Source organism: Camelus dromedarius, chromosome 20 (assembly GCF_036321535.1).
Source record: "Camelus dromedarius isolate mCamDro1 chromosome 20, mCamDro1.pat, whole genome shotgun sequence".
NCBI classification, from domain to species: Eukaryota; Metazoa; Chordata; class Mammalia; order Artiodactyla; family Camelidae; genus Camelus; species Camelus dromedarius.
Window position 1 is genome coordinate 6,530,096 of NC_087455.1, and position 144,179 is coordinate 6,674,274.

Genomic DNA, 144,179 nt, shown 5'->3' on the forward strand with positions numbered 1-144,179 from the left:
CTGTCCCTAGATGATCTTGAAAATTGCAGGCTGGGATGAAATCCCTGATCTGACATTTACAAGCTCTGCCCTTGAGCAAGAAGCTTCAGCTGGCTCAGCCTTCATTCCGACATCTGTAAATTGGGGGTTAAAATTTACTCCAGAGGGCCATTGGGAGGATTAAATGAAATAACACTTGCATAGTTCTTGTTAGACAGTATGAGCTCAATAAATTCTCATTTATTTCTCTTCCCCTTACGATACCCTTTTTCTTCTCAAATCAAATCGACAGAGACATGTTTACTTTGGTAGGAAGGCAAAGAAGCATCTAGAATGGAAGGGAAAGGCAAGGAGCAGTTTCATTAACAGATGCAGCTGTCAGGAGCAAAGTCATTCTCTACTTGGCATTTTCCCCTAGCTTTCTTTGCTAAGCAGAGATTTGAGTCCCAGATGCCATTTGATTGGCATGCTTGGGGGAATAATAAAAGAACCTTATTATGAAATGAAATGGCCTGTGATCTCGTCAAGGAGCTGTAGATTGGAGGGGACAGGTTACTGTCCAGTGCAGCCAGTGGCCCCTTGCAAATAAGAAAATAAAGCAATTTCTAAGAAATAGCAAAAGTGAAGTTGCTAGGCCAATGGGTCCTGTGTGTGAAGCAATGACTCTTTCTGTGATAATCCGACAGGAAGTAAAGTGGTAAAATAGCCCCAGGCTTGGCAAGTTTGGAGAAAAGGTCCCCTTGGCTGCACCGCTGCATTCCTACAACGGACTCTGAAGGAAGACCTTTGTGAAAGTGGACTGCTTCCAGTTTTCCCCCTGCCACCACCATTTTGGTTTGATTTGATATGAGTGAGAGTTAAAAACTACTCTTTTCCGACAGGATATTCCCCACTGCTGCAACCTACGTGATAATCGCTGGTTATTTGACAACAGGCAGCTGACCCACGCTTGTCCGATAGAATCTTTTTTATAAGAGTTTCTCTCAACTTGAACTGAGGAAGTCAGCATGCTGTTCTTCATCCATGAGAGTTCCAGCGTGTGAAATTTGTCAGCCCCCGTTGCCATATTTCCCCAGACAAGGGGAATTTGGTGACAGTGAGAATGCAGGTGAGCCATGGAGAGAGGTGGCAAGGACAGGAAATACAGGCCGAGGGAGAGAAACTTGATGAGTTCAAGTCCTTGGTTTCAGTTTTCCTTGGAACCCACTTACATCCCTGCTGTTCCCTGATTGTCCTTGAGGAAGAGAAAAACAACTCCTGACTCTCAGGTCTTGGCAGTCACGGCCAGGCTTCAGTGTTCTCCTACTGAACATAAATAACGACACAGAACACCCACATCGGAAGGGCCACTACGTGACAGTGATGGATCCAGGCAAACACAGAGGCACAGAAGAAACATGAATGTTGTCCAAGTCAAAAAATAACAAACACCTCCATCCTGGCCAATTTTAGTACCTGCACTTCTTTACTGACTGTAGGTTAGCCTTGCTTAGTCTCCCCTTCTCAGAGGCAAGCCTTGCTAAGACCCCCAGTCATAGGATTACCCTTGCTACCTCTTGTGCTTTTACTGCAGTGGGGGTGGGAGGGACTTTCACAAGCAAAACTGTGTGGCCAGTATCAGGTGGGGACACGGCTGTGCAGAAAAACATCAACCAGGGCATACAGACAGTCAGTGGCAGGGATGCTGTGTCAGTTAGGGTGGCTGAGGGCGCCGTCCTGCCAGGGGTATCTGAGGTGCAACAGTGAGTGTGCACTGGGTGGTAGGAAGCAAGATCAGAGGACTGATGAAGGGACAGTTCAGTTGATTCAGATGGGGTCTTACCGGGCACGGTTGGGACTTTTAGTTTCATTGTTAGTGAAACTATTCAGAAAGCAGAAAAGCAGTGTGGTCTGACTTAACACTTACAAACGGTCCCATGGCTGGGTGGGCAGTAAACAGTACCGGAGTGGAGTAAGGGGTATAAAAATGGAAACAAGGAAATAAATTCAGAGTGTTTAGAAGCCATCCAGACGATGGCTTCAGTTAGAATGCTGCGAGTGGGGAGGCAACAAGAAGTGGTTGGATCTGGGTATAATTTGAAGGTAGCATTAATAAAATTTGCTAATAGGTTATACGTAGGAGGTGAGAAAAGGAAAGGGGGTGGAGCCTGACTCTAAATATTTCGGCCTATGAAGCTGAGAGAGTGGAGTTACCGTTTACTAAGCTGGGAGCACAGGAAGAGGTCTTTTTGGGGGAGGGGGCCAGAAATTAGAGTGAAATTTGGAATATGTGTTTAAGATGCCTACTAGGCATCCAAGTATGAAATCAGGTAAACTATGCTAAGAGCCATAAGAGCCACTTTGTGGATTCTTTAAAAATGTACGTTTCCTACCGTCTAATACCTTTTTATCCAACACAGACACCTTTTCCATCCTCTCTCCCTATTGAAATCTTACTCATTCTTCAAAGAGTAGTTTGAGCCTTTCTTGTCTGCAGCTACCGTTTACTTAATTTTTACTCTGTTCCATGAAGTCATTCAGGGATTCAGGTTCCTTTCATTTAGTGATCCCATCAGTGCTGGAGGCCATCAGGCATCCTGTTGGCTACTCCACATCTGCCCAGCACCTACGCCAGGATGGGCAGGAGGGGGAGGAAGAACCGTGACTGTTGGAGGTGACCTGTCCCTTTGACTCTCACTCTGTGACAACATAGACATATGACCCTGACTAACTACAAGAAAGACCAGGAATTTAGGTTAGCAGAGTGGACCAGAGGAGAAAAAATGGGGCTTAGGGAACACATAACATTGTTTCAGTTACACATTCACATTATAAAAATACAGTATTTTGTTGAGCAGTGTAATGGGATCTCTTAGGCTTGGGCCAGATGCTTGCTAGTGCCCTTTGCTGGCAGAGGTTGGAGACGTGGCTGTGGTTGGTGGTCCGTGAATGGCTTTGGCATCTGGCTCTGACCCAGAGCATGAAGAGTCCACAGCACCTCGGCGCCTCCCCAGACACTCTCTTTTCCACACGCAGATCTGCTCTATGCAAATAGGAAGGAAGCAAAATCCCATACAGGAGAGCGCAGTCCATTTGGGAGCCTCCATTAAGTGATGCCCAATAAATAAGTCATTCCAGTTGGGCCTCGTGGATTTACAAGGTTGAATTCTTCTGCCTCTCTGGAATCCCCGGTGGGTAATTGCTGTCGACAGGTTTACGCCTCATGACGGCCGTTTTGTCACTCAGCTCCAGTTCCTGCAGACAACTTTACAGTCTGTCAAGCCCAGACCTCTTTAAGCTGCAGCAATTGATGTCAGATAACGTTCGCTGTTGTGATTCAAGGCTGACGCTGATGCTGGCGTGAAATAAATGGAGTCTTTACCAAGGAAGGAAATGGAAAACTCAAGGAAGGGGGCAGTTACTGCAGAGAGACAAGCAGGGGCTGGCGAACAGGGATCCACGTGAGGCCTGGCACGTTCGGGCAGGTCGACGGGGGCTGTCAGCTGGGCACTGATCTCATCCCTGGTACTGCGGGCAAGAGTAGGTGTTTTTGGATGGGAGGTCTGGAGTCGCAGTTTTCTCTGTCTAGTACCAAGAATCCTGTCACCCCCAGGGCTCTTGAGATCATGCTCTCCCCATGTTCTAAATGTCAACTTGTCTCATCTCTTATCCCAAAGCACACGATCTAGCTCATGTCTATTAGAGAGATGCATAGCTTCCATGCCTTAATTCTTTCCCCCATTTAGTGGCATTCAGTTACTCTACCCAGTTTCAATCTAGCAAAGCACAGACTTCTCCCTGTGTCAACAGAGGGTTCCTCCAACTCCCCTCCCCCATCCCTGCCCCATCCCCCCAAGGTGACCATCACTCTCTTCAACTACTGTCCTTCAACCACCTTTCTGGATAGCATGCCACGCAGACTGTCCACCCTTCCATTAACACAACTCAAGCACTCTCGGGGCTACACCTTCATTTACTCTTCCCTGGGCTGAGCTTGATCTGCCCTTCCACGACCATTTAAACTACTGAGAAAAGGGAAAAAATTCAGAGAATGTTTCCATTCAGATGAAAGATAAAAGACTTCTTATAGTATCCCCATCATCCTTTAAAAAGGAGTTTTCTTGGGAAGGGTGAGACCTCTTAAGGGAGACTGAATCTTCAAGTTTTTATTTTGAGTTAGGTTTATAATATTTATTTCAGAATTAGAACATTTCAGATTTGTGATAACAGCCAAAAAGTTATATATACAGGCAGTAGGAATATTCAGGATAAACCTCACAGCGCCCACAGGATATGGTCTAGTCCTGTGATTCAGTCAGTGAATTGCCACAACATGTCCCCTCGAATCTGCGTGATTCCTAATTCATGCCAGCAGAGACTTCTTCACAGCCTTCCTTCCAGCCTGGGGTGAATCACATCCTTATGCCCTTTATGCCCCGCTCAACACGTCACTCTCAATTTAATGGGAGCTATTACTTAACAAAATTTTCCAGTGGTTGTCGGGAACATGGCAGTCTAAAGACGATTTAGAAGAAAAACAACCTCAAGTCTTTTGGGGTGTACCATGGCTTTTGAATCCAGTTTGCTTTTCTGCAGAGAAATCCCAGCTAAAGCATCTGCCTCTGGGTAACTCAACTGTGTTCACAGCCTCCTCCCTGCCCCCAGCAATAAATAAATATAAATAAATAAATGGGGATTCTGCTCCAAATTCAAATTCAGTGGTCACACTAGAAGCAAAATCTACTTGTGATTGTGAAAATAGAAATGTATCTTCTTAAAAAAATCTGAAACTGCATTCTCTCATTTTCTTTGTATGTAGATATGTATATATACCTACAGGCATGCATTATTCATATTAATATACATGCATGTAATGCATATGTGCTATACATGTGTGTGCTTTATGTACATAACATACACATAGTATATGGGTTGCATACAGACTTTGCATATAATTCCAGGGGAAAACAGTTCTTTAGAATCAATCATGGCCACTTATGAATTAGGAAATTTGATTTTCTTGGGTTCTTCATCTTTAAATTTCTACCTCAATTTTTGCTCCCAGTGTCTTTGTACTTGTACATGACTTTGAGCAAGTCATTTAAAGTTCCTGAGAAGTTGTGTTCTCTTAATGCAATTTTAACCACATAGATAGACAGGTATTCCTCACAAGTTATGAGATGCTTTCACACGCTGCATCTCTTTTGCTGTACAGAACAACCACTAGGTGTGGGTGATTCCGCCACCCTTATTTTACAGAGGAAGGAACTGAGACTCAGGGAGGTTGGGTTACTCACTGCATCGCACAGCTGGACAGAGCTGGGGGTTCTGGTCCCGATCACTTTTACACGACACACAGATAGCCAGATGGGTAGTGAGGGTGCTGGAGGGAAAAGGGCAGAAGGAAAATTGATGGGGGGACAAGACAAACAATGACTCTCCCTCTTTTCTTTTTTTTTTTTCTAACATGGTTAACAGAGAATAGAATGCCATTTTCGATGCTGGATATACACAACCGCATTTTTTTAATTACATCGCTGCCTGAGAAGTGTTAGGAGGCCTCTTTGCAGAGGCTCAGCAAGTCAATTTGAAGCTCATTTGCCTCAAGTCACCCAGCTGATAGTGACCTGAGATTTGAATTCTGTTCTCTGAAGCCCATGTTCCTTCAACTGCCCCCTGTTGCCTTTTAGAGAGAGAGCCACCGATGGAGAAATTCTGTTAGCTGATGTTTCCAGCTGGAGGAACTGACCACCCGGGATGCTAAGTTCTGTCTGCCTAGTCACCTGGCCAAGAGCCTTGCCTCCAGCCATCGAGCCAAGACCATTTTCTTCCCAATTTTTCACTTTAATCACTGGCAGCGCCTCCCACTACCAGTTTCTGAAAAAACCTTCCAACCTTATTGCCTCTTAGAGAGCTTTTAGATGAAAACTTCTGAGGCAAGCTTTATCTTTTTTCCCCACCTCTGCTTCCCTATGATTAGGGTCTTTCTGACACGTGGCTATATTAAGTTTCTATTGCTCTGTGTCACACATCATGCAGAAGGAAGGTCTCCTTCATTTAGACAGAATGCTGTTGCTTTTAGGACCATGCACTATAAATGCAGCTGCAGGTCGCAAGGTGGCATTAGGTTTGGCTCTAGGATTGTCTTGTAGGCATATTCTGCTATGGCCAGTGCCATAGCAGACCTAGTATTAATCTGTGATGTAAATACATCAGCGTAGGACAGTAGATCTACGATTGCTTCCATGAACTTCTAAGAGCAAACCATTTGGAAAGACTTGCTCTTTTGTGTGCCAAGACAGAGCTTACTTGAAGGGAATCATGAGCAATGGGGTCTCAGCCAATACAGAAGTTAAAATATTTACACTTCTCTGTAACTGCCGGTTGACAACTTTGGGACTTGAGCTACAAGCACTTATCAGCTACTCAGCCACCTGAGATATTCACATAACGTTTACATTGGAATACGGGAAGTGAACTGGCCCTGCGAAATAGCCAAACTCACATATGAATGTATTTATTCAATGCTTGTTTTTTTACCCCCCTTCCCCATGAGAATGAAGATGGAGTTTCTTTAAACTTCTATTATGCAATGGGCTCTTTACATCTAAAGCCTAATTTAATCTTCCCAGCGTGATGTATCTCATCTAACAGATGAAAACTCGGAGGCTCAGCCAGGTAAAGGGGTCTGGGGGTCAAATCTGAGTCTCTGTAACAAAATATATTTTCCACTCTGCCACGTGAGCACATGAAAGTTCTCTACCATGTGAAGCAAGGCCATTCTTATGAACTCTTAAGACTTGTTCTGTCTCCCATGTCACAGACGCCTTCATACTAGCATGTGCAGGGTTACAGCTCTGGTTCAGTTAACCTAATGTCTCATGGATGATGAGGTCAAGGTCAAGCCGTAGAGAGCAGTCAGTGGCCTGCAGGATGTCATGCTCCAAAGGCTAACGATGGCTGTTGGATGCTGCTTCCCCAGTCTGTGCCGTGAGTCTTTCCCCTCTGTGTTATTCTTCAAATCATCTCAGTTTTCCTAGTGTTTACATTTACTTCCTAACTGATCCAACTTTACGCCACAGCACGGCCATGAATAGACCTAGGACCAGAGTAAGCAGGAGTATTTTTAGGTCTAGCCCTGCCACTTACTCATTGAGATGATGTACTACTTCACGTGTCTGAAACTCAGTTCTGTCAGCTACAAAACCCAAATAAGTAGAAGCTGTCCCATTAACCTTTCAAGATTTTTATCAAATATTGAGTGAGGTCAGAGATCATGTGAGCATGTGGTAAGCGCTGCCAGTACAAACATTACAGTTGTCTGTTCATCCTAAAGCTATCATCTTCAGAAGTCATTGATTAGAAGGGAGGGTATAGCTCAGCAGTAGAGCACATGCTTAGGCATGCACGAGGTCCTGAGTTCAATCCCCAGTTGTCTCCGTTAAAAATTTTTTAAAAAGCATCCTAATTTCCTCCCTCCCAATAAACAAAACAAACAAACAAAAAGTCATTGATGAACTGGGACCACTGAGGATGAACTGGATCTGTCTGTCTCTACTACCTCCAAGATTTCACTTGTAATGATGCAGGGGACCTGCGGGGGGAAGTTGGTGTCCTTCGGCCGAAGCTGCCAGGAAGTTTCAAGGAAACTGAAGGAAGAAGTTCGGCGAGTGCTGGAGGAGGGCCCAGTGGCCCCCTCAGGCCAACCAGGTGAGCCAGGGGATTATGACAAGGACACCATCATGGAGCTTCCGTACATAAACCTGGTTATCCCTTCACTTCAGCCTTCAAAGTCTTGCACAAACTGTTTCTTGAGGGGAATGTCAACCAAGATCCACGCAGAGAAGGGGATTCTGGAAACTGCAGTTCCAGCTGAACTAAGTTGATTGAATGTAAACAACCGCATGTCTTGTGGGTGTGGCTCTAAACACTAGGCATGAAAAGAGGCTGCGGGTCCGTGATGCCTAGAGTCAGAGCCCAGACCTGTTGTAAAGCCCTGCAGCCTCGGTAGAGGGTTGTCAAGGCCAAACCGAGATTTCATACTGTATTTTCAAATTAAACTCTTTGTCACCTGCTTTCACTTATAAATATGTCCATTTTTGGTTTCATTGATTTCACATCTTATTCTTACTATCATTTTGATTACTCTCATTACTTTCTTTAGATTTAATTTGCTCTTCTTTTCCTAGAAATTTGAAGTGAGTCTGAACCAACTCTGACCGTGTTAAATGTGAACCTTAGGCAAGTCATCTAATCACTCTGCCTTGATTTCCTTGTAAAATGGGAGTAATCCTGGTTACCTGATTTATAAGGTTTCTGGGAGAGGTAAGCAAGGTGGTCCATGAAAAGATTTTTTTTTTTACCCAAATCTAGTAAATAGTAAGGACTAGATACATGTAGGCAGTGATTAACTATTTAGTAATAACAAAAAGAATATATGTTTATTGACTGCTTTAGCGAGATAGCTCACAATAATTTCATTAGATAGGCATTTTAGTTTTTGCCATTTTCCACTGGAGAGAATAGCAGTTTAGAAAGATTCCTTGTGCCAGGAAAGTAAATGGCAGAAACAGGACTAACACGCAGGTCGCTCTGACTCTGAAGTCTATGCTCCATGTACTTGCCCTTTGGAAACAAAAGTAAATGCCTCTTGTGGAATATTTACCCATACACCAGCCACACCGGCCCCCGTGCTAAATATTTTACATTCATTATTTCAGTTCCTCTGTACCCATTGCTGTGGCTTTGATGGTAATGGATTCGCAGGGGAGGGCTTTGAAGCACAGAGAGGTTAGCTAACTCCTCAGATATCCCGTGGCAAGTACGTGGGGCTGTAGCCTTTCAAACAACGCAGGATATGTGACTTTTAAAATGTTTTTAACTGTAAAGCTGACTACCTCTTTAGCTCTCCACTCGATTATGTTTATTATCCAAGTTATAGGTCAGAGACTGAGCTACTGTTTACCCTGAGCTGGTTATTACCCCTACGATCAAGATGTTCGTTAATTTGACACAGCTTCTGTTTCTTCAGTTCTGGAAAACAAATAGAGGAAGCCGCGTGCTGGTGAGGAGGGTGAGGAAGGTGGGGGGGGGGGTGGCTGTCAGTTACAGCAGTTACCGGGCACCAGGCACTCTTTCTAAGCATTTTGCATATATTAATAGATTATATCAGCTCAAAAAAGCGAGATATCCTCATCTCCACCTGACGTTAAAAAAAAAGCACCACTTTAGCTCTTTTTTTCTCTCAGGGGAAATTCACAGAATTTCTTAGATTTTCACCTTCTCTACCTGAGAACCTAAGGCAAAAACATCAGCCTCTCCCTGCGTTAGGGTGAGTTCCTGAGGCCAGGTGAAGTCTTTACCGAGACAACTCTCAAAGCAGAGCCTCTCAGAAGGCAAGGCAGACATAGAGAACAGCATTTATTAGCTGTTTTGTGTCTCCAGGGCACAGAAGTGACTCAAGCCAGACGCTGTCTGCTGTGCCCTTTCCGGCTGCCACTTTCTTTGTATGTTAACTGCATACCCTTAACATTTATTATCAAATCTGCTGGTTTAAGTTTCTGAGATGAAGTGGGGGAAGGCGGTCTTCGCTCCCGGGACCCATTTCCGTCACTTTATGGAAGGGCAACTTGGAGTTTGTTTACTGCTGGCCTATGAAATCCCAGGTGGGGAAATGCTAATTGTGGAGGGTGTGAAGGTGGAAGCGGGGGCTGAGTCAAATGTGTACCATAAAACCAGATGCATAGAAAGCCTGAGTCCTGATTTCTCCCCGCCCACAGCAACCCGCTGGTGTAATGGCATCTCTTTGCTTTATGTGCTTCATATCATCCTAAAAAGCATACATGACAAATAGATTCTAAACACGCAGAACACCTTATCGAAAGAGTTCCATTAAGTCCATCTCCAAGATTCACAGCCTGTGTGGTAAACAGAAGCCAAAAGAGACATCACAAAATGCTTACATGACATCACAGTTATTTATGTTGAGTGGGAACTTTTTCATTTCTCATTAGATCCTCTTTACTCCTGCCTTATGACAGTAATAACGCGTTCAGTATTGATTAAGGCAGGTAGACTGTGAATAGTAATAGCTGATCGCTCGTTATAATATTAAGGAAGACACATGAAGAAAGCAAGCAACAAAATGTGTAATAAGCTGGGGGCCATTTCTTTTAGGGACAAAGCCCTTCTCACCTACATAAACCAGCTACCACAGCCACTTCCACGGCCTCATCTGCATTAAATTCTGAACTGTATTTTGGCTCTGTAAAGTGACATACGCGATGAACGCAGCGCACCGCGATGTAGGTGGGGTGCAACACGTGTCCCATGTTCATCAGTGAAAGAAACAAAACAGAACAGTTGCTGCTGGGAATGCCGTTTCTTCCTACAATTTATATACGTTGTCTCTGTGTTTAGGGAGTCATGCGATTAGGTTAAAAAATTGTCTGGTCCCCGGATGTGGAAAGACCCCCCTCAGAAGAGAGTAAGATGTATTTCTCATCTTATCTCCTATTTTCTTGGAAAAAAATGAAAGCCAGACTGCTGGCCATTCGAGCTGTGAGCATTGTGGAGTGAGCTGTCAGTGGACAGGAGACAGCTGGCCAAGTCTGGTGTGTGAAACTAGAGGAGGGGGTCTTTGTAGTGTACGAAAGAGCATTTCCTTAGTTCCACGGCTTCTGATGATTACATTGCTTGTTGTTTAATTTTTATCTTCCCCCAAATTGCAAATGGCAGATTCTATAATACATCCATTTGGTAGTTAAGGACATCACAATGGTATTTTGACTTGTGACCGTGTGCATCTTCCAAAACATCCTTCCCAACAGTATAGAAGGATGTTAAAATCATTATAGGACTAGAAAGCAGAAACGATGGATTCTGCCAGGGTGATCTGGGAAGGCTAACTCGATTAGATGACATCTAGTCTGCGGTTTGAGGCATTATGTAGAATTGCTATCAGCTCTTTTCTTCTCTTCAAACCTAGGGTTTCATGGGCTTGAAACTCCATCTGCATTTCATGTGCTATGTGTACAATAAGGGGCTCAAGTACCACTGAAGAGAGATAATTCTTCCTTGAATAAATGTGGAAATCAGACCTCTTATGAGCTTGATGCTAATGAGATGCAAATTCATGCCTAGAGTCTGAAATGTCCATTTTTTAAAATTTGTATCTCTCAGCTAGCTCTTGCTTCTCCCTTTTATTGCATTCCACAGAAGAATGAAATAGACATGGAAACCCTCCCGTCCTGTTGTGCTTCTAATGGAGGCTTCCTGATGTCCTCTGTCTTCGTCACCAAGACTCTGGAGAAGGGGGTGATATTTTGTTACATCTTTTAAGCATCTAAGTCTGGTTTGGTTTATCTATATATTATCTCTCCTGTTTGAAACCATCTATTTCTAACTTTTTAAAAGAAGTTTAGCTTTTGAAAAGGAATGAAGATAGATAGTTGCTGGAGGAAAACAGGAGGTCAGCAGTATTTTTCTCTTTCTCTAAAGCTGGAAGATAGTACAATAGATGTATAAATAACTGAGATTGATCCAGGGGAAAGAAGGAGACTTGACGGTGCAGAAGACAGGAGGATTGAGTACCAGAACAAACCCCTCTGGGGTGAGAGGGGAGGGGACCCAGTGTAATGTGGAGTGGTTAAGCTTTAAATAGAGACAGAGTCAGTTCACTCATTGTAACAAAAGAGAGACCGAGTTTGTGGCTAAACCTGCTACTTGGTTGGGTGCTGTGGTGTAGGAAAGTTGAAGTAGTCCTCTTCTGACTACTTTTTTATTAAAGTATAGTCAGTCTACAATGTTGCACCAATTTCTGGTGCACAGCATAATGTTCCAGCCATCTTTATACATACAGATATTCCTTTTCATATTCTCTTTCATTATAGATTACAAGATATTGAATATAATCCCCTGCGCTATACAGCATGAACTTGTTGTATGTCTATTTTATATGCAGTAGTTAGTATCTGCAAATTTGGAACTCCCAATTTATCCCTTCCCATCCCCTTTCCACCCTGGTGACCATAAATTTGTTCTCTAAGTCTATGAGTCTGTTTCGTTTTGTAAATAAGTTCATTTGTATCTTTTTTTAAAAATTCTACATATGGATGATATCATATAGTATTTTTCTTTCTCTTTCTGGCTTACTTCACTTAGAATGACATTCTCCAGGAGCATCCATGTTGCTGCAGATGGCATTATTTTCTTCTTTTTTGTGGCTGAGTAGTATTCCATTGTATAAATATACCACAACTTCTTTATCCCATCATCTGCATCTGATGATGGCAAACATCACGTGAGGCTGGGGCTTTAGGAGGGTTTGACCAGTAAGTGTTCCCCTAACATGGTCTGGGGGTGAGAAGGATAAACAGGATGTAGACATAATGGGCTCCATCTTGATGCCTGTTGGGGGAAGGTGCGTGTCACTTCTTATTACAGTCTTCCTTCCAAACTAGGTTTCTGGACAGCTGGAGTGACAAAGCAGATGTTGTTCAGGCTGAAGGTCACCTCCTTCAAGCCTGATGCTGGTAGTGTCAGATTGAAAGAGAGGCTGCATCTGACTGTAGTTTATAGAGCTCCAGCTTTGATGGCTTAGCCAGGAAAGACAGGGCTGTAGCCTGAGACAGCTGGCACCAGGGACTTCTCATCTTCGCTCCTCTTCGCATGTTGCTTTGAGTCTCTTTAACTTTAGACCCTTATTTTTCCTCTGTGGTGGCAGATCTGGTCAACAACAGTACACACCCTCACAGCTGCGCCGCCAGGGGAGGAAAGACACTTCCATGCCTGGGGCAGACTGGAAAACCATCCCACAGAAGCTCTCCAGTTGCACAGGTGTGGGTCCTGTGTGCATCACTGGTGAAACCAGGAAGCAAGGTCTGGTACCCACCCCTTGACGGACTGCTGTGGCTAGTGGGTATTTTCATGTACTAGGGTTACACGCTCCCCTTTTAAATCCTGTGGTGAGCAAAGAGAGAGCTAGCTCTTATCCAAAACCACAGGCATGACTACAGGCAGGATCCTACTGATGTGCAGTTTTCCTAATTAGTCATTCATGATTGCCGTCTGCATCCTAGATAGGTTTCTGAGTTCTCAGCCTGGCACCCCCAGGGTACAGTTTCCCTCACGACCTCCTCTCCTACCATTCCTTTTCACATAGCTTGCACTTCCTGCTTGAAAATATTTATTCCCATGGTTCCACCACTTCATTCCATCCAGTCACCCAGACATACGACCTATTAGTTAAACATTTCTTGAGTTCCACAATGTGGTAAGATCTGTGCTGGCTCAGGAGCCACAAAATGAATGGGATATTTTCTATATTACGAAGGATTTACAACTGGATGGGCAAGACACACATGCAAAAAGTCCATTACCAAACAATGGGAAAATACACAGATATGCCCATTATAGAAGCAGAGTGGAGGTATCTGGCCAAGCCTGGAGCTACTAGGGGAGGCTTCCTGGAAGGGCTGATGCCCTCACTGACTCCTAAAGTTAAACACATGAGGAAGAGGGGGAGTGTGGATCACAATAAAAAAATAGAGCAGTGTGGATACCAATAAGAAGTGAAAAAACATAGTTATGGGAGGGCTACATCCTAATCTTCAGCCAAGGCATAGGGCAAATGTGGTCGGACATTTCCCTGACCTTGAGAGTTAAAAAATAACTTCTCTTAGTTTCCTATGCCACTTTCTTTGCAGCTTTTTAAGATGCTAGTTACTTTTTATGTGTGTTGAATTGCTTGCTTAAGGTTTCCCTCCCCCTTCTGGAGTGTGGGCTCTTTGAAGAAAGGGATTGCATCACTCTACTCCAACAGCAACCAACAGAGAATCTCATATACAGTAGGCGGCAGTAAACGTGGGTTACTGAACCTGTGCACAAAATTAGAAATATACCCGTTCAGGACATGCATTAGTCCCCCGGAATTCAATGTATGAGCTGGCCAAGGGATTCTCCTAGAAAGAGTGTATTTGAAGTGGTTTCCACTGAAAGGTCCATTGATCTTATAAAGAGGTGGCAATGCATTTGGGGAGGGGGTGGCGGCAGCATTTTTAATCTGCATCGTAGGTCATTGTAATGGGAAGAACCGTGAAAGCAATTTCACACTGAAACACTCTCCAGCTGCCTGTAACTTTGGCTCAGCAAATGTCACCCCACAACTATTTACTGCAATATTTATGGCTCTGTCATTAGCTTCTAAATAACGTCAGTGTAGAGACCGAGGGACAGAGCTCTGCAGCAGTAACTGTGGCGGGATGGTCCGGGAAGGCAGCGGAGCCCTCCCTCGCATCTGAGGGGGAGGTGTTCAAAGGAAACTCCAGCAATTACCAGGAATCATAACTTGTCCCATAAAAACAGTCTGAGCAAAGCCTAAGTGGTGCTTAAAATAGCATTTCTCGCCCAAACACCCTCATAAAATTGCAGAACCCGGTTGAGATAGCTCTATCTGTCATAGGCCTTCAGGCAAATAAACTTCAAATTGATGGGGATGATGTCGGATGGAACCCCTTCGGGTTTTGTGTTCACGTTGACATTCTGATTCCAGGCACCAAATGAGAGCTGGGAGCCAAATGGTTTATCAGTCCTGCTTTTCAAAGTGAGAGTGGAGGGATATAAAGAAACTTGGCCGGGGGAGCCCTATGTTGACATTGTGCACTACCATTTAAAAACTCCGGATGCTTTATTATGGTCTTCCCGCATCGTAAGTTAAACTTTCATTCTCCCGAATCAGTTTCGCGTCTCTGTTCTGCCTCTAGGAAGATGACTTTCTAGAATGAGCCCTGGCTATGAGTCTCGTCAGCCTACCCCCTCTCTGATCACTCTTTTCCAATGAAGAAGGAGCTGTTTAACCTCCCTGCGTTTGTTTCCTCATTGGCAATTCCGGGATTTTGAGACCTTCTTAGGTTTGCTGTGAGGATCAAGCAAGCAAGGTAGGACCTAGAGGGCGCTAGTCCCCGTGCGCGGTACCCAGGAGGCACACAGCGGATGATCATGCTCATCGGTTGGTCTTCCCTTCCTTTTGTAGCTACTTCATGTTCAAGTTACCTTAAAGAATCCTAAAAACGATGTGGATCTTCTCAGCCCAGAAAAGGCCTGGGGTGGGGGGAGCCCACGCTGATGGCTTGTGGTCAGGCACTGCCATCACAGGGGGGCTGTAGGGGCGGCAGGGAGGAGAGGCCTTGGCAGGGACTAGGCTCGCCCAAGGGGAGGGCAGCATCCCCAGTTTTCAAGCCCTCCGGGAAGGCTCAATACAGCCGGCTACCACCAGAGGGCGGCAGTGGGCGCCCACTCTCTGCTGGGTGGGAGTCCTCAAATCCCTTCCTTCCTGCCTCCCCAAAGACACGGGATGCCTTCTCTCCATGCCCTCCCTCCCCGCGGCTCTACCACTGCCCTGGGCTCAGCCCTTCATCCTTTCTTCCCTGTACAGCAGCTCACCCAGTTGTCTCTTATCAACCCTCCCCAGCCTCCCAGGCTTCCTCCCTCCCTTCCTTCCTTCCTTCCTTCCTTCCTTCTCTCTGAATTGAAACCATCCACTCAAGATGCTGTGTTCCCTTTCAGAGGTGCACATCTCAGCCTCCTTCCCTTTTCACCCCATCCCCCTCCTGCCCTCACAGAGGAAGCACGTGGTGCAGCTCACTACAAAGAGGTTGGGCTTATCTCCTTCCTCACCTGCTCGCTCACTGGGTGACTTGGGGAAAGATTTTTAACCTTAATTGTATTTACATGTTCTCATTTGTAGAATGGGAACAATACGAATACATGAATCATAGCTTAGTAAGGATTATACGTGTTAATCTCTGAGAACAGTCCTGACACGTAGGACGTGTCCAACAAAGGTTAGCTAAAATCGAAAACAAGCCAGACATGGGAAAATACGCAGAAAATATGATCTAAGCACTTAGGGGCTGTGGCCATCGTCTTCACTGCTCCAGCTGTGTTGTCTCCCAGACCTGTTTTCAGTCCCCCATCATCAGAATAACAGCTTTTTTAAAGAGTAGATCTTAGAATCTGCGTCTGAAATGTTCACCCTGGTCCACATGCTCCCAGCATGAACCTCTGTTCCTCCACATCTCTCTCCCCCGCTGGGTGCTACTGCTGAAACCAGCTCACGCCAGTAGTTCACCAAGAACTCCAGGGCTTTGATATTCTCCATCAGGGTCCCTCCAAGGGTCCCCACATTCCCATGAAGAGCATCTAACTCTGTACTCTGGCATCATCAGAGTTCTCTGCTAAAGTTTTCTTATTTCAGTTTAATTATCTCACAGCTACTGTGATCATCTCTTGTGAAATATTTTTCATCCGAGGCCTTTAGCCTATTTCTGGTTATTAATATTGCCCAAGGTGGTGTCTGTGACCACATTCGTGGCTCTTGCCACTACAATATAAGATGTCCCTGTCAGTGGGTGGGGGAGTCTTGTGTTCATTCTTTTGCAGAGCAAGGAAGGAGAGCAAAGATTTTGGCCCTTGACCCTGCTTTGCTAGACTTCAGCAAAAAGCTATGAACCCAGTCCCTCAGGACACAGAGGTGGGGAAGGACAAGGTCCGCTTGAATTTTTACAAGAAGAGTTCAAGAGTTTTCTGACCACATGAGTCCCTAACCTTACCCTACCTCTGGCAAAATACTTTTTTCCTACAGTACAAGGCAGATATAAAAATAAATTAAAAAGCAGAAAGAAACAGTGTAAGTCAGAGAGAAACGTGGAAAAGATGTGCAATTTTACAGCACAGAGCAAAACCGTCAGCCTATGAAATAGAAGAAATGCAAAGACGGTGTTGATTATGTCGCAAAGCCAGCCAGTCAGTTGGTCCTGGTGTTATTTCCTCTGCTTTTGCACGCCCTGGGGATTTGGTAGAGAAGACCATCTCTGTTAACGTAAGAGAGAGAGCCCAGCCAGAAATACTGTGCCTGAATCACTTGAGTAATTTTCTGTGTATGTTTATTAATGATCACAAAGCAATTTTCATAGACTTTGCTAATAAACTACACAATAGTTAAGATGTCCTGCTGGAGGTCTCTTTGAGAGAATCTGATTGGATCTGTATTGGATACTGCTGGTACTTGGCGATAGCCCCTTGCCCTTGGACCTCTTCAGTGCTCACTGGCCCAGCTTCCAACTGGAGGAACCAGTGTTTCCTTGCCTGAGGGATTTCCTTAACTGCCAGAGCCCACTGTCCAGCAGGCTGGAAATACCAAGAAATTAACTCTCCACTTTAGGGAGTTAGTTAGGAGCTGGTATATTGGTACCCAAGCTTCCCTGCTATTTGGATGGGATAAGTCCAAGTTCTTAATTAAATATGAAATTTGCAAATTTTTTTCCTGTCTTAACATTTCATTCTCTTAACAATGTCTTTCAAAAAAACATGTTCTAAATTTTGATGAAATCCAGTTTTCTTAATTTTTTTGTTATTTGATCATGTCCTTTGTGTTCTTTCTAAGAAATTTTTATGTAATCCCTTGTCACAAAGGTTTTTTCCATGTTTTCTTCCAGAATTTTTACTGCTTTAGGTTTTACACTTAGGTCTGTTATCATTTTGAATCAATTCTTTTAGCAGATGCAAGCTATGGGATAAGATTCATTACTTCACATATGGGTATCCAATTATTTGACCATCATTCATTGAAAAGGCTATCTTTTGTTCATTGAATTGTTTTTGCATCATTATTGAAAATCAATTGGCCACATACTTTGAATCTTTTTCTGTACTTTTAATTATTTTTCATTGATCTGTATGTCTATGCTTTCTCTGATAGATACAACACTGTCTTGACTACTATAGCTTTATAGTAAGTCTGGAAACATTTAGTATGAGTACTAAATTGTTCTTGGATTTCAAAGTTGTTTGGAATATTCTATTTCCTTTTCCTTTCCATACAAACTTTAGAATCATTTTGTCAATGTGTACCAAAAATGGCTGAGGTTTGTTTGGAATTACATTGAATTTATAGATTGGTTTAAGGAGAATTGACATCTTGACAAAATTGATTTTTTCAATTCATGAACATATTGTATCAGATCTTCCTTGACTTCTTTAATTAAGATTTTGTAGTTTTCAGCACAAACATCTTTCTGGTATTTTTTAAGTTATACATAAGTATTTCATGTTCTTTGATTCCATGATTTATTTCAAATTCCAATAGTTCATTCTTAGGATATGCAAATGTGTTGTATATTGATCTGGTGTTCAGCAACCTTGCTAGCCTCATTTATTAATTTTATGAGATTATTTTGCAGATTTTGGGGGATTTTCTAAATGGAGAAAATCACACTGTATATAAAGAAACAGTTTTATTTCTTCCTTTCCAAGGTTTATGTTTTTTCTTTCTTTTTTCTTTTTGCCTCATTGCGCTAAGACCTCTGGTATGATTTTGAACAAGTGTCACGAGTAGCCTTGTTCTTAGGTTGGAGGGATTCGTTCAGTCGCCTTTAGGTACAATGTTGATTCTAGTTTTCTTTGTATGTGTCTTTCATCAAGTTGAGGAAGCCCCCTTATATTCTTACTTTGCTGAGAAATATATTTAGAAAATCAAGACTAATACTGAATTTTGTCAAAGGCTTTTATTCTTTGCATCTACTGAATTATCATGTTTTTTCTTCTTTATTCTTTTGATACGGTGAGTCTTACTGATTGGTTTTCAGATGTTGAGCTAGCCTTGCATTCCCAGAATAACCTTACCTGGGCACAATGCATTATCCACTTTATATACTGTTAGGATTGATGTGTTAATTTTTTTAATGATATTTACATCTATGTTCATAAGGGGTGATGGTCTGTAATTTTCAGATTTTCTGTATTTTTGCCATTTTTCAATAATTTTCATCTTTCAAGAAATGTATTCATTTTGACTAATTTGTTATATTTGTTGTGTTGTTGATAATATTTCCTTTCTGAAATTTTAATGTCTTAGGACCTATGGTGATATCCTCTCTTTTATTTTTGATGTTGGCCATGTGCGTCTTCTTTTTTCCCTGATTAGTCTGACTCTAAGCTTATCGAATGTATTAATCTTTCCAAAGAACTAGCTTTTGATTTCATTGAATTTCCATTTGTCAGTGTTTTAGTCCATTGATTTACATTGGCATACTTCTTTTTTCCTTCTTTCTACTGCTTTCTGTTTAATTTGATTTTCTCTTTCTAGGTCTTTCTGGTGGAGGCTGATCAACAATGCAACATTGTTTGGTTAGCTAATAGCACTGCAGTCATGTTTAAGGGGTAATTAGCATTTCAGATCATAGGACAAGCCCTGCTGACCTGGAGGGGTTTTTCCCTGCACTGGCTGCTTTTCAGCTGGCAGCTACTTTATGTGACTATGTTGTGAAGAAGGCAATAATGAAAGAATGCCTGGGATTTAGAGAACCTTGTATGCAGTGTTAAGTACTTGTACTTTTGCTAAAGGATGCTGATAGATTTGAGTTGTAGAAACGTTGTTCTGGCTTCAGTGAGACTAGATGAGAATGGGTCTGAGCAGAGATAAGCTTCCCAGGTGGCTCCTGCAGTGATGCAGGCATGTGATAACACATCGTAACTGAAGTAGAGGCAGTGGGGCTGGAGGAAAGATGCAGACTAAAAAGACTGGAGGAATAGACTTGGTGATATGGAGGGGCTGGAGAAAAGAGAAGGATGACACCCTGGTGGCTGGCTCAAGGAGCAGTCAGGAGTGGTCAGGAAAATGATGGATTGAGAATATAGGAAGCACTACATTCAGTGAATATATATATATATAGCAGTGATTTAGGGCATCTTAGTTTTAAATGCTGGTGAAATTTCTAGTTTGAGAGGTTCAAGGACTATTAGAGGAACCAATTTTGCTATCAGGAAAGGGGTCTGTATGGAGATATGGGCTATAGATTTTATGGATTCTGTATCAAAAAAATTATAAAAATTCTTAGGAAATTGGACATTATTGGTCACAGAAGAGTTTTCCAGCAATATAATGTTCTCTCATACTGGATTCTATTCATGGTCCTGGGATATACATTAGAAAATGTCACATATTTCCAAAGGAAAAATTAATTTCAAAAATTAATTTCATGATGATCTCTGCTTTGAAAGCTGAATTGGTCAGCTGGAAGGAAAGTCTATTAGAAATAGCAGGGATACATTCTTGCTATAGAATGTTTTTTATGGATGATTTTTTTTTAATTTCCAAAGTAACACTTGCACATAGTTTTGTTGTTGTGTTAAAGGCAAGTAGTACATCTTTCAGTCTCATGCCTCAGTCGCTCTGCCCAGTGACCCCCACACCCCTATTTCCCAGAGGCAGCTGATTTCTACACTTTGGACTAATTCAGGAGTTACATTTCATATATAAAAACAACATGCTTATACTGCTATATCTTATTTTATATATTTGTTATCTTCCATTTAGGGTGGAGAATTTAGTTTTCTTAACTCCCTGTGGGAGGCACAGGGCCTTCTCTTTACCTGAAAAATCTCAAAATAGTAACACAATTGTAGGTAAGTCAGTATTTAGTGTGTAAACTAATATGACCGTGTAAATAGTGTTCTCTGCTGAGTCACATAGTGTACTACAATTATGTTTCTATTCCTGTAGAACCTTCTGTTTTACCAAAAGTTAACGATTTTCTCATCTTATGTGATCAGTAGCTTTCTATGCACTGATCACGAGTTTTTGCCCTGAACTCCTACAGATCCACAACCTTCTCTCACTACTATTTTCTATTTGATAATCAGCTCATTTACCTACTCAGCTCTTATTCCAAACCTCCCTTCTGAAGACCTCTAGTTTCTTATTTCCATCTATATTGGAGACTGCGTCTGGGTCCACAGGTGCAGTTGCCTCATGATAACTTTACTTGTGAGTTGAGATTGCTCAGTGAGGGTGTAGTAAGTAAGAGGGAAGGGAAGAGGGCAAAAAAAGGGCAGAAATTCCTATTTAATCATCCCAGACACAAAGGGGGAGAGAGGGCAACTTCTTTCTGTAGTCCAGTTACTGTGTTATTTAAGCTCAATGCCCATAGCTGCAAATGCTTTTCGATCACCTTCAGTTTCTCCTTCAACCTTCTTCCTGGTCTTACTTTCTTTTCTGCCTTCATCTACCTACAGCTACTTTTTTTTTTCCTACAGACTTCATACAGAGTATAATCTATGATCACCTACTTCTCCCGTTATGCCCCTTGCAATTTGTTTCTTCTTTCTTTAATTCATTATGTTTACCCGGCTTACTTCCAGAGAATCCTTGACATGAAACAGATCTTTTACTTGCTGCCGCCATCTGCTCAGTCTGCCGCCCACTGAGCCCCTGGTGCTTAATCACCGAGCACCGCCATCAGTCCGTGCACCTTTCCCTGCCCTGCCTCGGAAAGTGCTCGCCCTCTCTGGGATGTGCCAAGATCTGTAGACTCCACATTCCTTACAGACCTACCTGTGCGGTCTGCTCCCAGCTGGCTGAGCCACTCTTGGGTATAGACAGGTCTGTTAACCTTCAGAAAGTTCCGTCATTTGGGAAAGGAAAAGAGTGAAAGAACTGTCACCTAAAGGATGGTCCCACCGCCTGTCACTCCTGGGTGGGAGGGCAGTATCACTGCAGAGCCTGCCCCACCACTAGTCAGCTACATGGATTCTGCACGATTGTTACATCGAGTCCCCCTTGGGCCTCATTTTCAGTAAATGCCTCCCTTCCACGAAGTTTAGATGCTCCTGAAAGCAGTGGCAGAACATTTTGTATTCACTCCAGTCACGGGCATAAAAAGAATCAAGTCACTAACTGCTTTTCCGTCTTCAGGTGGACCTGGGTCCCAGCTAACCTCATCAAAGGTTATCAGCCTCAGCAGAAGCTGCAAGAGGAAATTAACCCGCACCCTTATGCTCTCAAGCGAGTGGTCTATGCTGAAAGTTTCCTCTAATCTGCAGAGAAACGGTGCCAGAGAAAACAGAAGTCTCTCTATGTAAAAAAATAAATAAAAATGCTGTCACTTACCCTTTAAGTGAAGCAGAGCAAGGACTTGACACGTTTGCCTTAAATCACCTCTGCTGCAGTGGGACCCAGGTCTCTAGAACAACCACAGGATTAAAGCAATAAAATTCAAAGTCTCCCTCTAATTAGCAGAAGGCGCACCAAGAAGCTGGTTTCATAGTCGTGGTCAAAGCTAGAGGTTTAATCAGATTCTCTAAATGTGAGTTGAATCTCAAACAAATTACTTTCCATATTCTAAAATTCCAAATTCTTTCATAACTTTTTTTTTTTTAACTCAGAAAAAAAAAATGTCACACGGCCACTGTAAACATTGTATTTCTAGGCTCTTTCTTAACAGAACATTTAAAACTTGACTCATTAATCAGTCATGGCAACCGGCCCTCCCAGCAACCTTCTCGTCTTCCCTCATTTTTGGGAGTTGATTTTCCTCCCCTATTTCTGGGATTGATTTGCTTTGTTATACTTTAGTTAGGTGTGTCTGGCCTCTAAATAGTCTCCCTTCTTATATCTGATTCTTCTCTTCTCCCTAGACTCTGTCTCATGGAGTTTCTTAGATCTCCTTCCCAAAGGAATACAGGCACCTAGATCCTAACCAGGATGCTAATTAGCCCTCTCACTCTAGGTACTACCTGGAGTTATGGGTACCATTCAAGCCAGGTACCCTGAGATGCTCACTGAGTTTTAGCATGGCATGACTCACCTTTCATTGCAACAACCCAAATGGTTTTCCTCTTGACCCTTTTAATGGAGAAATATTTGATCCTTTGCTAGACCAAAAAATGGCTTACTTACCATTGTATTCATAATTTCATTAGATAAATATTTGTTGAATAAATTAATGCATGCATAGTTTCCACTAGGACTAGAAGACATTCTCCCTAGTTCTCCTTTTTTGATGTTGCAGGGAAGAAACACTCTTCTGCAATGTGGTATGGTGGAAAGAATGAGAACACAGTGTGTGTGTGTGTATGTGTGTGTGTGTGGAATCAGACAAACCAGATCCTAACGCAGTTCTAAAAATAGAATATCCAGTCAGTGTCAACCATTGGTAGTTTATTCATTTATTCATGCATATGTCAATTCATTTATTAGTATCAGGCTTACTCATCTATTAGTTCATTTATAATTTTTCTACTCCTTAAAAAAAAACTAGTTATTAAGTCTCACTGTGCACTAGTTCTGGGGAAACAGTGATGAGCCCAGCAGAAAAAGCCACTGTCCTCATGAGGCTGACACTTAATGGGGAGGTGAGGGCAGTAGGCTGTCAGATGACTGTGCAACACACATATGAAATCCATGCTATCCAATACAGTGATGGGGATGGAATTGTGAACAAGACAGGCACAGTGCCTGCTCCTGTAGAGCTTATACTCCAAAGACTAAAAGGACAGAAGTCAATTGACAAAACATAAAACAACCGGCAGATGGAGTTAGTGCTGAGAAGACACGGAGAATGGGTTGGAATAAAGGGCAAGGGCGGCAGAGGGGTGCTTAGTTAAGGAAGAGTGGGGAGGAGAAGTCTCTTCAGAGGGGGCATCTCTTCCTCCTGAGACTCCAATTCACGTCCCACCATGTAACATGGCCCATGGGAAGTATGCAGTTGGTTGCGGTGCCCTCTTAGAGCCATTCTGCAAGCCCAGATGTGACGTGATTGCTCTGAGCCTCACTTGTGTCTCTAAGGTGACAGCTGTGGGACATCAGGGAGGTTGTGTTCCTTCTCCAAGTTTCAGATCTGAATTTTTAAAATAATTTTAAAAATTCTTAAATGGTGAGTTATATCATTTCCTGTGACTCTCTTCTTATAGAGCTTTTTGGAAGTCCAATGTGACAACATGGAATCATTCCATGAGAATACACTGAATTGTATGTTATAAGCTACTGTCATTATTCTCTTCATTGTGACATGAGTGAAGACAGCCAATTGTGGACAATTTGTGTCTGAGCCCTCTGCTCAGAGAAAGGGACATGCAAGCAGCAGGGAGAAACACAAATGGAAAATAGGACACAGATGAAATAAATCTTTCATGAAAATGCAGAAGGGTCTTTGGGATAGAGTCCTCGGCTGCCTGGCTGGCTAATAACTTCCTAGACAGAATTCCTCCACTCCTGAGAACAAACAGGGCATTGTAACAGAAATGAGAATCATTTCCTTCCGAAGGAGTACTGTCTTACTCAGGCAAGGAGGGCAGGCAGTGGAGAGGAGAGATACAAAGGACAAGTTGAAAATTGGAGGACAGAGTTTAAAGGACAGCTGATGGGTATTTTTAAAAACAAAAGTAGGACATGACTTAAAACATTAAAAGAGAAAGCACCTTCTAAATTTACCCATACAGTATGATCCCAACTATATATAAGAAAGCAATTCATAGGGAAAAAAGTCCATGAGAAAATTCACCATATGTTGTTAAGAGCACGTGCTGAGATTATGGTTAATTGCAGTGACTAAAATTTACTGGGAATTTATTCCAGACACCATTCACATGTTATCTGCAAACGGCCCAGCTGAGTACAGTTCATACTGCATTCTGTAGGTGAGGAAACTAACATTTGGAAAGATTTGTTGTTGGTGGTGCTCTGTCTTGTCTTTAATCTTCCATGTTATGAGCAGATATGATGATTTAATTTTTTAAAGTTTGAGTAATAGATGTGTGATGAATCATAATTATTTCAACTTGCCTTAAGGTTGAAAATTGAGCACATCACGAGGACACATTTTTCCTGGTTGCCGCGCCTGGTCTCTGACCTCCTTCCACGACAATGTGGTGACTTTTGATTTCCCCTTTGCCTTTCTCCACATTCTTTTTTGACTCTGGCTGTTCTTGAAGCCACGTCCTTTCCGCTCTTCCCCTGCCGTACCTTCCCCCTCTCCATTCTGTGACTTATAACTCATAAGCTGCATAAGCCATCGCGTGAGCAACCCTACAAATTATGTGCAGACTCTGTCTAGGAAAGGCTCAGTGAGGCAGAAAAATAGAGAGACTGTCACCCTGTTCCAGTGGCCACCTTGGATCCCAGTGTGGAGCTTTAAGTCAGGTCCTTTACAACCTTTGTAAAGTCCCCCGATTTTCTGCTGATCTAGCTCAGAGAATATCACTACCTCTGTCCCTTGGTCCCTTTCTCCTCCCAGCCCAGTCTCACCTCCTCCTCCTCTTCTCCATATACTGCATGCTCACCAGAATTTCTGACGCAGGAAAGGGTGAGTCAATCAATGTCACTTTAAAGTAGTAAAATAATAGTCAGTATTTTTAAAGGAGTGACAAACACTGTTGTGAGTTTTTTACACATACTGTTTATTTCTTTTGATGATCCTAAGAGGTAGGTACCATTATCATCCCCGTTTACAAAGGAAGAAACTTAGCACCGAGAATTTAATTGACTCACCCAAGGTCAATTAGGTGGTACTTTTATATACATTCAAGTCTATATTGGGGGAGGGTGTAGTTCAGTGGTAGAGCACATGCTTAGCATGCATGAGGTCCAGGGTTCAATCCCCAGTACCGCCATTAAAAAAATTATCAAAAAATAAAGAAGATGCAAGTAAATGGAATTTAGCTCCTATATAAACATTTTCTTTGCTGATAAGCAGTGACAGGAAGTTATCTAGGAAGGAAGAAACACACCCTCTCAAGCCCCACCAGGTATCAAGGCCAGGCTTGGGAGCCAGAGTGACAGCAGTACACCCTGAACATGACAGGTCTGTGGGCTACTTGTGAGAATTTTATTGCAAAAACATGAACAGTACTAATATTCCTATAATTTCAATCACTGAGTTATACTTTGATTATTGATCTTTAATCATAATGAGGTCAGAAAAAAATGGTCTGTATGCTACTGATTCTTTGGCTGATAGTCTATTTATGCTCAAGTATTTTAATAAAGACGGTATGTTCTTCGCTTAGGATCATGTTCTATATATGTTGTGTAAAACAAATCTGTGTATATACATGAATTCAAGTAAGTAATCCCTGCTTGGGAGTTGATGTGCTCCCCAAATGATGCATTCATGCCTTTCATCAACTTGGAAATTCAGTCATGAATGCTGTCTTAAGCCCATCTCTCTAATCCCTCCCACGCTGCTCTCGGACTCCTGTTAGACGTATGTTGGGTTTGCTCCTTTTAGTTTCCATATCTCCCTTTTCCCCATGTTATTTTTGTGTGTTGCATTATGGGCAAATATATTCAATTCTGTGTTCTAGTTTTCTAATTACTGCTTCAGTTGTGTGCATTTGAGCTGCCTCATCTCCCATCGTGACTCTAATTGCAATGACTCTTTCTCATTTCTGCGAGCGCTACTTGGTTCTACAAAAATATCTGGCTTTTCTTGATATGATATCAATTCTGTCTCACTTGTTTAGTCATTCACCATTTAAAACTTTAAAATACTTATATTTTAAATCTATATCAATAATATTATCTTAAGGTCTGGTGAGCCTTGTTTGTTTGCTTTGTATTTCTTCTATATTCTGCTATATCCTCCAGTGTTTTATAATTTTAATTCTGAGCTTATTCATTCTGATTTTGTCTCTGAATCGTGAATGACCTGGATTGACAGTACCCCTTCCAGGAAAGATTTGAGGACACATTTGCTTTATGTTTCTGGAGGCATTGCAGGTTTGTGACTGTTTGTGTGATAACATTTAATGCTTGTGAATCCTGGACTATGGAGACAATTGGGAACTTAACCCCATCATAGTAGGACTGTGTTGGTACATGGTAGATGCTCTGAGGATATATACTGCACGTGAAAAGAAATAAGGGGAAAAAAGAATGAAGCCAATGCATTATTTTCATGCTTTCTTTGAAAAATTGTCAAAATTAAGCAAGAATTTCTTTTGATTAAGAAAAACTGAATGTAATCCTTGTTCTTCCAAAAGGCATGTCTCTATAGGATTTTAAATGCTGCAGTTTGGTAATTCCTAAATCATTAGTGACTAAATCAGAACTTATCTATTCCTCTGACTAATCATAAAACATTTGAGCTAAGTAGGAGCTCAGATCGTGCAGACCACCCCCTCACACTGTATAATTAAGGGTCACACTGCTTCTCCGAGGCTAAGCACTTGCCAGTTGCTCTAAGGAAAGGATTTGAATTGTTCATATTGTACATCCAACTGGAAACAGAAAAATATGAGCAGGAAAGAAAAAGTTTGAAGCTCAATTTGGCTTTACCCAGTGAAATTTTTTTTTTAATCTCAGATCACTAATAAAATCATCCTGACAGCACATTTTGCTGTGTTTTCTCCCCAGGGGCCTCACTGTGGATGGCCTCTTCGCTATTAAAACATGGGGCTCATTCCAAAGTAGCACATAATGTGATCGAACAGCCCACCAGCCTCAGGCTTAGGGATTTCAAAGGATTTAGCCCCAAACAGGGCATGTCAATGACTCTGGAAATGTTATTTGATTTTCTTAGTATTTGCTGATTCCAGAGGTATAGGCTAACTTTATTACTCTTGTCTCATCTTAGGAGCACAAAACCCAATCCCAGGGCACAAGCAACTTCTCTTTTCACCTACCTGTCATCCAAGAGCACTTATTATCAGACAAATCCTGGAAGCATTGGGTAATGACAGCCCTGGAAGTTTGCTAATGAGTCTGTCCTCAGTCTGACTCTCTCGGTTTCCATCTGCTCTTGATTCTTGGAGACCTCATTTCCCGAAACAAGTCACTCTTTGGGGTCAAATGGCTTAGTCACAAATGTTAGACTTCCCTTAGTATCCACTGGGCATTTCCTTGCCTGAGTGATTGTTTTTACAGCTGTACCCAGGGTGGGCTCCCACTCAGCCCTCAGCAGCTGATACGAGGAGGACCTTCTGTCCTGTGGTCTCCTGGATTTAAAGAGCATGCTCAGTTGGGGGAGCAGGCATGAGGAAGCCAGTTGAGGGGTACATAGGAACTTTTATTTAATGGCGGAGAGGATGGCTGAGCCAAAAAAAATGGTGCTGGTGACAGGGCCAGAGCCACGGCAGCCAAGAACACTCTGCAGGCTTCAAGCCTGTTCTGCTAACACAGGAAAATATTTTGAAAATTGCTCCCAGGAATTAAGGTAGAACAGAACTGACCTTGGGTTATCAGGGACCTGGGATCATGCCCCTTAATTTGCACTGGTTTTGTGACCTGCAAGAGACAACTTGACTTTTCTGAGCTTTAATTCCCTCACCTGGGAAATGAGGCAACTTAAACCTGATGATCTAAAAAATAAACTCAAACACTGAAGTTCTGTGACTCTGGCTTCATCATTTGACCATGGGGGATACTGAGTCTTGAGAACTAAAATGTCTTGCTCACAGTGACACAGTCTCATTCCACACATTGTCACGTTCTGCTGTCGAGGAGGAGTTGGGGTGCTATGGTCTTCTCAGGTCTCTGAGTCCTCATTTTCACATATTTGTCTGTTTCCCCCATTGTTTTCATTTGTTGAATTGTCTACGAAATGTTCATGCTTTGAACAAGCCCTTTTTCTCCTGAAGGAAAATGGAACAGAATGACTCTTCCTTTACTCCATTATTAAACTGTGTCAGGACCATAGGCTGGTCACTACATGCCAATTCCCTGCTAGCTCCATTTGAGACTCCAGTGACATCTCTCTTGGACTGAAGGAGGGGTGGTCTCTCCTTCCTTTCCCTTCCAGAATCATCGTAAGCCTGAGTTCACAGTATATTTCCACCTGTGCAGTTGGCGTCAATAAAGTATCTTCTCTCTTGGTGTCTGGATTAGGGACTGACAGCGTTAAAATACACCAGCCACTTGATACAAAACCTGTCAGAGTTCTGGTGCATTCAGAGGAAGACACTGGGCTAGGATCTGGGATCCAGCCCCATTTGCTAATGACTGTGTGCAGGTCGTTTCATATCTGTGACTTTACACATCATCCCTGCAAAATTCGACATGTGAAATAAACAGTCTCGAAGATTCTTTCGTGGGCTAAAGAAAGTTTCTTCATCTTGGCACTATTGATAATTCTTTGGCTGGATACTTCTCTGTTTCAGGACTGCTCTATGCATCGTAAGGTGCTTAGCAGTATCCCTGGCCTCCGCCCACTTCATGCCAGCAGCACTGCACATTTTTATAACCAAAAATGTCTCTAGACTCTGCCAAATGCCCCTGGAGGACAAAATCTGCCCCATTGTAAATCACCGATCTAAAGAAACACAGAACTCTAACTTGTGCATCTCTCCAGCTGCACTGTCATTTTTGGATATAAATTAAAAGAAAAATAGTCCCTATGTTTTTCTTTCACTAGTTTTGCCAGATTTGTACATGGAGGATTGGAGAGCACTTTCATAAATTTATTGCCTAGGATGTGGAAAATATTATGCCATTACCTGCTTTAGATAACACCCGGATTAATTTTATATCAATTAGTTCAAAGCAATCTTGTCAGAGATTAAGCTCAAGGGTCATAACGTGGAAGAGATAAATGAGAAACTGCACAAGACGGAAGAAATGCTATTCAGGAGTGAGTTTCCTCATGCCTAGATGCTTTCCCCACTGAGGCTTTGCTCCCACCCCCTGGTTTGCCTCCTCCCAAATGCCAGCTGCCAAGATGCTGAGCACTGTTGAAGGTGCATTTCACATACCATTTGTTTCATGAAGCCTCCAGTGAGTCCCGTGTGCAGAAGTAATTGTATTTATTCCTGTGTTGCAGGTAAATCTGCTTGCTTTTTCTCATAGTCAGCTTTTGTTATGATCCCATCTGAGGGCCAGGCTTTCTCTGGCCAACACTCCTGTTCATTGCTGAGTCCTGTCCTTACCTGGAATGGTCCGGCCTCCTCTTTCCCACGTAGGTCCCCAGTCCAGGACCTGGCGTCCTGTCCCCTGCGTCATGTCACTGCCTTCCCACATGATCTCCTCTCTCCCTTCATGTTGTGCTCTGTCCCCTACTTTCACCAGAGCGGTCTTTCTGGCACCAACCTGAATCCTCCCGGACCCTCAGCGGAGCACACAAGCCCCGTCCAGGCCATTTCTCCTGGCTTCTCTCACCAACCTGGGCTCCAGCATTTGCACACACAGCAGCCTTTCTCTGACAGCTCTCCTTACCCTGTTTATTTGGAGAACACCTACTTGTTTGTCACAAGTCAGCCAGCATCACCTCCTCTGTGAAGCCTCCTGGGTTACTCCACCTCCCCAAACCCAGACAAACCCTCCCCTGTGCCTCTCAGAGCAGTTCCACCCAAGCTTCCTCCTGCCAGTGAGTCCCTCCTCCCACTGCGGTGCCCTCAGTCTGGAGTGCTGGCCCTCCTTCCAGCCTTCGTTGGTCAGTTCTCCAGCAAACTCTAAATCTCCACTATGGGTTTACTCCTCAGGAAAATCAGTCCTGACATGTTGGACAGGTGGACAGTCAGTTCCTCTATGATGCACTGTATGGGTTTTAGTAACTAAATGTCTGACTCCTCCACTAGAATTTAGCCTCTAGGATGGCAAGGACAGGGTTGATTTTGATCATTATAGCAATTTTTATAGTAGTTTACTGATACATGCTAAGTGCTCAATAAATAGTTGAATGAACACATCTATTGAGAGATTTGTTGGGTTTGTTCTTCCGGGTGAGCTGTGAGCTTTGTGGGGCAGGGCTGTGCCCACTTTTCTGGTAGCCTCGGCATCTAGAACAGTGCCTGGCATCAGTACCTGCTTACTGATCCATCAACATCATAATTTTAATTGTCATCAGCATTTATTAAATGCTAGAAAATGTGTTAAGCACTTTACAGAAATTATCTAGTCTTCTTAACTACCCTTATGAGGCTTATATTACACCCACTTCTCAGGTCAGGCAACTGAGGCTTAGAAGGTTCAAATAACACACCTCATTCACATCCCAAAGCCCCTGCCCTTAACTATTGCTTCACCAAGTCTCTCAACTAATATCATAAATAAAGAAAATGCCCAGAACCTCTGACACAAGTTGCTGGAAACAGGAGTTCATTGGTTAAAGAAAAGTAATAAAATGGGAAATAATTTTAAAATATGCACACATAGCTTAAACATTTTATTTCACATTATACAAATATGTAAATATAAACTTTAATGTAAATATGCATATATTTACCAACTGTGGTGGAGACCAAGGCTTCTTTGAGGTTCTCTGCTAGGATTCTGCCTTGTCTTTCTAACATAAATGACATGCATGAAGTATCTTTAACTCTGTACAGTCTTTCTTTAGAGTAAAGAGAGAATTTAAGTAAGACACTTGAGCTACAATCTCAATGCACACATCTTCTAGACTTTCAAGGTCCCACCTCCATTTATTTTTTTAGTTTTAATAACCACATGTAATATTCCAGCATTTTTAAAGCAATCTGTGTGCATTATTTTTTTTTGAAGTCTTTGCAAGGTGCAAAATTTTTCATTGTAGTTCTCTTAGAAACAACATTACCTCTGCCGTAATATGTCTTTGGTTTGAGAAACAGTTTTCAGAAAAATGTGGGGATTCTTAGCATATGGCAGACCAGTTGGGAGCAGAAAAATGTCTGAGAGGGAAGCCTGTTGTGGGTGAGTGCTCATTTTGCTGACAGCCTCAGTCAAGAGAGTTTTACAGGGAGTGTGACGGCATTGGTTGACCAGACAGCCAACTAAGTAGAGTAAATTTAGGAAAGTTTTTGCTGTGGATATTTCCAAGATACAATTAAATGGAATTGAGAAGTATTATCCATTTTGGGTAGTGACAGCCTCTGAGCACTTCAGCTCAAAGGTACTGTGAGAAAGGGTTGAGCAGAAAACAGAATAGAAAAATGACTTAATGTGACTCCGCCCCTCCCCTTCTGGATCTTTCAGTCTTTATTGTTCATTGTGGAGACTTACCATCTTCTTTCTCTGTCTCCCTCATCTCATCAGCCAGCACCTTGACCTTGGACTTCCCAGCCTCCAGAACTATAAGAAAATACATTTTTGTTGTTTAAGCCACCTGGATATTCTCTTATGGAAATCCAAGCTGACTAATACAGGGACTATTTATTATCTAGTTTAACCTCCTCAACAGTTTCTTGAAATCAGTATCTTCCTGCCTCACAGATGGGAGACTGATGCTCAGAGGGTTAACTAATTTGTTCAAGCTCCTCCAGCAGAGGTAATATTTAAGCCAAGTTTTTCTACCCCAAAGTCTGGTCTCATTAATACCACTGCCCCTCTCAGAAGCTGGAGCCCCAAACAGCTAGCTCCAAACTCAGACTCTATCAAAAATAACACTAGCCACAGAGAGAGCAAGAGAGATGAACCCTCATGGAGGAGTCCAAGGGGTCCAGCCTGACCCCCATGATTGAAGGTCATGGGGGAACAAGACACAAGTTGCCATTTATGAGCAGAAGACCTCTTTCCGGTCAGCTTCTCCACTCATCTGAAGGAAGTTACTGCAGGTGTGATGGATGGGAACGCCCACCAACTTTACAGTCCCGCGGTGCAGTGACGTTGTATGCATCCATGAGTGCAGGGGTGCCTGGGCAGAATTCTCGCTGCAGGGAAACAGCTCTGCAGTAGACTCAGCTTCAGGGCTGCCATCTGCCTCGGGCAAAACATTTCTACAGACCCAGTGTTTCCTCGGAGCAGCAGGAGGCAGACGTGCTCACAGGCAGAGGATGACAGCCTCGTAGATGAGCTGGAAATGTCAGCTTAGGACAGGCACCCACTTAAGCTGGAATAGCCCTGTTGCTTTTCTTTGAAGATTTTTTTTTAAAGTATAGTTAGTTACAGTGTGTCAATTTCTGGTGTACAGCATGTCCCAGTCATACATTTATATACATATATTCGTTTTCATGTTCTTTTTCATTAAAGGTTATTACAAGATATTGAATATAGTTCCCTGTGCTACACAAAAGAAATTTGTTTTTTTAATCTGTTTTTCAAAGATTTTTTAATTTAAATATTTTTTTAAAATTTGAGATAATTGTAGATGTACATGCAGTTGTAGGAGATAATATAGAGAGATCCCTGTGTACCCTTTTTTCTAGTTTCCCTCAAGGATAAACGTCTTGCAAAACTATAGTGCAATATCACAACCGGGATATTGACATCAATTCAATCCCTCATCTTCCGCAGGTCTCCCCAGTGTTATGGCTACTCACATGTTTATGTAGTTCTGTGTAATTTCAGCACCTGTATAGGCCGTGTACCCACCACCACAGTGCAGATGCAGAACAGTGCTGTCACCACAAGAATCCCTCCTTTTTTAACCACTTCCATTCCCTCTACCCCCACAACCCCTAATCTGTTCTCCATTCTTGCCATTTTGTCATTTAAAAAATGTTATGTAAATGGAATCAAATAGTATTCAACCTTTTGAGACTGGCCTTTGTAACTCATCATCATTCTCTGGAGGTTCAGCAAGGTGGTTGCATATATCAATAGCTTATTCCTTTGTGTTCCTGAGTAGTATTCCTTGGTGTGGAAGGACCACGGTTTGTTCAACCCTTCCCTCATTCAAGGGCATCAGACTTGCTTCCAGTTTTGGACTGTTAAGAATAAAGATGACAAAATATTCGTGCTTTGGCTTTTGTGACCATATGTCTTTGGTTTTGTACAATAAATGTCCCCAAATACAAGTACTGGGTTGTAGCATGCAAACCTATGATGATGGAACCATGTCCTTGTTATTAACAGATATATATGTTCAGAGCCTATGTTACTGCCCCAACACATAATCAATAATCAATAAATACATATTAAATAAAGGGATGGACTGACTCTCAGTAATTTTTGGAGATTCATTTTGAGCTTCATATCTTCCAGAAGATCTTCTGCATATCCCAGAAAATACCTTCCTTCTCTCTTTAGCAATCTGGATTCAGTGTGAAATTATCTATTTATGACCCCTGTCTCCTCCACTAGATTGAGATCTCTTCAAGGGACAGGAATATCCTGTTTATCTTTGTCACCATACCTTTTAACACATTTCCTATTCCATAAGATATTATCAATAAATATGATAATGAAATGTTGAATGAAAAAAGAATGAACTAGATTATCTCTTCTCACCTTAAACAAACTGCTCCCTCTGGAGCCATGAGGATCTCTCTTACATCTATATTTTTACAACCTGGGAAAGAAAGAACATGGACACTTAATGGAAGAGCCAAACACTTGAGTGGCAGAAAGCTGCTTCTGCCTTCAAGAGGATATGTAAATCATACCATTGGTGCATTCATCTTTGCATTGCTGTCTATGACTTGCAAATAATGGAAGAAAGGAATAAAAGGAAAAACTGATATTAAAAGCTGTTGCCCATTCTTCAGGGCTATTAAAGGATGAAATAGATGGATGTTATAAAATAGAAGAAGAAACCTGAGCCAAATGGGTATCGCCACATATATTATTTTATTACCCAAAGTGCATGACTCCTGGCTAAGCGGTCTGGAGGATGAAGCTTAGGTGGGGGACTAAATAGGAGTAAACAAATATTCTCAGCCCACTGAGATCCAGATAATAGACCTGCGGAAAGGCAGATCTAAACTTTAGTCCTGGTGGCTGTTAGGGAAATAGGAATAGAAGTAACAGAGGCTTGGCTAGGACCACCCCAAGGAGCCTGCTTAGCGCAAGGAGCCTGGAAGTACTAAGGGAGCCTGCAATGCCTGAGTGATGGCAGAGTCAGAGAGAGAGAGAAACAAGTGAGGGGTTGAAGACTGCAACTGAGAATTCCTGAATGAGGCCATGATTTCCAAGAGCTTCTAGTGGAAAACAATTCTGCTCAGCAGGAAACAAAAAGCAGCAGCAAGTTGTCTGTCTCTGGGAGGGGAGGAAGGCTCCCACGTCCCGATTTGCATATGTTTTGGATTTCAATTTCCTCTTTGTTTACCCTACTTGTGTGTGGTCTGGAGAACATAAGCTAAGGAGTTAGTTAAGTAAGGTCATCTTAGGTTAGTAATACTTTTGGGTACCTGATGGAAACAAATGAAAACCTTTTGGAGGTACACATCTGCAACCCAGACCTCCAAGGATTCTTGAAGACAAAGTCTCTCAGAAGATGACATCACAATCTAAAAATGCAAAACACAGGAAGACGTGCACCACCATGAGGGTGGGTCAGCAGAAACAATACCAGAAGTAGACTCCCTAGAGCTGCAGATTTAGAATCGTTAGGTACATGATATAAATTTAAAACGTTGAAAGAAATAAAAGATGGGAAATGTGAGAAAGGAATAATACACTACTAATAACATTTTAGGCAAGTTTAAAAAGAACAAACCTCAAAAAATTACTAAATATTTTAGACAATTTGAAGAGCAGTAGACTAGACATAGCTTAGGGAAACAGTACAGGAATTTGACAGATGGAAATAAAGACATGAACAAGAGTGTAGATCAGAGAGGGCCGTAAATATGAAGAAGTAGAAGAAAATCAGAAGTAGAATGAGAAGGTCTAGCCTCATCTAAATATTCTAGGAATTTTTTTTAAAAAGTAGAGGACATTGGAGGAAAACATTCAATCTGGTGTTGACATTCACAAGTCATCAGATTTACATAGCCAACGTGATGGAAGAGAAATCCAAACTTAGATTCTTTAAATTCAAACTGCTGTACAAAAAGGATAAAAAATTAAAATCTTATAACCTGAAAAAAACTCAGATTACTAACAAGAATAGCAGTTAGTCTCAGTTTTCTCTATGGGAACTGGACGACAGTGAAATGTCTCCTTACCCTCTACATTTCTGCCAGAGAAGTAGTCCTCTTGTCCACCCCCCACCCTCATGTACTTTCATGCCTTCTTATCTTGACTAAGCCTGCTTTCTAACTACTGCTCCAAGACCCACGCCTTCTCTCTGCTTTTTAGAAATTCTTCATCTCTTGAGAAATTACTTATTCTTTAAGGTCTCATTCAGTGCTCTCATGCCAGTGAATTCATCCCTAGTCTAACATGATACAAGACAGGGGTCCACAAACTTTGTCAGTCCTATGTCTCATCTATCCAAAAAATTCTATAAATTCCCTCAATAGATGCATTTTTTTTACCTCAAATCATATGTGACAACTATTGTATACATATATATACACACACACACACTCAGGTTGAACAGTATGAAATTGCCAGTACTCAACCTTTTTGACCAATGAAAAGTATATGACCATTTCATATAGTTCAACCCAATATGTGATCATAATGTCCCAAAATATAAATAGAAAAAGAATGATATAGGTAAGAAATAAATGATGTTTTAAAAATAATATCCTTTCACTTTATTTTCCTGGTACAGGGAGACTTTTTCTGCACTGAAGCATATTATTATTAATAATGTTCTGCACTCTTAGATGTTAAATGTCTTTCTAATTGTAATGGCTTTATACTCTTGTTAGCTAATATCTCAAGGCTCACTATACACTTGAAGCAAGATTTGTCATTAAGAATAGTGGCTCTTCAATCCGTATTTCAAATCACTGTGCCATTTTCTCACTGTTTCCTTGTGGGACATTGTTATTATTATGTTCAAGTCATGATTTCTTTTCAGGAATTTTTTTTTTTTACATCATGTATCCATGTAATTGTAAGTCAGTTACTCAAAACTACATATAATCTGTGAATCCTCTTTGCAGGCACACAAACTCAAATACATTGGAATAACCTGTAAGCAAATAAATACACGGCTGCAACTTTTAAGTTCCCCATGTGGAAGAGCTGCCCCCTATCCCTATAATACTGTTACCATCTGACATCTGAGCCAAGTCAAAGGCTCGATGTCAATCTGCATATTAAATATATGCAAACTTTGGGGGGAGGGTATAGCTTAAGTGGTAGAGCACATGATTAGCAGGCATAAGGTCCTGGGTTCAATCCCCAGTACCTTCTCTAAAAATAAATAAATAAATAAACCTAATTACCTCCCCCCAACAACAACAAAAAATTTAAAAAGAGAAAAAAGAAAAATTAAATATATATAAACTTTACTTTTTATTTACAGGAGAAGAAAAATTTCTAACATTTTCTTTTTAAATCCAAATATAGTGCACCCCATTTTGAAAGGTTTATAGTCAGACAGACTTGAGATCAAATCTATATACTCATCAGCTGGGCAACAAGATAGCTTATGAAATTTTCAGGGCTTGAGTTTCTTAGTGAACTGGGATAATCTTGTCAGGTAGATCCTTTGGGGAATCTGTTCAGCCCACTGCTTCTTATTCAATAGCTACTTTTCCTCCCACTCATGAAGGAAGTGTTTATACTCCACGAGCTTTCCTCCCTGGCCAAGATGGGCTGAAAAGGGGAGGTCCTGGCCCACACTGGGCTAATTAGATTCTCTTCCTGGAATTTAGAGCTGGAACACTGTGTTGGGAACCCCATAGTTGAATGCTGTACCTACTGAGAGTTGAAGTCATTCATGTCTAGTCTGAGAGGCCATTTCCTTGCCATGTGCACAGAGAAACCAAAAGAGCAGCTTTGCCGAGTGAGATGAATCACAGATGCTCAGAAGGAGGCAGAGTGAGCTTCACAGGTAAACGAGCTCTCTAACCAAGTTGAAGAACAAGTCTATGGCTCTCTTACCTTAGTACTTACTTGCATAGCTTTTCAAGGGGAAATGATAACTTCTCTAAATGGATTTACTCGATAAATGTCAGAAATAAAAGACTGGAAAGCTTTCATGCAAAGAAGCAGAAAGTACAAAAATGATACTTTGGCTCTGCCCAAATCTCGTCCTAAGGTACTTCCCCTGCAAGACTATAATTACGGCAGAGTTTACCCTGAGCTGCAGTGAGTCATTACAAAAGCAATTATTGCCAGCAGCTCTTGTTCTGGGGCCGAAAGTTGAATGGGAAATTTAATAGTATGAGGAATATTTTTTTTTCCTACCAGACTAGTTCTAAGAAATGGTATAAATTGAATGTGTATTTTTTTTTTAAGACAAGCTTATCTTAATTGAGTTTTTCATAACTGTGTTCTGCTGGTTATGTATGAAATGGAAAAGGGGGGGTGCACAGGAAAGCAAGCGCTTCAGTGTCTAAATTATTTGTGCCTCTGTATTTGGCTTCATGCCTTTCTTTGCACCATCCTGAGATGCCCTGCAGCACTCAGCCCTGGACAGAGGGGTTGCAGAGGCTCTTTTATGTGATGAGTACCAAGATGTTAGAAAACTCGGAATAATGACCAGAGAGTATTGTGGGAAGGAGCGTTTCCAACTCTGTGTGACTGTCCATACACATGGGAATCTCTGATGTGTGTGTAACACCTGAAAAAGGGACAGAGTCTCATTGAGAATACCATTTATTGATCATGAACTCTGTGCGAGAGTGATGCTAAGGGTGTTGCCTGAGTTACCCCGTTAATCCTTGCAACATTCACAGTAGTGTAGCTAATTTTAAAGATCAGGAAAATTAAGCTGAGAGAAGATAATTAAGTTGTTCAAAGCCAGAACATGAGTAGATCTGGTAGAGTAGGGGTCCAGCCCAGAGCTTGCCCAGCATCTCAACCACCCTGCTCTGCTGCCTTTAGCCGTAAAAGATTTGTTATCCGAGTGAGTGTATATGATACCTCAGTGAGTCCTAATGTTTGTGTGGATAATAAACGTTCGACCTGGAAAGCTGTTAATAATGATTTATATAAATTCTGCCTTTTATGGTGTTTTTCTTTTAATTAACAGTGTTTAATGAGTTGCACATTTGGATTAAAGTGTTCTGTGAGTTAAAAGACATCTATTCTGTTAATGTTAAATGACTCCATAGAAAATATAAGAGTATTTTCATCTGGAAGTGACAGAAACCCATTTTTAACCAGTTTAATGAAAAAGGAAATTAACTGGAAAGCTACTTGCTTGGTTCACATAATTGTAGGATGAGCCACAGGAAGTAATAAAGTTCTGAGGGTATCAGAGACCAGAACTGGGAACTCAGTGTTGAACTCCCCTTGTCTCTTTTGCTTTCTCACTTCTATCTTTCCCTAAAAAGAGAAATTGGGCATGGGATGGTCCGGGGATTCATCCTAGAAGCTCCAAGACTCCTGGGAACAAGACAAGAAATTTCCCCCATGGTTATGGGAGAAAAATCCGCAATAAAGACTTAGATTGGTCCTGAAACAATCCCAGAAAGACAGACTCGTATGAGAGGACTACACTTGGACTTGTATCCATATCTGTGGTGATCAAAGGCACTGATTTCTAATTACCAGAAGAAAGAGCACTTGTACTGTGTACCATCTAGTCTTTGATTCCTTCAGCATATTTACAAATACTTTTTGGCATGCATTAAATTCCCTAAACACTCCCACCTGATAAAATACAGCTACTCTGTGTGTAGAAACAAAACTGCTGCTTCCAAGATCCTGTCCAGATTTTGCCTTCATCCCCAAATATATAGTCTTTAAATATTTTGCCGTTCTTCCTCTAACGAGTTAGAACTTAGAAAAATTTTGAAAATGTTGGATTTTTATGATGGCAAATACAATTTTTGCTTCCTTTAGTATACAGGTAGAATAGTCAAAATAAAACTTCCATGGAGAAGGAGAAGGGGGAAGTGACAGGCAGTGGCCACAACACTTCAGTGGAGAGGGATGGATTCCAATCCTTTGTTGTCTTGTCTACAAGACTAAGCTCCTTCTTCAGCCAACACGGCTGCCGCAAAGCCTGCCTGCTGCGTGGAGTCTCTCACCCAGCATCGTCCCTGGACGTCTCTAAGGGGAGCGGGGCTGTGAGAATTCCCACCCTGGGGCTGCATCTTTACTAAGTGAGGTTTGAGACTGAGGTTTATCTCCGGGAGTAAGGAACTCAGATCTTGTTCTATGACATTGGTTGTTCTTCCAGCCATAGATAGCCCTTGAAATCCCAGTCAGCTATCTGACAGCTTCATTTTCTAAAGGCTGTAGGACTGATGCCAGAAACTGCATCTGCTCATTACCTTTGAAGGAGGACCCTACCCTTTTGATTGCTTATCAATAGACCTGGCATCCCGGCCACCCTCCTTGGCCTCTGATTAATGGCTTCTGTCTTGATTCTTGCCGCAGAGAAAAGTGAAAGACAGGATAGGGTGATAAGGCAATGCCAGCCCTCTTCGCTCCGCACAACTGCATCCAAGTCGCTCCCCCTGTAGCGGATTACTACCTTTGTCAGAGGGAGGAGAAACTCGTCTTCAGCCGCGTTTCTCACTGCCCTGTTTTTGCTCGTTAGACTCTTGTCGTGGGGTGCAGGAGACTCTGCTGTCTGACCTTTACTGTTTAGCGTTGCTGAGGCCGTCTAGGAAGGGTTTCTTACGGGCACATGGTCTTCCTTCTGCTCTCAGATGGACCAGTTTGTCTCCTGATTGTGGGATTTTACTGAAGACTGAAAAACAGAGCCTACAATCCAATATGCTGACATTTTTCTACCAGATCACTCAATTTCCAGTTTTGGGGAGGAGGGTACAAGATCGAAGGTCCCAAGATACGGCAAAAAACCTGTAACCAGATGCTGTGTAACCTTGCAACAGAATGTTTGCAGCATCCCTGCTGAGGATGAAGGGAGTGATGAAGGTTCCCCTATTCCATCTGGACAAAGCCAGCTCTACATTTTGGTTCCCAAAGTTTTCACCTCCATTTCTGGTACAAACCTCATAAAAAGCAGGGTGTTTTCAGTCTGAAATGTAAAACACTGAGCCTAATCTAAAACAAAACAACAATATCAACACCCAAGACACCCAAAACAAAAACTTACTGTAAGAATGTCAAATAGAGAGCCCCAGGTGTACCAGGGACGGGGCGAGGGACTTGGCGCTGGTGAAACTCTCTGTCTGGTGCTCATCACCAATTTTCTCTCAAGATCATCTTTATTCTTAGGGCTTTATCCAGGATGCAGCGAACGCGATGGCTGGTGGATTTACTCTACCACGTGTAACGTGGGAGGTGCACTGTGGTGCTTATTATAACACGATCACTGCTCTTAACCACAGGTGCACAGAAGAGACAGTGGGGGAAAACTTAGTATTTTGCTTCCCGCCTGGAATCTGAGATGCTTGAGATCAGACACTGGGTCACATTGGTCTTTGTGTCACATAACTTAGCAGAGAGAGAACCTTGTAGTAGGCACCTTAAAAATTAATACATGTTGAAGGCAAGAAGGCAGAGAGGAAGCAAGAAATGAGGTTACCTTCTGGGAACCCTTTAGATCTCCCTTAGACACTCCCGGTACATGGGATAAATGGATAAACTCAAATGATTGGTCAGCAGAATCTGCAATGGGAGGAGGAAAAGAGAGCAAAACGTCCATTTCAAATCATAGCGTGTCAGTAATTCCCCTTAATGCCAGGTGTGCTTGTGGCTGCTTTTCAGCTGCCAGTCACACTGAGGTGTGCCGTGCATAAAATGCTCCCCGAAATCTCCTTGCAATACACTGGTGGTTTGACAGATACTAAGCCTATCCTTTTCAAAGTTGCTGCTTATATCAAAGCAATTTAAAAACTGAAGAGCAATCTGACAGTCGTTTCACGCCTGCAGTGTGTGGCTCTGCCCCCTTTATTTACAGTCTGTCCACATTTTAGGAAGTGCTGATTGGGCAGATGTTGGAACAGAAAAAGCTCTGACCTGGAGGAACTGAACAGAATCACCGCAGACCTTTGCGAAGGAACCTATGCCCTGTTACAAAGTTAATTAATTGCTGAGGATGAGATAAGATGGCCATTCTTGTCTTGAGAGAGGAAACTGACCTTTCTTTCTCTGGTAACAACTGGAGAGTGATGGAGCGTTCTTTGCATTACATGCTCACATTCATTCCTCCCTTCAGCGATGCTCCTAACATAACTTTTTCTTTTCCAACCAAGGTAAATGTAACCACTTTTGTAACAGGAACCATGAATTGTCCTCCTCATCTCCTCAAGGCCGGTTATAAAATAAGAGGTCAAAAACAAACATTTTCCTAAAACATAAGAAGACAAAGAGTCAGGAGGTAAATTGACTTAAAGACAGCATAGTGCTATAAATGCTACATTAGCTTTCTAAGGTTGTCATCACAAGGTACCACAAGCTGTTTGGCTAAACCACAGAAATGTATTGCCTTGGGGTTCTGGACGCTGAAAGTCTGAAATCAAGGTGTCAAAAGAGTTGGTTCCTTCTGAGGATTGTGAGGGAAGGGTCTCTTCCTGTCCCCTCTCCTAGCTTCCAGCAGTCCCTTTGCTTGTGGGAGCATAACTCCAGCCTTCACACGATGCCCTCCCCTGTGTGTGTGTCTGTCCCCAAATGTCCCCTTCTTACAAGGGCACCAGTCATAGCTGGATTCGGGCTCAACCTAATGAGCTCATTTTAACTTGATGACCTCTGTAAAGACCCTCTCTCCAAACAGTCACATTTTGAGTACTGAACATACGAATTTTAGGGAAACACAACTCAACCCACAAAAAATTCAGAAATAAATTAAAAAAAAATCTTGACCAGACCATTTGACCATACCAGTCGCCTTGGGCAACTCCTTGGCCCTAAGTCCCAGTCTCTAAAAAATGAAGCTAAAGATAGTTATCTAAGGTACGAGGAGAGTTATAACTGGAAAATGGAAGGCAGTAAGCCAGCTGTGGGGTGGTTAACTGGACGCTGTCATTACTTTGCTTTCCACTTTAATTTCTTCCATCCAGTGCCACTATGACTCTGGATTTTGGACTCAGTCTCAGAGAGATCAAGTAATTTGTTCAAGGTTACACAGCCGAGAAGGGAGTAGACCAAGGATTAAAAGGCAGCTCTGTACACTCAAGATTTAGCTGGGTACCATTTTTCCCAGTGCAGGTGGTGGCTGGTGGTAGGGTCAGAGAGGTGGCATCACATAAGACCGTTCTGACTGCTCTGAGGAAGGGGACAGCCCACCTCCCTGCAGGGCTCGAAGAACTCACTGCTTTCCAACTTGTTTCTGGACTCTTTCCAAAAGAGATAGTGGAGATAAAAACACTGTTCGAATTCACAGCAGTCAACCGTTTTCTTTGCAGCTTCAAGACCTTTTACATTCTTCACTTAGCATCTAATCCATTATTAAAAGCAAACAAGTGTGTTGACCATCCTGCATGCACTTTCTCAAGCGGCAAATGAATCTTGGTTATCCATCTCCTTTGCCATTACTGAGGCAGCTGCCAGGGTGCCAGGAAAGAAATTGGGTCTTCTTGTAAAAGTCATGTTTGTTCACTTGCTTCTGACCTCTGCTGCCTCCTCCGAGGAACAGATGCTTCCGCACTCAGCAGCAGCTGTGGGCTGGGAAGGTGATGCCAGCCAGGGGTCTGACCTCCTGTCTCAAGCATGTCCTCATTTGAAGTTCGTCTATTCCAGGCTCTGCATCAGCCATGGCACAGCCTCCTGTCTTGAAGAGCAATTCACAGAGAGGATTTTTGAAAGCTTTTTGCCAAAACCAAATGGAAGCAGGGATGACACATTAAAGAATTTTGTCCTACCTGAAGTCACTGAGTGAATTATGCTAAGATAGACATTTGAGCTTCAGCCTGTATCTTTGTTGCTGGAATCCAAATGAAAAGTTAAGAGGATGAGGGACCCCAGAACCTCTTCCTCTACCCCCTCCCCTCCTCCTTTTCTGTCTTCACCTTCTCCTTCATTCTCACCATCATCAGGGAAAGCCTCTGCTCTGATTTATTCATTGTGTTTCTCCCTCCACTAAACTGTAAGTTCCTTGAGGGCAGAGGGCAAAGCTGTCTCCTTCATCCACATAGTCTTTGCACTAATAATAGAAACTGAATGAATATTTGTTTAGTGAATTTAGCAGATGGGCTTTGGAAAATCAACAGGAGGGAAACCATGAAGATAACTGAATTAACTTTTGTAAGTTGGTCTTTGTGTCATGGCTGGATGATATCCCCAGTCTCTGTGTAATGGAAAGCAGGTAGATACTACAAACTGAATGCTTGCCTCTCAAATCCAGCTCTTCTTTCACTGCTGTTCTGACTTAGGATAAATGGTCCATCTTCTCCTTTTTTTTAAATATGGGTCTGATGAGATGATTGCATAAAGTAATCAGTTTCTGGCATGTGGTAGTTTTTCCATCAAAGTGATTTCCTCTTGCCAGGCATAATGATAAGTTCCCCTTTAATTGGCGATGAGGCCCAGCCTCCTTTCTGCAGGTGCAGCCAGAAAGCTCAGGTCTGAAACACTCCCTGGGCCTCTGTCCCTAATGCTAGTCCATTACTTGCTAGTGTTCATTTTTATCTCATTTTAATAGATGTATTATAGCTGAAATGTTTACTCTAAGCAGCTCTACAGTGCTTTTGAGAGCGGGCGTTGTCTGAATGTAAGTGCTCATGTTTATCCATCCCTATTTGTGCAGTTCTAACATACGGAATATGGTGGAAAGCCAGCATGTCCCCATCATCTCATCACTTTAATTAAGGGTGGAGTCGGCTGGGAATGGGAGCTCATGGTACTGCTGGTTTCCCCTTTGCTGTCTGCTGATGGGCAGCAGGTTTGACCAAGCCTATAACCTGAACTAGGAAGCCTAGGTCTGGCCCTTTGCAGCGAGAAACCTCAGATGGCAAAGCTATACCATCAGCCAAGCTGGCCTTCGGTTGGACCCTCCCCCACATTTTTCCCAATCCCCATTTCTTCTTACTGCTATTAACCAGGCCAACTCTAGCTCGGCTGGGCTCTTTACGTCCTCCATCCTGACACATAGCAGTGGACTTTGGCTTGGCCGTTGAACTCTGATTTTACATCCTGGACTAGAATTAATAGGAAGCACTGGTCTTGCATCGCTGCCTGGTAGGCAGCATGTATGACTTCCGCATCAGACCGTAGGATGAAGAGCCTCTGGACTTACTCTGCTGTCTGAGCATGCAACCATGAAGACTTAAAGACTGCCATTTCCCCTTCTGTTTAGTAGCACTTTTATTTAAAAGGTGTATGTAATTTATTTAAAAGATATTTTAACTTCAGATAAATTTTTTGAACAGTGAAGATTATAAATCATTGTACATACAAGGATAATGCTGAAAAAATCCCTGCATTCCTAACAAATCTCTCTCCCCCCGCCCCTGTCCCTCCTTCCCTTCCTGCATATTCACATAATGGGGTGAATTGTCATCATTTCTGTTACAACAACTTATTTATTTCCTTAAAACTTTTCATAGTGTGACATTGTTCCTCTTTAGGTTGGAATTTCCCTGTCTTGTGATGCTGCCCCCTTTTAGAAAAGAGCCTTTGTCTTTTGATTCAACGTGTCCTCATGATATGAGGAAAAGGCAAGGGGCTAGGCTGCCCTGCAGCCTCTGGGAGGTCACCGGTCTGTCCAGGATGGTGACCTGGAGTCACCTTCAACAGCTACAAGAACGCCTGCCAAGTGACCTTGGCCAACTCACTTCACCTCTCTGACCTTCAGTTTTCACCTGATAAACTAGAGATAATAATAACTTCATAGTGGGTTCAAAGAAGATTAAATGAGACGACATCTATAAAAAAAAGTCAGTGCAACGCTTGGATCACTAGAAATAGAAGTTTATTATTATTTTTAGATTATTGAGACGGGTGTTGGGTAACGGTGGCCAATTACACGTGAGTGGAGGGTACCTGCTAACGCAGTTAGGTGCGTGGTAAAGGCTTGTGTGGGTTAGCTTTTTAAACTCGTTTTCTAATTCAGAATCTGAGTATTGACCACCTCCTGATTTTTCTCTCTTCCTCCCATTTATGTTAAGTAAAATGATACTTGATCTCATCATGTAAAAGACCGATTCCCCTACCGAGGCCAGTGGGAAGGAAAGAGTGCCTGCTGTGTGATGAGATCTGTGCCAGGCATGTTCACCCGCAACAGCATCTCTCATCTTGTCTAGAATACTGTATTGCATTAATTTTGTTATGTGTCTGATGTTCTCCCACGTACACTGAGTCTTGCATGGTACGGAAATCATGGACTCTGTCCCATTAATTTCTGTACTTCCAGCACATATACCTGTGCTCATTCAGGCCAGGGATGTAGTCAGCTGAAATTTACCTTTAAGTTTTTGGAATTTGGGGGGTTGCTTTTGTTTGTTTATTTATTTGTTTTTTAAAATAAGCACCATCTGTTCTGATTGGGCAGTGCCCACGTTTTACTAGTTGTTAAACATTTTAAATACTGCTCCTGGTTAGGTGTTCCATAGGGTTGAATGAATATAGCTTATCCTCCTAATACACATGAAGTTAATGTTATTACTTCAGTTTGCAGATAAGGAGACTGAGGCTCAGAGAGGGCTTATGCAACTTTCACATCCTTTCAGAGTGTGGGAGGGAGCCAGGATTTGAAATCTGCTTTGTCTATTCCCAAGTCAAAATGCTTTCTCTATTTTGTGCTGCCTGCTATGAATCTGCAATTTCTTAAACAGTCTGGTATTGAATACTTGGGGCATTTCATAACTCAAGTCTTATTTTTAAACTCTTCATCATCCAAGGAAGAAAAGCCAAATGGATCTGTTGTGTATAGAACCTATTTCCCATCTCACTGCATGCCAGTCAGGCATGAGCCAGACTCCAAAGGTGTTCAAGCAAAACACACCCTAATCCATCAAGTGTGAGGTGATCATATACAAATAGCAAATCACATAATCAATGATCAAAATGGAGTTAACCCGATGGACCGAGAGGTGATCATACTAGGTGAAGTAGGTCAGACAGAGAAAGACAAATACCATATGATAACACTTATATGTGAAGTCTAAAAAAAGTGACACAAATGAACTTATTAAGAAAACAGAAACAGACTCACAGACATAGAAAACAAGCTTATGGTTACCAAAGGGGAAAGGTGGGGGAGAGATAAATTAGGAGTTCGGGATTTGCAGATACTAAATACGTATATAAAAGAAAGAAGCAACAAGGTCCTATGATATAGCACAGGGAACTATATTCAATAGCTTGTAATAACCTATAATCAAAAAGAATTTGAGTAAGAATATATACATGTATAACTGGATCATCACTATGCTATACACTAGAAGCTAACATAACATTGTCAATTAACTATACTTCAATTAAAAAGAAAAAACAAAAAAAAAATTGGAGTTAATCCTTGCCTCCTTTTAAAATCGAGTGCTGAAAGATTTGCATGAATTCACAGTGAAATACACAGGCTTGAACTATGAGAAAATAAATATCTTTGAACTATGAGAAAATAAATATCTTTATGTAAGCCACCCAGTCTGTGGCATTTTGTTACGTCAGCCCAAGCTGACGAATACACAGTGGAAACCAGTTTTTCCAAGGGAAGCCTGGTTGAGCCAAGCACAGATGACTATAACATAGATGCTGGCTAAAAATGGGTCATTGTCAGATCACGTATTCTCATGCTCTGTAATAATTATTGCTTTTCAACGAATACTTATGAGGCCCAAGGTAATACAGTTTTATCCTATATGAAGAGAGTGCAAAAACTGTTTTTGAGAAAATGCCAGCTTTGATTGACATTTTCGGTATGTTTATGAGCAGGTAAACTCCCTTTACTTCTCATCATCTTTGTAAAATCACGGGAGTCAGAAGGCCATCATGGTTATATTCATATCCAGGGACTTTGGGGGGACAGTTCGTCCTCATTTTATAAGGCATTGATATACTCGATCTTCATTATTGGGAAGTAAGAGGAAGTTTGAGTCTCCACCCACCTGTCAAGAAAGCAGGAGGGTCTGGGAAGGGGCCCAGCTTCCCGTATGTTTTAAAGCTTCCCAGGTTATTGTGATGTATAGGCAGAGTTCTCACACATACTGAAAATTCTCGACCTCCTAAGAATACCACTCTTTTTTTCAGCTATTGGTCTTTGCATAAGGTTCCTCTGCTTGAAATGCCCTTCTCCCTCTTGTGTTCATTAAATTTTTTCCCATGTCCCAAATTTCCTTTTTTGACACCACATAAGTTAGGGAGTTGATTTCTCTTCCTTGACCCAGAGAACTGATTCTTCCTTAAGATGCTACAGCACAAGCTTCACGGGAGGGTAGAAAACATGCTCCATGCCTCTTCCATTTCCAGCCCCTAACGTGGATGTGTGCACGCACCAAGTACAAGCAGATAGGAGGTTCCTTGACTTTAGACAAAACCCTTAGCTCCCTGAGGATGTTACCTCATCTAGAAAGAACCCTTCCAAATGTGACATCCAGGAATGCAACATGAGCAAATCTGCATATCCCAACATTAAAGCAAGCAATGGGAAACATTCAGCTACATGTTTAGAACAGTGTTCAGTTAAAATGCTGTTCAAATGCAAAAACAACAGAAGGAACTCAGATCTGCCTGGGTGCGGAGAGCAAGGGGACACTGAGGGACACCTGCCTTTAGGTGGGGTTCTCAGATTAAGGCAAAGAGCTGTGAGAGACAGGAGCTTTCTCCTGACTGCCAGGTGACAGAGCCAGACTCCTTAGGGAAGGAGTCATGCTTTATACACAGCTAGTGTATAAAGACCATTGGTTGGTGTTCGGTTGTCTCCATATCGCTTTGCCTGTCATCTGCCTCACGAGCAGTAAAGAGCATTTACTGTCTATATCCTTATTTAATTACTCTTGTTTATCTGCTTGTCGACAAACTAAAAGTCAAGTCATTTATGGTACAAATATAGTTAATGAGATAAGCCGGAAACCGGGAACTCTACAAAGCCATTCACAGTCACCCAAAATGAACTCTGCTGATTAAGAAGCCCTAACACAGTTGTCCGTGTCTTCTTACTGTGCCTGCTCTTTGAATTTATCTTAGACATTCTCCTCTGCCTTCTGCTGTGAAAGGAAGTCTAGGGTGTCTGTGATCGTAGTAGGTACGATTTCTACAATCATAAAATGTCAGATATCAGTGAGTATCTTGCCCACACTTTTACTTCCTAGACTTTTAGAAAGAAAAGAATTATTTAAGGATTGTAACCAAAGATTCCCTGTCCAGCGCTCATCTGAGCACATCCGTCATCCTAAGGTGGTCACTGTCTCTCAGCTGCTCCCCAAGCCCTCCGAGACAGAGCTATCAGTCCTCCATCCCTGGTGTAAGTCCATGTTCTCCCCACACTCCCTTCCCTAACCTCATCCTCTAACCACACTTGTGGTGGAAACACCGTAGGGCCTGGAGAACAAAGTGAACAGAACAAACATTACTTTTCAGAATCACGTTGGACGTTCTCACCCATCTATCAAGGAACCTCTAGGGCTCTCCTCTGCCTGTAGGCTGCAATTGAGCATCTGAGCACGGCTGCCAGGTCCCTCACCAGTGGAGCCCTTTGAACATTCCTGTAATTATCCCTGAGCTTTCCTACACACTATTTACCCGCTGAGGACAGCAGGCTAATGCTTCTTCCTGCAGCACTCAGCTCATCCTCTGAACAAAATTATTTTCTGCTCTGAGCCACCATATGACCCCACACATATTTCTACGGTGGCACATAGTCTCTGAAATGCAATTGTTTATGTGTGTCAATGTCTTTGCCCCATAGAATTAGAGCTCTTTTAGGGAAGGACTCATGCTTTATACACGGCCGTATCGTAGGGTCCAGACCTGCGGCCAGCATTTACTGGAAGCTCAGTAAATGCTGATGAAATTAATAAATGACAGATGAAAACCAGGAGCTAAATGCATAGCTATTGTTAAGTAGAGGCAAGTGTATTACAGGTTGAATTAAATATCTGTGACTATTTTAGAATTATTATTAGTATTTTTCATGATGTCAGTGTCATAACTGGTAATAAATGCTGAAAAAGACAAATGTGTTGAAATATTTCTCTCCAGATTCTAAAGAGAATCCATGCTCTCTGTTATGCAAAGCCAGAATATTGAGTCCCAAACAAGAGACCATTGCCTTTTGGATTAATGAAAAAGGTGAAAATAAAACTCAGCTATAGTTTAGAAGCACTTGAAAATGGATCTCAAATGAATCCAGCTATAACACAAGCTGAGAATGACCAGGAAAATTCTCTTTTTAAAAAGAAATATTCTTTTATTTCTGGAGCAAAATTTATACTTTAATTTTTAAAAATTTCTTGAACATATTGGCTAACGTTTGACTTTTATTTCTTTTACAAAAAGCAACTTCCGGTTATTGATTTTCTTTGTACTTTTTTTCTCACATTAATTCTTGCTTATTATCTTTATCATTTTCTTCCTCTACATTCTTGAGGTTTTATCTTTTTTCTAGCATTTATATTTTTTTCTACTGAAGTATACCATGCAGAAAAATACATAAATTATTAATGCAAGGTGGATGAATTTTCCAAAAATGAAGACATTCTTATAACCACAACACAGATCAGGAAATAGAACCAGCCCTAGAAATAGTCCTTGCACCCCCTCTCAATCACGCTTTTACTGTAAGATAAGTGACTTTTATATCCTGCTGAAAAAATATGTCCACATCCAAAGGTCACTAAATTACTCTCTACATTGTCTCCTGGGAGCGTTACTGTTTTACTTTCACAGTTAACAGTCCCTTTGGGAATGAATTTTTGCATGGTGTCAGCAAGAAGTCAAGTTTGTTTTTTTTTCAATCATTTGATTTTGGCTTTGTTTTCATATGACTGTCAAATTGGCTCAGCACCAGTGGTTAAACAGAACTAAACATGAGTTCTCACTGATGTTTCCAACTCTAATCCCTTATAGCATGGATCATTCTAACCCTTACCCCTTGTCAATCTATAAATCCCAACTCCACAGTGAGAAACTCGACTCCCCTCTTTTACCATCCATTGACTTAATTGTCCAACCTGTTACAGTAGTACTAGAATTGCTCATTTGTATCCCCTTCACTGAGGTTTTTTCCATGCATTTGTAATACATTTAGATTCTTTTATCAGTCGGCATTCTTTCTTGGGATAACCCAATCTTCTAAATTTAAACGAAAAATCAACATTAACTCTATGTCATAAAGTTCTATGGGTTTTTACAAAATGTATGACAAATAATGCCATGTATCAGGCATATAGTATTACACAGAATATTTTCACCACCCTAAAATCTTCCGTGCTTTACTGTTCACTCATGACCCACTCCTCCTGATTCTCAGGCAAGTACTGGTGGTTTTACCCTCTCCAGAGTGTTACCTATTTCAGAATGGTGTATTGTTGGAACCATACAGAATATAGTCTTCATTCTCACTTACTTCACTTAGTGATATGCATTTAAGTTTCATCCATGTCTTTTTGTCGCTTGATGTCTCATTTCTTTTTTTTTAAATGCTGACTAATACCACATTGCTTGTATTTACCACTGTTTCGTTTATTCTTTGCCTGTTGAAGGGCACTGGTGGCTTCAAGTTGTTAGTTATTATGAGTGAAACTTCTACGAACATTTATGTGTAGGTTTTTGTGGGGGCATAAGTTTTCAAATCAGCTGGATAAATAGCTGGGAACACGACTGTCATATGACAAGGTAAGTCTACGGTGAGTTTTGTAAGAACCTGAAAGCTGTCTTCCAAATGGCTGCACCATTTTCCATCCTCACCTGTAGTGGATAAGAGTTCCTGTTGCTGTGCAACCTTGTCAGCATTTGGTACTTTGATATTTTTTTTTAACCATTCTGATAAAAGTGTGGTGTTATCTCATTGTTTTAAATAAAAATTCCCCGATAACAAATTAACAATTTTTTCATATGCTTATTTGCCATTTTGAACTTGTACTTGAACTTGAACTCATAGGACTTGTAGGACCTTCTGTAGAATATTTAATAGAAATGGTTTTGAGCATCAATGTCTTTTTTCCAATTTTATGAGGGAAGCTGTCAGTATTTTGTCATTAACAATACTGTTTACTGAAGTGTGTGTGTGTGTTTCCATGTAGAGTTCATGTGTCCCCTTCAGGAAAATTTGTCTTATTTTCAGTTTGGTTACAGTATTATAATTATACCAGTAATTTTGTTGCTAAAAATGGGGAATTATTATGGTTTTTAGATAGATTGGTCTATAATTTTTCTTTCTAAAAATGTCCTTACCAGGTTTTGGAATCAAGGTTAGACTGATATGATAAAATAAGGTGAAAAGAACTTCTTCTCTTACTGTTATAGAGAAGAATTTGTGTATAGTTAATTTTTTTCTTCCTTAAACAGAATTTATTGGCCAAGTTATCAGTCTTGTATTTATTTAGGAAGATTGTTAATGGAAATAGAAAATAATAAATAAAGAAACAACAAATAATTAAAATAGGAAGATTTAGGATTATCTGTGTTTTCTATCTTTTCTTGTGTCAATTTTGGAAAGATGTTAGGAATTTGTGTCTTTAATGTAAATTTGCAAATCTATTAGCAAAATGTTGTTTGTAATACCCCCTTCTTATCATATTAATTTCTGTCTGATTTGAAGTGAAATTCCCTTTTATGTTCCTGATATTTGTAACTTGTACCATCTTTCTTTTCTTAATCAGCTTTTCAAAATGTTTGTCAGTTTTGTTCTTCATTTCCAAGAATTAGCTTATGTCTATTGATTTTCTTTCCTGTATGTTTTTCCATTTTATTTGTTTCCACTTTGATCCATATTTTTTCCTTTCTATGAAAAATTAAAATTTTCCCTTCTTTTTCAAACTTCTTGAGATAAACATTTAGTTGCTTGAATTTCCACCTTTCTTTTTTTCTAATACACATTTTTATGCTCATAGATTCAGCTGTAAGTAAACTTTAACTATATCTCTCAAGTTTTGACAGACATATTTTCATTATTATTCACTTCAAAATATTATCTGCTTTCCATTAGGATTATTATATTGACCCATGCATTATTTATAAGCATATGACTTCATTTCCAAATACATTAATTTTTTTTTATCTTTATGTTATTGCTTTCTACCTTATTCCCATATGAGCAGAGGATAAATTCCAAATTATGTTAAAGTTTGAAATTTGCTGAGACTAAACTATTGCCCATCAATTATTAATTTCGGTAAATGTTAGATACGTACTTGAAAAGATTGTTTCCTGCAATGATGGAGTATAGTGTTTTATATATGTCAGTCAGATTAGTTTATGAGTTGACCATAGTCTAAAGTTTGTCTGAAACTGAGTTTCATTCTTTATAAACCCTGATTTTTTTCTTTGCTCTTATGATTAAGATACATAATTTTTAGAGGTCCCTAGAGGACATCTGGACTGTTTATCAGTGTCCCTCTTTCTTGGCCACCCAGAAATCGAAATGATGTATCCTCAGCATAGCACCCTTTTCAGTTGTTCAGCTACTCAAGGTCTTGGTTATAATAACCTCCCTCATCCGTTTACTCACATGTTCACCCTGTCTATGAACATAATTTCAATAGCCGTTTCAACGTTCATGTCTGCTAATCCCACTATCTGAATTATCTGAAGACTATTTCTATTGACTACTTTATGTTCTGATTATGGTTTACATTTTCCCACATTTTTACACTTAAAGTATGTGTGTTTTTTATTGTACGTTCAATCTTGTGAATGTGTCATCAGGATGTTTAATCCACATAGATTTATGTTCCAACAATGACATTTGTATATAAGAGTCATAAAATTTCAAATGTTTGCTCAAACCCCCATAATGAAGATGCTCCAGAGACCAACTTCACACCCAAATGTATTTACTTTTTCACCCAAGTAATAACCCTTAAGGACTTCAATATGCTGGCTGTTCTGTTAACATATGCCTTATGCTGCTGTTATTAAGAATACACACTGACGACATACATGTCCCAAAATGGTTGTCAAAATGATTTTCCTCCCAAATATTCTCCTTCAGAGATGCTTGAGGCAAAGACAGAAAAGACCAGAAAAGACTAGGAAACCTAGAGAGGCTTACTATCAGGAAGATTTTCCCAAAGAGAGAAGGAAAATGTCAAAATGAAGAGTCCTGGTTCCTACAGAAGTTGACTTCCTCTCCAGTATCTCCACTGGCGCCCAGAATGAGCCCAGGCATCTCATTCTCAGTTGGCACTTGAATTTCCTTTGTTGGAATAATTGGAATAACATTGACCTCATGAGATTATTTTAAGGATTAAATGAGATAAATTGGGCCAGACTTTGGGTTTAAATTGTGATTTGGTACATTTCTGATTCTCAGTTTGCTCATTTGTAAAATGGGGATGGCATTGACCACCGCATGTGGAAATAGGGCAGATGAGCTGAAATGATCATGTAAAATGACCAGTCCAGAGCCTGCTATACAGTCGCCATATAATGAAATACCAGAACTTTTTGCCTAACATTAATTTGTTTTAATGTGCTCTCACACAGACGCAGCATGTTCTCATTTTCTGAAGCTTTAGGGCAAAAAAGCACTGCTCCATTTAATTTATCTTCTCTCCCACACACACAGACGCACCCTCCTCTCAACCGTTTTCCTTTCTCTATTTTCTTTCTGCTCTAGGCTCAAGTGGATTAACTACTTCTGAGCATTAGAGACTGAGATGAATCCTCCAGAAGAAATCTCATTGCAGATGGTCCGGAGCCACACTGATTAGAATGCTTACTGTTCCAGCACGAAGACACGTTTAGAGGTGAGAAAGATAAAAACATTTCTTTCTTAAGCTGAGGATTTCCCAGAAGGTAATAAGAAAAGAGTCTAAATCAAAGTTTAAAAAAAAATGAATACATTATCTGTTTGATGTTTACCCATTGGCGGGTCTTCTAAGTTAAGAAGAAAATGTCTTTGAGGAGGTTCACATTTAAAATCAGTTATGAAAAAAATCCGATGGCATTGAGTGTTTGCATTAGATAAGCTCCCCAAAGCCTGATTCTCAGAATCAAAGATTTTACATTTCCATTAGTTTTCCTTTCTACCATTCTACCAATGTAATAAAGAGTGCTGGGCCAAGAGAGAGCTGGACAGCTACTTATTAACTTTGCAACCTTGAGCAGCTCATGAAAACGATGTGTGGACATCCTGTTTATTTGTTAAGTAACAGATAATAGTTACAAGCATGCCTTCTCTTCTGTTCCTACTGTTCCTGAACTGTTTCAGGTCCTCAATGTTACTTCTCAGGGCAACGTCCAAAACTAGCCTTCCTGCAGTCTTACCCTTTCTGGCCAACTCTCCACATTGCTCCTGGAATTATTTTTTGTTGAACGAAGATACAATATATATATATTTTTAACATCTTTGACCCTTGACTATGGCAGAGAGCTTCTTAAACTGCCACATCTCTGCCAGAACCAGTCATTATAAACAGGATCCTGTGGTATTTAAGGATAAAATTTGTATTCGTTGCTCTGTCAGTTAAATGCTCATCAAATTCCGATGTGTGAGGTGATACATGTCTTCCTTTAAGTTAAATTGAGGGCAAGTGACTCACTCCAACTAATGAATGTCTGCCGCCAGGGTTGCTCCAAGGCGGTGCACTTCCTCCTCTCCTACTTCAGTGACCTGGAGGACTGTGAGACCTTGTTGACCTAAGTACAAAAAGAAAGAAAGATGTTTGCCCTATATTGTTCTTGGTGGGAGTGAGAAATAAATCATGGTTGTGTTACATCACTGAACATTGGAGGCCTCTTTGTTTTCACAGCACAGCATAGCATAGCCTGACTAATGAAGTTGCTATTATTTTAAAATGAAAAAGATTCACAGAAAAACCTTGATTCCTAGCTTTAATGAAAAGCTAGAAAAATCTCTGACTGGGTTTGAACACTTGGAAGGCAGCAATCTGCTAGATCAACTAGGATCTGTGCTCTCTCATTCCCCATTCTCTTCTCCCTTCTCTTATTTTCATTATCTGCCCAACTATATGTATTTGAGTTTGTGGCCCCTGGTCTGCAGAATACAGTTCAAACCCCCTAATGTGGCTTAATGGGCCTTTCCTGCTTTGGGCTTATTCGTCCCTGCAGCCTTAAAAGACAAGCCCTGAGGCACCAGCAATATTGCATCATTGGAGGTTGCTCAGATTTCACTACATTCAATGCTTCTGATATTTTAAATATTCTGGTCTTTCTGCCTGTCAGCCTTGCTGTATTATTCATTTTTTAATATCCAACTCCTATTTTACCTCTTTGGGAAATCTCTCCAATGCCAGTCTCGTATTTCTCCCCAAAGATTTCTCCATTCTAACACTTAACCTTTTGTTCTGTCTTATTTATCCTCTGACTCCCAAACCCCAGTACAGTGCCTGGCACAGTAAAGGTGCACAGTCCATGCTAATGGGGTGGCTGCTAAAGAATGAGATTTATTTTTCAAATCTCAAAGAAATGTGTGCCCATGTTAACAATTCAAATAATACAGAAAAGCTCATGGTGGAATGAACACTCCCCCTCCTCACTCTTAGTGCCACTACCCAGAAACAGCCCTTTTCATACCATTTCTGCCTGTATGTATTCTGTTGGTGGCCTCCGTTACCTTAAGTACATCGTATGAAACTGTGTTTCCTGATTCATTGTTTTCCTCCCTTCTCACGCTGTCCTCGTCCCAGCATTTGATAGTACTGTTGCTTTATGTGTGGTCAGTTGCCTTTATAACTCTAATAATAAGCTCACATTCTTTTTTCTTTTTTTCTGTTCCTTTTGATAGTGTCTCTTAAAGTTAGCTTCTCCTTTCCTGACTGCCACGTCTCCCTCCCACCCCCATAGCCTCATTCTGGAGGCAACACTGTATGCTGACAAGGATGTTCCTATTCATATTGTATTTTTCACCCTGATCAGGTCTTCCCTGATTATTCATTCAGCTCAATTTCGTCGTTCTTATCGCAAAACCAGATGCTCCTCCCCTAAACATTCTTACTCTTATCTGTCCACCCCTCACCATCCACATGTCCTTCCCAGCCAATCCCTATCTGACCTGTCCTTCAAAAGCAAGGAAAAGCCCTCTTCTACTGTAAAAGTTTCCAGCCAGATCTGTTTTTTTTTTTTTTCTCTTCTTATCCTCCTTTCTCTATTATTTCCTAAATCAATGAAAGCATGGCTGCTGAATGCTGAGTCAGGGAATGTCCCAGGCACTCTGTGTACGAAAAGAAGTATAGTCTTGTAAGCCCGGTAAATCAGGAGTCAACATTTTTCTTTGCAGACACATATTAGACTTAATGGGATGAATTAGTAAATCTAGAAATGGACCTGTTTTAGAGCCAAGCCTATCATTTTTATAATAGTGTAGCATTTTCGAAGCATAATTCTGTAGTTCTTACAATTTGGAGCTGCCAGGCTCACTGAGGAAGCAGCCACTTTAAGGGAGGGTTGGATAATCAGAACCACTTATTGCTTACAGTGTAATTAGCCCAGCACTGGAAGGTCGGAGTCTCAGTTTCCTGACCCCAGAACTACCAGTTGTTGGCTGGACAACATCAGGTGAATGGACTTAACTCTCTGAACTTCTTCAATACTTGAGAAGTCTGGGTGAAATCATTTTCAAGATCTTTTCCAATCTTAATCCCCAGTAATGAGTGATGTCACTCCCCTGGTAAAGATGCTATAGTTATAGTCTCTTTATTTGTTTCTGCTGTCAGAGTCATTGGTGGTACCCAGCAGTGAAGGGACTTCTGGTGACTTTCTTAATGAATATCTGCTTTTTAATCTGCCTCGCATTTATGCTCTATCCTTTCTGTAATCTAACTCTGATTTTCCGTGGAGACATACCCAGGCTATCTGCATATGTTGATGGGCATGGACCAATCTGAGTGACTCACTACTTTTCAAGAGCTCTCGAGAAGAGACCTCTTGGACTGGAACCAATACCCAGACTACAGAGCTGAAAGATGGCTTAAAAACCATGTCCTCATGTCATCAGTCTTGACTTCTCTTGAAAGCAGAGCCCGAGATGAGAACCTGTTTATTCGAGATGTTCTTCCAGGAAGAAGGAGTGAGGAAGTAGGGAGTATAAGGAGGAAGAAAAAGAAAAGCCCATGTAAGGGGTCGTTTTCATATTTCAGCACCATGCTCGTCAGGACTCACGCCTGCACACTCTCTGACCCAGAGCCTTCTCCGGTGCTGCAGGAGCCTCCTCAGCCTGCGTGCAAGTCAGCCCAGGTGTGTGGGGGACTCAGCACACTCAGGGAAAAACTGCAACCAAGACAGGGCAGGGTCTTGTAGGTGAACACTCTAGCCTCCAAGTCTGAGGGGCATGATCGTGTTCCCACAGTCTTGATATATAGAGCCGGATCTCTGGATATAGACAGAGATTAGGGTATATATATACATGAAGGTGAGGATTGAAAGTGTGTGATGGGTGAGACCCCCCCCCCACCCCAACCCATGGAGAGATGGCAAGGTGAGCCCACAAAGACATAAATAACCAGAGATGTATTAAAAGTTCTTGGAAGTCATTGAATGAAAGTTGATGTGCTTGGGAAAAGTAATCCAAATTAGATGTATAAGATGATAGACTTTAAGAAATGAGGTCCTGTTCTTTGAAGGTTTCATCCCAATGAACTCCAGGTCAAAGTGGTCCCTAAAACAGACATAAAATAAAGCAGGGAATGACACCAAAATTTCTCCTATGTGATGGGCTATGCACTTTGCAGCTGGACCTTAACAAGAGTGTAATAGAGCAGAAGGATGCAAAGAGAGAGAGTGGATGTGCTCCGAGTGCTTACTCTGTGCCAGGAATCATGCATACCGTTTGCCACTTTATCTTGGGGCCACCGCATGAGATAGGTGCTGTTGTCATATCCCTTTAAATGTAAAGCAAAAGAGACTCAGAGAACTTAAACAGCTACCCACAATCACATGGCTAGCAAGTGACAGAACCCAGGTCTTCCCAATGCTAAACTCTTTACTATCTCCACTATGAGGATTATGCTATGTAGTCTTTGTTACAATATGCTACACTTTCTTAAAGAACAATAATTTGTATACGTGTTTTATCCCCTACACATGTGATCAATGGCAGATTCCAAACTTATTTTCTAATTATGAATTATGCAACCTAGCATAGTGAATTATGAGTAAAATTTGCTTAATAACTGCCTATGAGGAAGAGAATTTCTATTGAATAAATGTTGGCTAGGTCATAGATTGACCCCTCCTGATTCTAATAATTAGGGTTGTTGTTAAGCAGATTATTTATTCCTCTCATCCACTCACCATGCATAGAGTGTATTCCCTACACACTGATGTTGGGCTTGGCCATATGACCTATTTTGACAACGGAATGTTAATAGACATGAAACAAGCAAAGGCTTGAAATGTCCTTGTATGGTTGGACTTTTCCTTTGCACTTCCACCATTACCATTAGAGAAACCTGTCCTAGGAGAACTTCTGAGAGACACGTAGAAGAGAGTTGTTCCAACTGACCTATGACCTGCAGGTTAAAGCGGAGCTACCACAGCTACCTGCATAGCCATTTCATCACGGAGTTCTGGGGTAGTTTGTTATGCAGCAATAGCTGACTGATGCAATTATTTTAATATAAAGTATAAACACTGATAGTCCTGATGTGTTCATTAATTCAACTAATATTTATTTGGTAGTTACTGTAGTGGGCCCTAGAAATAAACTTATAAATAAAATATGCACAACCTTGTTGTCATGGCCTAGTGGGGGAAAGAAGTATTTCAATAAAGTATTAGAACAACATGTTGTTAGAGCTCTGATGGGGAATCATAAGAGGGTATGGAAACCACAGCAAGGACATCACCCTATTGTGGGTTTATGATAAAGAAAGATTTATAGGAGAAGCAAAATCTCATCTGAATCTGAAGAGGAAATGATATTCAGGTTAGTCAGGGTAGGGGGACACTTGGGAAGGAGAAAGAGATATGGGAAGAGAGAATGTCACAGGGAGAAAGAGAGGATTAGCATGTGAAATGTCCCAGGAGAAAGACACTAAGTCTACCAGGGAATGTGAAAGCTTTTGGATAAAAAAGGCAAAAGGAAGAGTGGATAAAAAGTCAGGATGGAGAGGTGACTGAACTCAGACAATGTAAGCACTTGTAAGTCTTCTTAAGAAGTTTGGATTCCCTTCTAAGATAACGAGACGATAAGGAATTGTTTTATTAAACTTTAAAAAAAATTCAAGTACTTTTCTTCTTCCAAAATTATAAATAACTTATTTTATGCAAATAACACATTTTGAAAATTTTAGGGCAAAGTAAAAATTTTAAAGATCCCTTCCAGCATCAACACACCCCCTCGAACGATGAAGTGCTGGAGCATTTCAGTTACCCAAGAGCTCATTTCATGTTCCTGATCGGCACACTCAGAGGACCACGTGGATAATTTAATGTTAGGGCGTGAACGTGTACTTTTCTCCACTCTTTATTGCTGGCTTCAGACGTTGCTATGGGTACCCAATATCTGTTCCAGAAATTGACGTTAGTGTTTACTAAAGTGGGCAAAGAAGAAGAAAATCTTTCACAACTCATAATTTCCCCATGACCTGTCCTCTTGGAGTTTTCTCAGATCCCAGTCATCCCCTGAGCTTCTCCGCATGGAGACTATAAACTCCACAAAGGCAAGAACTTTCACTCTTGTCTGTTTGTTTACTGCCCAGCACGCAGTAGGAACGTAGTGTATAGTAGCTGAATACGTGAACAAGTGGGTGACTGATTGACTTGCTCATATAAATCCCAGTTAGCTGATCCAGGTCAGCTTCCTCTACTAGACTGAGTTTCTGGGGTTGTAACGCAGATCTTATTCTTCTCTGTGCCTTCGGTACCCATCACAGTGCCTGACAGACAACAGACATGCAGTGGACATTAACATCGTCTTGAATGAATTAATTAATACATAAATAAATGAAAAAAAGTAATGAATTACATGTAGAGCAGCTGCTGACTAGAAATAAGTTGGAGTCCAAAGAATTCAGTATCAGCACAGAAACATTAGTTTAAGGAAAGTGGGTTGAATTGCTGAAGCAGAGACTGAAAGACATGGGCAAACAAAAGAACAAATGCTGGGGGGACAGTATAGCTCAGTGGTAGAGGGCCTGCCTAGCATGCACAAGGTCCTGGGTTCAATCCCCAGTAACTCTATTAAAAATAAAAAAGTAAATAAACCTAATCCCCCCCCAAACAAAACAAAAAGAACAAATGAAATGGGAAAAAAAGTGAGTAACCAAAAAAAAAAAAAAAAAAAAAGAGAGAGAGAGGAACAGCATGCCTCAGCTCTTTCTGTCCTATCTGCTTGGGATATTTTCAGCTTAATTTGCTCAATCTGCCTTCTCTGGATGTTCCTCCCTTGATCATTAAGACTCAGCCTAGATATATATTACTGTGATATTTTAATTCCTATAATGATGAAGATGATAATAATTACCTAGACCAAATTATCTTTTATCTTTCCTTGAAAGGCATATGAAGAGAAGGTAGGTGTGGACAGAAAATAAGTATTTCCCACTCGGTTTCTTATTGCGACAAGTCTTCTGGCTTTTAGGTGAAGAAGACAGTCTGGTGATCCTGACCTTCCCCTGTGGTTTTGTAAAAAATGTTGGTTTCCACCCGTTTTCCAGACTGCCTGCTTGGGAGCTCTTTAAGGGAGCACAGCTGGATTGTGCAACATTTCTTCTGGGAACTGTGCTGTGCCTGGGAAACCCCGACCAACATTGTGAGGCCCCAGAGCTCACACTCTCATCCTGGACCGCTCTGTCTCCTGGTGGGGATGCTCCTAAACAGAGCTTCAGATCTGATGCCTGATTTCAATTCTGCTAACACGATAGGGAGAAAACAAAAGTGGTCCATGCAGAAAGATGTCTGTGTCAAAGCTGGTTGGGGAAGGTCTCTCAGGTGCTTTGTGAGACGTCTTTCACAATAGGAAGGCTGCCAATGAGATGTCTCTGGTTTGATTTATGGTGTGAACTGTGTATTTACTTGTCCATTTTAATTCGAATAACAGACATTGCCTCACCCTTGTGCAGCTCCGCCCGCCTTCCATTCATTCTGGAAACACTCATCTGGGGAGTGTAGGTTTGTTCTGGGCGCTCTAGCCCTGATGAGGTATCGTGCAAATCTCTCAAATTGGAGACCCCAAATCCCTGAGAACAGAGCTGGTGATGAGAACACAATAGCTTTCTTTCCTTTCTTCCACCCAAAACACTTATTGAGGGGGAACTCTGAGCACAGAACTGCATGAAACCAGAGGAGTACAGAGAAAGAGACGGAGGATGGAGAATGCTCGAATGTGTACACTGTGACAAGCATTCGGTTTGACCCAGTCATGTACAATTTTTCCCCAATGAAACACTGCAAGATTGTATTATTATCCTGGTTTGTTCACCACAAGAGAAAAATAGAGGTTTAGGAATATCAAGTAACTTGTCCAGGTTCATACACCCGTTAAGCAGCTGCAGTAGTAAAGGCAGGAAGCACACCTGGGTGTCCCCAGAGGGGCTCTGGAGCCTCACTGACACCTCAGTGTCATTACAGTCACGATGTCGCCGTCTGTTAACAGAGGGCTATTCCCCAGTAGGCTCCCACTGTGGAAAAGAAGTCAGTCCTCCACAAGGTGAATTTAAAGCACCATCTGGACAGAGGAGAGGGTTTTTTAAGAGGGTCATACCAGGCTTACAATGCGCTTCTCCAAGGTCCCAGAAACCGCTCCCCAGACTCAGCCATGTATCTGGGCAGCCCAACCAAAAAGAAAATCATAAAACTAATAGGAGAAAAGGGTCCTAAGGAACAGTCCCAAAAGGCATGAAGAGGTTACGGCTATGGAATATGGTGCGAAGGGGAGATGGAGGGCCAGGCAAAGTCAGGGACCTTGGACAGTCCAGTGTGTAAACTGACCCCAGAACCCAAACAACAGTAAATAAAGGAGCTTAGAAAGCAGGTTTTATCCAGACAGGCGTCTGTGAACCCCAAGGATGCAAGCTGTGGGTGAGGGTGGCAGCACTAGCTTGGGACTGCGGCAGTAAGTAGGCTGATGAGATGAAATGAAGCTGATGGGGGACAAGTGGAGGGCTTCGGGTGGTGGGGGAAGGGCAGGCCTTTTAGGGGATGCTCTAGGCACACCTGAAGGCTGAGACAGAGCGAGTCTTGCGAACAGTCAGGAGAGGAGCATTTCAGGGAGAAGGTGCAGCAGGCACAAACTCTCCCACACAAGGGAATGTTCAAATAATGGAATGGAAGTGAGTTCCGTCATAATAATTAATGCAAAAATTAAAGAGCAGAAATTAAAGAGCTTAGAAGCGAAGGATACTTCACAGTATCCAAGGCGATGGGAAGCAGCTACACTTTTATTCTAAGAGTAATGGAAAGCCACTTTAAATATTAGAGCATTAGCTAAGTGTTACAATATAGTAAGATTTCCAAGGCCCTGCGCTAGTGAGACTGCGCTGGTCATGATGAGATAATGACTCTGCCACTTAAACTCTTCACTAATGGGAGGAGCCAGGCTGAGGTCTGACTCTTAACGTGCTCGTAAACGCCACCCCAGAGGCTTCCAGGGAGCCCTCTCACCCCATCCAGAGCACAAAATATGTGATCAGACACCCAGAGTTCAGTTTCTGGCTCCACCCCTTACTAACTGTGTGATCTTGAGAAAATTGGTTAATCTCTCTTTCCTCATCTGTAAAATGAGGACGATAGTGACAGAATCTCACACCGTGACATGAGGGTTTCGTGAGTTCTCATGTACGCTCACAGCAATGCCTGGCGCATGGTAAGAGCTCTTTAGTGTTAGCTCTTAGTATTGCTGTGATTACATCGGATTTTCAGGTCCAGTAGGTGAGACAAACACACAAGAGGATCTTTGTCCTCAATTCAGAGCTGGGGAGACATGATCTCACTTTGATAAATAAAAAAATACACGCCCTCAGGTTGAAGACACACCATGGAAATAGTTTCTCCGAGATGCTGTCTGGATGTACTGAAAGAGGGGACAGTGCAGGGCCAGGAGACCAGCCCCACGTGATCAGCCGGCAGAGAACTTGGGCTGGGTCAGCAGTGAATCCTCTGAGTTTCTCAGTTTGTGTCAGTTCCTCTGCAGAATCATGGCTTCTCAACCAACCAAGCTTTGGATGTTTTTGGCAAAGGCACCAGTTGAATCACTCTGCGGGTCCACCTGTTTCATATCACATCACTTCTGCAGGCTTTTGGCACAGGGAGGAGCCCCTGCAGCTGCTCTTCTGGAACAGAGGGGGAGTATGCAGGCTTGGGGGCCTCCAGATCTTCTCCCTTGAACCTTGGTTTTCCCATCTGGGAAGTGGGGTAACTTGCTCATCCTGTGAGGATCAAACAATGTGATACACATAAGGTGCCTCATGTATAATGTATGGTCAGAGTATGCCTTTCCTCTTTCCTTTATGTGGCTCGTAGGAAAGTTTCACTCAAGGAAATAGCTGAAGGGGAGACTTCTTTAGTCTCTAGAAGCTTCGACTACGTCCTGAACACCCCATTAAAACTGCTGGGACAGACTCCATGGTCATTAGGAAGGTTCATTTGCTCAAACACATTTATTGATCCCCTACTAGGCAATATGTCCTTCATATATACATATAGTTCCTGCAACAACCTTACTAGATAAATGCTATTATCATCACCATTTTAGATTAGAAAACTGAGGCTCAGACAGAGTAAAATTTCCTGAGATTAGAATTTGATGTGTCTGATTCCAGAGAGTTAGCTTTGAATTAACCGCCATTAGCTTCCATGCACTGCAGCACTGGGCTCTCCATCACTTTTGTAATTACTTCCAGCAGCACTTCACCTTCCCAGGGAGTTGGTTTCTCTCCCTGTATCAGATCCACTGCTACAGTATGACATTTAGTGACTCACGGAAAAAGAAGGACACCACCTAGAAGGAAGTTGGCCCAGAAGCAGCACATGACTTAGGAGAAGTTCCCCACTCACCCCAGCACCCACAGAAGGTAAGGCTGTCAGATGTCCGGAAGAACAACATTGCACACGCGGTTAAATCGTATCCGCTAACCCTAAGGGTGAGGGGAGCCTCTGGTGTCAGGGGATTCAGAAGAGGGTCAGGGAAGGCTTTGCTTGTGCCTGGGGGCCCGGCATCCCTCATTGCTTTGAACTCAGTCCAGGATGGGGATACCAGGAGAGAAAACACAGAAGCTGAAGGGAAAGCAGGACGAGGAGGTGTGGCCCCAGCCCTTTCACAGGTTGTCACTCTTCATGAAAGATCTTGTCTATGTTTTTAAAAATGCTGAAAAAGGCTTCTGACATTTAAGTTCCCAAACTCAAGCTACAGCTTATTCATGTCAAGAATAGTAATTATCATAGATTTCGTATTGGCTGCATTTTCCAAGGGCAGGGTTCTGCCGCAGTTCCAACTGAGCCTTCCATGTCATTGCACCTCCCAGCACATCCAGGTCCTACCTTGGGTTTCCTTGGATATGTGACTGCCTGAAAAAGGATGTTGTAAAAAGATGGTTTGATTATCCACACAAGACAGCTTAGATGGGGCTGAGTGAAGTCTCAGGGTGTGGTCTGGAGTCCTTCTGCTGAAAAATCTCATTTCACCCTCACAATTACCATTAAGACTGATGATATGATTATTTTGGTTTTTAGGATTAGGAAACTGAAGCTAAGAGAAGTAATATCATCTAGATAAAATGATACAGCTTACCAGGAGCAGGGTAGGACTTGAATTCAAGTTCTTGTGATACATAGGCCCAAACCCTCAATCTTTTCATTAAGCTCCCTCCCTGTGAGGCCAAGCCATGGAGCTGGAGCCAGCTGGACACAGCACTTGAACTGAAATGAATGACTTTGAACTTGAATTGAGTAAGTGGAGTGAGACTTGGCTGAGCTTAAAATAATTCCCGGATTTGTAGTTTGACATTCAGTAGCTCTTCATCTTATTGTATTTGCTGTTAGTCATAAATTAATCAAACATGAGATGTGGTATCTACAGAGTTAAAAGCCAACATTCCTTTCTTATTTCCTTTTTTGGGTCCAACAAAATTACTATTTTACCCAAAGGAATGTAGTCAATCATGTCCAGAGGTGTTGACTTTAGAGGTCCTTATCTTACTATGAAACAACAAATAATCTCTGTTTGGGCACACATTTATCATGGCAACTAAATCTAAATAAAACTTAACTTCCTTTAGACTTTATCAGGCATCATATCACTACTTTCATGGTTAAGAATGCTTTTCAGCTATTTCCAACGTTAAAGGAATAAATATTTGGATTTTTTTCTAATTGTTTTCATTTGATCCACCATGATGGGACAAGCGAGCTTCTTTCATTATACCTTGGCTGTGGCATCACCCCCTAGACTGCTGTAACTTTCAGGACACATTGTAGGGGAGAAGGGAGAAGCCAGCACAGGTAGACTTAATGTTCTGGACACAGCTTAATATGGGGTTGGTCAGGGAATTTGTGGTCCTTACAGCAATGGCTCAGGAAGGCATGAGGACTTCCCAGGGTAGAAGGTTGGGTGTAGTGGACCTGATCTGGCAGCGGAGACCCTGGCAGCTGGGAATCCATGTTCTGAGCAAGGCAGGGAGGAGCATCTTGGCTCTTGATGGAGAACACAGGCCTGTGTTGGGAGGTACAGAGATTAGAGGGGCAAGAAGCAAAGAAAACAGAGAGTTATGTTGGAAACTAACTCACAAGAGCCTAGGGAAATGTTCAGGTGATCGTGTTTTGGTGCAAAGACACACTATGGCTCAAGCCAAAGCCAGCAGCTCCGGTGGAAGGATAGGTATCTAATTCTGGGATCTGTCTGCTGGAGACCTGGGGATCACTGCTGTCTTGTATACACTTCATTCAGTATTGGCTCAAGGACCAGCTGGGGCAGTGTCTGCGGGGGAACTGCCTTGACCACCTCTAGCTGGGTGGGAATGAGGAAGAGAGGAACTGACAACATCTAAGTGACTGACAAGATCTGAGTTTCTGCACTTGACTCATTTCAGTGTGTTTTGCTCCCCCCAGTTTGATGGCACCATCACTTTGAAAATCAGTCCAGTCACTTGAGTAGTGGGTCCAGATACCTTAGTCATGTCATGGACCAAATTACTCATCCTGTGAGGATCAAACAACGTGATACACATAGGGTGCCTCATGTATAATGTGCTTAAAGAGGGGGCAGTGCGGGGCCAGGAGACCAGCCCCAGCTGCATCTCTCCAGTCTCTGCCTGCATCTTTGTGTGTGTGTGTATCCGTGCGTCCTCGCCTCTTCTTATCGGGAGACCAGTCATTGGAATTAGAGCCCACCTTAACCCAGTATTATCTCTCTTAATCTGATTATATATGCATAGACCCAATTTCCAAATAAAGCCACATTCTGAGGTCTCAGATAGACAAGGATTGGGGTGGGGTGGGGACCAGTATTGAACTCACTACACTCAGGATGGACAGATCTGACCCCTATGATTTGGACTGCAGTAAAGTCAGCCAGGACCCCTCCGCATCTCCCTTTCCTCTGTGGAGTTTCTGGGCTCTGAACAACGCTGACACTTAATGTTGGGAGGCTCTTGCTTTCTGTTTCCACCCTGCTGGGTGCATTCTCATCTCTGTCTCCCATTTGGCAGATCCTAAACTTTGAAACCCTACACTTTCTCCTACTGAGTCATCTTCCTGCTGAAAACTCTTGGGGACCCCCCAGTCCAGCTGTAGTTCTCAAACTGGAGCAACAGGAGGATGATGTGGGCCAGGGTACATGAAGTTTAAGAAAAAGAAGGCAAATCTTACCGCGTTGTAAATTTTTCTGAGAGATCTTGGTGGAAAACCAATTTTAATTGAAAGAAATGTAGTTATGTTGAAGAAATCCATGCTCAATGTATACGGCTTTTTAAGAATAAACACAAGAGATTTCAAATACATTACATACATTTCAAGATTGTGTTGAACTGCTTGGGTTGCTTCTCTCTGGAGATTCTCAAACGTGATTGTGTGGCTCTACCCTGGGGCACGTTAGTGGGAGGGGGAAAGATTCTAGCCCCTTGGCTTTTTGGACAAGACCGTCTTTGATGTGGCCCTGCTTGCTGGTCTAGCTGGTCTACCCCTTTTCTATCCATCACCCACTCAGTGCTCTACATCCTGCGACACGAGCCTCCTTAAGAAACCCACACTCTTTCAAGCCTCTGTGTCCCTGCATACACTGTACCTGCTGTCTGAATACCCTTTGTTCATCTTATCAAGACTTCTAGATTTCCAGGAAACTTCCTGGATTCTTCTAGATAGAATTAAGCTCCCTTCTGTTGTGACCCTCCTGTGCTGGCCTGTGACCTTCAAGCACACGTAGCCCTTTGCTGTTGTCCTGTCGATTTCCCTCAAGGACTGTGAACAATGTGGGGCAGTAAACACACTTTTGTCATCATAATTTCCCCAGCATCTGACAGATGGCCTTGAGTAGGCTTTGCTCTCCATGTCTTAGTACGTACTGAATGAAAGAATGCATAACAGGTCAATGAATGAATCGAGACCTCCACTGGAGTACACAGGCGTTTCCATTAAGATTCCTGTATGTTTCTGCTGTAACATGTTATCACAGACTTAGTGGCTTAAAACCACACACACTGATTCTCTTACAGTTCTGTAGGTAAGTCTGAAAGGGGTCTCTCTGGGCTAAGAATCAAGGTGTCAGGAGGGCTGCCTTCCTTGGAGGCTCTGGGGAGAACTCATTTCCTTGTCCTCTCCAGGTTCTAGAGAATGCCTGCATCCTTGACTGATGGTTCCTTCCTCCATCTTCAAAGCCAGCAGCATAGCATCATTAAAACTCTCCCCCGACTCTCTTGCCTCCCTTCCATTAATAAGAGCCCTTGTGATTCAGGACAACTTACTCATCTCAATCGTATCTGCAAAGTCCCTTTTGTCATGTAAGGTTATATATTCACAGGTTCTGGGACTAAAGACCCAAACGTTTTCTGGGAGAGGTAGGGTATTAGGAGCTGGACATCTATGGGGGTGCAGTTCTTTATTCTGCCTGCCACAATGCCCAGAGCCCAAAGTCCCCAGCCAATGACACAAAAGGGGCCAGTCTGCCTCCTCCTGGGCAAAGGAGCTTCAACAGTATTATCACGAGACCTTCACAAGGGCTGGGCTTGGAGTCTCACCCCTGAACCTGTAACTATGCTAAGACATCCTTCCTAGGCTCCTCTAACTGCCCAAATAAATGAGTCCCTTGGAAATGCCTTGAATCTGCTCACCAAATGTGCAGGTCAATGAGTTGCCAGCTAGAATAGCTCTTAAGGTGAGAGAACAAAATGTGCGAAGGCGGAATTCAACTTGGAAGATGATTCTGACATTAGCTCATTAGTTCAGCAGCCACGCCCTTCCAAGGCAGAGAGGGTGGGGTGTGCGCAGGGGCCCAGGAAAGGCCCAGGAGGCACGAGTTCTCGCCATGCTTACTTCTTCCTGATGCTCCTTCTTTACTTGGTGCAGAAACGAGCCTCTGAAGGATGAAGCCTTGGGGTGGCAGTAGGGGTGGGGAGTGGGAAGGGCGGAGGGTGCTGGGCGAGTGGAGTTGGGGAATCATACTCCTTTCTTCTCCCAAATGTGTGCTGGACACCAGCCACGAGCCAGGCACAGTGTTTGGAACTCAGGAACAGACAAGGTGCCCGGAGAACCTACAACGGCAGATGAACATAGGGGTGGCATTGAGATGGGGTGGCTGGAGAGGGGAAGGCTGAACAGTGGAGGACAGAAGTAGCGGCTCCCAGGTTCCAAGCTGGACCGCTGGCGTGGCCGTAGCGCTTTGAGGCAGGACCACGTGATGTGACATGAGCTGGTACTGGTGTCTGGAGGCAACCAAGGAGTCCAGCCGCAGCCGCAGCTTCTAAAATCTCTCCCCAGTCGTCAGCATTTTCTGGCTACTGACCTGCAGGGTGTTGACGGACAGCTGGTAGACTCCGATCAGCCCCCCTCACCTAGTGTCATCTCTGAAGTTGGTGCCTGTACTTACATTGAAGTGAGGACTGAAGGAGAGAAACATATAAAGGGCCACAGTTGCTACGTGCACCCACCTTGCCAACCCAGGGACCACATCCATGGGGCTGCTGGGACGTGGGGCCTTCCCCAGCCTTTGTTCTCATCCCAGGGACATCCATTAAATGTCCCTTCCTTAGAGTAACTATCTGAGCCACACTATTCACGTAGCCCGCCTGCACCATTTAGTCTCCATCCTAGAACTGCGGGCAAGACCTTCAGAGCCCACTTCAGGCTTGAGATTCCTTTTCTCTGTCCATTCGGCTTTGTCTGGGTCCCTGTGTGTGTCCTTGTCTATGAGGACAAGGACTTTGTCCACTGCTGGGGCCCCATTGTGTAGGGCTCTGTAAACATGCGCTGCATGAATAAACCCATTCATGCTTGATGTATTTTCAAGTGTGTTTCTTCTGTTTCATAAGAGGTTTCTGTCAAAGATGCCAAATCTAGAAATACTTGGTTGAAGCCAGGCTGAGCATTAGGGTCAATAGGAGCAGTGGCAAAGCAAAGTCCTTGGGGTCCGAGGTCAGAGAACCCAGGTGGGAATTTGGCCTCCACGCCTACCTGGATGATGAGCTCCTTGAGCACAGAGACTGTTTCCAGTGCCTACAGCAGGGGCGAGTGTGGAGAGTTTGAAGAATGCAGACTTGCACCTTGTCCCTTTGCACTGTTCCCACTTCTGCTAGAGTGTCTCCTCCGTGGACTAGAGGAAGTCTAGCTGCTTGTGTGTGATCCCATTGCCTGCCTTCCTTGCGTTCTTATTAATTTTTAGGAAAACAAATGCATCTACTGTGATTCCAACATTATTGTGTTATTTAGTGCCCTTCTTTCCACCCCAAGAGAAGGGTGATGACTTAGCACTTTGATACACTCCGAGTTATTTCGACCAAGTGGATGGTGAAATGTCCCTGCTCCCTGGAGTTTTCCATTCTAGCAAAAAAGCCCAGGGCTGCAGCAGCTTGTAAATCCTCCCACAGTCTTTTGACTTTGCAGAGACGGGCCCCTGCTAACAAACTGACCCATCAGACTGATGTCCTCCTTCCCTATTAGTGAGCAGGACTCTCTAGCCCAGTCTCACTTCTAATTGGTTACTTTCTGGGGCAGAAAGCTGAGCGTGGCACAATTAAAGTGCCTGTTTGTTTATGCCCATTTGCCTATGATAGAAAAGCCGCTCATTTTCCAACAAAAAAGCTGGTGGTTTCTATTGGTCTCTCTTCAAAACCAATTTTCCTCCTTCTTCTCCTTGGTCTTCCTCCTCGCCTCCCTCCTGGGGTCTAATCCTTGCTCTTCCAAATGCTTCTTGAGTGACTTTGTTTAAGTTATTTAACCTGCTTGTGTTAAATTTCCTTCCATCTAAAACAACAGTCCCTACTTAGAATTCTATTTTTAATACCAAGTGAGAAAATGCCTGTGACATCCTTGACAGCTCAGTATGTAATAACTGAGAACCACTCCTCTTTCTCATCCTTTCATTCACCCCCTTTCTCCGTCCTCTTCTTCTCTCTTTGTTATGCACTCTTTCTGTTACATGCATCATTCCTCACTTTTGACCTTCTTTTTTATCTCCCCTTTGTAACCCACCTCTAGTGATTATTTAATAATCAGTCTGATCAGAAGTTGCATTACCATTCGTCTAAAATGTCTGATCAAGTTCCAGGGTCCTTTGAACTAGTGAGCATCAATAAAGGGTTAGCCCATAAGAGCACTGATATTTATGGCCTGCTCCAGCAGCCACTGGATGGCAGAAATAATCACAAAGGGGTTTATGTTTCTCTGATCAAGATGTGGAAGCATCAAAGAAAAAACCTCTTAATCTAGGGTAGGATTTTTCTAGGGACAAAGCAAGTAAGAAATATGGCTATAACACTAGGACTCGCATCCTCTCTCTTCAGAATTGAGCAGGGGCTCATAAATTGCTTTCCCAGTGTCTTCAGGCCAGCTGTGAGCTGTGTTTGCTGACTCTCTGAATCATTGGCCAGCATGTCGGCACCTGGTTAACTGTGGAAACATTTCCATTGTCTGTTTGGGAGAGAAATTTGGTTTTCTGAAGGAAGATACTATTTGGCAAATCAGAGTTTCCTGTCAAGAGATGGCTGCCCTTCTACTCCCTAAATGCTTCCTCAGAGGGCATTATGGCATTCCGTCAGCTTGCAGCGTTGTTTGTTAAAATTTCCTCAATTTGAGGAAGCAGAGAAATTTTTCAGAGTGATTATTTTTTCATTTGTATGCCAAAAGGCCCGTTTTTAAAAAATTATTCTCCCAATCCTGAGTGTCTCTATGTAGCTATGTAGGCAATAAGAATACTTGTAAGTGGAATATTCACACCCCTGTAAGTGCAACACCAATACTTATTGGTCACGGAACAATTACAAGTATGCGAAGTTGTAAGAAGTTTAGTCCTGCCCTGTCTTGGGCCTGACACAGTGCTGGCCTCACTGCATACACGGTCTGTTTAACGCTGCACAGTAATTCTGCAAAGCTGAGTTTCCAGTTCCCATTTGCGCAAGTGGAAACCAGGGCAGTGAAAAGGTACAAGGTGTCGGTGCAAACGGAAGAAGGCGGGGTGGACTTTGTTAACGTAGCAAGGGTGGGGCAACGAAAGTGAGTGGACCTGGCCCCTCAGGACCTGGGTCCTGGGAACATCCCCGCCTGCCGCGGGGCCTCAGACAGGACATTTCATCTCTCGCGCTTCAGCGTGGTCACCAAGGTGTGCAAGTGGGGATGCCGGTCCCGGTCCTGCCAGCCACACCAGTTTGGGGTGAATACCAGGTAAAACAGCAAGACAGAAAACCAATTTATTCAGTATGTAAAGCAAAGAGAAGCTTCGGTATGTAGTTACTATTATGTTATGAATGGAAATGGCATCTGAGGGAAAGGAACTGACATTAATGGAGCTTTACAATGACTTGGCAGGATTTCAAACGCTTTCCCTTGTGTTGTCTCACACGAACCTCACAGAAAGCCAAATTGATTTATTACTTACTTGACATATACGGAACCCCTCTAAGGGTGTGGAGTTAAAGTAACTTGCTCAGTGATACACAGTAAATAAACAACAAATGTGCAGTCTTGTAATAGGGGAGAACAGACCTGACTCCATAGTGAGTCTGTTTCTTTTAACCATTGTATTCTGTTGCTTTTGCTAAAAGTTAATCACTAAAGGGAAGTTGCCCATACGCTTAAATTACACACACTGGCCCATCTCCAGGAACCCTGGCTCCCACGTAATGAGCGTTAAGCTAAAATACTTTTGTTTTGCTCACAGGCCCACCTGTGAATGACTGCAGGAGGGAAGAAATGAACACATCCTCTCCAGAGACTGACAGGAACCAGTCTTGGTAAGTAACCAGTTGACTTTATTCTCCCCCTACCATTCCTTTTAATATAAAAGAAGCCTGAATGCTAACTCAGGTAAGATGGATCTTTAGGACACTAGTCCACCATCTTCTCAAGCTGCTGTCTTTCCCAATAAAGTCGCTGTTCCTTGCCCCAACAATTCATCTCTCAATTTATTGGCCTATTGTGGGATGAGCAGTACAAACATAGGCCTAGTAACAGTCTGAACCTCTCTTTCCAACAACAGAAGCTGTTTTTTCTATTATATCATCCTGACAAAGCTGAATAAATGCTTCTCCTCTTCTTAAAAAAGGAAAAAAAGAAAGAAACAAGAATAATCTCAAATAAACCGCCTAACTGTACACCTAAAGGAACTGGAAAAAGAAGATATAAGTCCCAGTTAGTAAAAAGAAAGAAATCATAAAGATCAAAGCAGAAATAAATGAAATAGGGCTGAAAAAAATTGAAAAGATCAATGAAACTAAGAGCTGGTTCTTTGAAAACATAAACAAAATTGATAAACCTTTAGCCAGACTCATCCAGAAAAAAAGTGAGGGAGGGCCTAAATCAATACAATCAGAAATGAAGAAGGAAAAGGTACAGCTGACACGACAGAAATGCAAAGGATCATAAGAGATTTCTGCGAACAATTATACACTTATAAGATGAACAACCTAGAAGAAATGGACAAATTTCTAGAGATGTACAATCTTTCAAGACTGAACCAGGAAGAAATACAAAGTATGAACAGACGAATTACCAATAATAAAATTGAAGCAGTCATCAAAACACTCCCAGCAAACAGAAGTCCAGGACCAAATGGCTTCACAGTTTTATCCTAATTGGTGTCTCCCAAATTGCAATTCCCAAAACCCCAAATAAAGTTATTGGTTCTTTGCGGGCTACAGACTGATAAGTGTTGAACGTAAGATTTATCTGCACTTCAGTTTCCTCGTCTGAAAGTGACCTCCAATGTCTGCTATGCGTAAAGCACGCATCGCTGTCCCTGACCGTAGCAGGTCTTCGACTGGTGTGGGTGCCTCCTTCCCTTGCGCTGCCCCCGTGGTGGAGGAAGTCTCTTTGTGGGATTCTGGGGAGCTGGATCTTACATAATTATTTTTCCAGGTGAAGCCCTCAAGCTAATGGATGACTTCCCGCACCTTCTTTTATGATGAAGTGACAAAGATTTTTCTGATTGCTTTGTTTTTCCTTCTTATAAAGTAGCCAGGATAATAAACCTCATGCAATCCTGGCTCTGCAATACATTTTCCTGCTAATTAATAGCAGCCTCAATGGGGCGAGCTTTTTAGGAAAATAAATTACGTATATTCAGGTGTCTGATTTTACCGCCATTAAACTTAACTGCCCCGTTTGTGTGTCTTTATTGCTCTTCTCTTACAAAGACCATAAGAAAGAAGCTACGATACTTCAGCCAGGGGCCAGGGAGGAAGCCGCCTTTTCATATTTCTGATAGCTTCAAATAAAATATGTTCCAGCACTCCCAGCCATCTGGCTACAGAAGGTTGTTTAGAGGGCCCCCCCTTCCCCACCCCTGATTTTTATAAGCGTCAATTCTGTTTTCCAATTCCTTGGCTGGATTAAATATATGTACTGCTCAGCCCTTTGGGTGATAAATGTGTTGATTGTGACCATTTCCTCTTTCCAGTTTCCAATTAACATGATTGGTATGGAATCTACAGAGACAGCTTAGGTCTTGAAACCTTCCTGTTGCAGCTCAGTAGCTGAGTCAGCACAGATTCCAACATCCCCTCCCCATCTTTGATTGTTTCCCTACTCACACACCTTTTGGAGTGTTTAACAATAGCTCAATATTATCTCCATCCATCTGGGAAAAAAAGAAAACCTGGATTTAAAATCCGCAGATGCAACTTGTCATTTTTCTTTAAAACATTCCATTGAATACAAGTAATTTTCCATAACATTTTCATACTATGGGCAGCTTCATATTTGCGTGGGGAACAGACTGAGCTTCTAATCAGGCAGTATTACAAGTGATTGTGATGCTTTTCACAAATGCAAAGTGACATGGGAAAGGTAGAGAGTCATAAAGAAATGAGGATGGCTCCAGGGTGTTCATGAAGAACTGATTGCCTCTAACACCTGCATTATTCTAACAGCCCACATCCAAATCCCAAGATAAGGGTGGAAGATCTAAACAGAGGCTGACACTCCTCCTCTTTCCCTGCCTTCTTGTCATCCTCATCATCTTCCAGAATCTCTTGACCACCATCATCATCTTAGCACCAGTGGGAACTGTGGAAGGAATCCAGGTACGAGTCTATGGGACCAAGCTTGACTGTTCTTGCCTCTGCTGCTTATAACCTTATTATTTTAGGTGGAATTACTTCTGTCCTTTAGTTCTAATTCCAGCATCTACAAAGAGAGAAAAAACCATAATACCCATCTCTCCTAGGTATGTTGTGAAATAATACGAGTGAAACAGCTAGCACAAAGCTGGTACACGTGTTGTTATCCAGTAACACAACAGCTAATTGCTGAGACTCTGGATCCAGAATGCTTGGGTTCAGATCTTGGCTTTGCCTCTTCCTGGCTGGATTGCCTTGGAAAAATTACTTAAACTCCACCTATGAAATGAGAATCATAATCATAGAACATATTTTATTGTTGTGAGATAAAATGAGGTAAAATGTGCCGAGGGTGTCAGCTGTGCGGTGTGATGTAAGTGTAATTATCATCTAAAACATTGTCAGTCACCTACTGTGACTTCCTTCGGTCAGCATTTGCGGGACATCTGGTCTATGCCAAGCACTCCTCTAAGCACCTGCTGTGGACCAAGGATGAATCACAGCCTTCTGTTTCAGCTCAGGCGTTGGACTCACAGGGCAGTCTTCTGTGTGTTTGCTCTCTGACCAGATTAACTCCCCTGTCATGAGTCCTCATTGAAACCAGCATGTCTACTTTCAGCATGTGTCACTGTTAGAACTTTCCATGGTGTGAGCTAATTCGGTTACTCTTCCATCTACTAAACCCTGTATGCCCCGTGAGAGCAGGAACCGTGTCTGTTTTGGCTCAGTCACTGTTCAGTGCCGGGCTTGGTTGCATGCCGAGAGTTCAATCAATATTTATTGACTATGGAATGGAGGTAAAGTCCCCCTTTTGAGGACTTTGTATTTTGGCAGAGTTGTCAAACTTGGCAAATTCTGTGCTAAAGTTATATGTTAGTAAGGGCTGTAGAAACTCAAATGGTGAAGAACTCTATCCTTGGAATTGAGAAAATCTTCCTAGACCTTCCCAGGGTTTTGAAGGGTGAGTAGGAGTTCTTCAGGCTAAAAAGGGGAAAGGAGGCATTTCAGGCTGATAGAAGAGTATGTACTAAGGTATAAAGAAATGAAAGTGTGTTGGGGATTGATGGCTTGGCCAAAGCTCAGGCAGCATGGTAGGAGGGTCAGGAGACAAAGTCTAACATCGGCACTCTTGTCTCTTGAGCACATAGTTCAGTGCCTTGCATGTGTTTGCTGCTCAGTGAATATGTTTTCACTGAATGTTGAATGAAAGGGCCAGTGCTTATAGTTAAGGAGAATACGAAGTACTTGGCTGTGAATAAATAGACACAGTTGTTGCTGTATTATTTAAAGACACAGGTCCTGACTGCAGTAAATGACCAAATGGAACAAATATGGTTTACATTAGAGAGATGTGTACTTTTAGCTCCTAAGAAGTCTAAGTATAAACAGCATAGGGTTGGTAAAGCAGCTCCGTGGCACTGGGGACCTGGGTTCCTTTTATCTTCTTGTTCTGCCATCTCAATACCGCTTCCATTTCTGGGTCCATGGCGGCTGCTTCAGCTGTCATCAGGCTGCCACCCACGTGGGCCAGCGGATTGGGGGAGGGAACAAGGAGGCTGCTACCTTTTTTCAGCTTCTCCTCCCAGTGGCCAGAAACTTGCTGCAGGAGAGCGGGGGTGGGGAATAAAGTCTTGAACTGTGTGATGGTTAATTTTATGTATCAAGTTGCCCGGGACACGCAGATGCCTGCATATCTAATTAAATATTTATTTCCAGGTGTTTCAGATAAGGTGTTTCAGGAAGAGGTTAGCATTTGACTGGTGAGCTGAGTACAGCAGATGGCCCCTCCCAGTGTGCGTGGTTAGCATCCAGTCCGCTGAGGACCGGAATAGAGCAAAATGGTGACAGGAGATTAGATACGTTCTCTCTCTTTGCCCGGCTGGTTAAGCCGAGGCTTTGATCTTCTCCTGCCCTCTATGCTGCAGGTCTTTGGAACCAGTTTGGAATCCACACCATCACTAGTCTGGCTCCCAAGCCTTCAAACTACACCACCAGCTTTCCTGGGTCTCCAGTTTGCAGATGCAGATCTTGGGACTCAGTATAATTCCATGAGCCAGTATCTTATGATGAATCTCTTTCTAATATCTCTCTATATATATATCTGTATGTTTCTGTCTATCTACCTACCTACCTACCTACCTACCTACCTATCTTTCTATCTATCATTCCCTATTGGTTTTGTTTCTCTGAGGAATCCTGACATTATAAGCTAAGGGACCACATGCCCAGCTGAGATATTAACTACTATAGAGGAAGTAAAAACAAGCATGAGGGTGGTGCTTGGACAGCTCTGCTTCAGTTGGTTTCTATGCATGGTCAGCCTGCTGAAACAGGAGTCATCGGAAAATTTATAAATATGAAACTGGAGACAGCAGGGCTCCTGGAAGACTTTGATTTAACTTGCATCCTTCCCCAACTGTGCAGCTGGACTTCAGCAAAAAAGAGAACTTCCTAGAAGAAAGGGCCAGTGCAGCTTACACCTGCTCACGTGAGAAGACACTCTGATGTGCAGACACCAGTTACGGGAGGTGTTGGGGTCATTTAGTGCTATTAAAACACAAAGCCTTAGAGCGAGCATTTCCCTTATGAATTTGAATTCCTCCTTTTGTATTATGAACGTGCTTTACAGCGTAGGAGGGGGATGGGCAGGCTTACAATCAGCACGATTTAGGGGCCATGGCGACATGGGGCTCACAGTCTGCCTTGCCTGTGACAGAGCCTCAGAGCGGGCTATGCTTAGGAATGCTCTCTATAATTGATGTCGCACTGGGGTTAGGGGAGGTTGGGAACTACAGAAAAATTAAAGAAATGCGGGGTCTGGGAAGGAGGGAAATTCACCGAACTTTGCCTAAGAGTGCATGCCAGATACTGATTCTCTGTCAAGCATCCTACAGGTAGCTCAACAGAAGGATAACCTAATGCAGAGAACTAATTAAAGAAAAGGCAGAAACCAGGGGCAGGTGAGGCGACTGGAGACTGATGACTACAGGAAGCTGCTTCCACTCCGAGGGCTCAGGAACCAAAGGAGGCGATGAACACAAGCCCTTAGCTGGCACTGCCCTGGGAGCCGGCACTGCCCCGGGAGCCAGCAAGAGGAGCCTCCCCAGGATTCAGCCAAACAGCTGAATAGACGAAGCTGCCTGGCAAAGACGGACCTCCGGAAGGTAGCTGACAGTGGCATGAACAGAGTCACCTTGTAGGATCTGAAATGACCAGAAGGAGATGGAACCAGTGCGAGAGACTAGGGCAAGAGCTGGGACAGTGGAGACACCAGATCACTGCGTGGGGCTCACCTGAAGCAGAGCTGGAAGGGTTCACTGGAGGCGGAGCCTGATACGGAATTGCGTGTAAGTCATCGGTTAGGAGAGCCTCCCAGGAGAAATGTGCATAGCCAGGGAAGTGAGATGGGAAAGGGAGGGATTTAAGCAGGGATAGAGTTCCAGGTGAGGTCTAGCCAGACCCTGCAGGAAACTATGGGCTACAAATTGCATCCTACTGTTTGTCCTGCATTGAGGCACAGAGATGGGCTTTTGTACACGCCACACAAGTCAGAGATCGGATTCCAGAGGGTTGTGTGACTCCAGGGCACTTCCAGGAGAGGTGACGTCAGCCGCTAAAGGGAGATTCCGCAGAGAAGATGGTAAATACGAGCCTTCAGCAACAGCCTACTCAGGAGCTGGAAGATGAGCACCTCAAACTTAAAAGACCCCCGGGGATCTTAATGGAGCATCAAAAATGTCCACTCCATACTTGCTACTCTCCTGTCTCCTAACAAGCTTCGCACTGGCTGAACTGGACTCAGGGAATCAAACATGGAGGTCATATTTGGTGGGAGAGAGTGAATTTGAGAGCAAAAAAGCAAATGACAGGCAGTAAGTGCCCAGTGATATCTATTAAGCTGAATTATACCTCCTCGTGAGTTCTAGACTTTTTGGTGCTTTGCAAAAATTGAATCTGTCAACAGTCGTTGAAGATTTACCATCGCTAAGGAAATAGTTTTCAGTGGAAAATTATCATTTGCCTAAGAGTGCATGACAGATACTGATTTTGTGTCCAGCACACTACAATTTACTCACCGACCTAAAGGGAACTGAGGAAAAGCCTAGATCCCTGCACCGGCTGGGTGGGGTCTGGCCAGCCTCCTGAAGTGTTGAACCAAAAATTAACTTTAAAGTTATTTTCTCTAACTGAATCACTTTGCTGTACACCTGAAACTAACATTGTAAATCAACTACACTTCAATTAAATTTTTTAAAAAATAGAGTTATTTTTATTCTTGCTGTAGACAATGCATTTTCAAGAAAAGTTCAAAAGTCAGCTGAGGTTTGGGTATTGGGCAGACTTGGAGTTAAAAGCCTGAAACTGCAGTGCATGGCTACTTAGTGATTTTAACATCTTTTAACCATCTTGCAAATTCATTGTATGAGTTTTTACTAGAAATAACATTGTGCTCCGCCATATGAGGGCTCGGGAGGAATTCACGGCATGGCTTGCCAGTTGGTTGTTCTCATGTGATCATGGAGGATATTTGATCAGTGTCTCACACTCTCGGCAAATGTTAATTGATGAAAGTTGTCGAGTGTCCAGGAAGACTTTGGCATCCATAAGATGGAAAACGTTAAACTCTTTGAAAAGAATAGAAAGAGAGGTGTGTTGTAGCACTTTTAAACGCCAGGTCCAGGGCTAGCTTCATGCTTCTATCAGCCCATCTTCCCGGAACGTTACTACAACGTGTGTGTGAGGGTCCTTGTGATTCAGGGAACAAGGCAGAGACCAGGAAGATCAGGTGACTCACCCACGGCTACACAACTAGAGGTGAGAGAACCAGGATCTGAACCTGGATCTCACTGGTTCTCTAGCCCAAGACACTGCACGAGGGAGCAGCAGTGCCACTAATAATTAGCACCTGCGCTGTAAGCCTTGGTGCGTGTTGCGGCCTCTGCCTGGAATGCCCCCCCCCACTCACCTGTTAGACCTCAGCCGCGATGTCACCTTTCTGGGGAGATTTCCTTTCATCCCCCAAGTTTGTAAAGGTGATCTTCAAACACATTGTGCCTCCCTCATAAGAAGGCTTATGGTTTATTATCACTGTGCTTGGATTTAATCTCTCTGGATGCCCTGTGAGAAGGCGGGGGCGGGGGCGCTTTCTTCGTGTACATTCTTTTTGTGTGCATTGTTAGATTCCCAAGCACCTGGCACATAGAAGGTGCCCAGTTAATATATGTGGATGACTAGGTGACAAGTGGGGTCCAGTTATTGTTACACTTCTTACTTTCTAAAAACAAAAAAACAAAAACCACTGGGAAAAAATATGCACACAGCATCCATCACTGGAGGCTTCCTAATGAATGCCGACCCCCTGCCCACCTCCATCTTCTCATGACTCCACCCTGAACCTCTAAGGAAACACACGCACACACACCTTTAATTGATTAAATTTATCCTTTTCTTCCACTCCAAAACTTTTCTTTTTTACTAACGACTGGAAAGCATTCATCAAGAAATCTCGTATACACCAGGTGCTGCACATAAGTCAGCCCTGTTGGTTCAGGGCTGTGTAATAGTTACTCCGTCCTTGCAGGCGGCACACTGTGTAGCTGTGGATTATACCTTAGTACATGTTTAAACACAGTACGAAAAACAAACAGCCAGTGATTTCTGAATAGATGCCATCACTTCCACAGATGTTTAGTGTGTGTCCTTCGGGCGTCAGGCCCTGTGCTAGCTCCTTTCCTTCTTGAGGGATTAGGGCTCTAAAGATTGTCTTTGTCAGTTAACACCTGTGAACTGATACCTGCGTGAGATCCCATGCCAGCAAACTGACCTGTGTAAATTACTTAATCCCTCTAGGCTTGGTTCTCTGTAAAAGGGGAGTGGTGAGAAGGCAATGTTAAGAGAGTTGCTGAAAGTATGCAAAGCACTTAGCATGGTGCCTGGAACAGTGAAGTAACTGTTCCAACAGCACTGGCGATCATCTTCTTAGTATTGCGTTATTTTGTCTTATTTAATCTTCAGAGGAAAGATAATTACTGAGGCTGGGGTACTCATTATTGTCTTCCTTCTATTCCATAGAAGTTGAGGAAAGGGTTTGAGTTTGCTGGGAGGGAACAGTTTTGAACAACAATTTCCCCTGCCCACTCCCAAAGCATGCTGAGACAGAGTTCTTACACGGTCTACAGGAATTCTTTGTTAATGGAGTTGCTCAACTAGTAAATCAGAACTATCGTATTTTATCATCACAAGACATGTTTTTTTCTCTACTGGTTAAAAATCCATCATGGAGGAAGGGTATGATGAATTATCAGTTTTTCTTCAAACTATTCCTTTTTTTTCTCTATTTCATAAACGAGGAAAATGATCCTCAAATAAGCTGAGTCACCGCAAGAGAAGTGGCAGAGCTGGGATTCGAACCTGGTCTTATCCAACTCTGAGTGCAGAGAAACCCCCTTTCCCCTCTGTGTCCACTCTGTTCATATTTTGTTCAACATCACTAATCACTAGGGAAACACAAATCAAAACCACAGCGAGATGCCACTTCATTCACACCCCTTAGAACGCCTTTTACTAAAATCTCAGAAGACAGCACGTTTTGGCACGGTGTGAAGTTGGAAACCTCGTGCACTTTCGGTGGGGGTGCAAAATGGAGCAGCTGCTATGGAAAACGATACAGAAATTCCTCAAAAATTAAAGGCAGATTTACCATAGGATCCAGCAGTTCCACCTATGGATATATACCCAAAGAATTAAAGCAGAGAATCCGATCCATTTGTACACCCATGTTCATAGCAGCATTATTCACAATAGCCAAAAGGTGAAGCAACCCAGGTGTCCATGGACAGGTAAATGGATAAGCAAAATGTGGCGTGTGCATATCATGGGACATTATTCCACCTGAAAAGAAAACGATTCTGATAGGCGCGCCAGCACGGACGAGCCTTGAGAATGTGATTCTAATTGAAAACAAGCTGATCACAAAAGGACACAGACTGTAGGATTCCACTTACGTGAGGCACCTGGAGTAGTCAAATTCACAGAGCTGGAAGGTAGAATGAAGGTGCCAGAGTCTGAGAGTAGGGGAGGGAGAAGGGGGAGCTGTCATTTAATGGGCACAGAGGTCTAAGGTGGAAAGATGACTGAAGTGCTGCAGACGGATGGTTACACAGCCGTGTGAATGGACTTCACGCCCCTGAGCTGTGCACTTAAAAGTGCTTACAGTGATAACTTTAATGTTATGTGTATTTCATCACAATAAAAAAATAAATAAAACATGGATTTTCTCATAAAATTGCCAGGATATCCCCTTTTTTCTTTTTTCAGGAAAAGAAATGATTGTATCCTACATGAATATGGTGACAGCAAAAAATGTCAATCAGTTGATCTTTCAAAGTGTAAAAGAGTTAATTAATATTCTTAAAAACGGTTTTATCACCTTTGTCTATTGCGTTAGGCGCCATCTCCCGTCACGGTCCTTTCAGCGCGCGTTACTCTGAAGGCAAGTCGCTGCTCTTCACTCGTGTTCATGGTTGGATCCAGAGAGTGAAGGTGAAGCGGGTGTTACCAAACCTGCTTGGATTCCCTCAGCTACTTGAGGCCTGAGTTGATCGCAGACTGAGTACAGTGCTGCTGAGTGAAATAAGGTGAGGGGATGCCTTGATGCAGGGAAAATGAGCTCACCTTGAATTTGTGACTAAGGCTGCTTTTCATCATGGGTCATGGTTGCTGCTCACATCAGTCTAGGCTGACTCCCCACATGGAAGAGAGACAGCCTCACCATGACAGGAGTTAAATCTGGTCATGACACCTGCCACAAAGGCTGCCCTGGCCTGGGGAGGTCCCACCACCTGCGGGCACACCATCTCTGCTGTGGTGCTTCCAGCCGTCAGGTGAGCAGGCAGCGCAGCTGGCTGCTGGGGTGGAGACAAGGCTGGGTGGCCCCGGGTGGAGGTGATTTGCCCAGCTGAGTGGCAGAGGGCCAGATACAGGCTTTGGGAGCCTGGGGACAACCCATTCCTTATTCTGAGAACTGAGAGAAACCCCAGAAGCCACAGGTCAACGACAGTAACCGGGATCCCTTAATGATCTGATGGAGTGAAGCTGCCCTTAACTTGGAACCCCGACCCTGGACACTTACCTGAGTGTAACAGGAACTCCTTATCGTGTGTGTTGTTTTGTGTTATGTTGAGCCTTCAGCCACTGAATGTCAAAGCCTGTTTGTTATGGCATTTTCTCACCCAAAATAATCTATTGATCTCATTTCCTTCCTTCCCTTCTTCCTTCCTTCCTTCCTTCCTGCCTTCTTCTTCACCCCCAAATTGCATAAACCCCTAACCCTTGAGGGAAGATGTGCTTTGGATTGAAAACTTTTCAAATTTTACAAAGTTAAGGTGGTGTACAAGGGCTGACCCCTAGCGAGCCCTGCAGCATACACAGTTTGGGGCACTTCTCTAAGTAAAAGATTACAGAATTTTAAATACATAATCAGGTACAAAAGCCCCAAAGTCTAAGCTTTATCAGCTTCACAGTAGACAACCCCTCTCAACTGGTGGTGTATACAGTGTAGACACGATCATCTAATACTGCTGGCAAGTTCTGATGGAGCCCACTAATCAGATTTATCAGTGTTTCTGCACATGAACATATGACTGTTACACCTGGGGATCAAGGGAGAATACATACAGGTTCCCAGTAATTCACGTCAAGTTTTCCCCCTTAATACTAATTAGTTAAGGTCGGTTTTGGTTTTGCTGTCAAATGAGTTTTAAAAAATACAGTTTTCAGAGCTTTTGGAAGTTTGGAATTGTGGAAGTGAGGTCTGTATACCAATGGGCAGCTTTAGTAGGTGCTGTGAGGGAAGGAGGATACCACATGTACAAGCTGACCCCCATCCTCAGGGAGTGTATCACCTCATTAGGACATGGAATGTGAACTAATATAGTGACAATGCAATTACTGCCGCAAAAGTAGCTCACACAAAATGCAAGAATCATTCCACTCATTAGAACTGCCCGTGGGTGAGTGTGAAGGCCATAGAGAGCAAGGGATCTTGGAGACTGTCTGCACCAGGTCCCTGTGATGTTCCCTGATGCTCACCCAGATCACCACACAGGCTTGAGTATCCTGAACAGTGAGTCAGTTAGAGGCAAACTGACTTAAGAAGCAAAAAGATGAGAGCCCAAAAACATCTTCTTCATTTATTAATTGTTACGTTGGGTAAGTTACCTGACTCTTTGGAATCATCAACCGTCATTAATGAATTGCAACGATAGCTGTGTCGTTTGTTACCATTTATTGAGTTCTTACGATGTTTCAAGTGTTGTGATAGGTGCTTGAAATAAATGATCTCATTTAATCCTCTGAATAACCCCATGAGATAGATTTATGGTCATTTTAAGACCAAAGAATTAAAGATCAGAGAGCTTTAGAAACTCACCTGAGATTCAGGTCTGTTTGACCCCAAAGCCCAAGAATGGAACAACTGTCACTCTGCCCCTCCTTGAGAAAAAACATACTGTAAAAATAACTCAGAAAGTTGTGAACCTAAAATGATGCCAAAGCCTTGTCCTCAGTCTGTTTTTCCAAAGTTTCTGAATTCTCTTCTCTGATTCTGAACTTGACCCAGATACTTGGTGTCTTCTCCTAGTCTGAGCTTTTCCATTTTAGGATGACATTATCCTAGATTTTAAGGCAAAGATCATAAAAAGGGAACAGAGAGGTCACGTGGACTCTGACCAGTTTTTGTTGACTTCAGATATCTTAAACTTCCTTGAAATCTTAATTTGGTAATTTTATATAAAATTTTATATAAAAACCTGCACATCAGGCTTCTCCTGAGAAATTGAAATGACAGCACTAGACTTGCATTTTTCCATGACACTAATTGGCAGCCCCCAAAATCTCAGGTGGGTCCCTTTCTTATACATTCTCAAAGCACCCTGTTCATTTCTTTATAGCATTTGACATAGTTCATAAGTCTGTGTTTCTGTAAATATATAATATATGCATTACTTGTTGCCCTGACAAGTGAGCAAGGTCCATGTCTGATTTGCTTACACTGCACTCCCAGGCCCTAATAGAGAATCCAGTCCAAAGAGGCAGTTAACAAATACTTGTTAAGGAAATACAAGCTTCTGAATCAACGAGGAAGATAAGATGAAGGTAGTATGTTCACGTGTCCATTTCATACTCTGTTACTATGACAACTTAATCACCCATGCCCTTCAATATGCAGCTGGCTCTCAGGTTTTTTTGAAGAGTGGATCCACAATGGCCAAAACACTTGCCATCTAGGTCCAAATGCGGGAAGTATAATGACTTCACAGTGATATCTTTCAGCTACTTAATGACCCTAAACGTTAGAGAAATTAGAATTGGCAGGGTCTGCAAGGCTATTGTTTTGTAACTTACTGGGGTTTCCAAATGGTGGTTTTATGCTGCCAACTAGTATACTATTGAGGATTTATAGGCAATAAAGCATGGACAGATCCCCAATCATAAGAATTGTCATGAGCTGCACGTGTGAAAACAGTCTCCAATTTATGTTGCCTGATGAGACTGTGATTGGCTATAATCATACTTTTACTTCCTATACTGGCTTTCTTCAGAGGATCATAAGGTCCTTGATCGTATGGTTTATGATCTTACTAACAAGTATCCATCACAACTCACACAGACAAGGAAGGTCCATCATCAGTCATCACCAGGCCTTCTGCAGAGCCCTGGGCATGTTAACCCCTCAGGGTTTTAGGTTGTTGCCCTTTGAGTGAATCCATTAACCTTACAAACTGAGCAACTACCAAGACCCCAACCCTGTGAACATGGCTAATCTCCCCGATGTGGTAAAAGGACCTCTGTAGGTTGACTCAATTCTTGTATTTTACAACCAGTATTTCCTGGTCTTCCCAGGTAGAATAATCTTCCCCTGGGCACCCTTCCCGGTGGTTCTCAGCACGTTGCCAGTTCTTCAGTCACGCACCATTGGCCTCATGTGAAAATCAGACAGCGCTGGCTCATTGGGAAAGCTCAGGTTTTCACAGCATGTAAAGTGCTTAACTATAGATACGGTATTAAAAGATATAAAACTCCTTCTCTTCCTGAGTGCAGGGAATGTGTTGTACTATTTTATCTGTTCTTCTCAGCAGAGTTCCTGCTGAATTGAAGGAGATCAATAAAAACTTATTAAAGGAAGGAAGGGAGGGAAATTCAAGGTCATTAAGTGATGTGGGTTTTACTGTTAGAGATAAGTATTTGACATTTGATTTCTTCTATCAGGAGAGGCCCTTAATTTTCTTCTCTGTGAGGTCACTGGCTCCATGACATATCCAAGACTCTGGGGTTTACTTGGTCCAAGGAGTCCATTTTCTTTGCAAATTGTCAGGCAGGGTGGAGACTGGACAATCTCAGTCCTCTGGGGATCATTCTCTACTGTGTTGATGATATCACTAAAAAGCAGTGCTCTCTCTCACCCTCTTAAGAGGACATCCTTGACCTCCAGCCTGGTGATCTAAGCATGCAGTCACCTAGTCCTGCAATAACTTACACGAGAAGTGGAGGGAAAAAGGATGAGGCCTCATTGTCCACTCTGTCATGGTCATCGTGCACCCATGCAGACTTGACCTCCACATTCATCAGTGTCCCAGTGGAAAGTCATATGGAAAGTCATACTCAAAGGATTTAACCAAAGAAAGCTTAACAAAGGGACGACTTCAGAGCAGGAGTGGCTGAGTGGAAACAGAACCTGTGCCTTTCTGAAGCTGTGGTTTTAAAAGCATCTTTTAAAGCCCCAACTACACACGATTCAACATGTTTCAGAAAGCACTTTGACGCATGCAATCTTGGTCATTCTTGGCTAGCTTTTCGCCAGATTGGCAAATGGGTGGTCGTTGGCTTTACGTAGTGGAGCCCGCAAGATCACGTTTCATATTATGCTAACAAAAAGCCTAACCTGACCCACAGAAGGTCCTCCAGGTACAGCCTTGAGTCACTACCTCAGTCAAGTAAAAAGGCAGAGGCGGGCTTGATGTTCCATTGCAGGGTCTGTGTAAGAGACACAATTGATAGGAACAGGGCTATTTCAAGGCATAAAGATGAAAACTGGAAATGCAATTCCATAAGTAGTGCCAGGTGCACAAATTGGAGTCTGTGGTCCCTCTTTGGGGCCCTTCTTTCAAACACACACCCTTCAGTTTTCATTTACAGCTTTAGCATTTATTCCCAGCTGGACCTGTGTCCAGGGCTCCAAAATAATATCTGTAATCATAAGGATTTTAGGAAAGTGAGAATGGGAGACACTGTCTGCAATATAATTTCCATCTTTTTGGACGTAGCCTCCTATTATTCAAACCTGTCAAGTCACACGAGGGTTGAAAATGAGATATGGGATGTCTAGACCAGCCAAATAGGCAAACCTCCATCACGAATCATATTTTGGCTGTTTTAGGGTGTGCGTTTTGGACAGAAGCTCAGAAATAAACATGAAGACTTTAACAAAGAAATTTATCAAAATTAGGCAATGTCTGGCTCTAGATTTTATAAATATTTTAATGAGAAGTGAAATATGAAAGTTAATTTCCAGATGGTTTTTGTTTTCACATATATGAAATGGATAATAATAGTACTTTCTTCACCAGAAGATTTTAAGGCTAAATAGATAATTATTCATTCATCTGAATCATTTAGTGAATGAGGCAGTGGATAGATAGATGGATAGGTAAATATAGACAGATCAATAGATAGGCAAGTAGATAATAAATAAATATAGATATTATAGATAGAGACTGACAGCTACTCAGTGATGGTCAGCGTTAAAGCCCTGAGCTCAAGTCCATCATTCACTCTGCCTTCAGTACGTGTTTACTGAATATATGGACCATCAGGACAAAGCTTTATTTTGTTTTATAACTTTCAGTTCTTAAACTTCACACATTCACATTCAATATTTATTTCAAAAAACAGGATAGAAGTTATATTTCCAAAAGATACATTTCCACTGATAAATTCCACTGGTAAATTGTGAAGCAATAACCCACAGCAGTTACAGGGACAAGAACCTTCTGCCTGCCCCCGAGAGCACAGATTCCACAGAGCAGATGCACACGTATTGGCAAGGAGTCCACGGGGACCTTGAGATGCACAGCTCTCCTACAAGGAGGAAAGAGGGTCTCTGGGGAATGTGATGGCGGGGAGTGTGTGTGGAGAGTGTTTCATGTACCAATTGTCTGTACAATTAAAAGCTGTTATCATTAAGTCACTCTATCTTGGTCATTTATGAACACAACTTGGTTTAGACAAATCTACTCAACTTCCAATAACAATGACCTTAATAATGATGATGATTGCCAGCCCTTAACCATGTCAAGACACCATCTATGTGATTTGTGTGTATTGATTGATCTAATCTCCTCAACAATCTTGTGAGTTAGGTCCTATGAGCATCCCCTTCTCACTGATGAGCCAGGTGACTCCCAGAGAGGTAGAGGAGCTCGAGGACATCTCATACTTAATAAGTGGCAGAGCTGGGGTGTGAACCTAATTATCTGAATCCAGAATTTAAACTCTTGGCCACTACAGACATTTTAATTCAATGGTTTGGGAAATGGAAGATTAAGAAGGAAAAGGATCGATAACCCCACAGTCAGGTCTAGAAAGTGCTTTTTAATTTAATTAGTACAAATCTAGATATTTCCTTCAGGGCAACACACAGGCTTAGAGATACAATTGAGAATGAGATGGATAAGGTCCATTGTGTCCTCACAGATGAAAATCGAGTCAGAACATAAAGCAACGTGAGCAGGTGATGGTAATGAAGTGTGCGGGGCTGTGCTGCTGGAGCACAAGGAACTAAGACAGCACTGTGGCCCCAAGCTAAGAGCAGAAGGAGGACTGGGTAGTCTGGTGAGCGTGCTGGAGTCTTGGCGTTTAAGATCCTGCTGCATTTTGAATAAAATGTAAACATCTCATCATGGCCTCAGAAATCCAGAATGGTTTGGCCCCAGCTGACAGTAGAATCTCACCTTGGCCACTTTCTCCTTGCCCTCTCTCTGGTCCAGCCCGCCTGCCTGTTTGCAAAGTTTCTTGAACACGCCAACGTCTTTCCTGACTCCTGTCTCCTTCGCATATGCTCTCCCTTCTCCCTAAAATGCTCTTCTCTTTCCAAAGCTGAGTTGATTTCTTCCTTCAGAGCTTGCTTTGATGTCATCTCCTCAGGGAGGCCTATATGAATCGCTCTTTTAGTCATTCCCTCCAGTGGTCTCAATTTGCAATTGTTATGAGTTGAGTTGGGTCTCTCCCCACCCTCAAATTTCCATGTTGAAGCCTTAACCCCTGGTACCTCAGAATATGACTGTTTGGAGATAAGATCTTTACAGAGGTAATCAGGTTAAATTGAGGTCATTAGGGTGGACCCTAGTCCAATATGGCTGGTATCCTTATAAGAAGGGGAAATTTATACCCAAATGGATGTAAAAACTGTTAGTGGGAACTATTTGAAATTAGCCACCCTGAATACAATGTATGTGTAGCAGGAGAGGATACTGATTTGGGGTGTGCTATTAAGAATTAGTGGACCAGAAAATGTTTCCTCATTTTCCTCATTCTGAAAATAATAGAATTGTTATCACATGTGCAAAATCAAAACCTCATGGGTAAGCCTCATCTGAAGCAGTGCTGGTAAAACATATGGCACTTGTGGAAATTCTTTCCCTTCAGTGCTCGTAATTTCAGAGTTCATCTGCTTCCCTGTGATGTAAGAAACTTGCCAATAAATTAAAAAGCGATGAACCAAGCTGCCTATGCAAAATGAGCATCAGTGTTAGAGACAACAGCCACTGAGAGAGGAACCTCTTCCGTGATAACCAGTGTACAGAGGATGTGGTTGCACTTAGGTTAAGTTCAAGACTTCCAAGTAACTTATTTTTAGAGAAAGGCAGTGTTCATTGAATCTGGTGGCATTCACTGATGTATAATATATTGCAGAATCCAATTCTAGAAAGATGGCTCCTTTATCGCATATTTGCACCCCCTTCTCAACTTCCCCTGCCAACCACCTCTATGAATTTGGAATCAGTAGACACACAAAGCCTGGTCAGGGTAATGCGTGGTGGGAAATGCAAAAATCAAGACAGAAAATTCTGCTCCCTAGGTCAGATGACAGCCTGGAATCCAGTGGAGAGGATCCTGGGTTGAGGAATAGAACATGGCAGCACTAGAAAGAGTATGACTTGTAGAGATCTTGGACCCTCCCCCTGCAAAGTTCAGGGGCTGGAAAGAGCATCTCTAGAAAGACCTGTGGACCTCTCTGATTTCAGAACAGATTTATGGGAACTGAAGGCTGAGTCACTTTTTAAAGTTGAGTCTTACAGATTATTCATCTGTAGAGTAGAGACCAAGGTGCCTGTCTCATCTTTGGGGACTGATGCTAAGATACTCTGGTAGCTAAACTGGAGCCCCACTGAATGGGCAAAGGAAATTTGCAATCTACTCAAAAGGGATCTAACAGCCAGAGAGAGAAAGCACCAGGCAACTTAAACAAACTAATAACACTTAAAATTACATTACAGCATGAAAAAAAGATTTCATAGAACCAGATAATGTCTCATTATTCATGGTAGTTGTTTTATAAACAATGCTGGGAACTCTGAGTTAGCAAACACTGAACAATTGTTGCTTGGGGAAATATGGTATCAGTTTCCTGCGAGCCTCTGGCCACAGCATTTTCATTAATCGATCAATATATAACTTCCTTTTATGTATGTTTGTGTTTAAGGACACCCTATTTAGTACCTATTGTTCATTCATTAACATTGTACTTACAGAGGAACAAAATAATAATAGTGGGGAAAGGGCTATAATAAAATATTTAATACATTAAAAATGCATGGCCTTAAAGAAAGGCTGGAGTCTGACTCCTAAACACATCACCCAATACTAGGCAAGATTGGTATCAGAAAAGGTGCACACCAAGCCAAAGTCTGACCAATGTTCTTTGTTTTTAAAACTCAGGGATAAAGAGAAAACATTTAGAGCTTCCATACACAAAGAACAATAATTTACAAAGATAAAAAAGGACTCAAACTGGCATGGCACTTCTCATCCAAAGCACCAAATTAGAGAGAAGATGGAGTTTTGATGGAAGATGTCTGATGTCCAAACAAGATGATAATTGATCTGCTGGTGTGAAATGTGTTTGCAGATATGCAAGCATTCAAGGAACGTGTCACCTACACCCCACTGAAGAAAATGCTGAAGTAAGGACTCTAATCAAATAAGAAATGAATCCAACAAGACATTTCAAGACAGGAGAAGACTGGAGGAGGAGAAAGAATGAGTAAATAAAAACAGAGGTAGAGATAGGAATACATAATTATCCAAAGTCTTGGAACACATAGCATACATACCAAAGAAAGATTACTGAAAGATAAATCATATTCTATAAGAGAAAATGTTTAAAACTGGAAAAAACAAACTCCTCTGTGAATATGTGACAGGCCAGAGAGGAGAAGTTAAAGTATTTCTAAATTGTTATTCTACTGAGGTAAGAAGGCAGCAAGGAGCCAGTGGATTGACGAATCTTGCCTCAGAGAAATAACCGATATTTTAATACAATAGTAGAAGGATCGTGATTCTGAGCTTGGAGAGAGGGGAGGTGATTGGGGTGGTATCAAAAATGACAGCATAAATTCTAAACTAATATCAACTAAAAACTGGCGCTTGCCATCTACCTCTGCTTGGATGAAATCACAAGCTGCTGCAGCTGCTGACCTTCAACACACCCTGAAAGGAGTTTAGGGTGGAGATCAGGAATGGGGCGCTCTGTGCTCTTGGGAAAACTGGCAGAACAGGCCTTCAGATAGTTAGATATTTTCAGGAGAAGATTCTATGAGCCCACCTTCTTGCATCTCCTCATTTCTAGAAAAGCACTAAAATCATTCATAGTGACCTCTGCTCCTTGTGGTTCCTCTGCCTAAACGTGTGCTTGACTCCACGTACCCGCCTCCGGTAAAATCATATAGAATACTGAGTTTCCCCTGCTTCTTTGGACCACTTTCTCAGCTATATGAAATGCCCCCTCCCAGGCTGTAGTCCTCATTTTGCCCCAAATAAAACTTAACTCACAACTCTCACGTTGTGTGATTGTATTTCAGTTGAGACTAACAAAGGGAATAAAGAGATGTCTAGAAACTAGAACAGATCAGAAAAAAATAAATAAAGGGAAAAACCTGGAAATAACAATAAATAATAAATGTAAAGGATGTGAAAAGAATAAATCATATGTAGTTGTTCTTATACCACACGTGAATGACAATGGCTGCCAAACTTGCTTTAAAAATAAAACCTATCTCCATTTTGTTGACAGAAAAGAATTGAAGACAAAGTAATAGAGAAAACTGAAAATAAAAAAGATGCATAAAGATATACCAGGTGTACAATAAGAAAGCCAAAGTAGCAACATTAATATTACATATACTGGAATTAATTCACACGTTGTATACATACTTACAAATCATGTGTGATGTATATTTCTCTCTGTTCTTTGACTGTATATTATACATTTATACATATGTCTAAAAAACATTTTCAGAAATTGATTATATTTATGACTATAAGAAAGCTTAAGAAATTCAAACATAGAAATTTGACACACTACATACTGTGATCAAAATCATAATGACTATAAATAATGAATAAAAAAAGGGTGCCCCCAATGATTGACTGCTTGGAATTTAAAAACCTGGCAGTTGCAACTGAAATTACAGGCTATCTGAAAAACAATGAAAAGAAGAAAACTTTATATCAAAACCCAGGAGGCACAACAAAATCAATATACAGAGAAAAATTCAGAGACTGTAATGGCATTGTTTTGTAAGAGGGAAAACAAAATATAAAGGAAATTAGGCCTCTTCTTAGGAAATAAGAACCAAGAACAAACCAAAAATTCTGAGTGAAGAAAAGAATTATTCAAGCAAAAAATTGAAATAAATAAAATATATAAGAAGAAAGTGTATATTTTAGTATAAATATATCAAAGATCTGATTCTTTGAAAAGATTAATATATAAATAAGTGCCTTATGAGGCTAGTTAAGGAAAAAAGAAAACATTTTATTTTATAAGGTAAAATATTCATGATTCAAAATGCAATGGAAGGGGGCGGGATATAGCTCAGTGGTAGAGTGTGTGCTTAGCACGCACGAGGTCCTGGGTTCAATCCCCAGTACCCTCATATAAATAAATACCTGATTACCTACCCCCCCAAAATAATAAATAAAATAAAATAAAATGAATTTAAAAAAGCAAAATGGAATGGGAGGTTTAAACAATATATGAAAGGGACTTTTAAGAATTACAAGTTAATAGTATTTGTAAATATATAGCAAATAAATACATAAACATGTAAATAAACCTGGAAAAATGGATATCTCCCAACCCAAATACAAACTACCAAAAGTACTTCGGAAGAAGGAGAAAATCGGAACAGATTATTTACCCAGAAAAGGATTGGAAAAGTGAGTAAAGATTTCCTTTTAAAAAAAAGCATCAGGACCAGATGGCTTTGTGGAGTTCTATCTGATCTCTAAAGAACACATCTTCCCAGTGCTGTTTAGAAACTTCTGACAAGAACAGAAAAATGAAAAGGCTCAGCCATGCAACTCTTAAGCCAGCACAACCTTAGGACTAAACCCTGCAAAATTCTGAAAAAAGAAACAATGGCAATAATGATAAAAACTATAGATCAACCTTATTTATTACTTGGGAGGCAACAGTTTTAATGTTAACTAATGATATTATGCACTATGACCTGGTAGGGTCTATTCCAAAGATACTATGTCAGGAAATTTCTTAACATAAGAATAATAAAAACATTGAAGGCCAGTGTGGATTAAGCACAGACTCTGCGCTAGTTCCTCTGCTAAATGATTTACATGTATTAACACAATTCCTTTCTCGCTGTCACCATGTTTGGTTTCACCATCACAATTAGCATTGAATTTTGGAGATAAGGAACCTAAGGCATTAAGAAGGTAAGGAAAACCCCTGTGATCACACACAGTAAGCGGTAGGGCTGGAAACCTCACCTGGGAAGCGCCACTGCTCTGTCCTTGTTCTTACCCGCTCCACACAGAGCTGTGTTTGGGGGACAAGAAGGAAGTACGGTAAAAGCGTAAGGTCAGATGTTGGAAAGGACTTTGATAAAATTCAGTAGCTATTATGATTATACTTCAGAAAAATAATACTAGAAACTAGATAATGATTCATTATTTACAGAAGTCTGCTTTTAAACATCATTCTCAAATAGTGAAACTGAAGTTTTCTCTGAAAATCAAGCACAAGATATGTCCATAACTCCATCAATATTCAACATTTTTGTAGTTTCTTGCAAATGCAACATGAAATAAAATGAAATAATAATTTAAAGCACTGTAAGAGTGCCCTCAGGGATATTGCTCAAGCAGTTCTAAACCTCACCCTTACACCACTATGATCATTCTGCCCCTCTAGCATCAGGACCATTAGCATACAAAGCATCACTTTTCTTGACCCCCACTTCCGCCTCTAACACCGCAGCATATCTTTGCTCTTTTTGCATCAAAATACACTAAAGTGGCTGTTACGTATGTGCAATCCTTCAATCTCTTTCCATCCATCTTCTCTTACCACACTCCAAGCTGGCTTTCAGCTCTGCCACTCTACCCAAAACGCTCCTATGAAGATCACAAATGATCTCCGTGCTTTTGAAGCCGGTGGTCAATTTCGTCTTTCCCACGTGTGGCTGCTGTGGCATAACACCCGGGTTCCCCAGTCAAGGTCAAGGCACTCATTCCTGCAGCTGCCAGGAGTGTTGGCTGCTCACAGCTCACAGCTGAGTCTCTCCCCAGGAATTTCCCTCCGAGGGACCGCACCTACTTTTGTGGGGGGTGCACACATCCAGGCTACCAAGGCCTGCTGCCTTTACCTCAATCCGAGACAGGTCTGAATGGCCACCATCTGCTCCAGAGTTCCTTTCGGGTGGGGCTCAGGCCTCTGTTGCAACTGCGTTCCTGACAATCTTCTTCCTCCACCCAGTTCTGAGTCCCTCCCTACTTCTCAGGTGTTGTCACCCAACAAACCACCTTCTCAGCAATCTCTGTCTCAGTGTCTTTTTTCCAGGGACACTGACCCGTGATGACCATGGGCAGCACTGGAGATTGCTGATCGCTCCCACCTTCCTGACACATGCTCACTATTTCCTGAGTTCTCTCCTATTACGTGGCATCTACTTCTTAGTCTCCTTTGCTGATTCCTCTTCCTCTCCTCAAACTGTAATATTGTCGTCCCCTAGAATCCCATTCTTGATCCTCTTCTCTGCTCTGTCCACATTCCCTTCTTGGTGATCTCACTTTTTTCAAAATACTCTATAAATACTGAGACTCTCTGACTATGTATCTCCTGTCCATCCAAATAGCTCACCCCACAACCTTCTCCATCTCAGCTGGAGTAAATTCCACCCTTCCAGGTTCTCAAGCCCAAACCCTGAACTCACCCCTGACCCCTCCCTTTTTCTCAGATCCAGCATCCAATCCCACAAGAATTCCTGTTGGCTCCACCATCAGATTATATCCAGATTTTTACCACTTCTCATACCGTCACCATTGCCTTTGCTTAGAAACACCATGATCTCTCCCAGATTCCTTAAAGAGCATCCAAATATCTCTTTCTGTGGTCTCTCCCTGCAGTTTTTCTTCTTTTTTCAACAGAACAACCAGAGTGACTCTTACAAGACATAAGTTGGATCATGCCCTCTATCTGCTCAAAACACTGCCGTGGCCACCGCAGGCGTTGGGTAGAACACAGCTGCCTGCCCCACTCCTCCTCTTTACGGTCAGTAAGTTGGGCTGCTTCTCTCCCTGATTGAAGTGTGCTGATTGGCCTTCCACAGTTACCCATGCAATGAGTGCTCTGGGTGTCAAAAGAGTTCTTTGTTCCTCAAACTGTTTCACCACCGATGTGAGTGTCAAATATGGGAAGACGCATAGGCAAGTCAACCTGAGAAAGACGTGAAGAGAAGGGGTGGGCCTTACATTTTTATCTCTGGGTAAAAGCGTCGTGCATTTATATTGATTATGACTTCTTGAAGCTTGTAAACATTCTCTGTTTGAACTCAAGTTCTGTTCAGGGACTCTTACCATGTAAGTAAAGTTTAAAAAACAAGTTTATGTCTAGAGAAAAACAAAACAAAAGACAACAGCACTTCAGTGGCTCCCTATTTCTCTCTCTTAATATCGCTCTTCTTTCTCTTTCAATCTCTCGCTCTCAAATAGGCAGCTTCCTTACAGTGGTCTAATAGGTTGGACACAATCTACCCTACTCACACCTGATTACCTCATTGTATCTCTGACTCCCTTCCCTACCACCCCCACCCCGATTCCTCACTCCACGCAGCTGCTCTCGCCCCGTTGATGTTCCTGGAGCAAACTAGGCATGCTCTCATCTCAATAACTTCGCTCTAATCTCACTGCTTTCCCTGTTTTGTTTGTAGTTTGCCCTGCTAGGATATAAGCTCCATCAAAAGCAAGAATCTTGGACCATTCATTCACTGATAGACTCCAAGCACCTAGAAAAATGCTTGGCACAGAATATGAAATCAATAAATAAGTGAGGAATGAGATTAAAATTATTTCTGATAACATTTTTACATGTCTATAAAGCCCAAGAGACTACTTAAGACCTGCACACCTCCTAGAATTAAAAAATAATTGATAAGTGAGTTGGCTACAAAATCAATCTTTTTTCAATGAAAAATATAATAGTTTAGAAATAAAAAATGGAGTAATAGTGACAAAAGCTATAAATATTTTTAGAATAAAATTACCAAAATGTATAAGACATATATGAAGAAAACTAAAATCTCACCGAAGCTATAAAATTAGATCTGAATTAATAGAAAGAAAAACTGTGTTCATAGTTGAGAATTTTGAATATTATTTAAAAAAGTCAGCTCTTCAAAATTTATACACATACATTAAGTGAAATATAAATAGAACACCTTTTTGGAATTGGGTAAAATAATTTCAATTTATATAGAAGGATGCCACTTGAAATCAGCAAGAATTTTATAAAAAAAAAAAAAGCTAGTGAGGGGACTTGTTTCATAGGCACTAAAATATAATAAAGCCACCCCAATCCAAATAGTATGATATTTAGGGAAGAATAAATACATAAATAAAATAGGACATAGATTTCCATTGAAAATAAGAGTTTATAGATAATGAAGGTGATTTTTATAATAGAGAGAAAGTAGGTTTATTTAATAAAAGGTTCTGGCACAATTGGCTATCCATCTAGAAGAAAATAAACTTGAATCTCTACCTCAAATAAAAAACAAAAATAGTGGTGTATTAAAGTTTTAATACACCACTATTTTTTACAAAAAAAGAAACAAAAACTTAGCAATTTTAATATAACCAATAATATGCTAGGAAAGATTTTCTTTTAAGTAGAACAGAAAACCCAAAAGCTATAAATAAATAAATCATAAAATTAAAAAAGAGAACCAGAAATCAGGTCAATAGATGAATTTTAAATTATTATTCCAAATAAGAAATTTGCAATATACATGACTGATAAAGATTATTATTGAAATATAAGGAAACTTTCAAATGAATAACTAAAAGACAAAATGCTTTTAAAAAATGGGCACTCAGTATGAATCGACAGTTCACAAGAGTAATGCAGGAAATCACAAAACACATGAAACTTTACCAAGCCTACCCGTTAAGCAGAAGAATGCAAATTAAACTGCCCATAAAACTTTATGTCCATAACTTGGCAAAACTAAAGAGTTATAGTATCTACTCTTGCTAGGAATGCAAGGGAAAAGAGTTAACATTACACATAATCGATAGAAATGTTTACTGTCATGTTTTTGAAAAACAAAATGGCAGCACCTTTTACAATGTAAGAGAAAAGGTTGTGTGCATTGTCCTAGCAGCCACACTTCTTGGCATCTCTCCCAAATGAATAAAGTTACCAGTTAAAGCTTTAACTGGCAAAGAAATCAGAAGCACAGTTGTTGTTCACCAGTAGGAGATTGTTGACTGCCGTTACATCCATTCCATGAAGCATGTGTGGGGGACATGTCACATGTCTGTCTACACTTGTATTTATATGACTGTAGCTAGCTGTCTGTCTGTCTGTCTACCTACCTATCCTTTTTGTATGTATGTGTATGTATTTGGAATATTGAGGATATATATTGTATATTTATATCTATTTATACATATATAGGTATATATAGAGAGAAATCAATCAATTTGTCTATATATACCCTCAATATGGATTTCCCCCTTAAAAGTTAATTAAATAAATCCATCCAGGAATTGGTATAGATTTAACTCATATTTAGTGACTGTATACACACACACACACACATATATATTTACATATGTATTTGATTTAAAAATCAAATGTTAATTTTTAGAAACCTGTATCTGTGTATATGTGGAGGAAAGAAAGAGAGTGTGTGTGTGTTATCTGGTAAATGGTGAAGGAAGGAAGGGAAAAAAGTTATCCCTGATAAAATAGTGTTATGGTATTTCCTCCATTTAGTTGAAATTATAAGGTTCTTCCTGTATGTTTGCACAAAGAGAGGGCTGAAATATGGATAATAAAATTTTAATGTTGGTTAGCTTAGAGAGCTGGGATTTTATTTGATTTTTCTTCTTTATAATTTTATGTATTGTTCTCATTTTTCACAATGAATATGTATTTCTTCTGTGATGGGGAAAATAGAAGAAAGCGCTATTCTTTGCAAAAAAAATAGAATAACAATGCTTAGAAAAGAAATATTTAAAAGATCCCCTCTTCCATTCCCCTCATTCTGAGATAGTCAGGGCAAACTACTGAAGTGGGAGAAATTAATGGCATGTAATATGCAAGAACAGGTAATGTAATACGTAATAGATGTTACATTTAATGTGGAATGTTCATATGTAACAATGGAAGCCACTGCATCCTGAGGGGCAAGTTCACTGTTCATTATTGCTGATTTTATTATAATGAATGACTGGGAACCATCCAAACAGTATTGGGGACTGAATAAAAAAAGTCAAGTGCATCTCTTTGATAGTATAGTAGGTATGCTGGCTTAGAGTTCATAATAAATTCTCCTACACTTTACCTGAGCACATAATAGTAATATGTCCAACGTCATTAGCTCTTGTTCCCATCTGTTTAAGAAGTCTCACCCAGTTATCTATGAATGTCCTAAGAGAAGCTCTCATAGAGTTCACCAGGGAGTTAGTACTTAAAGCTCGGACCTGGCATTCTCTCTCTGCTGGATTTCCCCGCACCTGACCCCCTGCTGATGTCCTCTACCTTCAGAAGTCCTGCTGCCAGTTTCACCAGGCCCACTCGTAAGCCTGTGCCAAGACAGCTGCCTTTGATGCATCTGAAACCACAGCCCGCCTGGTCCAGAGAGAGGCAAGGACCACAGAGTTCCAAGTCACCAAGGTCTCATTGCATTTCCAAGAGAAGGTGGCGAATCACCCTTTTTGTGATGTTCTCTTATAAGAAGCCCCCTGCAAATTTAACTGAAGGTCTTTTCCCCCTCAAGCTCAGGTGTGAGTCCATGCACCCCCCACAAGAATGTGACAGAGGTCATGTCATCTGCACTCTGTTTCCCTGCTCATCAGTGGAGCCTCCTTTGTGTCTGCAAAGCAGCACCTGATAGCATGCACCTGGGAAGATACACATTCTCCTTCTCTCGCTAGACACAGCTGACCCACCAGTAGTTACGGACCCAGGTCAGGCTGCCCCCTCTTCTACAAAAACATGTACAACGTATACCTGTGAATTACACCAAGTGAAAAGAGCAGGTAGAGATATTTTAAAATCATGTTTAGGAAATTACGTGAACATAGATATAGAACATGGGAGACGCATTCTACTGGTTTTTTCACGTTTCATATCTCAGTAATGAGCTTTACTTTAAGTTTACTCTGGTCATGGGGGAAATAATAATCATGTATGAAGGGTAAAAGCCATTCAACGTGTGAATAATAAAATATACTGTGTGTGCAGCAGATGCCATATGCCCAAGTGTTATTGCTTCTAATCTTTATAGTAAATCTGAAAGATAACTATTCCTTCAATTTTATGAATGAGAAAACTGGGGCTCAAGAGAATTCCCTCAGGTAATATGGACCTGTTTTTCTCTGATCTCACTCCCTTTTACTGGGAACTTCATAATCCTTTTGGGGAAATTGTTCCCCAACTCCAACTATATGCTGCGAGGGCCATTGATAATCCTGCTCATCTGGCCAGTTAATTGGTCCAGGGGTGAGCACATGACCTGTGTTGAACCGATCACACTCTTGGACTGGCAGCCAAGATGTCAGAGTTGAAGGAGCTGAACCAATCAGACTCTTTTCCTAAGATATTTGAATTGATATTATGGGGAGCAAGCTAGTGTGGCCAACCTGTGAGCTGCGAGGTTCTGCGAGGTTCAGAATCTATTGTCCCTGGCAGGGTCAGATTTACAGGAGGCTCACATGAAATCCGGACCCATGAGCAGAAGATGGAGGGGAGAGATCTGGCAGAGCCCACAGTTGTGATTTTCTCTGAGGCTCAGTTCTTCAGTGCGATGTCCAGCAATCTCTCCCTCTGCCTCAGCTAGGTCAGGCTGGCTTGCTGATGTCTGTAACACTTGCAATTAAAAAAAAAATTCAATTTAAAAAAAATCATATGCCATTCGACAGATAAGTGGAGTGCCAGCATTTGAACCTGATTCCAAACCCCCATTCTTCACACCCCTAGGCTGCCTCCTATGACACAGGCGGATACAGAACTGAGGGATGGAGTCACTGCAGTTACAGGTCACAGACCTCCAGATCAGTACCACTCCCTGTGGCCGGGACTTTTCAGATGTGACTTAGGCCACTCATGTTTCATAAACACTGACCTCAAAACTGGGCTCCCACTCTCAGGATTCCATTAGCTCTCAACTTGAATTTCCTGTTCCTTAGGTCTTCGTGCCTTCTCTGGCTCAGGAGCTGAAGGGCTGTTTTGGACTGCAGAGCAGTGGGTGCTACAGTGAAGCTTCAGCTGGGGACAGGGAGGTAAGCTGAGCCCTAGGAAATGCTCTGTGATTTCTCAAGCCTCAGAAGCTTCTCTCTGCTCTGGCGTGGGTCCCTGCCCAGCCTGGAGCACGGGCCCCTGCCCTGACCCTTCTCTCCTCCACTCACTCCCATCCACTCTTCCGTCACTTCCCAAGCCCCAGAGCTTCCAGATCAAGTACCAGAAACATGAAACCTTCCCTGAGAAGAAGCCGAGTGATTCAGCAGAAGCATCATGCATCTGGGCAAATTGAGTAAACGTAGGTTCGACCTCAGTTTCTTCCGGTGACCAGTTACTTGACTTTGAATAAGTCACTAGCTTGCTTTAGGTCTCTTTTCTTCTTTGTAAAAGAGTATATAGTCAAGATGTTAAAATACACACACACACACACACACACACACACACACACACAGAAAGAGAGAGAGAGAGAGAGGGAACTTAGCTCTGGGAGATTCCCCTCCTCTCATTCTCTTTGTATCTGCCTGAAAAGTACTAAGTTTCAACAACTATTTGTTTAATAAATGAACATCTCCACTGGACATCATCCTGTGTGACCATTAGCAATGTAGCTCTGACTATTCCACTGATGATCTTTATTAAGAATGTACTATGTGCTGAGATCTGTGCTGAATATTGAACTTGGCAATGCGTTGCCTCCCCGGAAAGGAATACACTGTCACAAAGAGAATTTGTGATCAATGTAGACTTTACTAAAGGTGGGAAGAAGGGGGAGAAAGTAGGAGGGTCTTTCCTTTCCTTCAAAAGTCCTTCTCTGGCCAACCCTTCATGGGTGATCGCTGTCCTGTATAGCCACCAGCTGCCTCCTTTCTCCTTCCTCCTTAGTTTCCAAAAAAGAAATTCAATTTTTTCTCCATCTATTATCCAAAGTTATCCTTCCTAGATAACTTTGGCGGCAAATTTCCCAGGTCACGGCACGGTGGGAGTCTGGGCTGTACTCGGCCCCTACCTTTAGTCTGTATCAGATCACTTATAAAAAGCAGTTCTTCCCAGTAGATGTTCGACTTATCAGAAAGTCCCAAGAATCAGTAAGTTAGCATCCGGCTGTGTATTAGTGTGTGGGTGAGTGTATGTGTGTGTGTGTTTGCGTGTGTGTGTTAGAAGGGTTTACCAAGATTCTTAATGAAGTGCCACACTGTTTGCAAAAGATCAAGGAGGACATTATTAACTGAACCCGAACTGGCAGCTACTGAGATCCGAGGAGATTTATTTCGTAGGTTAGCAATAATCTCTTAATAAAATCTTGAATGAGGCATGGGAGAAGTGGGCAGGCATCACAGAAATGAAAGGAGGGTAAAATTAAAATGTCAAAGGTACATGGAATGAAAGGCAACAAGAGTGGCGGTGGGAGGACTTGGGGAAATCTGAAGAAGTACAAGCCCAGGGTTTTCAAGGAGGAAACAAGGCAGAGAAACCCACCGTGAACCGCTGTACCGGCCGCCCAAGAGGCGAAGCTTGCTTCTTCCTTTGGGAGAAAACGAACTGAAGAATCTGGAGGAGAAACCAAGATGGTGGCAAGTTTGTTGCTGCCAGGGAGCTGGACGCTCTGAGGATGCTGGGCTCGAGAAAGCTCAAGGGAGTGACGGTGCCTGAATCCAGGACAGGGTAGGTTGTCAGATGAAAGACGATGGAGGTTTATTGATCTTCCCAGAAGCAGAGACAGGAAAGGCAGGTCTTAAACTCAACCTCCAGGGAGATTGGGAGGATGATGAGAATGAGCAAGGAGGACCAGGTGAGCGTGACACAGGGCGGGCTGGGGACGGTGGCAGTGGATTCACTCCTGCCACAACTAAAATCAGACAGCAGCTGCTCAGCCACTGCCCAGTTTTGCCCTTTAGGAAACCAACCCTCTGTTTACAGATCTTCTGATTTTTCAAGAGAAGCCAAATAAGGAAAATCTCCTTACTTCTATTGCTAATCGTTCATGTTAAGCATGAAACCGATCAAACAAAACATCTGTAAGGGCCACAGGCATCACCTATACAACTTTGATGGAAACTGCAGAACCACCAGGAGTTAGATGTCTGCTCATGCAAAGGACTGATTTCTAATAATTTAAGTTGCTTGGAACGGGCAGGATCTTGCTGGCTGCGGGGGTGGGGCGTGAGCTCCCCTCTCATTAGAGACGTTGGAGCGTAAGGATACCAGATAGAAAAAGTTGAAATGTCGGATGGGGTGACACTGCATCAAATCCACTCTTTAAAACTAAAATGCTTGGATCTGTCCGCAGAAAGTCTTACAATAGGTACCAGTCTATTACAGGACTCCAGGGGCTTCTGATGGGAGGACGAGAGCAGTGCATGTCCTGTTTGACCACCACCAAGGGTCCACCCTCCTGAGATCCGATAGACGTGGAGCAAACATGAGACTCGGGGAACTGGAGCTGAGTAATTGGGGGAACGGATCCAACACACCCAGACTAGTATATGTTCCCCCACGATAATACGCCTCACACTAGGTTATGATGTCTTATTTGGGTGATTGTGCAAGGGCTTGGGAATTACTTCTTAAATGTCCATCTCCTCTGCTTGAACGTAAGCTGTGTAAGAGGAGGGAACTTCTTAACCCTATGCACCGGTAGTCCCCCCGTGACCCCCAGTGAGGACGGGCACACGTGTCTTGAGTCAATTGTGGGTGAGGAGCCGATGGCCAGGGAGGTGCCCAATTGTCCTCTTTTTGCAGGATCTGCCACTAAACGCCAGATTGAATACTATGGCTTAAAGGCTTCTATGCAGGTCGGATGAGCTTCCCACCTCCGCCCCGCCCCAGGCTAGAGCACACGGTAAACACTGCGACCGCATTAGCTGTTACTACCTCCACTGTAGACATGATTTATTCAAGACTCACAGTGACTGGTGCGTAGCAGGCCCTGGAGTAGTGTTCTGAAACCCCTCCAGGCTCCGCAGGAGGCGGTTGCCCAGACGCATTCATGACGCACAGGAGGCAGGGGGGGTGGCGGAGGATGGCCCTGGGCATGGCGCTTACCAGCGCCCCAAGCCCCGTGTTCCCTTACAGATGAAAGATCTGAGGTTAAATGTAGGTAGTGATTTCCTAAAGGCAGATACAGAAATAAGACTCCCGTCGTCCTTCCAGTCCCACGTCCTAAGTTTGCTTTTGCTCTCCTGAGCTCCGCAACCAACAGTGGCCACTGGAGGCAAATGAGAGCGGGAAGGATAAGGTCAGAGGATTCTGGAGTCTCGGCCAAGAAGAGGAGGGGTTTCTCTGCTCAAGTGCAGGCTCCTTCTGGTGGCTGATTTTAACAGACTCTTCCCGAACTGCCAGAGACTGCTGTTCTACCTCAGAGGACACCCTGGAAGTTATTCACGCCTTCTTATCTCATGGACTTCCTAACAAATTGCTTTATTTGCTCTGTGGTTTGAGAACGTTTTATTTTGCTGCAGGGGTTCTTGTTTATCTCCGAAGCACTGAGCATCTGTGATGAGCCAGAATGGAACATGCTAATTCTACTGTGTTCAGTGAGCACCCACTGGGGCTGGAGAGGGCGCCAGGCTCTTTCAAAACTCTCGTCTCATTTAAGCCTCCTCAAACACCCTGGAGTGGATATTGTCCTCCCTTTCAAAGAAATGAAAGCTTGGAGAAGTTACAAAACTTGCCTAAGGTCCTAGAGTTGTAAATGGCAGCATGAGGAATCAAATCCGGATTCATCCATCTCCAAAGACTGAATTATTCCATTTCTATTCCAAGACAGCTGACTGCTTTTTTTCTTTTTGTTTTTTGAAAAGAATAAGATACAGGTGGCAGAGGACTAAGAGTCACTGAGAATCTACAGTGAGCCAGCCCCCAATAGGCATTTGCAAATATTGTTTACATCAGTGTTCAGAACAGTCCTTATTTCTACCAGGCTTCTTAATCCCCATGTTAGAAGTAAAGGAACAGAATCTAAAAAGACGTCCTGTATCTTGAATCAAGTTGCACCAATTGAAAAGTGATGGAGTCAGGCTTCAGCTCAGATCTCCTGACTCCAAGTAACCATGTTCTTTTCACTGCATAAAACCACCCAGCAGAAATCTCAAGCATTGTCTACAGGAAACCACGTCATTTGGGACTCAATTATTCTTGATATACTTCTTTGCGGGGAGTAGACATTTGCTGTTTTGTCTGCCTAGGACTTCCTATTATTTTTTAATCTGGTAAGAGTTTTTTGACTTCCCTTCAGGAGAAGCGTGGAGTACTTCTCTGCTTTTGGGTTCGGTCTCAGTGAGACCATCAACCAAGTTTTCCTACCCTCCCCTGCCCAAAGTGTGGACATGTGGCCCAAGTTCTGCAATTTGTCTTTCTCCCCCTAGAGTTTGAAATTTAAGTGGAGAGGCTCAAGGATGAGAAACAGCTGGAGCTAAAGCTTCCTAATTGGAAATTCCAAAGAAACTATCCCCATGGGACCACAGACTGCATTGAGTGCCTGTGGTCCCAAAGCATTTATTAATAATACTCCCGTTCACTCTCCAAAGTGTCTGGTCGAGATGATAAAATACATAGTCTCCCTAACTACCGTCCCAGTTCCCACAGCCTGGATGCCTTCTAACGTCTGGATCTTCAACGTCCCTTTCCATTATGTACGCTGCCTCAGACCTCGCCAGTAAATTATTTTTTGCATAAGTGGATCAAGTCTGTCTCTTGCTTGCAATAATAACAAACACTTGAATTGTGCCCCTTGAAATGATTCACCAATATGACTTTGTTTGGAAGAGGCCCTTAATAAACAGGTGGGTAAGGTTTTAACTGGTAATATTCAGCCTCCTTTTCCAACAATATCCATGCTTACTCAGTGGGCCTATGGACAGATGCCCACAGTACCATGGACAGAAGTCATTCTTGAAAGCATGACTTCCCTTCACCTGGGTTGACCCAATTCCTGCCATTACTTAGTGCGGAAGCAACCACCAACCCTAGGCTTCTTATAGTGCCATTTCCTGAAAGGAGCAGCCAGCCTTGGCTGATGAAAATGAATTGCTTTCATTTTGGTGAGGCAGGAATTTGTCCTCATTGGAATTGATGCCTATTCTAGATTTGATTTTGCTTTCCCCGTCTCCGATGCTTACCCAGTCTGTGGACTTACCGAATGCTTTATACACTGTTAGCATCGCAGACCAAGGAATAATTACCACTGCAATGAGACAGGACAACGGAGGGATGTTGGTGACATTCACTGCTTTATAATGAACCTAATTGTCCCAAAGGAAGCACATAGCCATATAAACGGGTGAGGGGTCCTACCGATAGCTCAGCCTTGGAGGCAGCATGGATACAGCATCGTGTAAGGATGGAGGCTTTCTTGCATATATGTAACATATGCTCTGATGTTTGGTACTATTTCCCTCACTGACAAAATAGAAAGAGGTGGGAACTGATGGACACATGTGGAAATAACACAGTTCTTTTTTTTTTTTTTTTTGCAGTTGTAAATTTATTTTTATTTCTCATTGTACAAGTATATATAAATACAATTAAGCTTTGTATCTTGATACTGTGTTATAACCTGCAACCTGGTTAAACTGACTTGTTATTCCAGTTGCTTTTTTGGTGGATTTCTTAAGATTTTCTGTGTGTAAGACCATGGCATCTTCAAAGAGGGACTGTTTTTCTTATTCCTTGCTAATCTGGGTGTCTTTTCTTTCTTTCTTTCTTTTCTTCCTTTTTTTTTTTTTTTTTTGCCTTTTTCCTTGGCTAGACCCTCCATGGAAGTGGTGAGTGTGGACACCCATGTCTTGTGCCTGATGCCAGGGGGAATGCAGTTCTAATATTCTTAAGCACCTGCTTACAAGTTTTGGCTTCCCATCCCTGCAAGGGGGGCCTCTGGGGTTTTAGAAGTCTCTCTGCCTCTTTCAGTCAGGATCCCACCAGAAACAGCACACACAAATAAGGATAATTCTAGCCGAACTTATTTTCAAGATGACTGTTATGGCATTGTAGGGCAATGTAGTGGAACCACAAGGGACAGTGAGGAAACCCAGGGCCAACAGCACTAGAGCTCTTATGACCTCTAAGCTCAAGGAAACAAAAGGATGAAGGGTTTTAGGAAACCCAGAGAGTGATCCCAGTGGAATCAGCAGTTTTGAGAGGAGCCATGACCTTCTGCTGAGAGAGACAGCCAGAGGCAATCCCATGGGGGCGGAACCAGAGGGATAAGCACACTGGCTACATTCTCTTCTCTCTCCCACAGGCCTCTCCTGGGAGACTCATTGGCCAAAGTCCGAAGAAGGCCAAGGGCGTTAGATCCTTTGATACATAACCAGTTAGGGCAGAGATCAGTGTGGAGGACCATAGCTTGTAACTAGAGAAACAGGAGATATTCAGCCCAGGACCCAAATAAAGAACGCAGAAAACTACTGTAATGAGTCACTAGCTACAAATCAGTATTTTTTAAAATCAGTGTATTTCTGTATACCTGCAATGAGCAAACAAAAACTACATTTAGGCATATGTGCACGTATAACTCAAAGCCTTCAAATACATAGAAATAAATCTAGCTGCAGGTGGGTGAGACCTCTGCACACAAAACTATACAACGTTATTGAAATGAAATAAAGAATATCCAAAAGAACGGAGGGATATACAGTTGACCCTTAAACAACTCAGGGGTTCACGGCTCCAACCTCCTGCCTAGTGACAGTCCCTGTGTGAGTTTATGGCTGGCCCTCTGTATCTGTGGTTCTGCGTCCATGGATTCAGCCAACCACAGAGAGTGCCGTACTGTAGGATGTATTTATTGAAAAATACTTGCATATATGTGGACTCCGGTGGTTCAAACCTGGGTTGTTCAAGGGTCAACTGTGTCATGTTCATGGTTTAAAAGAATTGATATCATTAAGCCAATACTGTGTTATCCATAGGTGATCTATAGAGTTCATGCTATTCAGGAAATTATCAGCAAAGGGGTCTACCAACATTCCTCCCATCCTTGACTCCCTTCAAGAGGCGGGGTCTATGACCTGCTGCCCTGAATCTGAGCTGCTCTTGTGATTCATTTTGACTAGGAGAACGCAATGGACATGACACTGTGTAACTTCCGGGATTAGGTTTTAAAAGGCCCTGAAGCTTCCATCTCTGCTCTTTGGAGCCATCCTGAACACCCCAGCCCCTGAGGCGCTGTCCCAGCTGGAATGCAGCCCCACCACCCACATAACGCAGCGGGAGGGTGGAGCTGAGTCCAGCAAACTCATCAATTATGGGACATAATAAACCGTGGTTCTAAGCCATGAAGTTTTGGGGTCACTGGTGACAAAGGAACAGATGACTAAACCCGTTGTGACTAAAGAGGGTGGGGTCTTGTGATCGGTTACTCCAGTGCAAACACACAGAATGTGGAGGGAGGGACATTCCCCTAGAGAAAATCAGAGTTATGGCTACACATTTCACCCCTTGGCTGCCCTGACAAACCTGTACACTTCTAAGTGTTCTAGAAATATCTCCTTCTTTCATGTATTTATTTTTTTGAGTAAAGGTAGATTTATTCAGAGAGATACATTGAAAGTCAAGAGAAAGGCCATGAGGTATGGGGATTGGGTGCTTGGATTAAAAGTAGGCATACACTCCACAGACAGAGTGTGGGCCGTCTCCAAAGACAAAGAGAACAGAAACAGCTCCTTCTTAAAGGGGAATGATCCTATATACGGATGGAAATATACCCACTTCGTCCCCACTGGCAGGCACCCGCAAAATACTTCCAGTGACTGCCTCCAGTTCCAAACCCATTTTCTTATGGAATGTCTCCCAGCTCCCCATTCAGGTGTAGTTTTCATGGTCTTATCAACGTACGGGATCTGTAATGATGTTAACCACTCTTGACTCACCCAGCACGCAACAGTGGAGAGAAAACAGGAAGAGAAGGCGGCCAGGGCCGTCTCCGCTTTGATAAGAAGAAGAAAGGGGAAATGGCCTGTATCTGCACCGTCACCCCACAGGCCGTGTGGCGGGGGTCGGTTGTTTTGTTGGTTCAGGCTAGTTCCTGCTTAGTCACTCTGGCCCGTCCAGTTCTGCTCTTTGAAAGGCACCCCCTTTTGTTTTTTCCTTTGGGTCCACTGTTCCCCAGAACCACATCTGAGGCAGGCTCTGGGGACGGTTCCCTTCCCAAGCCCGGGACCGCTTCGCAGCTCACTTCCTGCCCCTCGGAGGCCCGGGGAGCTGCGCAGCCACAGATCTGCACACTGCCTGCTCCACCGGGGCTGGGCTCCATCCTGCAGATGGCACCCCTAACAGCCCCACTGTCTGTTGGTTGATCCAGTCGCCGCTGGCTGGTAACCAGACAAGGGCTTCCGAGTCAGAGTCCACAAATCCGGACCCAGCCTGGAGGTTTTGTTACTTGCTGATGGGGCCCAAAGCTCTGCCCCTTCCCGCGGTCCTCAGCTAAACGGCTCCCACCTGGGGGACTGGCGGGAGTAGACAGACGGAGGTAATCTGTCCCGTGCCCCAGGCTGTAAGGAGAGTGCGCGGAGAGGGTATTTCTGGAGGAGTATGAAGGGCCTGACTTCCCCAGTCTTCCACCTCTTCCTGGGTCGTGATCGTCTTTCCATTTGTAACCTTACTGGGGTAAGGAGCTGGGCTTTTGCAAATTCACAAGCCTCCAAAATCTGATTCGCAGTGATCTTGGATGGCTGCCCCATGGGTGGAAAATGCCTCTAAACAGCCATTAAAAAATTGGTTTGGGTGGAAGGTCATCCCTTGACTGCAGTACAACAGTGAAGGCTGCAAGAGGGAGGAAGCACTGCCTAACAGTCCGGTATTTTCTAAGTCCTCTAAATGCCCTTCTCAGGAGGTTTGGGGTCGCAGGTTTAAGGTACACACTTTAACAGTTTAACCAACTGCTCTGTTCCTGCTGCATTTGAGGGGCTGCCAGCTTCCTAGGAGTAACAGAGGACTCCCCACACCTTACACCCCACCTGGCCAGGTAAACCTGGATGGTAGAGCCTGTCACTTCCAAGCGCTGATTCTTCAGTGAGACAGAACTCTTTCAAAAGAACTCAACTAAAAGTTAAGTTGAATTAGGAAGGAAGGGAGGAGGGGAGGGAGGGAGGAAGGAGGGAAATACGGGCTTAGAGCAGAAGGAAATGCAGGCTAGAAACCTGCTAGAGTTCTAGCCAGAACTAGGGGCCCCGGTGACCTCACTGACCAAGTTCCTAACAGCGTTTCACCTGCCCCTGTGTGTCAATTTCATTGTCACATCAGTAGAAAAGCGACTCTGGGCTCTCTGTGGACAAGATGCCGTCGGCACATCCCAAACCTCTATTTCCGTAGCCCGAATCCCGAAGCAATAATGAGGACCATTTATTTCCCAGCATCTCCAGACTGGTTTTCACAGGAACGTTCTGAATAGTCCTGCCTGGGTCTCCCACTGGCGGAAGGGACCTGCTACCTCCCAGCCCCCTGATCTTGTCTAGAGCAGGTGGGAGCTGTGGACAGATAGGCACACCGGGCGAGGAGGGTTGATTTCCTGGGGGATGTAGGGGTCTGGGTGGAAAAAATAAACACAATAGATGGCGCCTAATATTTTTATTAAAGTGTGTTTACATTCTTAACTTGAGTTTTACCTGGGATTTCTTCAGCTGCAGAGTGAAAAGAAACCACCAGTAAAGGCTTTCAACTTCTCCTGTGGCCAGGATTTCCCGACAGTTCTGGGACTAAGGGGAGGGTCAGAGTCACCTGGATGTCATAAGCATGAGCCTTTCGGCTGCCTTCCCTGCTGCGCTTTTGGCTTCCTGACACCTGGGATCCCATGGCTGAAACTTGCCAATGGCCAGTGGAGAATGTCATCCCCTATGTAACAAAGCTGTTAGGTGCGCTCTGCTGGAGGGCGGGGAACCCCCTCACCCCACTGTGGTGTCCCCCAGACCTTACAGCATGGCTGCTTCATGCTTCCAGTGTCTCAGAGTCATGCGGAACTAGCCCCCCACCCTAAACTCAGTCCAGAAGACATGGGACTGACCTCAGGGTCTGCAGACAGTCTCCAGTCACCGCACCTCCCCAACGTGGGACCTTTGTCCCAGAACCTTCTTTCAGGACATGCGTTTGCTCAGTTATTCCTCAGCCCCACGGGAAAATAGATCCCATGAGGACCCTCTGCTTGGCCTGCCTTTCACCCCTTCACCTAATTTGATTATAAGATGAGTGAATTCTCTCCAGACTTTAGCTCCAGAGGACACGATTGCCTTTGGTTGTTTTCAATTCCATGGACTTGTTTGGTGGAGACTTTATCTTCCCTTTCTGGAGCCTCAAACGTGTTCCAAAGACAACAGTGATGTCAGTTCCCTGCAAGCCGCCGCGATGGCTGAAGTCAGCCGCAGCCAGCCCTGCCCTGCCTCAGATCTTCTTCCAGATTTAAAGTTGTGAAAAGAAACAGCTTCTTTCTTACAAATATGTTTTTCCTGGTTCTGTTTTTTTTTTTCTTAAACCCAGATGAAAAATACCCATTTGTCAAGAAGAAATTTATCATCCCAAATTTTACAGCTAATGGCTGTTATCACGTCCATGGGTTTCTGACTTCATGTGATTTGAAAAATAAGTGAATTTCTGGACAGGAAATCAAGAGGAAATGTGAGCCCAGGCATGGAGAGATCAGTTTCTGCTCACTTCACAAATCATCACGAAATGCCAACAGTTCCTTTGGCAGCTAAAGCCACATGCTTCCTTGTTCAACTCCGGGGGCAGAGAGAGAAGAAACCCACCTCTGTCCTCACAGGGGACTCCAAGGGGGTCCCTAAGGCCCAGGCTGTGCAAGCAACCAGCCTGCCCCGTTCTCCCAGTGCTCATCTCGACGTAGGGAGTCCTTCTCCCTGCAACTCCTTCATTCACTCATTCATCAAGGGGTGCACGAGGACTTGCTATGTGTAGGAGCAGTGCGAGGCACTGGGACCCAGAGGGCAAAAGAAAAGGCCTTTACTCCGCAGGGGTGGAGACTGTCACCCTGCGGCTCCTCGGGCTGTGGCCACAGCCACTTGCGCCGCCGTCGCCACGGCTGCGACTGCCACTGCTGCTGCTACTGTTACTACTGTGGCTGCCATAGCTGCTGGCTGCTGCTGCTGCGACTGCTGCTGCCGCTCCGACCGCAACTCCTGTTACCGCTGTTACTAGTGCTGCTGCTGCTATTACTACTGTTACTCCTACTGCTACTATTACTACTGTTACTCCTGCTGCTGTGGTGACTGCTACCGCTGCTCTGACCGCTACTGCTGTTACCGCTGTTACTAGTGCTGCTGCTGCTGCTGCTGCTATTACTACTGTTACTCCTACTGCTACTATTACTACTGTTACTCCTGCTGCTGTGGTGACTGCTACCGCTGCTCTGACCACTACTACTGTTACCGCTGTTACTAGTGCTGCTGCTGCTGCTGCTGCTGCTGCTATTACTACTGTTACTCCTACTGCTCCTGTGACTGTTATCGCTGCTCCGACCGCTACTACTGTTATTGCTGTTACACTCCTGCTGCTACTGCGCTGCTAAGGTTGCTGCTGATGCCACTGCTGCTGCCACCACTGTTGTTGCTGCTCCTACTGTTACTAATGCTGCTGCTGCTGCTATCACTACTGTTACTCCTCCTGCTGCTGCTCTTGCTGCTGCTGCGGCTACGACTGCTTCTACTCTGTTGTCACTGCTGCTACTATTGGTACTCCTGCTGCTGCTGCCACTGTTACTCCTGGTAAGTACCATCAGACATGGTGTCCTGGCATCCCAAAAGACACGCGTCGTATCGGGGAGCGGGTGGTCTTTGGCGGGGCTCCAAGCATGCAGTTTGGAGTCGGGCCTGAGCTCAACTGTCAATTTGCCGCTTACTGTAAAATGCAAAGGAGGTAGTTTATGTAGAAGCCTTAGCCCTTAGTTCCCAGCAATGGGAATGCACTGGTGTGATGTATTTATTGGAAGATGCAGACAAGGATGTGATCATGGATGGTACTCAGTGCATAGTTGTGGAATGAATTAAAAATGGCCTCTACAGGGTAAACTGGGAGTTCAAGGTTTGCGGATACAAACTGCGATATATAAAACAGATGAACAGCAAGATCCTACTGCATAGCACAGGGAACCCTCTTTAATACCTTGCAGTAACCTATAATGAAAGAGAGTATGAAAAGGAACATACATAGGTACGTGTATGGCTGAGACAGCATGCTGTACACCAGAAATTGACACAACATTGTAAACTGACTGTACTTCAATTAAATAAAAAATGGCCCCAACACCTGAGAAACTCCTTCCACCTGGGGACACAGATGTGGAAGTGATCCAAGCACAAAATCTTGGATCAGGGCTGTGAGGGGGGTTGGGACGAGATGCTGTGTAAGCCTGAGGACGGAGCGCCCGCAGCTGCCTGAAGAGGCCCTGTACCAAATGTACCTTCCTCTGTCGACTCTGACGTGCCCTCCTCATCAGGCATCCCTGCATGGTCTCCTTGAAGGCCCACCAGGAATCAGGGCTTTCCTGCCAAAGACCATCCTGTCTGCCTGCCCTCCCGATGGCTGGCCTCCACCCTATCAGGTGCTGAGTGTGGCATGTATGTGTTTGTTCAGTTACATGTTACAGCAAAGTGTGTTTCAGCTCAGTGTTACAGCTCAGAGTGACAGCAACCTGGATCCTGGCGAGAGACTAAGCAGCACTTGGAGGGTTGGAGAGCTCAGGTTTATTATGCCGGCAGGCCCAGAGGAGTTAACACTCCAAGCTCTGGACCCCGTCTGTAGGTTTACACAGGATTTTATAGACTACCAGTCAAGACTTTGCAACATCACATGCAAATGAGGTGTTACAAATGGACCAATCAGTAATAAGCCTTGGGAACAAATAGGATCTTAGGGGTAAGTTTTTTTTTTAAACATTTTTTATTGATTTATAATCGTTTTACAATGTTGTGTCAAATTCCAGTGTAGAGCACAATTTTTCAGTTATATGTGAACGTATATATATTCATTTGTCACATTTTTTTCTCCATGAGCTACCATAAGATCTTGTATATATTTCCCCGTGCTATACAGCATAATCTTGTTTATCTATTCTACAATTTTGAAATCCCAGTCTGTTCCTTCCCCCCTCCACCCCCTTGGCAACCGCAAGTTTGTATTCTATGTCTCTGAGTCTATTTCTGTTTTGTATTTATGCTTTGCTTGTGGGTTTTTTTTTTTTTTTTTTTTTTTTAGATTCCACATATGAGCAATCTCATATGGTATTTTTCTTTCTCTTTCTGGCTTACTTCACTTAGAATGACATTCTCCAGGAGCATCCATGTTGCTGCAAATGGCGTTATGTTGTCGGTTCTTATGGCTGAGTAGTATTCCATTGTATAAATATACCACATCTTCTTTATCCAGTCATCTGCTGATGGACATTTAGGCTGTTTCCATGTCTTGGCTATTGTAAATAGTGCTGCTATGATAGAAGCAAGCCGTTTTACAGAAGCACAAGAGCGAGATAGTACCGTCAGGCCAGGGAACCAGATGGCGCTGGCAGGGAAGTAGTGACCCTGCCTGGGGGTCCTGCTGGTCTTTTCATGGGGATTCCCACCTCAACAGAGCAGCCTCATGTTGGAAAAGGATGCAAATGCATCACTCCAGGCTCTTGTCACTCAAGAAGCTCCTGGGTTACCTGGATCCCTGAATGCCCACCCAGTGGCTGCCCCGGCCCTGCAGTCAATCTGTCCACACTGCATGGGTGTGCGAGGGGGAAACAGTCAAGAGGCCCCGCCTGCTTCTTCTCATTCCTCAGGTCTCTGCTGGATATCAGGGTGGCCAGTGAGGGTTGGGGAGGCTCCTTCCTGACCTTCGCCGCGTGCTCCGCTCTGTGCCTCCCTGCCACTGGCACGTGGGCGTCCTTCCTGTTCATACTTGTGCCTCCTTGTCTGTTGTTAGTTTCTTTCTGTGCTGGGCTCTGAGTTTCATGCAGGCAAGACCAGGTCCCTTTTCTTTCACTGTGGTATCTCCTGTGCCTTCTGGCGTGGCTGGCACATAGTAGGTGCTTAATAAATGCATTCTGACTAATGAATAAATATATGAGCTCACATCTGACTTTTAGCAAAGAAAAGGAGAAAAAATATACTCATTCACAGAGCCATAGCATCTGGGCACCCTTAGTCTTAACTGCTCACCCAGTTCTGGCTTTGCATGATTTGGGGGTAACAGTGAAGATGGTGGTTGTCAAGAGAGGTTTCATGGGACCAGTGGTAGTTAACTTAGGGCCTGAAGGACAGCAGTGCTGCATACACCATGTTAGGGTAACCTCAAAGCCACACCCAACTCCTTTTCCCATTGCTTCCTTCCTAGACTCCCTAGGAGACAGCAGTGGCCACATGGCCCATTCGGCCCAATGGAGTGTAAAAGCTCCTAAGTAGAACTTTGTAAAAGACTCACCAGCATGCCCTTCAGCCCTTTATTCACTCCTTCGCTCCTATGCCTTTCCTTCTTCCTCCCTGAAATGCAGATGTCAGGCTTGGAGATGCAGCAGCCTTCATGTGACCATGAGGATAAAGTCACAACACCAAACAAGGAGATGGTAGGGTCGTTTTCCTTAATGGCTGCCAACACAACAGAGTTTCATGTAAGACAAATATATCCTTAGGTGGCTAAACTCCTGGTACTTGAGTTGTCCTCTATTTGCCACTAAAAGCATTCCTAACTGACACAGGTGAGAATCAGATAGATGGTGGCATAAATAATGGTGGGTGTGGTTGGACAGGAGAGCATCTCATATTGAGCCAAAACACACCCATGTGGATAAGAGGTGGTTGCTTACCCAGCATGGGGGTCTCATGCTCTGCCTTCCAATCCATCTGTTCCTCCAGTGGTGCTGGGCAGGGGATTTCAAAGCCTGTGCTTGGCCCAGAGTGGGCATTCATCTGCTCACTCAGAAAGCAGGTCTGAAGCATGACTCTCTTCCAAACACACTGCCAAGTGCATCCCACGTGCAGCCTCATTCAATCCTCCCAATACTGCAGAGGGGATGAGTGCCGGGGTACCCTAGCCTCATTTTACAGATGAGAAAACTGAGGCACAGAAAGGTAAACACCATGTCCAAAGTGGCAGACTTGAAACTCAAGCCCAGGCTTCACAATCTCCCAGGTCTATGCTTTTAATTCCTGAGCTAGACCACAAATCAAATATCTGTCTGTCTGAAATCTCATTGGACCCACACACGCGCACAAAATTGGTCAGTCTCTTTGTGGTCCCACATGCCTACCCCAATCTACATGGAATCCAACTGTAATCGATAACATTTTAGATTTCTCCACGGTCCTGTGAGCACCTGCTCAGTCAGGGACCAGACTTTAACCAGCTTCAGACCCCAGTTCTCTTAATAAATTTTGGCTGAAAGTGAGTTAACACATTAAAGACAGAGGTTAGATCTGGTGAAACTAACCCAATTGTGCTGTTTCTGAGGAATGAAATCCAAGGTCTAGTCACAGGAAACAAGAATGGGGTGATCCTGAGCATTCTATATGGTTAGTGGGTCTTCAGCCTCTTGCATCTTTCATTATATAAACACGGTTATTAATAAACTCATCAGGCAGTTCCCACTGTAGTAGGGAAAACAAATCTGACTTCATATTAGATCCATTCCTTTGGCTGTAACCTGTGCTCTGTTTCTAGTGCTTAGTCATGCTGATTCTGCACTTTGTAAAAAAATTTTACCTAGAGCCTGAAATATACAGGATAGCCTGTTCTCAAGGCTCTGACCTTATTGTTAAGGGTGTAACGTTTTCCCATTCATATAAAGATTAAGAAGTTGCAGAATAGAAAGTAACATTTGCTTTGTTGGAGGTTTATAGGGACACCATGACTTGATCCACATGGACAGCTGCAAGAACAAAGCATTCTGACACCAAGACGTTTGCAACAACCAACCACACCCCCTCCGCTTCTTAGTATAAAAGGAGCCTGAATTCTGACTTGGGGAGGATGGTTCTCTAGGACATCAGTCCCCCATCTTCTCAGTCTGTTGGCTTTCCAAATAAAGTCATTATTCCTTTCCCCAACACCTCATCTCCCTAGTTATTGGCCTGTCTTGCAGCAAACAGAATAAGTTTGGACTCGGTAACACTGTTTTGCCTTATGTTCCAAATCCATCCTAAGATCTCTAGATGCGGCAGAATTGAGAAGCATTGCTTTTGATATGGTTTACAAGCACTCAGTCAAATCTGGAACATGTCTTCTCTCTTTCTGTGAGAGCTATCCTGGGGGAAAGAAATAATAATTACACTCTGAGCCAGATGAAGACTGTATATCTTCTTAATAACCAAGATAAATTGTGTACACACTTGAAGCTGGATTGATAACGATTTGTCAAACTTTGTTACCAAAATCTTAAAAAGCTGATATGACTCATGGGGAGCTATTTTGTGCAAGGTTTGTCACCTTGATCAGAATGGGAAAAGAATTACTAAACATAAAATGCCGTTTTACTGTGATTCATCGCTCCTTCAAGCTGACAGTCATCGTAAAGGGATACGATCTTTTCTCTATTTCTGAAAAACGAAGTCAAGAGGTCTGCTTCCTGGTTTCTTATCAAGTTAAAGAGCAATCAGAGAGGATGCCTACAAGCCAACCGTGAGGAATAAGATTGTCTTTTCTACTTTCTGACAATGTTCACATTGGGGAGTGAGGCTGTAATCTGTGTGCTCTATTTCTAGGAAAATGACAGTTCCAAAATATAATTATCCTCACCGTGGGATGCTGCAATTGGGTTTGTTTCCTTCCCACAACACAGACGAATGATTACATTTGAAAATTAAATTATTGCAACCCATCCTTATTCTCAAATACTTCTCATACATAATTGTAGCCTCTACAGATTATTTTCTGTTTACGGAAGCATTTCTGATTGCGTTGACGCCAGTGTCAAGGCATTCCTCGAGGTAGCTTAGGATGAAAAATATTGAACCATGAGTGGTGAAGCTCAAAAGGTGTTCAACAGCCAGAAACCCAGAAGCTAAAGTCTGTTTTTAGTCTGCATATTCTTTGCAGTGAACAAAATGCATAAGCATCTTGCTAAGACTCTGAGATGCATGCATCCCTAAGAGTTCCTAGTGACAGAGGAATTTGTGACTAGATATTTACATACAGTAGATTTGATATTACACAGTGCAGTGGTGACCAACCCAGGTTCTGGGTAGAGAAATCCATGTTGGAATTCTGGCTCTGCTACTTAATAATGGAGTGGCTTTGGGCACTTAACCATTTCAACCCTCTGCTGTGTGTGTGTCTGTTTCATTTGAAAATAGACACAAAATAGTATTTGTCCCATAGGGTTATTTTAAGTCTTGAATGAGATCACTAATAATCATTTATATATAACAGTACTTAGTATTTTTCATGGAGCAGAAAGAAGCAGTGGTCAGGTTCACATTATTATTACTAATACAAGATGCAAATTATTTTCCATAAAATGCTGTTTCACTGGCAAATGCTAAAATAAAATCTCTAGTGATGTCAAAATTTCATTCATGACTTTGCCTCTCCAGCTCAATTTTACATGTTTTCTTAACCACAAATTCTCCTACTGCGAGAGTTTCAGGAACCCAACTGACAAGGGAGTGGATGGTGCACTAGACCCTTAGATCTTATGGTTTCCCAGTTCAGGTTTTTAAATCCCTAATCCATTGGCTTTTGTGACCTCAGTCTCCTGGCTAGACTTCCATCTCTGGGCATTCATTCTCCTCCTTCCCTCTGCACTGATGTGTCTCCGTTTATCCACTAAATGTCGGTGACTTGTGGGATGCTGACCTTGGACCTCTTCTTATCGATACCCTCTCTAAATGATGGGACTTCTTTTTGACTGTAATTACCACTGGCATACCAGTGAATGCCAAGTCTACATCTCCTGCCTGACCTCAGTCTTTCATTTCAGTCCTTATATAATTTCCTGTGTATCTACTTCCCTATTGGGGTTCTCAAACCAAATATTCCATTGGCACCTCACACTGCTTATACCCTCAGGGGACTCTTCAATACCTCTTCCATTGTCCACTGTTCCATTGTCCCACCAGCCACATGAAGCTGGTACCTAAGCCAGAAGTCTGGCAGTCATCTCTCACGTTTCCTCTCCTTCACCTGTCATACCAAGTCCCATCAGTCTTGTCCTCTAAACATTTTTAAAAATGTATCCAACTTCATGATAGGATAGCATAGGACAGGAGAGGAGAGGTGAGGATAGAAGAGGAGAGGAGAGGAGAGGGGAAACATGAGTGCATTGCATGCAGTAAGGATATGTATTGTGTTGTTTAGTTGGTTCAGTTGTACAGCTCTTTTTATGTATTTGTAAATGTGTGTGCATACTGCATGATGTCAAATGGATTTTTTACTATAAGTCATGGGACAGGGAAGTTTAAAAAACGCTATTTTGAAGCCCTTCTTATATCAAAAATGTTGGAGCCCAACTGACTGGAATTATCCACAACTCTCTTTTTTCCCTTCCTAAAATATGAAGCCCTTTAAAATAACTAAATAAAATAAAATGGAATAAAATATAAACTAAAGTAAAAAAAAATAAAATAAAGTAAAATAAAACATTAAAAAAAAAAAACCTCCCTGGCATGTTTCCTCATTAAGAGCACTTCAGTTACAACATCTTTAGGAACACAGAGACCAGCGTGTGTTCATAGTTCCTCCCCAAGGTTTGAAGCAACCTGTCCTCATAGAAAAGAACCATGTGCATTCTGGAGATGACTCAGTTATCCAAGGACAGGAGTCCCTGCTTCAGAGAGATGTTTAGTAACAGAGAGTGATATAGTAAAGACTTGGTAGGCTCTGGGAGAATCAGAAAGCCCATCTCCCATGGGTGACCCATTTACACACTGAGTGTTTGATGAATGAGCTTACTTTTCTTCTGCTCCCATCCTAATTCATCCCACGGCTCCACACATCCACACAAACCCACCCACGTGCAATTTCATCATTGCTTCCTTGGCATTTTGTTTTTCTTCTAGGCCAGTGGTTTTCAAAGCATTTTCAGTAGCAGAACCCTTTGTTTCAAAGGAAATCTTTACCAATACCCCAACATATAAAATGGATGACAGCAATAAATGGGTTCCTAGAGCTTTTAAATATTCACTGTTTGGTGGAGCAAAATAACTATAATATTTTTTAAGAACCCCTGCAACCTAGTTTTGGAGCCTGACTTGAAAATTAGTACTTAAGGAACTATGGTGAGCTAGATACTGTCCATCCCTGAATGGTTCTGAAGCCTGGGAGGGATTACATATAAGCAGTGTCTTCACTGTGAACTGTTAACTCTTGTATGATTATTAATAGTCATACTTCTACTTTCTCTAGCAGAACAACCTCAGGCAAGCCATTCGGCTTTGGGGAGGCTCTGTTTCCCTTCCATGAATTCCCAGGATCAAACAGGGGGACCTTCAGCTTCCTTTGTGCTCCATGTGTCTATAGAACTGATACGGACACTGTTCCTAACACAAGGGTGCTGATACGCTTCATAAAACCATGGCTCATGGTGGAATTTCTAATCATCACTGCAAGTCTTTCCTGGTTGATTGATTTTAAGATCCATTCAAAGAGTCTCCAAGTTGTTTTTACAATATGTAACTATACAACCAAAAGACTCATTTTCACATGCATCGTTGAGTTCTTATAATAATAATATTAATCATAGCAGTTTTTTTTTAATACTTAGCAATCCACAAATGCTTATATCCATTATTTTGATTCTCACAATAATCCTATGTCTCCATTTTAACAAGAGAACACAGATGTAGAGAGGAAAGCCGATTTGCTAATGCCTGTTAGCAGGAAGTTGGGGCTGTGATGGGGTGTGAGGTGGGGGCCACAGTTTGGGAAGGCTTGGTAACAGATTGAGAAGTTTTCGTTTTACTGGGTCAACATGTTACCGAGTCCAGCTATGTCTGCCCACCGCACGACAGGTCAATAAACCAAGAGAGATAGATTGTTGGTACAAGGAATAGTGACTTTATTCAGAAAGTCAGAAGACAGAGAAGATGGTAAGCTAGTGTCCCAAAGAACCATCTTGCTCGGGTTTGGATGCTAGTCTCTTTTATAGGACAAAGAGGGGGATGTGAGAAGGTAAAGTAAAAAAGGCAGTGAGTTGTTCCAAGTGTTTCCTGGTTACAGCCAGACTCTGAAGGGGGTATGTTCAGTTCTTCTTTCCTGCAGCCATTCACAGATGGGCCTGGTCAGGATGTTTCCTGTGAGCTAAACAGAGCTATTTTAGCTTAATACTCAGGCATGGGAGGCAGGGTTCCAGGAGGTGGGCCATTATGTATATTTTAAGCTATAAGCAACATCCCTTTAGTGATTAACTTGTAGCAAAAGCAACAGAATACAAAGGTTGAAATAAATGAAACAGATCCAATATGGATTCAGATTTGTTTGTCCATATTTTACGTAGCCCTGATGGATGAAAGAGACAGGTTACATGATCAAGGTAGGGAGCGACAGGCCAGGTGATGGACCCCTGAAGGAGCCCAGAGAGATCCTTTGACAGCTTCCCTGCAGTGGTGGCAGCAGGGTAGACAAAAGGGGATCAGATACAAGACAGCATTTCACTCTTATCTTTCAGGGACTCCCGAACCCTGCAACTGAAACCTCTTTCTTTAGGGCGTATCATGAGGAAACACAGAATAGCTCCAAACCAAAAACCAGTCTCCCTCTGAATGTGAAGTTGCAGAGGGCAAAACGAGCCCCCTGCTCGCCTCCTCTTCCTTCACCGACCCTTTCTCTTGGGCCCCCTTTCCAGCCTCCAGCAGTTCTCATGAGTATTAAATTCATCAGAGTGTCTCCTATCCCCCGCCTCCAGCGGGAAAGTGGAATCCAAGAGTCACGAAAAGGTTTAGGTTAGTTTTGTGAAGCTGCCAAATCTGATGGGCTAAGTTTTCGTTCTATTTATGTTATGTATTTCAAAGGTTCATATCCATTTAACTGCGAAAACTGCTCTATTCCCCAGTTATTTGAAAAGACAAAAGCTGTATTGTGGGCAGCAGACTTTGGCCTCAGCCTGAAAAGTGACTAAGGAGTAAAATGATCTTGAGTTTCTTAGGGATCCTACAGCCATGAATTGGTAGGTGGAGGATGGGGGTTTGACCACATGGTGGTAGGGCTGACAGCATGAGAGACAGATCCGAAGGTGCCCTGGACCGTGCACGAGGCTGACGCATTCGCTTCATACAACTTTTGCCTCCGAATGAGAAGCAGAACATTTAGTACCATTTCCGCTTCTCTGGGGCTGCTACAACAGGGGTAAATTCCAGTGGTTACTCCGTCAGACACCTTCAATATATTGTGTAGAAATAAATGAAGACCAAGCAAATGAGAATAAGAAGAGGTTGCGTTTTGCAGAGACTCAAAGGCAGGCAGGAGTGGGAAAGGCAGACAGCCTGGGAAAGCTGGAGGTGGTCTAACTAGAGACGGAGTGATGCCTATGTGATGAATTAGGGATGCGTGTTTGGCTTTCTCTGATTGGTCGTAAGGTGGAACCAGGGAGCTGTCAGTTATGTATCAAGTCCTGGCCTTTTGGAGCCAATTGCTGTAAGGGCTGTTATTTTCTGGAGTGTTCCTAGAGACAGTGGTTTAACTTCCTACAAGTGCAATGGTCAGCTGGCGTCCTGGGCTGGTTAGTACAGATAAGTGGTTGGTTTCCAAGGCAAGTTGCTGCAAATTTTGGACCAGAATTCTATTTTTGTGTAAGGTCTGGCCATTGTCTGTTTGTATATCCAGTCTTTCAGTCAGAATCTGAGGGTGCACACCCTGTGAGGAACTCGGGGCTTATTTAGAGACGCCTGTGTACACAAGGGTCTAACGGTATTTGGCCGATAGAAGATTGCACGATACCGAGCAGAGGGATCACCCGCAGCAAGTTCAAGAAGCCTTTAATGATGAGACCTAGACTTTCCTCCAAGGGAAAGGTCTTCATCTTCCATCAGTGTGGGATCCGATGCCTCGTGGACACTCAGTGTGTACCAGCTGAATTAGTGGGCAGTGTACTTCTAAATGCAAATTTTCATAACCTCTTTCAAGTATTTAATTTATTGAAACAATGATCCCAAGTGACAACATCATACCTTCCTCAACCAACATGTAAAACCTAGTCTGGAAAAAAAAAAAAGGCTTGGTAAGTGGAGGAGGGGATGAAATCCTGGGACACAATGATGTACTGGAGATGCCCACTGAGGGGCCCCAGATGGAGACATTCTGTTGGATTTGTGGGTCTGAAGCTAGAAATTGAGCCTGGGAAGTTATCATAAAATAAGGCAGCTTTAGGGGCCTTAACAGCCTGTGTTCTGAGGCTGCTGGGAGTCCAGGCCAAGGGCCCGGTCAAGAGGTCGGGTGAGAAAGCCAGGAGACATACAGGATGGAGATCAGAGCTGGGGGCCAGAGCTGGAACAGGTAGACAGAGTCACCAGGGTAGAAGCTCAGGTGGACCAGTGAGTAGGACTGAGCCAGTAGGAATGGATGGATGTCCACAGAGGGTCCACAGAGGGGCACCCAAGGAATGAGGGAGGTGCTGACGGAGCAAGAAGGAGGCCCGGCTCTCACTCCTTCTCAGGACAGTATTGCCTTCCCAAGGCTAAGTTTTAAAGCATTCCAGACAGACAGTCCGTCTCCTGCATCTTAAGGAGCTCCTCAGGGCTTTAGAAATGTTGGAACAGAAGGGCTATGTTGGTGGCAAGGCTACCCAGTCATTCCTGTTATGGAAAGTTATCTTATTTACCTCTCTGCATCCTTAAGTTCACAGAATTAGGCAGAGTGAGTTTGGCCTGTGATACAGTGAAGATGGAGGGCTCAGGTGATTCCCTAGGGAGCTCTGAAGTAGGGAGGGCCCTTCAAGGACCTCACATATTTAGGCTAAAGGGCAGGGCCTTTGTTCCCTCACCTCAACCAGGGATTGAATGCATTTGCCCCAAGGCAGAGAGAAATTACCCCACAGGTACCCAGCTGTGTATGCGGCCAGCTGCATCAGAGCATCCCAGACGGGTGACCAGCTTTGGGAAGGTCTGCCCGACAGGACACGTGGTAATTAGCCAGAGTATTCAGACTCCAGGAATGAGCAGTAAAACGCTGTGTCGGCCAGGGGGTGGCAGGAGGAGGGACATCACACTTGGCGGGAAGTGGGAACCAGAAGACAGGCTGTGAGGAGCATGTATGTTGCCTGAGGGATGCTGGAGGGGACTGGTGATGTCTGCATGGAGAAGACTGGGGTGGGGGGAGGCCACCTTCACACCACTGCTGGGCTGGCACATGCAGGAGACTCCGAGCCTCAAGGGTTGCGCTTGGGTGATGAGCTTCCGAACAGTCAGGGCTGCCTGATAATGGGATGCTTCTGACATACGCAAGTACCTTGCAGCTCCTCCACCTCCCATGGTACTTGGCTTCCGAAGTCACCCTGTTCCCCTGACGCAGGCTGCATCTCAGGAAGCTTAGTCCCCCTCCTTGGGCCAGTTCAAGGACAGTGAGCATGACTATGCCTAAAGCAGTGGTTCTGAAATCTGGCTGCGTATTTAAAGCTCTGAGGTACTTAAAAAATGGTAACCAGCCCCAGGCAAGACAAATCAGAATCTCTCAGAATCAGGATGGGTCATTTGTATTTCCAAAGAGCTCCCCAGATAAATTTGACATAAAGTGGAGAACCTACTTGGTTAAGATGTGTCTTTCCCAGAACAGCGTCACTAGTGTAAGAGGAAATGAGAAGGGTCATTTGAAGGGAAAACGAAGATGCTTTCCATTGCATCATAAGATCAATAGGAAATAATTAATCCCACGGGAGCTAGCCACAGGAAATAGAGCAAGAACACTGACCAGTACAAGCAGGGTCTGTGGCGCTAATTTTGACAGTTTTGGATCCCAGCGACTGAAGTTTTGTTTTGGCAATGAGGTCCACTGAGACCTGGGGCTCTATTTTAGTAAACTATGGCACTCAGCTAAATGGGAAAAGAGTTTCTGTAAACTTTCTCATGTACGAGGACTGTTTTCATAGCCAGCCCTTCAGTTCTCCAGGGCTTTAATATACTGTTACATTGTTTTGGTAACAAAAGTAATTGATACATATTAAAGAAAACCTAGAGATATATAAATGTAAATATGGCAAAATATAAAGGAAAGTATAAAGAAGAAAATACGAAATTTTTCTCTAATCCAATCATACACAACTAGCCATTTTTCTAGGTTTGCTGTAATATATACAGACAACACACACATATAAGTACACATCTGTTTGTCTATCCAAACTTCTGTTTATTTATCTGTATATTAGACCCCGTACTAAGCACTTTTTTTTTTATTGAAGTGTGGTCAGTTTACAATGTTGTGTTAGTTTCTGGTGCACAGCATAGTGATTCAGTTATACATATATGTGCATATATATTCTTTTCCATATTCTTTTTCATTATAGGAGTTTAAAAAAATTGAGGGGGAGGCAATTAGGTTTACTTCTTTATTTTTAGAGGAGGTACTGGGGATTGAACCCAGGACCTGGTGCTAAGCACGTGCTCTACCACGTGAGCTCTACCCTCCCCAGTCATTATAGGTTATTACAAGTTATTGAATCTAGTTCCCTGTGCTGTACAGTAGGACCTTGTTGTTTATCTGTTCTGTGTATAGTCGTTTGTATCTGCTAATCCCAAACTCCCAATTTATCCCTCTTCCCACCTTGCTTCCCCCTTTGGTGACCATAAATTTGCTTTCTATGTCTGTGGCTCTCTTTCTGTTTTGTAAATAAGTTCATTTGTGTCGTTTTTCTAGATTCCACATAAAAGTGACATCATCTGGTATTTGTCTTTGTCTGTCTGACTTACTTCGCTTAGGATGCTCATCTCTAGTTCCATCCAAGTGGCTGCAAGCACTATTATTTCATTCTTTTTAATGACTGGGTACTACTAACCACTTTTAATGAATTACTTTTTTGAAACCTCAAAATAGATCATTTCCCCTAGGATGGCAGTAATATACTTACCTCATGGCATTGTTGTGAGTTAATATTAGCTAATTTCACAGAAAATTCTGCCAACAGTGTCTGACACATACTAAAACCTCAATAAATGTTTCAGAGAGAAAGGAAAGGAGAGAGAAAGAGAGGGAGGGAGGGAGGAAATTTGCTCAAGTTAGGAAGAGACAGACTGATGACCGGAATTTAGAGCTGAATTTCCTAACTGACTGCTGACATGTGGGCTGGAGAACTTTATCGTTGTCGGGGTGCTGTTCTATGTCTGGTAGGGCTCTTGGCAGCACCCTGCCTCTGCTCAGTCAACACCAGCAACAACCCCCTCCCTGAGGCTCAACAATCAAAAATGTCTCCAGACATTGCAGAATATCCCCAGAGGGGGCAAAAATCACCCCCGGTGAGAACCACTGACCTACATCCATCATATGCTACTTCCTGCTCTTACAGTGAAAAAAATGTATTTTAAACAAATGCACGTCAACACAAATGAGATCCACATATCTACACGGTGTTATATTCTGCCTTTTCACTTAATATCACATTGTACTGATTTCCCCACATTATTAAACATTCATTATGTGTCGTTTTCAGTGATTATATTCTACTTACTGAACATACTATCATTATTTTAATGACACACTTGTGTGAAGCAGGTTGTTGCCATGTTTTGCTGTTAATCCAAAAACACCATCCCCCAAACACACCCACATACACACACACGTGCACACATATACACTCAGGTGTAAACGTATCCTGTCCACATTTTAATTTCTTTTCCTTGGGTAAACTTCTAGGAGAAAAATTACTGGTACAAAATAAGCAGAATCCTGGAGTTCTGATAAATAGCCAAGTTGTTTTCCCAAACTGCTGTCCAAATTCACAGCCCACCAGCATGCAGGGCAGCATCTGAACTGTGCTAGGCGTGGACAGCAGCATGGTTTTGGTTTGTACAAAAGGGGATCTTTTACCCTAAACTTCATACAAATTAAAAAAAAAATGAAGTGTTAAAAATAAAATAGGACTCTTGATATGTAATGAGCCAGCTCAGGGACACCCAGCCAGGATGAATATCTGATTCCCATCTACTCAGGGAGTGATGGCCAAGTCTTGTATAAATAGAGTTACTTCCTTTTTGTAATATTCTAGAATCCTTGCAGTAGGCAGACAATCTGCTGCCTAACTTCTCCATTTTGGTGGAAAATGTTCAGAAACAGAAAGGGAGCTGTGTTCTGTTTGGGATGGATTCAGGATCCTACATCAACTATTGGAATGTCTGGACTTTGGTGTCCTCTCTGGGGTTTGGATCCCAGCTTCTCTGCGGACTCATCTGGCCCCGAGGCTCTAGGACTCTCTGACTCCACACCGTCAGTTAGTCTTAATAATCTTGTGGCAATCACATAGTTTTCTTCAGCAGTATAACCAAGGGCAGAGTAACTGAGCTAATAAAAGCTACTGACTAATCCAAACGGACTTTTAGCACAAGCCGATGGACCTGAACCTCTGCCTTTGGATCGCCTTTTGATGAGTGTTATGGGCTGAATTGTACTTCCCTTAAAATCCTTATGCTGAAATCCTAACCCCCAATTTCTCAGGATGAGACTGTGTTTACAGATAGGTCTTTAAAGCGGTAGTTAAGGTAAAATGAGGTCGTGTGGATGGGCCGTAATCCAAGCTACCTGGTGTCTTCTAAGAAGAGATCAGGACACTGACACACAGGAGAAGACCATGTGAAGACGAGAGAGCGAGGGACCACCTACCAGCCAGGCAGAGGGGCCTCAGAACAACCCCACCCTGCCAACACCTTGCCCTCAGACCTACAGCTCCCAGAGGTGCGAGAAAATAAGCCTCTGTTATGCAAGGCCCCCGCTCCGTGGTGCTTCGTTACGGCAGGCCTAACCACCCAGGATAGTCCGTGATGCGGTTTCACAGGCTTTCCCTCCACACGGTCTTAGTCTGAGCCTGTATTTGAAGTGCTGTGGAGAAGCAACAAAACATTATTCCTATCCTTCAACAGCTTAGAGTCAACAAGACAAGATTTTGAAACATATTCGATTATCAAGAAAAAAAATAGTCTATTACGAACAGTGTCCAAGGACTTTGAAGCAAAGAGACAGTCAGAGTAGCAAGCAGGACACAGCACTCAGCATGAGCTGGATGCTGCTACCAGTGCTCAGCTTCGCCCTAACTAACTTAATTCTCCAAACGCCCTTCTAGAACTGGCATGATCAGGAAACAACTTGCCCAAGCTCCCACAGCCAGGAAGTGGGACCTGAGGGATGGCCCCCACCAGCTGGGCCTGAAGACCGTGGGCAGAGAGGCTACGCCCAGCTGCTTCCCCTTGGCTGGAGGTTAGGCAGAGCCTCAAGAAGGGCAGATCTCCCAGACAGATGGACTTGTGAGTTACGCTGGAGAATCTGAACATAGCCAAGGAGACAAGAGGGGGCCCATGACTAATTCTGAATCAGGGAACCACATTATCAAAATTGAACCTTAAGAAGATGCAGGTGGTAGCACCCAGTAGGTGCGGGTAGAAACCGGAAGTAGGGGGAACAAGGAGTGAAGGGTAACCAACATCAGGGCTTGCAACAGCGTCGCACTGATGGGGCAGTGGCCGTAAGATAAATAGCCCATCTTTATGGAGCTTGACACTGTGTTTTAATCCTCGCGCTTAACCTGAAAGGGAGCTATTGGCATCCAAGTTAGTAGATAAAGAGCCCAAAGCAGAGAGGAGTTAAGTGCATTGCCCAAGAGTTCACAGCTTGTCAGAAACAAAACTGGAATTTAAACCTGATCAATCTGAATCCAAAGTCCTTGTATTTCCTAACATCACCATACATACACGGGCATCCAGTTCCAGCTCACTGAGCTGGGGCGGGGATACCTGCCACATGGCCCGTGCATCAGACAAGCAAAATGGGCCCTGACTAGAGATGGTTCCTGGTTTCCCCTTTACTTCTACAGCACATGCAGGGTTAGCTAGCATGAAGGTATCATATACTGCTGTTCTTTGTTTAGCTATAATCTGAGTTTCACTCCTGCATCAAATAAGGCTCCCCTGAGACCGTTGCTGGGGCTACAGACTTTCTGTCAACCAGGAGGGGTGGGGTGTTACCCCTGAAAGAGGCTGGCTTCCTGCAGTCCTAGTCTGTGGAGTCCTTCTTTACCTCCAGTGCCCTGATACTTCTTCTAGAATCACAGGGGAAAGCCAATGTCTCTTGAGAGGAAAGTGGTGTAGATGGAGCTCTTGGCGGGGATGTAGCTCTTAAGAACGCACGCAAGCGCTCAAAGAGGAATGTTCATTGAACAACCTACTATTGGCAAGATAAATTGGAGGCAAGAAGTTCATTTATTCTCTCAGAAAATAATCTTCACTGAGTAGTTACTAGGTCATTTGTCATAGGATCATTGGTGATAATAGATACTGGGGGAATAATGAAAGAGACTCATGTGATCAAGTGATGTAATGTTATCACAGGAGCAAAGTACCAAGATGGGGTGAGGGTTCCACCTTCAAGTCTGCTCAGGACAGAAAAAGGGGTAAGTGTATTAGTCCAGAGAAACAGGACCAACAGGATGGAGAGAAGGAGAGAGAGAGAGAGAGAGCACATAGGATATTAAGATTTATTATAAGGAAGTGGTTCATGTGATTTGGGAGTCTGAGGAGTCTCAAGATCTGAAATTGGCAAGCTGGACACCCAGAAAAGCCAGTGGTGTAAGTTCCAGTCTGAAAGCCAGCAGTCTCAAGACTCGGGAAGAGCCAGTGTTTTGGTTCAAGCCAAAGGCAAGAAAAGATCATATTCCAGCTCAAAGTGGTAAGGCAGGAGGAGTTCTCTCTTACTCAGAAGAGGGTCAGCCTTTTTGTTCTAGTCAGGACATCAACTGATTGGATGAAGTCCATCCATGCTTGAGAGGGTAATCTGCTTTACTCTATCAATTCAAATGTTAATCTCATCTCAAAACACCCTCATGGACACGCCCAGAATAATGCTTGACCAGATGTCTGGGCAGCCTGCGGCCTAGTCAAGGTGATCCATACAATTAACCGTCACCATAAGGCCTTCCAGGTTAGGAATCAGCAGTGGAAAAGTGAGGAAGGGTCCTGGACAAGGGCAAGGCAAGCTAAGCACTCAGGGTACACAAGTTAAGAGAATTCCAATTCTTCAGGCCATCCAGGGGGCGAGGGCCTCTTTAAATCTTACACCCTGGATTCCTCACTCGCCTCGCCTAGCCCAGGCCCTGGGGAGAATCAGTGAAAGGACTCACCCGTGGGAACTCTCGGTGGATCTCTCTCTCAGCATGGCTGAGGAAAGGGGTGCGTGGTCTGTGAAACAGTCAGTAGATGAGGGGGAGCTGAAGCCAGAATTCCAATGGCTACAGCCTCCCCAGTTGGGAGTGCTAAGTGCATACCCCTCAGGACCCCACAGATGGGAAGGATGAACTGATACGCATTACTGTATATGAAAGAGATAAACAACAAGGACCTACTATATAGCACACACAACTGTATTCAGTATCTTATGGTAGCCTCTAATGAAAGAATATGAAAAGGAATATATATGTATAACTGAATCACTATGCTGTACACCAGAAATTAACACCATGTTGTAAACTGACTATACTTCAATAAAAAATAAGATAAAATAAAGCAAAAAAAAAAAAAGGACAAATATAAGCAGTCCTCCTTTCTCACTGCCTAGACTTTGAAGACGTACACTGTAGAGCAAAGTTAAAACCAGGTAGTATTCAAAGCCATCAGCTAACCTGCAAAGGAATGGCAGTTAGACTCCACAATAGACTTCTCTTCCTGACAAGAGGAGGCATCATCTCGTAAATGCTGAAGAAAAATTGCTGATAATCTAATAAAAATAAATAATAGCTATCAACTTCTGAGCACATAGTGTGGCACCCTGGAGGTCTACACTCAGCAGAATGATCATTTAATGAGAGTGAAATAAAAGCTTTCATACATCCAACGAATTTGCTAACCCTTGGCTGTCATTGGAAAACCAGATCTGCAGGGTGAGAGGTAGGGATGGAGAAAACAAAAGTGAAGACAGAAGTGGGTGAAGTATATTGCTAAATGTATTTAACAATGAACTGTAAGAAATTAATAGTAATGGCTACTTTGTGCTTTTAAGATGGTAGGATTACAAATGACAAGTAGAAACATACGGAATAATAAGTAAAGTGTCTGAGATAATTTGTGTCTCTCAGAGATGACTGAGATAAAGAACACATTTAGAACTTGTTAGAAAAATAATTAGTTGAGTGTGAATATTGGAAATAAATACGAATGGCAGAAAGGATAAAAATATTCATCATCACACAGAGAGTATATATTGCACACCGACTCCGTGGGAAGCCCTGTTCTAAGAACTAATGATACAAAAAAGAGCAAGAGAGGAAAGTCTCTTTCCACGTAGATTATTAATTTAAATTGGAATGTGTTCTTACAGTAACCTTGGTTATTTGCGACAGTGCCGAGGTACCCACTTCAGATTTTCTTTCTAGAAATAGGAGGTGCATATAAACCTTAAATAGGGCCCCGGTGGGCATGGAGAAAGGAAGCCTCTCTGATAAGAATCTCAATTCCTCTGTCCTTAGCAATTACCATACCTCAGATGACACACGTCTTCTTCCCATGGGTCTCACAACTGGCTGAGATTTTACACAAGACATAACTGAACACTGGAAGGTAAGAGGTGGGCCAGGCCAGGCACATGTGGGATGGGGGAAGGGGGCAGACCATGGGGAAAACCAAAGCCCAGAGTCGACTCAGATGAGCAGATGTAGATTCAAGCTCCATCCTTTCCTCTGTGCTGAGCATCCTTGAACAGGTCAGTTACCTTCTCTGAGCCTCAGCTTCCTCATACGCAAAAATCACCAATTCATGACATTCCTATGAAAACCACATTTGGTAATGGACGTGACCACCCCCTTGTAGAAGCTGTCAGCTGATCAATAATCGATGTCCAAAAAATGTTTCTTATTTCTCTAGGTGTGGTTTAAGCTCTTGGAGGGCAGGTGCTGGTTCTTAGCCATGTTTGTATTCCTTACTATTGCTCTAGGAACATGGTCATTTATTAACAAATACTCCTTAATTGAAGTAAATGAAATAAAATCGGATTGGATTGGCAATCTAAACACAGTACAACTAGAACATAGTAGAAGATGCCATCTCATTAAGGGCTTGGTTTCTTGTCTTTTATTGAAATATCATAGAGATTCAGAGAAGAGAGAGACTGAAGTAGGCTAACCAAGCATTTATGGGAGACTTGCGTTTATTGAACTCCTATTTTGTGCCCATGCCACCTCTTCTCCTAAACTTTATCTCGTTAACTCCTAACTACACACTGAGAGAAAGGACTATTATCTTTATTTTATAAGTGAGAATCCAGGGACTTAGAAAAGCAAAGTATCTGAAGGTGATGGGGAGGAGGGGAGGCGGGGGAGCGTCAGGGACAAGGACAGGATAAGACGCCCTCTCTCCCTGTTCCCTCGGCTCCTCCTGTCCTTGTCACTCAGCCCCAGGCTAAGGTGGGGGGGGGCACCTCACTTGCTTCCATTGCACTTCTGTTTCCTCTGCCACCTTGGCGGAGCTGCACTCACCATGCCCATTTTCAGTTACAACCTGTAAGCCCATGCTTTGAAAAACATAATTTATTTTCCCAGCGAGACCAAATAGAAAACACAATTGTGTGTTTAAATACTAATTAACCTTTCACAGCTGTGTGATCCTCCCGCTCTCTCCCTCTCTCTCTAAGGAAAAACATTCAACACGTAGGACAATTCCTTTTTTTTTTTTTCTCTTTAGTCAATAATATTTGGTGAAATGCAACGAATTTTTTATGTTAAGTGGAATAGTCTAAAATTTTAAGCATAGTGCTTGCTTTCACAGCACATACACTAACATTTTAAGCATAGTTTAATCTCTTTTCTTTTTGGATAAACAAACTTTTTATTAAAGTATAGGCAGTTTACAATGTTGTGTCAATTTCTGGTGCACAGCATAATGTTTCAGTCATACATACACATACATGTATTCCTTTTCATACTCTTTTTCATTATAGGTTACTGTAAGATATTGAATATAGTTCCCTATGCTGTACAGTATAACCTTGTTGTTTATTTTATGTATAGTAGTTAGTATCTGCAAATCTCGAACTCCCAGTTTATCCTTTCCCACCTCCTTTCCCCCTGGTAACCATTAAGTTTGTTCTCTATGTCTGTGTCTGTTTCTGTTTTGTAAATTAGTTCATTTGTGTCTTTTTAAATGTTCCACGTATAAGTGACATCACAGCATCTCTCCCCAGTCTGAGTGTCCTCAGAAAGCCCTCCCAGATCCTCAGTAACATTCTTCGATAAGCCCTGATGACCTATGTAGTTTTGGACACATTGAATTAACAATGCTTGAGGGGATGTTTAAATGGAGATGCAATCGGATATGTTGGCTAGTATTTCTCTTTCTGGCTTAGTTTACTTAGAAGGAGGATCTCCAGATGCAGGACCATTCTCGACATGATTTCTTTCCTTGAGTGTACCGCATGGAGGTCTGCAGCATGTGGCTGGGAGGACCTCTGTACTTGAATTAACCTCCTTTAGAAAAAGATGACTGTGGATGTGATCTAATGTGCTTTTCTCTCTGCATCAAGAATTCTAAGCTCCCTTCACTGTAGGGTTTACGTGGTCCATTCCAAGGATGGCTCTATTGAGAATCCCATAAATATCATTCTCATCAACCATATTATTTCCTCCTGTTTGAAATCTCTAGTAGTTAAGAGGGTATGGATTTTAAAAGCAGACAGCCTGCCCACTTCAGTGAACTTAATGCATCACACAAACCAGTTTAAACGTCATTCCATTAATTGCTGCATATCAGCATCATAATTTTCTCATGCTGCCTCTTCTCAGCCACTCGGCTGCTCCTCCCTCTTCAGCCTGTCTAGTTTCACGGCTGTCTCCTCCAGTCTGGGGCCTCATTCAACACCCAGATCCTTGCATTTCCACTTGACTTTGGAGTAATGATATCACCTTCAATGGCAAAACCTCTCTGGACTGCAACCATCTGCATCTCTCCCCAGTCTGACTGCCCTACGAAAAGCCCTCTTTGATCCTCAGAACCATTCTTTGATAAGCTCTAATGACCTATTTAACTTTGGGCACCTCGAATTAACAATGCTTGGGGTGATATTTGAATGGAGATGCAATTGGATATGTTGATTCAAAGCTCCAGTAAGAAAGTGAAGAAGATGAGGTGATAATGACGTCAGGGAAGGTAGAGGAAAGTACGGGATATCAAGCAGGAAAGGATGGTCATTGAAATCACATGCAACAGAGGAGCCCAAAAGAGTGATAAAGGAAAGCTTATTAGATTTTGCCACAAGGAAATCAATGTTTTTCTTATCAGATACATTTATATGAGTTGGAGGGCAAAGTCCCCAAATTGCAATGACTCCAAGAGAAAATGAGAAGAGAGAATGTTGAGATAGAAAGGTGAGATCTTGATTTCCAACAGCCTAGCGCAGAACCTGGCACACAGCAGACTCTCACTAGACAAGTGCTGCATGAATGGCAGTGGAGGAAGGAGCCAGGGTGGGGGGCAAGGACCTCAGTGCCTGATCTTGAGAAAATGGCCCGAGGATTTTTCTCTCCAAAGAAGCCCACCATCTAGTTAGACATCACTGTACACAAGTAACCACTGCACTATGACTATTCAAAGGTGTGCGATTAAGCATTAAATCGTGTGAACTATACCGAAGCATAAGAAAACGGGGCCTTTACGAACAACAGGATGAAGTCTTCTTGGTCTGATCTTCAAGTCAGAATTCCGCTTCACGAGTGTATGGAGAGTTGACCTGTTTCTTGTGATCAGCCAGTCCTCTAGAGACTGATATTCATTCATTCATTTATTCCAGATATCAGTTGAGTTCCTACAATGTATAAACCAGCATGCTCACCTCTCAGGTGATGGTGGCCAGGTTCTAGGAGGAAGATCAGAACGTGTGCATCTGCTCTCTGGAAACAAAGCTACACTGAGGCCCGTATTACTAATTGGACAGTTGCTGCAGCCATTGATTTGGAGTGAGGGGGGTGAGTTGGGTGATCTTAATGACCATAGACTTGGAGCGATGGTAGATCAATGGCTCCATGTTTACCATTGATACCCACTTTCCTGGTTGACCAGATTTACATGTGGGCCACTGTTGGTACTCCTCTCCCTTGGATATTAATAGAAAAATTAATCTCTTTAATTTATTTGTTAATTTATATTATAAATTAATCAAAATAATTTAATTAAAGGTCATTATTTTTGGTTAAAGTACTAACTTTATTTTTAACAACAGACTATTTGCTATATGCACTATTCATTCATTCACTTCTTCATTTTATTAAAAGCAGAAATGATGGGCCAGGTGCTGGGAAAGTTGATTTACAGTCAGTGACCCATTCAACAGATTATTTATTGAGCACCAACTATGTGTGGATCTCTACTAAGTCATGTACCCCTCACAAAATGAGCTGTCATTATACCCATTTTACAGATAAAGAAACTGAGGCTCAGAGACTCCAAGTAGTTTGCCCAGACTCCATCTGGTAAGTGGAGAGGTCATATCTGAGCCCAGGTTAGCCTGGCTCCACGGTTTGTCCCCACCGTGACTCAGGAACACTCCCCACGTCTTCTATGAGTGCAGACATCTCTCTTGCAGGGACTAGGGAAGCTTAACTCCTAAAAGCTCTCTCAGCACAGAAGCCAGAACCCTGGGAACCTCTCTGGACACAGGGGATGCATTTTAGTGAATGAGGAGGCATGAGTTTTGGAGGAGTTACAGAAAGCCTGTTACATCTGTAGGGGCAGCGAAGGGTGAAGGGGAAAATACAGCAATCAGTCGAAAGCAGAAAATGTAGATCACGATAGTTGTTGAGAAAGGATTCTACGCCTGGAACATGCCGGATAGAGAGTGAAGAGGCAGCCCTGCCCTCAGGGAGCCCCCTTCGTCCACAGGTGCCTGCAGTGGTAGATGCAACAGGGAACTGCTGCCACCCGGGAGACTGGAGCCTTCAGAGAACAGTGCGATGCTGCAAGGAACCCCCAGCACACCGTCCTAAATCCCCTCCCCACGCAAACTGGAATTGCACTCTGATCCTCACGGTTAACAGGGGGCATGTTCTGACAGAACACATGCATTATGCTAGTAAAATAGAAAGCTCACATTAAGCAATGAAATTGCCTATTCATAGGCATTTTTACATCTCCTTGTACAATAAAAAGAATCACATTCCCCTAAGAATAATTTCTTAAGTCAGCGTGCCAAGTTCCTCCCCTGCCAGTCCATTGATTTCACAGCTAACATCCCAGGGGACACATCTGGAGGAAGACAGAGGAGGGAGGAAGCTTGGTTTGGGTTTCTGTTCCTTTGTGTCACAATGTGGCTTCATGGTTTAAGTCTGTGGTGCCGTTATCCCTAACTCCTCCAGGGACTCATCTGGGGAAGTGTGCAGGAACAATTCGATAAAATGTATTCCTTCTCCTCTCTCCTTCTCTTCTGTATACCACAAGTTCAACGTCTGGTTCTCTTTCCAGTGCACCCAGCCTGTCGCATCAGTACACGATTTGTACGTACCTGAACAGCTCGGAGAGTGTTTCTGTTCCTTATCAAAAACTGGGTTGCAGTCCTCATCTATGTACATGGACCCCGTCGTCCCTCACCCCAGGGCAGCATGAGGGGCTCACTTTGGATCTCTGGCTACAGAGAAGAGAATGTAAGACCAAGGGCTTAAGATAGGAACATGGTTAAGACATGGAATTTCCAGGAGGTGGTCAGTTTCTGGCTTTTTCATGCAAGAAAACTTGTATAACTTACATTTATTACTACTAAACAGAGCCTAGACTTAATGATAAATATGCAGGCAATTCTAGTAGGCATTTAAAACAATCTTCCAACAACTCAAAAGGTAAATTAAACATATGAATAAAGATAATGGAGAGGGTGAGGAGGATGCTGTCTGAACTTTTTTTTAAACAATAGTGGGTAAATGAATGTATAAAACAGAAAGGAAATGGATGAGGGGTGCTTATTCTTGCCTTGAGTAGAGGGCTCAGTGGATATTAAGGAGAAGTGCTCCCATTTTCTTGTCGGATGAGCAGGAATTTCAGATGAACAAGAGCAAATTCTGGAAAGGTTGTCCCTAAACTCAACTTTTGGCACCTTGAGAGTTGAGAGTGTTTTTTTTTTTCCTGACGCATCAGAACCATCAAGTTATGGTGGAGGTACCTGATCTGGATAGACTTATTCTTTGTGAGTGAATGGCAGCAACTGCTTATTTTAGTAGTGGACTGACCACGCCAAGATGCAGCTAGGAACATGGCCATCCAGCTCCAAACCCCCTATTTCCCAGCCTGTGTGAGAGGAAGCAGGAAAGCAAAGGCTGTGTGATTGAGTTCCGGCCAACTGGATGTGAGCAGGATGCCACGCGCACTGTAGGCTGAGCTCCTAAAGGAAAGGGGTGTGCCCTGTCCCCCACTCCCCTGCTCCAGGTAGAAGTGGAGAAACTGTTTTAGACACAGAGATGAGCATCAGCTCTTGAGGACAGCAGATTGCCTGGGAACACTGAGCTCTGCTCTGTTATATAAGAGAGAACTAAACTTCTATAATTTGGCAATAAGGAAGGTGACAAGATAAAAGGGACTGCCGTAGCAACTGCCCTCCCTGAACTATCTATGTCCCGTTCTGAATAGCATCCTGATATATTTAGAAGTGTGTGTGTGTGTCTGTGGGCGCACGCATATGTACTTCTGCTTAGTTTACAAGATTGTTGTCAGGATAAAATCCAACGAAAGAGCATGGGATACAAATGCTCTGAAAGAGTAGATGCTTTATGAATATGCGTGATTTGGAGGGTGTCAAAACCAAACTCTTTCTCTTTCCCCCATAAAACTGGCTCCTCCCAACATACTCTCCATCATGATAAATGGTCCCTCCGTGCTTCTAAGGCCTGAAGCCAAACACTGTGCAGCCTCCCTTCCACTCACACCCAAAGTGTAGCCAAGTCTTTCAGCATCGCCTGCACATATATCCAGGACCTGACTGCACCCCCCCCCACCTCCCCTGCAGCATCTTGGCCCTGCCACCGTCTCCTGTGGCTGGATTGAGAGCAGGTCACTGCTCTGTCCCCCTAAGACCTGTTCTCCAAGCTGCAGCCAGAGAGGTCCTTTCAGAGCCTGACTCAGATGGCGCCCACTCTGACCTGCAAACACTTGGGTGCTTCCCATTTCACTCAGGGAAAGAGCCACATGCCTTCTTGTGTCCTGCACCGGCCTCTGAAACTAGGTCTCCGTCACCCCTCTGGCCTCCTCTCCCCTCAAGCTTTCTGTGAGTCCCACTCACACCCGCCCCACGGGTCCCCTGTGTGCCTTGAACCAGGCAACCCCTGCTTCAGCGTCTTCGCACTTTCTCTTTCCTCTGCCTTGAATGCAACCCCCAGATATCCACAGGGATCTCTGCCTGTCCTCCTTGAGGGTCTGTTCAGAAGTCCCTTTTCCTAAGGTGTTTGCTCCTTGACCAGAATGTTTACAGTATCAACCTTTCCCTGCAGGGATCGCTCCTGTGCGCGTGCGTTGTGCGCGTGCGTGTGCGTGTGTGCATGCCCCTCTGGACAGCATTTTTATAGTTACGACACACTGTATCGATTTGCCCCTTTATTTGTTTATTGTCTGTACCCTTGCCTTTGGGACATTAACTTCATGAAGACAAGGTTGATCCATTTTCTTCACAGCCTCATCTATGAAGCCTAGAAAAGTGCCCAGCACATCGTAGGTCCTCAGCTAATCCTGGTCAAATGAATGAGTGCGTGTGGAGGTGGAAGCGCGGTGTCTGTGAGCTGAAAGGAGGGTGAGCAGGGAGAAAAGAAGCCGACCAGGAGAGGAGGGCTGAGGTCACGGGGGTGACAGATGTACGTGAAACTGCAGCCATGCAGGATATCTCCACGCACAGGCTGCCAGGGCTTGACGCCGACTGGATAGAAAAGTAGGAGAGGGCGAGGTGAACCGGGGCTCCAGCCTGGGTGACTGCGAGCAGAACCTACCAGAGGTGGGGGTGCGGGGTGCAGGGCGCAGAACCAGCTGGGGGAGCGACGGTGGGGGAGGGGCCGTTGGGGGCTGGCACAGTGCCCACGGTCAGCAAGCTGCCCCGGCACAGGGCAAAGGGAAGAGGGGATGGGGGTGTGGTGCCAACGGCATATCTGGGGAGGGGCTCCTAGAAAGGCACCGGGCTGCAGTGGGAACACGGTTGGCCCCAGAACCCGAGATTGGTTTCTTGTTCCACCTTAATGGCTAGCAGCTTGTGCGACCTTGTCCCAGCTACCCTTTCTCTGGGCCTTTGTCATTTTCTGGACCTACCATCTCTCCCATCTTTCATTCTTGCCGAGTTGGCATCCAGGAGGAGGCTGAGAGCCCCAGGTGGGCTCATGGTCCAGCAGCCAGGTCGGCCCTGCCGGACTGTCCCCAGCTCACCTTTCCTGGGGGCCACCACGCTGGTTCCGCAGGCTTCCTCCTCTTGAGCAGGCTCCCTCCTGATCCCCACTTGCCAGCCTGCGGCTAACAACACAGTGTCTGCCACAGATTGCCTCCCCTATCCCCTCCCTCAGGTTTCCCTGAGATGACAGCAGATCGTGCTCTCTGAAGCCAGAGAGGGCTGGTGCTGGCTTGCTCTTTCCTCCCCCTGCTCCACTGGTGAGCCTCAAGATGCTATGAAGGAAGGCAGCGCGTGCACGCCCTGCCCTCACCGCTTCCACATTGCCAGCAAAAGAGTGATGCCCAAGGGGAGGGACTTCTGGTCTGGCTCTGGCTTGAAGCTGCCTGTGAGATGGTACCGTAGTCAGACAAGCACCAACAAGCCTGGGGACCTGGGGGATGGCCCCAGCACTGCCTCCCACTGACCATGTGGCCTGCGGCAGCTCACTGTGTTTCCCTGAGACTCTTGTTTCTTTCTCTGTGAGATGGGGTGGTGATTCCCTCCCTGACAGCCTCACAGCAGTTTCACTGCAGGGATGAAGGGATTAGCGGCTGCTAATTGACTTGGTAATTTTCAAAGACTGTTTACTCTTGAAGGACTTTACTGTTTCTGGTTCTTCCCTCCTCTACCTAGAATCCCATCCTGGCCTGGACCCCAGGGTTCACCAGGACAACCAAACGAAGACAGGGGCTCCTGTGTCCTCACGGTCCTTTGCTGATGGTCTGCCTTCCTCACCTCCATTGCGGCCTTGGTGGGTAATTCGGATTCATTGATAGGAAGAATTTGGAAGACAATCTGTATTGGTTAAAACTCCTTCCCAATTACCCCATTTTCATAGACCCTCGCAGTTCATTCTTTGTCACCATAGCAACCCTCATCCTTGGCAAAGATGAGTGAGCATCACCCAGGCAGATGTGGGAGCCTGAACCCACAGCCACGTGGGAGAGGTGGGCCCTCTGCGGACTGTTTTGGCCATCTCGTGAGCATTGGTCCCCTTGTGATAGCAGAACCTTCTCACAAGCCCTGGGGAGCTCCTGACACCTGGACAGCAAGGACATCAGCGAGACTCATACACAGCCTTTTGAGAAATCTTGAAAATGCAGATGGGTCAAATAGCCAAATCACATACCATCTACAGGTCAGACTGGGGAAGACTGGAGACATGTGTTCTAAGAAAGTAAGAAGTGTGTAGTCGGGTATCTCAAGCTCCACATTGGGCCCTGGGCCTGGGGGATAAGAGCTATCATAGTGGCAAAGACCAAGTGGACACTTCTAAAATTGCATCATGGGGGGGACGAACTAGGAGTCCGCGATTAACACATGCACAGCACTATGTATAAAATAGATAGACAGCAGTGACCTCCTGTACAGCGCAGGGAACTCTACTCAGTGTCTTGTACTACCTTATAATGGAAAAGAATCTGAAAAACTATATATATATATATATATGTATATATACACACAACTGGATCACTTAGCTATATACCCAAACCATAACATTGTAAATCAATTGTACTTCAGTAAAAAATAAAATAATAAAACTGCCGCCCGCACCAGCCAAGATAGCAAATAACAAGTGATAAAAACCGATGATCGGTGAGGACGGGGGAGGAAAGCACGCTCCTTAAGAATCTAAACACTCGGGTAGCGTGGGGGTCCTCCGTCACAGCGTGGGCGTCCTCCGTCGTGCTTCTATCCGGTTCACCCGGTGGCTCCTGCAGAAACAAGGCAGGTCACAGAGGACAGCTCGAGGCGTCACAAGCTCAGCAAGTGGAAGCCCGCGTGGCGGCCCGCGTACCAGTCGTCCGGATTAACTGGCGCAGATGGCAACAGCCGCAGGGCACGGGATGCTGACGTCGATTTGGCAAATATGTTGTTGTATCTAGAAGAAAAGAGGATCAGAAACAGTTTGCATTTGCGGGGAGTGGGCAACAACACTTAGAGCCCAGACCTGTGGCAACTCCCCTGTCCTCGTTTGTAACGTTGGCAAAAGAGGCCTGGACCAGCTGGACGTGCCACTTGATGCTGACATGTTATTTATCTGGGGGGTGCTTTGCTGAGGGGGCGGGTGAGCAAGGGGCGGCTGGCACAGTGGAGACCTTGGTAAGATGCGTGTGCTCCAGTCAGTGGCAAATAGCTTCCGTTTCCCACTGGCAGCAAGCCCGTGAGAGCAGCGTCCGGATTCCTCCCGGTCCGCGGGTGAGCGCCTGCGTCTCCCAGAAGACGATCACCTGGCCTCCAGGTGCATTTCCGAGGTAGAAGGTGAACCACACTCTTTGTCTTTCCTCCTTCCTGATACCCTGTCTGAAGCCAGCATCCCACAAGATGAGGGTGAGCTGACGAGGGAGAGGAAGCAGACGCCGCGCTGGCTGAGGGATGATCGCAAGAATGTCAAAGGGTTTTCCCTGGAGGAGAGGAGACCCGGTGGACACAAATATTCAAAGGGCCATTGGGTCAGAGTTTGGGGTTGTGCTATGTGGCCCCAGGACCGATAAAGAAGGGCTCCAGGAGACAGCTTGCAGGTCAAGGTGAGGGAGACCTGTCTTAGAGAATGGGGGGCGGGAGGCAGGCTGGAGAAGGGGAGAGTCCCATCACACGAAGTGGGCCAGCTGCAGCTGGCTGTGCAGAGTTCAGCCATCTGCTGCAGGGTCACACTCAAGGCGCTTTCTGGTTCTCAGATCCAGTTCATCACCTGCTTTTGTACATAACTGTTTATCGGAACTCAGTCACATCCATCCTTTCCCTTACTACCTGTGGCTGCTCCCCCGACGATGGCAGAATTAAGTCACTGGGGTTGTGACAAAACCCTGTGGCCCACAAAGCTGAAGATATTGACTATCAGGCCCTTTCCAGGGGAAAAAAATGTTTTCCACCTCTTCCCACAACTCATTTTTCTGGGAAACTTGAATCTGTCAGTTTCCGGAGGGAAAATTGAGTAGAGTTGTTGAGTTGGGAGTGAGGATTCCCCCGAAAATGATTGAAATCTTTTTTTTCCCCCAAGAGAACCTGAGACAGATGATTCCTCTTCTTCCTTTTAGTTCCTTTTCCCATTTCTTCTTCTGAGAGCCTGAGCTCGCAGCTCGGGCTCACCCTGACAGACATTTGCACAGATACCCCACTGAGCTAAACTTTCCGTCTCCTTTTAATTACCACAGATAGTGTGGTAATTAAAAATATAATATTCAAAAAACCCTTGGACATTTAGCTCTTGAGGAAAGGGGAAGCCGATGATTCCAGGCAGCTGTGGCTGAGAATTGTAACTGGGCAGAAACGAAGGATGAGTGTGATGGTGTCTCAGGGGTTGAATGTCCTTTGAAGCCATGGACTCATCAAGCCAATGTTAGGGGCTGGGCAGAGACGCCTAGCGCAAGACTTGAGCTGATTTGTGTTCCTGTAAGATATCTTGACATCCTAACCCCTCTGCCCGTGCATGTGAACGTGCCTTATTTAGAAACGGGATCTTGCCAGGTATAATCAAGTTAAGATGCCGTCATGTTGGATTAGAGTGGCCCCGATTCCACAGCCCGTGTCCTTATAAAATGAAGGAAATTGGGCATAGACTCACAGAAAAGAGGATGTCATGTAGAGAGACAGAGAGACACACGGGGAAGACGGCCAGGTGAAGATGGAGGCAACATCCAGGTGATGCAGCTGCAAGTCAAAGATGAGAGGGGTGACCAGCTACCAAGAGCCAAGGCAGTACTTTTCCCTGGAGCCTTCAGAGGGAGCATGGCCCTGCCCACACCTTGATTTTGGACCCCTGCCCTCCAGAACTGTGACAGAAGGGTGTTTCAAGCGACTTCATTTGTGGTGCTTTGTTACAGCATCTCTAGGGAACAAATACCATAGGTGATTAATACTTGTTTGCGAAGAGATTGAATGAGAGAATGGTTGGATGAATGAGTCAAGGAATAAAAACCATTCCAAAGGGGCTCAGAAGCAGGGCTGTAGGTGAACCCAGAGGTGAGCTGAGACAGAGCAGAGACAGGCATCTGAGAAGGAGGCAGATCTCACGAGTGTTTGCTGAGCATGACGTGAGCACACCCACTCATAGTTGCAAAGGAAGGCCACCCCAGGGCGGAGAATGGAGAGAAAGTAGCGTTACCCCAGATGGGGCAGGAGCCGACGTCGGCTCTGCAGCGTCAGGCTCTGGGGCTGCGTGGGGAGGACGGCCCCCCGGCCTCGCCTGCGAGCTCTCGACACGGAACAGCCACCTGGGCGACCGGGGTAACGGCGTCTACGGACGGGGCGTGGCGGTGACTGTCGATGGCCTCGGTGTTCGGGTGGAGGGTGAGTGAACAGGCCTCGGGCTCAGGCACAGGCAGGACCGCCAGGTCCACCCTCAGAAGGCGCCAGCCGCCGCTGGGCACGTTCAGACCACGAGACGCGCTGGCTGAAGGCCGGTGGGCGGGAGGGAAGTACCCAGGTGTTCCTCCCGCCTCTCTGTTTGTGCAGCCTTGTCTCTCATGTCAGTAGCTTCGGTGCCTGTTAAGAGTAGCCCCTGTACCCCGCTGTCCCAGCGTCTAATGGGCAGCTCCCACCGTGGTCCTAGCTTCTGCTATAGAAGCCC